The 144,179-nt window shown below is 35.2% G+C and overlaps 3 protein-coding genes across 6 annotated transcripts; all 3 read left to right on the forward strand.

Annotated features, from left to right (window-relative positions):
* Nucleotides 1–23,978: 23,978 nt before the first annotated feature.
* Nucleotides 23,979–58,073, forward strand: ZNF496 (zinc finger protein 496). 4 transcript variants are annotated; one of them, XM_074225244.1, is made up of 8 exons: nt 23,979–24,072; nt 36,206–37,143; nt 37,963–38,218; nt 42,104–42,142; nt 43,046–43,131; nt 44,871–45,003; nt 45,580–45,729; nt 54,555–58,073. In XM_074225244.1, the coding sequence occupies exons 2-8, from the start codon at nt 36,754–36,756 to the stop codon at nt 55,340–55,342; spliced, it is 1,842 nt and encodes a 613-aa protein (XP_074081345.1). In that variant the 5' UTR covers nt 23,979–24,072; nt 36,206–36,753; the 3' UTR covers nt 55,343–58,073. The 4 variants fall into 4 exon arrangements, with proteins under 4 accessions (XP_074081345.1, XP_074081348.1, XP_074081347.1 ...); XM_074225245.1 differs by lacking the exon at nt 23,979–24,072 and adding an exon at nt 33,253–33,506; XM_074225247.1 differs by lacking the exon at nt 45,580–45,729.
* Nucleotides 58,074–80,174: 22,101 nt separating this feature from the next.
* On the forward strand, nt 80,175–98,028 carry LOC141511511 (procathepsin L-like). Its single transcript, XM_074220667.1, has 6 exons — nt 80,175–80,291; nt 84,275–84,424; nt 91,097–91,321; nt 93,576–93,741; nt 96,917–97,031; nt 97,681–98,028. The coding sequence occupies exons 1-6, from the start codon at nt 80,208–80,210 to the stop codon at nt 97,778–97,780; spliced, it is 840 nt and encodes a 279-aa protein (XP_074076768.1). The 5' UTR covers nt 80,175–80,207; the 3' UTR covers nt 97,781–98,028.
* Nucleotides 98,029–112,796: 14,768 nt separating this feature from the next.
* OR13G1 (olfactory receptor family 13 subfamily G member 1) lies at nt 112,797–118,100 on the forward strand. The gene is made up of 2 exons (XM_074220668.1): nt 112,797–112,804; nt 117,173–118,100. Exons 1-2 carry the CDS (start codon nt 112,797–112,799, stop codon nt 118,098–118,100), a joined length of 936 nt encoding a protein of 311 aa, XP_074076769.1.
* Nucleotides 118,101–144,179: the final 26,079 nt, after the last annotated feature.

Below are 144,179 nucleotides of genomic sequence, written 5' to 3' on the forward strand. Positions count from 1 at the left end.
CCCCAAAGCTACCTGATTTGGTCTCTTTTGGCTGCCTGCAATATTAAAAATAACAATGGCCTGTCCTAGAACAACACCACACTGATTTTGGAACTTGCACCATCTTGATGTGCTAAGTCTTGTTCAGTCACAGTTTCTACAAATGATGACTAAAGTTTCTCTCTTTAAACTATCCTCCATACACCTTCCAAAATTAGCACAAAACTGCTAAAGCAGAGTTTAGTCTATCCATTTATGCCTTTTGGAAATAGTAAGTAAACTGTAACGACATTCTCTTGTTCCTTCAAGGAGGATTAGTCTCTCTGGGAGATTGGGACAGATTCCAGAAATCTTTATCTTTGTCACATTTATACATCTATATACACCCTTGTGGACATATGTTCACATATCTTACACAGAAATTTATATTTACATCCTAAAAATTTGTAATGGAGTTAAAGTTAATGGCATGTGGGAACAAAAAGATTTATTAATACTCATAGGTAAGCATAGTATCAGAGGATATGAACAGATATTGAGTCAGGGATAAATTCTCATTCAACTTCCATCATTATCAACATCATCCCACAGGTCAACAGTCAGGCTAATGATCCAAGAATGCATTGGGTCACTCTGGGAAAAGGTCCAGGACCACTAGGTGCTAATTTTACATAGGGTTTTCAAATGAAGGGTCTGCTATGAGTGCTGCCATATTCCTGATGGGAAGATGGGATCAAGGAATATGGATCAGTAACAAAGAGAGATTTATAAAAATTAACCAGGGAGGTATATTCTAACTTAGTACAGAAGTATTCATTGTGTTTTTTATGTATTCAAATGCACACTGTGTATTCTAATATGGAACTAAGAGGCTCTCTGGCTGAGGAAGTTGCCATATCAATGCATCATAAGCAAGCTTGCAGAAGAGTGTTGATAGCAATTCTAAAGAGAAGTGGCTAAGTTAAGCCTTAAGCTTAACTTACATAGTATAACATGAGTCAAGCCTGGGAAGATGGGACAATAGACAATAGACTATTCAATATCCTGTTCCTCTCTTCCCATAAAATGTAAGCTGGTTGAAAGGAACAACTGTTGTTTTTGGTTTTGTCTTTTTATCTGTAGCTCCTAGCTCAGGGCCTGTTACATAGTTGGTGCTTTATAAATACATGCTGACTGATTAGCTTATCCTCAGTAAATCAGGAAGCTTCCTGATTAAATAACTGGATAACTTTGGGTGCTCCATCCATATTACTACAAAATTACTTAGCTAATAGATGATTCTTTTCAATCAAAAGATCAAAGTAGAATCATCGTCATCTTAAAATTCTGAAAAATTCACCCTGATCCATATTTCAAAAAGACTGCTTTGCCTAGCAGTCATATCTACATCTCAGGGAATAGATGCCTTTAGGAATATTGTCATCTCATAAAAGAAAACTCACATATCCTAGAATATGAGGATTGCCTGGATGTACCCAAATGTAAATCAAATTTAAATGTAAATTATTATTTCCAACAATCTACACTAGGGGATTAGTGTGGTTGTGTCACAAACTCTTTGACTTACAATAGCTTCTGCTCTGTGGCATAGTAATAATAATTTTGCTGGAATAATGAGCCCCTGAGAGCTCCATGACTGTATAGGAGGAAAGGATGAAAGAATGAAAAGTTGAGGGCTCCACTATTGCTAACATTCTTTCTGGTAGGATGAAGAATTTATCTTAATCTGATTTTCAAGATTTTCCATAGTACTACCTTTCCAGATTTATCTCACACTGTTCTCTTCCCTGAATACTCTGTCCCAAACTTAATTTATTCACTCTCTTGGGGGACATGTTTTGCCCTTATCTATAAAGCCTTATCCCTTCTTTTTTTTTTATCTATCCACATCCTCTTCTTCCTTCTACATCCATCTTAAATTCTGCCTTCTCCATGAAATCTTCCCTGTCTGTTATTACTTAAGGAAATTTTCCTTTGAATTACTATAAAATAGTCTAAGTCATTCACTTAATATCTGTCATTTACTTAGTACCATATAGTTTACAAACAATTTCCACATCTATTTTTTCATCTGATATTAATCTTATGAAAATAAGTATACAGAGACTCAGAAAAATTTTGTGATTTAATTGAACTCTGGACATAATCTTTCTATTACCTTGCCCAAGTAGTGTCTTATTTTGTTATTAGTTACCTTTTCAAATATCTGGATCTTGTGTTTATCCTATTTAGCTCTCCCTTTAATATGTGTTTTAGATAGGAAACTCATTAAAGATATAGTGTTATCAATCTTGGATCTATTCAACATATTGTGAATAAAGGCATGGAAGGAACTATTATCAAGTTGACAGTATTAAGAAGGAAAGGATAATATGTTGAATAATAGAATCAAGAAGCAAAAAAATTTCAAGAGTCTAAGACAATAGGTATAAACAAAAAGTAATGAACTTTTATTTAATAGAGTGAATGCTCCTTAAGAGAAGGGAAAGTTTTAGATGATGAGAAACTTATTTGACTATTGTCAATCTACTTCAAGTTTCAAGAAACGAACATACACCATAACCATAACAATGTTAAAGCATAGAACAAGTACACATCAGAAAATCAAAAGTAAAATAACACAATTATAATTATCCAGCAGGATATGAATGAAGTGATGAGGGATTTTATCTTCAGTCCACTTCTTTATGGAGGTGGGAAATCTACAAACAGTAGACATTGCCCATGATTTCTGAGCAGTTGTGCTGATTTTTTTCCTCTCTAATTTTTTTTCTTTCTATTGTTGTAGGGGAAGGTTTTCTGGGATGAGAAGAGAGAAGGATATTTGCTTTAATTATAAATACTTAAGAAACAAGATAATAAAAACTTACCAAAAATACTTAAACTGATATTGTACTCTTCTAGAGGTTAAAAAGTAAGTACTTATATATAATGTGATTGGCAGAACTGTTGAATGGGCATTTTAAATTTCCTCTTGGAATAGATCTCTCATTTTACCAGAACAAAAATATTAAGGGAGAGTAAACACAGAGAAGGGGAAAAGTGAAAGGAGAAAGAAGAGAATTGAGAGGAAAATTAGGAAGGAGTGAAAAACACAGTTAGCAATCATAACTGTGAATGGGAATGGGAATAAATGGAATATGGATAACATTGATGAATGGAAGTGAATAACAGAATGGATCAAAACCCAGAAGCTACAATATGTTATTTACAAGAAACACACTTGAAGCAGAGACACATACAAAGTAAAGGTAAGGGGCTTGAGCAGAATCTATTATGCATTTAGCTTAAGTTAAAAAAAAAGCAGATCATGTTGGGAGCCAGGGTCTCTAAGCTGTTTGACACAGTCGTGGCAAGAAGACTCAGGGCAGTCACACTGCCTGATAGAACAACATTTCCTTCTTCAATATATATAGGGATTCCATGTAAACCCATATTTATAGGTCTATTATTGATTGCAAAACTTACTCATACTAATAGTGGAATGACTATAAAGGAAGGATTTCAGAGAAATTCTTTGAATAAAACAGATTGTGAACTCTGTCCAAATTTAACAGGACTGCCTCTCCCTGAGACATACAAAAGGCTTCAGCATTATGAAATCTTTGGAAGACACAGCACTGGGAGTTCCAGGGAGATGTCAGAATATATATAGGGAAACCAGATCCAAGATGGGTCAGATAGAATTCCAGGGAAATTGACAGTTTTGCCCCCCTTATCATACACAGGAATACATGATAAAGATGGTGAGAGAATAGTTAGTATAGTTAACCAATATGTGAACTCTAACAGCCTTAGTTAATTGGCAAAGAATAAAAAGTCATAGAAACCGTAGCGTCTACCAACAAGGGCTGAAAGGAAAATTAGTTATTGAAGGAGTCAACAGACAGGTGGACAAGCATAGCTACCCTCACTATAGGTTGTTAAGGGAGCATATCGAAAACATTACATATGCTGTACAAAAACATAGAAGCATTCCATTAAACAAATTATATCAAAGATTATTCTAAGGAAAGTTCTGTTTAATCAATAACTTTACTATGCAGCAACAAACTAGGCAACAGGCAGGTTGAGGTCATCACGGTCTGAGCAGGGACAAGAAAATTAATTACATGATTGATAATCACACTTGTAACCACTACATGATTAAACTTGTAACCATATGAACTATGTGATTAATGAAGAAAATTGTATACTTTTGTAACCAAGGAAATGATTTTAGTTTGCTTGTTTCATATGATTCTAAGACTATAAAAATAAATCTAAGCAGCTGACAGTCAGTCAACCTGCTCCTGCCTTTACCCACTTGTTGACTCAACTCATTTCACCTACTCTATCCCTCCTGTCAAGTTCCAAGGACCCCGCGGAGGCTGGACCCCCGCAAGGTCAGACAAAGCAAAAGCAAAATAAATCTAACTAAAAGATGTAAGGAAGGGAACTACATCATAGTAAAAAGGTACCATAAACATGACCAAACAAGGGCTAGAAAACATTACAAAACATAAAACAGATAATTTAATTATATTAAATTTTAAAAGTTTTTGCACAAAGAAAACCAATGCAACCAAGATTAGAAGAAAAGTGGAAAGCTGGAAAACAAGCTTTACAGCAAGTCTCTGATAAAAGTTTCATTTCTCAAATATATATAAAGAATTAAGTCAAATTTATAAGAATATAAGTCACCCCCCAACTGATAAATGATCAAAGGATAAAAATGGGCAGTCTTCAGAAGAAGAAATCAAAGCTTTTTATAGTCATAAGAAGTGTTTTAAGTCATTTTTGATTAGAGAAGTACAAAGTAAAAAAATTCTGAGGTAGCACTTCACATTGTCAGATTGACTAACATGATATAAAAGGAAAATGATAAATGTTGGAAAGGATGGAGGTAAATGAGGACACTAATGCAGACTGGGGAGTTGTGAACAGATCCAATCATTTTGGAGAGTAATTCAGAACTATGCCTAAAGGGCAATCAAACTGTGTATATATTCCCTTTGATCAAGCAATACCACTGGTAGGTCCTAATCCCAAAGAGATCATTAAACAAAAACACAGAAAAAGGACCTACACATACAAAAAGCAGTCCTTTTCTGTTTTGACTTGAATTTCTCTTATTAATAGTGATTTGGACATATATTGTGAATATAATCAACACTGAGTATTCCTCAATCTATTTAAGTTGTTCTTTTGTATTGTTTTACATTTAAATTTTATTTTATTTTACTCACTTGCATGTACATAAAATTTTTTAACATTCAGTTTTAAAATTTTGAATTTTAAATTCTTTCCTTCTCTCTACTCCCCCTCCTTGAGAAGCCAAATACTTGATATGGATTATACATACGCAATCATGCAAAACATTTCCTTATTATTTTGCAAAAGAAAACAAAAAAAACCCCAGAATAATGAAGAAAGTTTAAAAAGCATGTTTCAATCTACATTCTGATTCTATAGGTTCTTTCTTAGAATTTTATCATAAGTCCTTTGGAATTGTCTTGTATCATTGTATGACTCAAAATAACTAAGTCATTCATAGCTGATTATTGTACAATATTGCTGTTACTATGTACAATGTTCTTCTAGTTTAACTCATTTTACTTTGCAACAATTCATATAAGATAGTTCCAGATTTCTCTGAAATCTGTTTAGCCTGTTCAACATTTCTTATAGTGCAATAGTATTCCATCATAATTTTCCCAAATCCTCTTCAACATTTAACATCTTATTAGCCATTCTGACAGATGTGAAGTGATATCTCAAAATTGTTTAAATTTGCATTCTCTAATCAATAGTAATTTAGAGAAATTTTTCATATGACTTTGACTTTGTATAGCTTTAATTTCTTCTTCTGAAAATTTCCTGTCATATCCTTTGATCATTTGCCAGTTGGGAAATGACTTATTCTCATAAATTTGACACAGTTCCCTATATATTTGAGAAATGAGGCCTTTATTAGAGAAACTTGCTGTAAAATTTCCCCTCAATCACTTGATTCTCTTCTAATCATGGCTTTATAGGTTTTTTGTGCCAAAATTTTTGTAATTTCAGATAATCAAAATTATAGATTTTTCATCCTGAAATGCTCTCTTTTTCTTCTTTTGTCATGAATTTTCACTTATCCATAAATCTAATAGGTAAAATATTCCATCTTCTCCTAATGCGATTGTATTATCAATCTTTATATCTAAACCATGTACCCAGTATACAATGTAAGATGTTGTCTATACCCAGTTTCTACCAAACTATTTTCAAGTTTTCCCTGCAATTTATATTAAATAGTGATTACTTGTCCCAAATCTTGATTTTTTGGGTTTGTCAAACACTGGATTAGTATGGTCATTTACTACTGTCTCTTGTGTACCTAATCGTTTCCCTTTGCTTCCTCAAAGAATTCAATATTTGCCTCACATTTTTTCTCTCCTCCTCAACTCCTATCCTAATACTAGGGATTTGATGATGATGATGATGATGATGATGATGATGTTTTGTCCTTTGTTCTTGAAGAAGACAAAAACATCAAGGGAGGTGAGGTCATGAGAAGCATTAGATATGACTGAAGGTGTACTGTGCTAAGTCACCAGCCTTACTTTTTCCTCTAGAGTCATCTGACTCCAATGGTCAGATATGAATCAGGGCAACTGGAGATATTACTGGATGCAAGGCAATCAAGGTTAAGTGACTTGCCCAAGGTCACACAGTTAGTAAGAGTCAAATACTGAGGTTGAATTCAAACTCTTGTCCTCCTGCCTCCAAGGTCAGTACTAGATCCATTATGCCACCTAGCACACTCCATCAAGCATGCTAATTACTCAGTTCTTCAACCTACTCACTTTCCATGATCTACTCTTCCACTGCATCTCAGTCACACACAAAGATGGGTAAAATTCTTAGTCTTGCCATCACTTACAAATGTATCTCCTCTATGAAATTCCCTTATCAGATCACAATCTATTGACTTTCCACCTCTCCCTCTGCCTTTCCATATAAAATTTTACTCTTCCACCACACTATGATCTCCAATCCCCTGAAGCCTTAGTTCTTTTTAGGTTATCACCATTGCACTATCTACTCTTTTTTTTTGCCCAATTGATAACTTAGTAAGCCAGTTCAACTTTACACAATCTCATTCTCCTGAACCCCTGACCCCCTTATCATTAATGCCAATTGTGCTTTGTAAAGTCCAAGCCCTAGATCACATCTATCATCCACTGCTTTACTCCTTTACTCATGTTGGTTAATGAAGGTGGAACAAATATATTCTGATAGAGTTCATTTCAAAATGATGTTATATAACCTCAAGTGGGCTCTTACAGCTATTGGGCAAGCCTCTTACCAACTCACTATTTTATTCTCCACAGTAGCACTTTTAAATGCCCCCCCCCCACCAAACTTCCTATGGTTCCTCCTCCACCCATCATTTTAGCTAAAAACAATGCTTCATAATTTTTCTGAAAAAAACTGAAGTTATTCATTATGAATTCCCTCTTCCTCTTTTCTTCATATCATATTATTTCAATGCTCTCTGTCACTAGCTCCTTCACCCCTGTCTGAAAGAATTGGCCCTAAAACAAAGAATGCTTGAGTGATGCTTTTACAACCCATCACTTCCAACAGATTGTCCCCTCTAATATCCCCTCCTTCTTACTCATCTTCTATTTTTTTCCTGTCTACTAGCTCCTTCCCTACTACCCACAAAACATTTCCCCTGGGAAAAAACCCTCACTTGATCTTTCCATCACTGCTGATTATCATCCTATATGTCTTCTGCCCTCTGTGTCTAAACTTCTTGAAAAGGCCATCTATAATAGGGGCTTTTATTTCCTATCCTCTCATTCTCATCTTAATTTCCTATAATACCACTTCTGATCTCATTCAATCAAAATTTCTCTTTCCAAAATGATCCATGATTCTTAACTGTCAAATTCAAAGGTCTTTTCTTAATACTCATTTATTCTTGACTTTTCTGAATTTTTTAACATCATTGATCACCCTCTCCTTAATAGTCTCTTCTATCTACATTTGTTTTTGAGATAGTACTGTCTCCTGTTTCTTCTCTTACCTTTCTGATCACTCCTTAATCTCATTTACTAGATCCTCATTCTGGTCTGTCCACTAATTCTGTCCCATAGGGATCAGTCCTGGGTATTCCTTACTTATCCTTCTCTACTACTTCATTTAATGATTTTATCAGTTCCTATAGATTTAATTTATCCTTGTTGATGCTTCTTGAATATACTTTATGCAGTTCTAACCTTTCTGCTACTTTCAAGTTTTATGTCTACAACTAAAACCCTAATCTAATTTGATTTTCACTATAGCCCTGGGAAATCAAGGCTATTATAGCCTTATTTTACAATGAGGAAACCACACTTAACAGAAGTTAAGTGATTTGCTCAGGGGCATATAGGAAGTGTCTGAAATCAGATTTAAACTCAGGTCTTCTTCACTACAGGCCTTGCATTCTATCTATTTCTCACAACAATGGAAAAAAGGATGAATTGTTTTATTTTTATTATTTATTTAAGGCAGTGGGGTTAAGTGACTTGCCCAAGGTCACACAGCTAGGCAATTATTAAGTGTCTGAGGCCACATTTGAACTCAGGTCCTCCTTACTCCAGGGCCAGTGCTCTATCCACTGTACCACCTAGCGGCCCCTAAAGGATGAATTCTTAACAATCAGTGAAATAATTATAAGAAATAAAATAAATTGGTTTGATAATAAAAAATAAAACTTTTCATAGAAATAAAAATACTGAAGAAAAAAATTACAAAAAATCTATCAGTAATTGCTTCTGAGTAGAGTATGATGTCCAAATTTTATAAGGAATTGTTGAGCAGCGGTTATAGTTCTGAAAAGGCAAGCAGAATTAATTATACATGTGAAATAATGCAAAATATATTGGTTACATCACAAAAAAGTGAGAAAATTATACTCCAATTTGCACTCAAAGTTCATCAGTTGTCTCTCTGGGGATAGATTGAATTTTAAAATCATGAATCCTTTGGAACAGTCTTGAATCATTGTCTTGAGCAGAGAAGCAAAAATTTTCAGTTGATTATCATTGTACTTCTCACTTTCTATCAGTTCATATGTCTTACCATATGAAATTACCTGACTCATTTCTCAAAGTACAATCATTCTCCATTACAATAGATTCCACAACTTCAGCCATCCACAACTGCTAAGTATCTCTTTTCCTTTTTCTTTGTTCTCTTTGGGGTAATTCCTAGTAATGGTATTGCTGGATCAAAAGATATGCACAGTTTTCTAGCCATTTGAACATGTTTACAAATTGTTCTCCAGGATGATTGAATCATAATTCCAACAACAGTTCATTATTATACCTATTTTCCCTCATCCCTGGCCCCCTTCAACATTTGTCATTTCTGATAGGGGTGAGGTGGTATCTAAGAGATGTTTTAACTTGTATTTCTCTAATCAATAGTTATTTAGAGTAAATTTTTCCATATGACTATATATAGATTTCGTAACTTCTCATAACATTTGATAATTTATTAATTGGGAAATGGTTCTTAATAAAAATAAATTTAACTCAGTTTCCCATATATTTGAGAAATGAGACCTCTATCAGAGAAACTGGCTGTAAAATGTTTTATATTATTTCATTGCCTATGGTAGCTTTTAGCAAAATATAGTTTTCCTGATTATCTCTTTTAATTAGGTCTAATTTTTCTATTGTCTTGTCTGAGATCATGGTTATTACCCCTTTTTTTTTAAAAAAATGTAAGTTGAAACATAATAGATTTTGCCCCAACCGTAACATCATTATGTCTTTTTTTTTTAAGAATGTCTCTTATAGGGCAGCTAGGTGGCACAGTGGATAAAGCACCAGCCCTGGAGTCAGGAATACCTGGGTTCAAATCTGGTCTCAGACACTTAATAATTACCTAATTACCTAGCTGTGTGGCCTTGGGCAAGCCACTTAACCCTGGTTGCCTTGCAAAAAAAAAACTAAAATAAAGAAAAAGAAAAAAAAGAAAGATAGAAACCTCTTCTCACAAGTCCATTGAAGGAAATAATATGGAAATAGCTATGAAGAAAAAAAAGATCAAATAAGCAAAATTAGCTCAAAGTAAAATTATTAGCCAAGATGATCTAGTGTTTTTTTTTAAGTAGTTACTAGATATTCCCCTAATAAACTCCAGGTACATTTCACAGAATGCATGGGAAGAATGGGCACAGACTTTGAGAACAATGATTCTGAGGCACACATGACCCAGGCAATTCATACCTTTGGTACTACTAGGCTTCAATATCTTTTCTCTCCTCTTTGAATTCTCATGTCTGACTGAAAAGCATGTGTCTTTCTTTTCAGCCAAATGTATCTCAAATTTACCTAGAACTCTCTCAAACCAATTTCTGAGACTTATGGAAGATATGGGGCAAGTGGCCCTTTGGTAAGAAAACCTAGCCAGTGGGGCAAGGGGAAAGAAAGATTATAAAGAAAGACAAACAGTATTTTAATCATAGTCATAATTTGCTCATGAAGTTGGAGAAGAGGAAGGTCCACAAGAATCCCATATTTTAACCTATGGGTTAAAAGGTTAAAGACTGAAAATGAATCAGCTCACTCCTAGATCTCTATAAATGTGGACAATAAGGGCCCTCAGTTCATATGCAAAGCATCAGAGTTAAAAAATATTATTAAATACAATTTTATTTCAACTCACAAAAAAAATCCTCTATATTTGTCAGGTTCTTGTTGAATTTTTTATTTAGTTTAAATGACAGAGTTCAAACACTAACTTATAAATGAAGTTTTTTCCTGATTCCATCAACCATTAGCATCCTACTTGATATCATGTTTAATAAACCTAATGTTTGTCCATCATTTCAAAAAAGGTCATGATATCAGGAAAGTGATGTCATTACGTACTTGAATTGGATTTGAATGTCTGGTCCTGTGCTAAGTCACCAGTCTCACTTTGTCTTCCAGAATCATCTGGGTCCAGTGGCTAGATATGAATCAGGATGACTGGAGATGGCTATGGATGTGAGGTAATCAGAGTTAAGTAACTTGTCCAAGATCACACAGCTAGTAACTGTCAGAAGCTGGATTCAAAATCTTCTTGATTCCAAGACCAGTCTTCTATCCATTGTGCTATTTAATTTTCTGCCAGACTGCTTTACATCTTCCTCAGAAGTTTTTTTTTAGGTTTTTTTTTTGCAAGGCAAATGGGGTTAAGTGGCTTGCCCAAGGCCACACAGCTAGGTGATTATTAAGTGTCTGAGACAAGATTTTAACCCAGGTACTCCTGACTCCAAGGCCGGTGCTTTATCCACTATGCCACCTAGCTGCCCCTCCTCAGAAGTTTTTGTCAAATAGTATAAACTTACCCATAGTGTTAATAGTGTTAAGACATCTGCTTTTGAATCTTATGTAAATAATTTTTCCAAAGAGCATTGTTTCCTTGTGAAAAGGGAAGGTTAGCATTATTTTGATTTTTAGTTTGATTGCAGGTTAAAGCTCACTTTCTTAGGAAAACTAGCCCAAACTGCTAAATCAGATTAATATAGATATTATCTTAAGTCTAGATTACCTATAAATTTAGTGACTAGATTGATTGATGACTTTATCATTTAACAGCAGATAATTCAAAGTAAAATAAATCTTTGCAGGAATAAAATAATCATAGGATTATAAGACTATTTTTAAAGGCTAACTTTGCCTTTCTAGCTGCGGGAGAAAGGAAGGTTGACTAAAGGTTAAATTCTTAGTAGCTAAGTTTTTTTTCTTTAGCTACAGGGCTAAGTCTAAGATGAGCAATGGAATCTTCTAAGGTTGGCAGCTGAAAATCGGGACAGGGAGGTTGATTGCTAATTACAAACCACAAATTCCTCTTTTTCAGTAAGGCATCACCTGGAGGGTAAGGATTTTGAAAGTAATCTCACTTTGATAGCTAGATGTTGCCTGGGAGAAGTAAACTAGGCAGATGACTGTGTCTTGTCTAATTAAATTATGTTCACAAATTTTCCATTTTTTAAAAATTCCTTTTTTCTGTTATAGAAATAAGCTCAATAAATCACTCCTTTGTCATTAATTAGCGAGAAATTAGTTGATCTGATTAAATGGTAAGTTGCTAGCCTTATTATAATTATGCCTCAGATAATTTTAACACTTATGTTAAATGTTCAATGATGTAGTAGTGCCTGATTTTGTTCAAACATTGAACCTAAACTAAGAGTCTACCAGTGTTAGAAGTTTGCCTCTGACAGGAGACCAGCAAAAGTCTCTTTAAAAAGATGGGAATGGAGTTGATTCTTCAAGGAAGCTAGGGAAACCAGCGGTCAGAGGTGAGGAGAAATAGTATTCCAGGCATGTATCACTAGTTTAGTCTTGCGATCTTCAATTCCACACTCAAGTCTCACTATCTAAAGTATCTAAATCAAAGCACTGCTAGCGCCTAACCACCAGAGGGCTCCCTGAGAACTTCCACTAAATTTAGACTTTTCCCTCAGAAGGTCGAAAGCTTCAGATGCTCCTGAAGCATTTGTGATCAAAAGGATAGTCAACTTCCAGTCTTTTTATCTGAGCTGACATGGGATGACTCTCCCAGTGACCACAAGTTTGTTTGTTTTTTTTCTGCAATTTTGGTCTGGTTGAAGGTATTTACTAGTGCTTGTCTTAGAATTTTTTATTTCATTACTTCATCTTTGTCCCTTTTTAGATTTTTGCTAGAGTACATATATGAGGAATGTGGACTTTTTAAATGACTTTTCATGTCACTGTTCTAACTATAAATTTTTCCTGTAATTTTAAACTTGATAACTGTTTATTCCAGTTCTCTTAAGATTTATCATGGGGGGGGCAGCTAGGTGGTGCAGTGGATAAAGCACCAGCCCTGGAGTCAGGAGTACCTGGGTACAAATCTGGTCTCAGACACTTAAATAATTACCTAGCTGTGTGGCCTTAGGCAAGCCACTTAACCCTATTTGCCTTGCAAAAACCTAAAAAAAAAAAGACTTATCATTAGGGTTCTAGTTCTGCCTGTTCCACCAAATTGAAGAGACCTATTGTGATGAAAACCTGTAAATGGAAGATCAGTTGAGCTAAATTTACTAAGGGCCACTAGATTTGGGTTTCTGTTTGGATTGATGGTGAACTATAACTTCTCTCCCACAGAAAATCATTAAGTAAAGAAAAACACTATCTCTTTTATGATAGATAATAATTTTCAAAAATTATTTTCTTAAAGTGTTAATATAATGATTACTATTAGACTTAGTTTAAAAAAAGTATGATCTTATTTATTCATCAGCTCAAACCTTTCTGATACTAATAACTCTCAAGATAGAAATCAGCATTGAAATTGTCTACACATGGATATTCAAAAGTATCATTTAAGCTGTCATTACAGGAAAAAAATTCTTTTTTTGTTATCTTTTTTTATTTCTTTTATTTTTTTATTCTCATTTTGTACAAATGTTTTTTTTACATTAATAAAATATTCTTGTTCAAGAGTAAACGAAATATCTGCCCCATGAATATAGACTTGCTTGAATGATAAAGTAAAGGGGAGAGATAAAAAATTAAAATTAAAAAAATAGTAATAATTGTAGGTATGGCCAGGTGGTGCATGCAATGGACAAAGCACCAGCCCTGGAGCCATGAGCACCTGAGCCCACATCCAGCCCTGTAGACCCAACAATCACCCAGCCATGTGACATGCAAGCCACCCGATCCCCACTGCCCTGCAAAAACCAAAAAGAAGGAAAAAAAAAGACTCAAAATAAAATAAAATAGTAATAATAGTAGAGGTGGCTGGGTGGCAGACAAAGCATTGGCCCTTGAGCCAAGAGCGCCCGGGTCCAAATCCAGCCTCAGACACCCAAAGATCGCCCTGCTATGTGGCCCCAGGCAGGCCACCCAGCCCAATTTGCCCTGCACTCCCCCCAAATAATAATAATAAAAAATGTGCTTCAGTCTTTGTTCCAACACCAACAACTCTGTCATGGGTGGATCACATTCTTTATGGTAAGTCCATCGCAAAAGTTACTTCCATATTTTTCCAACATTGCCATTGCTGATCGCAACTCCCTCCTTTCTTATTTCTCCACTACCATGTACTATATTTTTTCTTTCCTTTCATTCTGACTCTGCTGTAGGGTAGCTGAGTGGCACAGCAGACAGATCCCTGGTCCTGGGTCCAAGAGGCCCCGAGCCCCCATACCACCTCTTAGGCCCAGAATCCACCTGGCCCTAGGGTCCTGGGCAGGCCTTCCAATCCCAGCCCCTTACAAGAAGTAAAAAAGAAAATGTGTTATATCTGACCACTCTACCACATGGTCCATCCTCTCCTCCTTTATTCACATCTCCACCCCTTCCCCCTGCTCCCCTCTCCTTCTTACTGAGATGTCTATACCCCATTGAGTATATATATGCTGTTTCCTCTCCTAGCCACCTCCGATGAGAGCAAAGCTTCCCTCATTCCCCCTTGCCTCTCCCCTTCCATATCATTGCAATAGCTCATTGTAATAAAGAAAAATCTTATTATATGAAACATCTTGGCCTATTCCCCCCTTTCCTTTTTCTTTCTCCCATTACGTTTCCCTTTTTTTCTATTGACTCCATTTTTACACCATATTTTATCTTCGGATTCAGCTTTCTCCTATGCTTCAACTATAAAAGCTCCCTCTACCTGCTCTATTAACTGAGAAGGTTCATATGAGTATTATCAGTGTCATTTTTCTATGCAGGAATACATGCAGTTCATCATCATTAAGTCCCTCATATTTTCCCCTTCTCCTCCAATCTCTATGCTTCACCTGAGTCCTGTATCTGAAGATCAAAACTTCTGTTCAGCTCTGGCCATTCCAAAAGGAACATTTGAAATTCCCCTGGTTCATTGAAAGTCCATCTTTTTCCCTGGAAGAGGACATTCAGCCTTGCTGGGTAGTTCATTCTTGGCTGCATTCTAAGTTCTTTTGCCTTCCGGTACATTATATTCCAAGCCCTACAAGCTTCCAATGTAGTTGCTGCTAAGTCCTGTGTTATACTGACTGCAGCTCCACAATATTTGAACTGTGTCCTTCTGGCTGCTTGTAATATTTTCTCTTTGACTTGGGAGTTCTGGAACTTGGCTATAATATTCCTAGGGGTTGGTTTTTTGGGATCTCTTTCTCGGAGGGATTGGTAGATTCTCTCCATTTCTATTTTGCCCTCTGCTTCTAGAATATCAGGGCAATTTTCCTGTAGTAATTCTTTGAAAATGATGTCAAGGCTCTTTTCCTGATCATGACTTTCAGGTATTCCAATAATTTTTAAATTATCTTTCCTAAGTCTGTTTTCCATTATCTGTTGTTTTTTCAATGAGATATTTAACATTTTCTTCTAATTTTTCACCTTTTTGGTTTTGAAGTATTGATTCCTGATTTCTGGCAAATTCATCAATCTCCCTGAATTCCATTCTTTGTCTGAAGGATTTGTTCTCCTCAGAGAGTTTTCTTTTCTCTTTTTCCATCTGGCCAATTTTACTTTTTAAAGCATTCTTCTCCTCCATAACTTTTTGAACTGTTTTATCCATTTGACCTAAGCTAGTTTTTAGCATGCTATTTTCTTCAGCATTTTTTTTGGATTTCCTTGACTAAGCTGCTGACTTCATTTTTATGCTTTTCCTGTATCTCTCTCCTTTCTTTTCCCAGTTTTTCTTCCAATTCCCTCATTTGATTTTCAAAGTCTTTTTTGAGCTCTGTCATAGCCTGTTTTTCTTGGAGTCTTTAGATGCAGGAGCTTGTGCTTCCTCATCTTCAGACTGAGTATTTTGATCCTTCTTGTGCTCATTTGCAAAATACTTCTCAATGGTGTTGCTCTTATTTCTCTGCTTGCTCATTTTCCCAGCCTGGGCCTGGTTTTCGGGTGCTTCCTGAGCTTTTGGGACATTCCCACAAGGGGCTCAGTGTGTGAGGTTCTGTCCTCCCTCCTGATCTGTGAATGACCATAAGCGCCCCCCTCTGCCACGGGGCTGAGGTGGGGGGACCCTGTTGTTCTATGGGGAGACCTAGACTGAGATGAGGATCTGATTGTGTTCAGAGCCCCAGAGTCCTGTTCCAGGGGCAGAGGACAGAGCTCTGCAGTCTCTCTTCACTCCCCTCCATCAGCTCAATGGGCTCATGCCCTGGGGGCTCCTGCTTACCAGTACCGCCTGCTTCTGTTTCAGGATCTGGGCTGCTGAAAGACCAGGCTGCTGGCTGTGTGCCCTGAGGGCTGGGCTCTACGTGTTTGCTCTGGCAGAGGTCCCCCACTGTTCCCCTATTTTGTGCCTGGTGCTCCCTGGGGTGTAACTCAGGAGACTCCCCACCGCTGCTGTGAGCTGGGGCTGCCTCCGGGAGACTGAAGTTCTTTCGCTTTGGAGGGCCACCCCTCTGGCAGGCCACCCCTCCAACCCCGGGGAGCAGAGCCTTTCTGCTCTTTTCCAGGTTACCTTGAGTAGAACTGCCTCTCTGGGTCCCTTTGTGGGTTCTGTCTCTCGAAAGTTTAGTTAGAGTCCTTAGTTTGGAAGTTTTATCAGAGAGCGCCTAAGACTTGATCCTTTCTTGTAGCCATCTTGGCTCCACCCCAGGAAAAAAAAATTCTTATTAGTAAGAATAAAAATTCAGCACATAGAGTTACAGTTGATATAAAGAGATCATTAGAAGTAAACCCAGAAAAACCAAAAGTGGAGACTATAGCTAAATATGAAATAATGGATGCAACAGTAGCCAAAGGTGAGTTGACTTTTTTCAGCAGCATAAAACCAACTTTAACAATGAAATGTGAATAAAAATGTCAAGTATTATACTTTTTGAACTTAGTCCTTATGAATGAAAAAGGCAGATGGTACTTCAAGCAGTAGAAGATCAATTTATAAAGAAAAGTTTCTGAGAAACTAAGGAAGAGAACAAATTTTGCCCAGCATTTTGAATCTCCAGAATCACACTGAGTGCTGAGAGCCTCAAATGTGAATTAAGAATGAAGGAAAGAGGGGTGGCTAGGTGGTCCAGTGGATAGAACACTGGCCCTGGAGTCAGTACCTGAGTTCAAATCCAGCCTCAGACACTTAATAATTACCTTAACCCCATTGCCTAGCAAAAACTTAAAAAAAAAAAGAATGAAGGAAAGGATCAGCTAGGTGATGCAGTGGATAGGGCACCTGCTCTGGAGTCAGGAGGACCTGAGTTCAGATTTAACTTCAGATACTCAGTTATTACCTAGCTGTGTAATCTTAGGCAAGTCACTTAACCTTAATCCCTTTTTAAAAAAAAGGAAGGAAAAGTGAAAGAGTTCAAAAGATTCAAGATGGTTTGTGGGGGAATATATAGGCCAAAATTCCATTTATAATCTTTATCTGATTTGATCATGCTATATCTATTTTGCTATAGTACTAAATATTCTTCGAAGTATTTTTGTCTGAAACACTGGAACTTTTTCAAGTTGCTAGGGTTTTTTTTTAACTTCATACTCTGATTTTATGATATACACTCAAATAAGCATAAGCTTAAATATTAGTTAAATATTTTCATGTGTGTGGTTTTATGCTCTGTAATTTCATTTTTCTCTCATAGAATATAGATTATAAAACTTCCTGTCCCCCACCCATTTCCAAGTCACTGAAATTTTCTCCAAAAGAAGACCTGTGTTTTTAGAAAATTCAAGTAGTCATCACTGTTATACAAACATTTAGAACTTGATATTCTCTGTGTACAATCTTTCATGGAATATTCTTTTAGAAGTCTTTATTGTAAGTCTTGAGAGGTTCATATATAAATTTTGGTTCTTTGTCTCCAATCTCATGTTTTAAGTTTTTGACTTCATTACAATTAAGGAAGTGTTTTAGTTCCATTATCTCTTTCTTTATAGGTTTTTGCAAGGCAAATGGGGTTAAGTGGCTTGCCCAGGGCCACACAGCTAGGTAATTACTAAGTGTCTGAAACAGGATTTGAACCCAGGTACTCCTGACTCCAGGGCTGGTGCTTTATCCACTACACCACCTAGCAGCCCCCTCATTATCTCTTTTTGTCATTCTTAGTCTACAGCACCTCTGTATATTTTAAGTATTGTTAATATTTTAAAATCTTGAGTTTTCACCTAAGATTTTTCTCCAGTATTTTAAAGAATTTTATTTTTTTAAATATTGGGGAAAATTTAGATGTGTATGCAGAAATGCTAATTATTAAATTCACAAACCTATTCATTAAGGGTAGATGAACTTTGTATCATCTCTGAATCATATTTAATTAAAGATACTTGTGTTAAGCTTTAGCTTTAAGCAGTCACAATTAAGTTTTATAAGCTAATCTTTAAAAAATACATACAATGTTTATCTTAATTTTAACATTGTATTTAAGTCCTCATTTGTTTGGATTCTAATGAGAGGGTTGCAGCTGTGAGCACATGTTCACAAGTGTGAGTTTAGTACTTAGATATGTACACAACTGTAACTTATCTGTGTGTATGTATATATATATATATATATATATATATATATATATACACACACATATAAAGATATAGATATCTCATCTGATACACAGAAGCCACTTACTCTTAAGGTTTATGGAACTACTATGATTTTTTCTTTTTTTTAAGATTATTATTAATTTTGAGTTTTACAATTTTCCGCTAATCTTACTTCCCTCCCCCCACCCCCCACAGAAGGCAATTTGTCAGTCTTTACATTGTTTCCATGGTATACATTGATTCAAATTTAATGTGATGAGAGAGAAATCATATCCTTAAGGAAGAAACATAAAGTATAAGAGATAGAAAGCTCAGATAATAAGATACAGTTTTTTTTCCTAAATTAAAGTTAAAAGTCCTTAGTCTTTGTTCAAACTCTCCAGCCAGGTGGTGCTGTGGATGGAGCACTGGCCCTGGAGCCAGGAGCACCCAAGAATCACCCAGCTGTGTGACCTTGGGCAAGCCACCAGAATGCCATTGCCCTGCAAAAACCAAAATAAAATAATAATAATAGTAGGGGCGGCTAGGTGGCACAGTGGACAGAGCACTGGCCCTGGAGACAGGAGCACCCGGGTCCAAATCTGGCCTCAGACACCCAACAATCACCCAGCTCTGTGGCCCCAGGCAAGCCACCCAACCCCATTCGCCTGCAACCCCCTCAAAATAACAACAACAACAATAATAATAATAATAATAAATGTGCTTCAGTTTGTTCCAACACCTCCAGCTCTGTCACGGATGCATCACATACTTTATGAAAAGTCCATCACAAAAGCTACTTCCATATTTTTCCACTGTTGCCATTGCTTGTTGGGAGCCAGGGTCTCTAAGCTGTTTGACATAGTCGCAGCAAGATGGAACAACATTTCCTTCTTCATTATATATATAGGGATTCCATGAATGCAAATATTTATAGGTCTATTATTGATTGCAATATTTACTTACCCTAATAGTGAAATGGCTATAAAGGAAGGATTCAGAAAAATTCCTTGAATAAAGCTCTGTAAAATCTGTCCAGATTTAACAGGACTATACAAAAGACTTCAACATTATGAAATCTCCCAACACTGGGAATTCCAAGGAGATGTCAGAATATATACAGGGAAAAAAGATACAAGATGGGTCCGATAGAATTCCAGGGATATTAATAGTTTTGCTCCCCTTACCATACACAGGAATATATGAAAAAGATGGTGAGAAAATAGTTAGTACAGGTGACCGATATGTGAACTCTAGAAGCCTTAGTTTCATGGGAAAGAATAAAAAAGTCACAGAAACCGTGGTTTCTACCAACAAGGCCTGAAAGAAAAATTGGTTATTGTAAGAGTTAACTGGATGGGTGGACAAGCATAAAGACCCTCACTATACATTGTTAAGGGAGTGTATCGAAAAATGTTACTTACATCGAAAATATAAAAAACTTTCCATTAAAAAGAATTGCTTAGGGGGCTGCTAGGTGGCCCAGTAGATAAAGCACTGGCCCTGGAGTCAGGAGTACCTGGGTCTCAAACACTTAATAATTACCTAGCTGTGTGGCCTTGGGCAAGCCACTTAACCCCATTTGCCTTGCAAACACCTTAAAAAAAAGAATTGCTTAATCAATCATTTTAAATGAATTAATTATACAATATAGTAATAAACAAGGTAACAAATAGGTGGAGGTCATCATAGTCTGAGTAGGGATAAAAAAATCAATTAACTATATGATTATTAAACTTGTAATCACATGATTAAAACTTGTAACCACATGAATTATATGATTGATGATGAAAATTGTACACTTTTGTAACAAAGGAAAGGATCTTAGCTTGCTTGATGCATACATGATTCTGAGACTATAAAAATAAATCCAAGCAACTGACAGTCAGTCAACCTGCTCCTGCCTTTACCACTTTGTTGACTCAACTCATTTTGCTGACTCTATCCCTCCTGTCAGGTTCCAAAGACCCTGAGGAGACTGGACCCCGGCAATTGCTGATCCCAACTCTCTCCATTCCTACTTCCCCACTACCATATACTATATTTTCTCTCTCCTTTCACTCTGTCCCTCTTCTTAAATGTGCTGTAGGGTAGCTGAGTAGTGCCGCAGACAGATGACTGGCCCTGGGGCCAAGAGACCCCAAGCCCAGATACCACCCCTTAGGCCCAGCAACCACCTGGCCCTGTGGTCTCAGACAGGCCACCCAATCCCAGCCCCTTGCAAGAAGTAAAAAAGAAAATGTATTATATCTGACCACTCTCCCCCATGGTCCATCCTCTCCTCCATCACTCACACCCCTCCCTTCCCCCGTCTTCCTTCTCTCCTTCTTACTCTAGATGTCTATACCCCATTGAGTATATATGCTGTTTCCTCTCCTAGCCACCTCTGATGAGAGTGAAGGTTCCCTCATTCCCTCTTGCCTTCCCCCCTTCCATATCATTGCAATAGCTCATCGTAATAAAAGAAAAATCTTATATGAAATATCTTAACCTATTCCACCTCTCCTTTCTCTTACTCCCATTACATTTCCCTCATATTTTACCCTTCTCCTCCACTCTCTATGCTTCACCTGAGTCCTGTATTTGAAGATTACAGTTTCTGTTCAGCTCTGGGCATTTCAACTGGAACATCTGAAATTTCCCTGGTTCATTGAAAGTCCATCTTTTTCCCTGGAAGAGGAAGTTCAGTTTTGCTGGGTAGTTGATTCTAGGTTGCATTCCAGGCTCTTTTTGTGCAAAAGCCTTTTAATTTAATGTAATCAAAATCATCTAGTTTGTTTTCAGTGATGTTCTCCATCTCTTCCTTAGGCATAAACTGCTTCCCTTTCCATAGATCTGACAGGAAAACTACTCCTTGATCTTCTAGTTTGCTTATAGTATTGTTTTTTATGTCTAAATTCTGTGTCCATTTGGATCTTATCTTGGTATGGGGTATGAGGTGTTGGTCTAATCTAGGTTTCTTCTATACTGACTTCCAATTTTCCCAGCAGTTTTTATCAAAGAGAGTTTTTATCCCAATAGCTGGACTCCTTGGGTTTATCAAACAGCAGATTAATATAATCATATCCTACTATTACACCTAGTCTATTCCATTGGTCCACTACTCTATTTGTTAGCCAGTACCAGATAGTTTTGATGACTGATGCCTTATAATTTTACATCACATAGGGCTAAGCCCCCTTCTTTTGTACTCTTTTTCATTAAATCCCTTGAAATTCTTGACTTTTTATGTCTCCATATGCATTTACTTACAAATTTTTCTAACTCATCCAAGTAATTTTTTTGGTATTTTGATTGGTAGGGCACTAAACAGGTAGTTTAGATTTGGTAGAATTGTCATTTTCATTATATTAGTTTGACCTGTCCATGATCAATTCATGTTTGCCCAGTTATTTAAATCTGATTTAATTTGTGTGAGAAGTGCTTTATAATTGTTTTCAAAAAGTTTCTGAGTCTGCCTTGGCAGGTAGACTTCCAGGTATTGTCTGAGGTTACTTTGAATGGGATTTCTCTTTTCTAGCTCTTCCTGCTGTATCTTGCTAGTCATATATCAAAAAGTTGAAGATTTATGAGGGCTTATTTTATATACTGCAATTTTGCTAAAATTGCTAATTGTTTCCAGTAGTTTTTGGATGATTTCTTGGGATTCCCTAGGTATACCATCATGTCATCTGCAAAGAGTGAGAGTTTTGTCTCTTCCTTCCCAATTCTAATTCCTTCAATTTCTTTTTCTTCTCCAATTGCTGAAGGTAACACTTCTAATATGATATTGAATAGTAGTGGTGATGATGGGCATCCTTGTTTCACCCAGATCTTATTGGGAATGCCTCTAGCCTCTCCCCATTGGATATAATGCTTATTATTCTAAGGAAATTACTAATATTTTTTAACAAACTTTATTGAAAGGCTTGTCTACTAACTTTATGAGTAAATTAAAATAATCTGAATTACATTTCTTTAAGAACTATTGTCCTAGGGCAGCTAGGTGGCACAGTGGATAAAGTACCGGCCCTGGAGTCAGGAGTACCTGGGTTCAAATCCAGTGTCAGACACTTAATAATTACCTAGCTGTGTAGCCTTGAGCAAGCCACTTAAGCCCATTGCCTAGCAAAAACCTAAAAAAAAAAAAGAACTATTGTCCTACTTTCATTTTGACAAAAAAGTATTTTAACTGGCAAAAGATTCTATGTACTATGTACAGGAATATCTATTAATATTAATATTATTAATATCTATTAATCTAGGAATGGAAACAATTTTTCCCCTCATGCAAGTGCCAGATGAGAATTTTTTTAAATGCCAAATGTTTTCATGGTAACTTGCATATAGTAATCTAAAAGCTGTTTTTAAAAAATTGTTTAAAACTATTTAACCAGGGGCAGCTAGGTGGCATTAGTGGATAGAGCACCAGCCCTGGAGTCAGGAGTACCTGAGTTCAAATCCAACCTCAGTCACTTAATAATTACCTAGCTGTGTGGGCAAGCCACTTAATCCCATTGCCTTGAAATCCCCCAAAAACCCTATTTAACTAGCTTCAAGTTGTGCAACTGAATATGATAACTTGAAACAGATTATTTAGCTATTTGAATGATTAAAAATAGCAGTATTCTCAAAAAAAGTTACTGTTTCATGGTCAAGGTGGCTGTAAAGTGATAAATTTTTCAAGTATTATAGCTCTATCATAATTGCCTAAATAAATTCTAGTAGGGACCTTGTGGGGAGTATACCCATTCTGTTAAACTCACAAATCTTTTGCAAATCTTAAAGAGCTACAGATTATCAATCCTTGAAGGATATAGCCCAATTTATTGTTTCCCTTACAGCCCCAAGCACAAGGCTCAAGAAATGTTTTTGAATAGTCCCAAGGATTTAACTCACAAGGACACAGTTAAGTAGATAGTGCCAAGTATTTTACCTACTTTACAAATGATAATCGAATAATTAAGAGACAGAAAAGACCTCAGGAGGCCAGCCTGGGGCACTCATTTTACAGTGAGGAAATTGGGATTCAAGAACATTATATGACCTTCAAGGTCACACATAGAAAACACCCAAAACTGGATTTGAACCCATTTGAACTGACTTCTGTCAGTCCCCTTTGCACATTTGCTCAAGCTAGTTGCTTCATCAGGGAAGAGAGATTAAACTGACCAGGATCAACAGATAGAGTTGGAGAGATTCCACCTGAGTAGCCTTCCTAGTGATCCAGCACCATCCAGCACGGGAAAATCCTTATCTGAACTCGAGGTCTAGAGGAATCCCTTCTGTGCCCCTCCCCTTTGCAGAATGCCCGGGGGCATCGTTAGCCCCCACAGCCCTCGCTTTCTCGTGGAAGTCCTTCTGGATGTCTGTGCTCCTCTTGTGGTCAAAGCGTCGGGCCGGGCCCTGAAAAGGGACTCAAGAAGAAAGATGAAGTCCGTTCCTGGGGGACCCCGGTGGCCCTCCAACAGACCCGGCCCAGGAGCCGCCCGCGGGCTGCGCCATCTGTCGGGCAGAGATTTCTTCCGACCCAACTTTTTCTGGTGTGACGTCACCCTCGGGAGCCAATCAGCAGTACCTCTCTGGGCTCTCCCCAAGTCCTCTGCAAACGAATGGAGAAGAAGTGAAGAAGCCCCGAGAGGGAGCCCAAAGATTCCGATCAGTCCTGAGGTGGAGGGTAAGAAAGATGGAGAGGCAAACCGGGCGTGGGCGCGGGGGGTGCAGTGAGGCCGGGGGCCTGAGGGAGGGGAGAGCGGGCAGCCCGCGGCCGCAGCCGCCGCCGCCGCCGCCAGGCTGAGCCCAACGGGCCGGGCGGCCGGGCAGGCCCCGCTGTTTGGGGGAGAGGCCGGAAGTCGCCGGGGCCCCGCCTCGCACGCTGTCCCCCCGGGACGGTTCGGCACATTTCCCGCCCCCGCCAGCGGCTGCCACTCCGGGGTCCTGGACAGGTCGGGTGGTCTGCAGCCCAGCCCCCTCCTCCCCGTGGCCGCGGGGCCTGGGCACCCGCGCTGGGTGGCTCCCGGGGATCGGCAGTGCCGGAGGCTTAGCCTCCCCGCCCCCCCAACTCCTGCCTCGCCTTTCCCCTGCCTCTTTGGACCCCCTTCCTTTCCTGTGGTTCAGGGGCAAGAGGGACAATCGGACGACTGGAAAAGCCTGATGTTCCCACCTAGTCCCGTGGCCTTAGACAGATCCCTTTTCGGTGGGCCTCTGTTTCGTCATGTATAAAATTGTGTGTGTGTGTGGGGGGGTGTATTTATAGAATGGTCCTTCTGGCTCGAAATTTTTATCCTGGTTCCTCTATCACTCGTAAGGTCTTAGGGAATTTACAGAAATTTAGCCTTCTCTTGTAAACATGCCTTTATATACTCAGCTAGGCTCACTCCTTCCTCACCTCCTAGGAGGAGGATGAGTTGGCATATCATTACTCTTCAAACACTGTACCACTACTACCTTGCAGTCCTCTTTAAAGATCTTGATGGATCAAATCATTCAACATTTATGAAGTGCCACTTTATGCCAGTCACTGTCTCTACAAAAGACCAAAAGAAAACAAAAACCCTGCCCTCAAGGAACTTACATTTCTTCAGGGGAAACAAAACATATACATATAAAATATGCAGAAAATAAACTTATCTTTGCTATCTATGGATCTATAGATCATGTAAATCCACTACTTGTCTCAAAAATTTCTTTGCATATTTTGTCTAATTTGCACACTCTGATCTGGCTCTGCAACTTACCCAATACTCATGAGACACCTTTCCCATTTTCCCTCAACCACATACAAAAGGGGGGTTATAACCAAGATTCTTCCCAATCTCAAGTTCATCAACTTCAAAGTATATAATCCAATATATGGATATATGTTGAATTGCTGAGGTCAGAAAGGAGACTTTTGGCCATGACTGATATTTTTCCTTTACTGAGAGAAGTGGGAAGAATTGACCTCTGCACCCCCTGAGACTTGCTGCACTTGCTGCAGATGGAGTGGATTATGAAACAAAACCTGAAATTAATAGAACTGAATCAGATTTACAATGGAAAAAGTGCTAATTTGAGAATTTTGTTCCTTAGTGAATTAGCTAGATTAAAAAAAATTAAAAAAAAGTTAGGACTTAATCCAAGTTTTTCCACCACTCAGACTGCTTTTCTAACACATTATAGTCCCTTCTAGAGCTAATATTAGATTAAATCTTCAATCTCTTCCATTAAGGAGCCAGTTAGTTGTTAATGGTCCTTTACATTTCAAACATTTGTACTTGTTTCTCTTTCTTATCTTTTCCCTTTCCTGCCTTTTCTTGACTATTTCCTACTCCTCACTTTTTTTCCTCTCATGGTTAACATGAGGGAAAAATATCTAAGAAGTCAAGTAATTATGCTTCTCATTTCCCTCAACTCACATGCAATCAGTTGCAAAAATCTTATTATTTCTCTTACCATCTTTCTTAAAGGCCCCTTTTCTTCACTAACAGATTCTACCTTAGTATAGACCCTTAATACCTATAGTATTGCAATAACCTCTTATTTGGTCTCCTTACATCAATTTTCTCCTCATTCCATTCCATCTTCCTGCCAAAGTGATTTTCCTCAAGTGAAGATTTAACCTTGTCACTCTTCTACTCAATAAACACTAGTGACTCTATGATTAAATATAAATTTTTATCTGACATATAAAGCTGTATTTAACCTGCACCTTCCCTACATTTCCAGTCTTAAGTTATTCTCTTTTGCCTCATGCATAGTCTAGCATTTCTAGAATGTTCTCCCTCCTTCTGCCTCTCAGAATCACTACTTTTCTTCAAAATCTAACTCAATCATCACTTTTAATCAGAATGTTTCAATATATTCTTTATATACATACATATATATATATATATATATATATATATATATATATATATATATTCTCTTCCCTCCCCTGCTCCCACCCCTCCCCACCATGGAACTCAACTCTTCAGAGCAGGGACTTTTGTCTTTGTATCTCCAGAGTTTAGAACTCTGCCTGGTACATAGCAGGATTACTAAATAATTTTGATTGAACAATTAATTGAATGTCATCAGAAAGTCAGGACCTGAGCTATTCAAGTACACTTTCAGAGGGACTGGTCCATAACACAAGATCAAGAATACTTGAGTTGGAAGGGACATTAGAGAACCATTTCTTACCTTCTTCCAATCTTCCTCTTATATCTTTCTAGTCATGGTTAAGCTTTAGGTGTGGCCTGTATATTTTACTAATCCCATACATTGCTCTCATGGAACCCCACAGATAGTCTTCATGGCCAGAACCATGGTATATATCTCCACTGCATGCAACTCTGGTTTAGAAAATGAAGGAGAAAAACTGTAGGTGAATAGTTAGCATGATTTTGGCAATTAAGAAGTGTATTTCCAGCTATTTGATATTCATATAAATAGAATTCTAACTTGCAAATCCAGCATACCTCTGCTTTTGTTAAGATAAAAAGTTTCTCAAGCAAAATTTATTTTTGAGACGTTGTAAAGGGGGTTCTTGTTCAGGTTATTGGTTATACCAATAGGCCTTTAAAACCCTCTACAACTTTAATTTCAGTGAAATTATTTCTACTACCCCCCCCTCATTATTATTATTTTGTCTAAGGAATCTAATTTTCAGCCCAGTCCTCTTACTTAAGAGCTGGCTCCATGGAAGATGGTCAGAGAGCCTACAACTTAAATGTTATGAACCTGTAAGATAGAGATACCAGAAATTAAAAAATAAGAATAGTAGAGATTGGGGTTTCATCAGTGGAAGTCTGCTAACCAATAAGTAGTTTGCTAGCCAATAAGTACTTACTGACTTTCTACTGTGGACTTTGATTTAGCTACTATGAGCAACTTTTTCAACCTTTGACAAATATTTATTAAAATTTTGCTATATTACCTAGCACTATACTAGGTGTTGTGGCTGTAAAAGTAAAAACTAAATAATCTCTGCCTTCTCAGAGCTTACTTCTCAGAATCATTGTGGAAAAAAGGTTAGATTTAGTTAGCAAGCCCTGGGTTCAAATCCTGACTCTGCTATGTGCTACTTAAATGAAGTTATTTAACCCTCTGAACTTCAGTTTACTCAACTGAAAAAATGAGGGGGGGATTAGATGACCTCTAAGGTGTTTTTCAGCTTTAAATGACTGCTTGTTAATTTCTTACAGATATCTTCATGTATTCCCTACCCCTAACTTCCTCATTACTGTTAGTGTCTTCCCAATTCACGCAGATTGAATTTATCCTTGACTCCTCATTCTCCTATATTGAATCTTTCCAAGGCCTTTGTAACATCCCTTGAATATGCATCCTCCTCTACTTTGACACAATCACCACACTGGAGAAAGCTTTCATTACCTCATATATGAATTATCGTAATAGCTAATTTGTCTCTCTGTCACAAGTCTCATCCTCTCCCACAAGTCAATCCCTCTTCCACTCAGATGTCAAATTGAACTTCCTAAAGTGTTGGTCTGACCAGGTCCACCCCCACATACACACATATACATTCAACAAACTCCTGTGACTCCCTATCACTTTCAGGATCAAACTTAAAATCTTACTTAGTATTTATCGACCTTTGAAACCTGCCCACTTTCAATTTTCTCAGTTTTCTTATACCTCAGATCCCCATGTTCCCAAATACTCTTCCCTCTAGAGATAGAGCTTCCTTGCTTTTCCTCAAATAAGACATTTCATTTCATTCCTCCCAGGTATTTTCTCTGGCTGTTGCCCATGCCCCAAATTCTTTCCCTTTTCATTTTTATCTCTTGGTTTACTCTGACTTCCTTCAAGTCCTAGATAAAAATCCCATCTTTAGGGGCAGCTAGGTGGTACAGTGGATAAAGCACTGGCCCTGGAGTCAGGATTACCTGGGTTCAGATCCAGTCTCAGACACTTAATAATTACCTAGCTGTGTGGCCTTGGGCAAGCCACTTAACCCCATTTGCCTTGAAAAAAAAAACTAAAAAAAATCCCATCTTTTACAGTATTCTTTCCTTAACTCTTAATTCTAACTTTCATTCTTTGTTGGTATCTCCAATTTATCAGGTGTTTGTACTAGTTTGTATGGTGGTTCTCCCCTAGATTGTGAGCTCCTTGAAAACTGAGACTTGACTCTCCAGGGTTAGCATAGTTCCTGGAACCTAGAAGGCACTTAAATATTTATTGACTGATTGTCTGATCCTATTGGGGAAAATAATGTGTACACATATAAGTAAATACAAAATATTTACAAGATATATGCAAAATACAATTGGGAAGGGGGCATGAGCAACTGAGGAAAGAGAATTGGGAAAATTCTCTTGAAGGACATGGCATGTGAACTCAACTGTAAAGAAAAGAGGCACCACTGAGGTTGAAGTACAGTGCCAAGAATTGTGGACAGCTTGTACAAAGACAGTGAGGCAAGAGAAAGAATGCTGATATCAGGAACAATGAGTAAAGAAATCTGTTTGGATGGAGGCCAGAGTGCATGAAGGGAAGTAATTTGTAATAAGTCTGGAAAGACATATTAAAGCTAGATTATGAAGAGATTTAAATGCCAAACAGAAGAGTTAATATTTTATCCTAGAGGGTAATAGGAAGTTACTGAAACTTCTTGAACTCAGAAATGATTTGATCACTATCAGTACTAGCTCTTAGGTAAGCCCTATGAGGCTTTTATTATGAGTTTTTATTTTCATATTAGACAACCTAGCTTGACATATAGTAGGTACTTAATAAATGCTTGTTGAATTTTGATTGAGTTGCCCACAGCTACTTGTACTAGCAGCTCTGTGGTGTATGATTCAAAGAGAGGAAAAATCTTGACAGAACTATAGGGCTAACTGGCCAGGCAAGAGAGGTGACAAGGATTTGAACTAGGGTGATATCTGTGAAAGTGAGAACAAGAGAACAAGTTCCAGAGATATTAGGGAGGCAGAATCAACAAAAATAGCTGGTTAGATATGGAATGAAGAAAAATTAAAAAGCAAGCGAAAAAAGAGGTATGGGTTTAGACAAGAGAAGAAAGGAGAAAAGATGAATTCTGTTTTAGATGTGTGAGATTGAGATACTTGTGGCATATCAATTTCAAAATTCAATGGGCAATTGTAGATGGGATACTAGAGTTCAGGAGAGAGACAAAGGTTGAATATATGGATCTTGGAGAAATAATGCATAGACATGATAATCGGTCTTGTGGGAACTTAGGACAGAAGATATAGGAATTTAAGAAGCACTTTTTTCACATCAATCCTGTGAAGTAGGTATAAAATACAAAAGTGTGTACAAAATAATAAAATATAATAATATTCTGTTTATATGTAATAAAAGTAATAAAATATACTCAGTGTTATATACAAAATAAATAAAATAAAAATATATAACACTGAGTATAATGCAAAGAGCACTAGACTTGGAACTTAGAGGTGTAGGATTCAAATCCTATTTACTATAGAGCTAAAGTAGTAATTCAAGGGGTGTGGGGTGAAAAGGACTGAGAACCAATTCATTTTTGCAGGATCTCAAAAACTTTCATATTCGTTTTGTTACCAGTCCAGATTGAATGCAGTCAGATTAGGGAGGACCTGGCCAAACCCTGAGTCTGTGCCTACTCAGTAACCCTGTTCACAAAGATACAGTTCTCTAGGAACTTGATGGAACTTGGAGAAGTCTTTGTAGACCTGAAGTCCTTAACATAGGATCCAAAGAATGAAAAAAAATTTTTTTGATACTTGTGTTTCAATAGAATTTCTTTCCTTTTTTATCCTATATATTTTACTTTATGCATTTAACATTATTTTGAGAAGTCATCCATAGACTTAATCAGCCTGCCAAAGGGGTCCAAGACAAAAAAGACTGAGAATCCCAGCCCTTGAATCTTGGAATATACAAAAAGTCCTAACTTTATGGGTGGGTAAGAAACCTGAGGTAGATTGAAGTATTATGAAGATGTAGGGATAATATTGTAGAACCAATTTGTAACCCAAGCCTTCAGCCCTTCATTCAGTTCAGTTTACATTAAATTTCTTTAGTATCTCTCTTCTCCTTTCTCCCATTTCTTTGGGGTTTTTTTTGCAAAGCAAATGGGGTTAAGTGGCTTGCCCAAGGCCACACAGCTAGATAATTATTAAGTGTCTGAGACCGGATTTGAACCCAGGTACTCCTGACTCCAGGGCCTGTGCTTTATCCACTGCGCCACCTAGCTGCCCCTCTCCCATTTCTTTAGAAGACTGCTGACACTGGAGTTTGTGAGATTATTTTATAATTCTTTCCTGTCTCTTGCATTAGATATTGGGGATTGAAAAGTATATTTTTGTTGTTGTTTTTCAAACCAATGTTTTACCTAGGGCTTTATTTTTTTAATTTTTAAAAATTTATTTAAGGCAATGGGGTTAAGTGACTTACCCAGATCACACAGCTAGGCCATTATTAAGTGTCTGAGGTCGTTTTTTTTTTAACTCAGGTTCTTCTGACTCCAGGGCTGGTTCTCTATCCACTGCTCCACCTAGCTGCCCCCAAATGCTTTATAATGATAATTATTTTTTTGTTCTTTCAATTGCTCCCATTCTGGACACACCTGAAAAGGTAAATTGGATCCTAATCTTTGGAAAATCTTTGGAGAATATACTTGCTATGTAGTTATTATTCCTGTTGATATTTAAATTTGCTGCCAAAAAGCTTTGTTGTGAAATTTATGTGCAAATAGATTTTTTTAAGCCTACAGTTACAACTGTGAAATAGAGAAAATTGACCAGAGTATTCAGGAAGTTTAGGGTCAGGAAAGAGAAGCCTTTTCCACATTAAATAAATGGTTTGGGAAATAGCAAAACTCTTGATATTCTGTACATATTGTACAGAAGCCCTTCATATTTTGTAGATATTATACAATATCTAATTGTACAAGAAACAAATTGTGACTTCACACTGGGGATGAAGCATTACCCCTCTAAATTTTTGTGTCTAGAACAAATCCCTACTTGCCCTACCATTGTCAATATGTCCTTCAGTAAGTTCCTTAGATTCTCTCTGCATCAGTTACTTTATCTGCAAAAGAAGGAAGTTCCTTCCAACTTTTAATAAATACCCTGTGTTGAGAAGTTGCCAAATATACCATAGTTGGATGAAATTAATTCATGGTAGGAATGCTCAATCTATATCTCTCCCTGTTGTAAATTCTAAGGCTTATTATCTCCTTTTCCCTGACCCCCCCCCACACCTAACAGTCCTCTTAAATAATATTAATAAGAATGAAATTTATGTTGGATTTCAAGGTTTACAGAACTTTACCTTCATTTACCTCATCGACTTCAGGGACTGTAAGAGTGAGACTGGAGACTGCACAGTTCCACCTCACTCATATCCATTTCACCAGCAAGTCAAGACATCATCCTTATGATAATCATTGGTCCTCTTTTAGATAGAAGGAACAACCACCACAGTGAACTTTACAACAATCCTATCTGCTACACTTAGGACATCTACTGTACTATATGTATGCACTTCTAACATTTATATTATAATATTAATCTCTCTGTTAGAGTCCTTGAGGATGGTTTTTACTTTGTAGCCATAATTTCTAACATAACATTGCACTTAGTATATATTTAATTGAATTGAGGAGGCTAGTATTGAGAATGGTTATTTTTCATAGAAGGCGGCCAAATAAATTAGAAAGTAAGGGGATTCCAGAGATTAACTTTGTCTAGAATGGTTTCAGGGAGTCAGCAATAACTACAATTCTTCATCTGCTAATTAGTAAGATAAATGTGGCTCCCTGATTCAGAAGGATTTATAATAGGACTTTTCCAATTCGGAGAATTTGATCCTCTATGAAAAAATAGCTGAAATTTCCATAGTCTGAAACCTGAGCTACAGAACTCCTAAAGTTGTTGTGCTGGAACCTTCCTATTTGCTTACACAAAGTTGCAAAAACAAACTCTCACCTCTCTGTATCAAAAGCCTTGGAGAAAACGGGCAGACACATTTGGTACTCATGAGCTTCCGGGTTTGGATCTGATCTAAAGGGACATTCATTCATACTTCGTAACAACTGGACCAGCCATTAACCTCTCTTTTTGGTGGGGTGATAGGGGGTGAAAGGAGGCAGTGGGTGAGATAAGAAAAGGATACCTAACTGACTGAGGGTTCTCCCCCCCCCCTTTTCCCTGGGAGCAATGGAACATTGCTAAAGTACTGCATCCTCTGTTGGCTCCTCTTGGGGAGCAGGATAGGGGTGGGGTGTAGGTACAATGATCTAGAGGTATCAAAAGAGCAATGAGCTAGAGAAATATATCTCATTCACTTATTTCACTTGGATTTTTGAAAAAGTGGCGATTCTCTTCTCTCCATTCTTTCTTTCCAGTTTTCCACCTCTCTCCCACCTCTGTAATCAGATCCTTTCCCTTTCAGGAACACCTACGCCCCTCCCCCACAACACGAAATTTGAAAAAGACTAAACTGATAGAGTGGGGGAGGGGAGAATCCTCTTCCTTGGATCCCATCCTCTCTTTTAGGCCTTTTCGATCCATTGATGCACACACCCTTTCTGGAAATATTCTTTGGTTTTTGCTTTATTGTGCAGATTATGCAAATTATTGATTAGTCGATTTTCTTTTAACTTTTTTTCTCCCCCAATCCATCCACCCAGAGAGTAAGGATTTTCTCTGAATCTGTTCCTTATCCTGGACTTCGGAAGTTTGGGAATGCATACTATAGACTGACTGTTTTGTCTGATAAAAAATAAAGCTCTTTAGCACTTCCCCTCACCCCTGCCTCCCAGGAGTGTCGAACTGGCTGAAGGGATTGATCTTGATCTCCCTAGGAATGCAGGGAGACAGAGATTGTAGTGTGATGGAACGGGAGAGGTACTAGGGTCTTTGTACGCCTTGGGCTGGGGGGTTTCAAATGTCATTCCCGCCCCCTTACCTCCACATACACCAAGAGTGAGGAATTGGGTGGCGTAGAGGAAAACCACTGAGATGCTGAAACCTCCAAGGTCCTAGAGAGGAGCAGGAAGTGTCCCTTGGGAGGGAACTGGAGGGCTCGCTCTGTCCTTTCCATCCACCGGGGCTCAGTGCACACGGTTCTGTTGACTCCGACTCTTAGATGGGGACCTCAGGCTAGGAGGTGAGTCTGGGCAATTGTGAAATCTCCCAAACCTGCAGAGGAACAAGAAGGAGGCCAAGGTCTGGGGAGGCTTCCTTGGGAAGCTGATATCTCATCTTTGCCTTTTCTTCTACCTCCCTCCCGCCCTTTCTCGCATTGACTCCCCGACTTACTTTTTCTTTCCTCATCTTCCTTTTCTCTTGCCTAAGTTTTCTTTCTCCCCTCCCTCTTTCCTCTGCATTCCTTTCCTCCCCCCTTCTTATATTTCCTCCTTACTTCTACTTATTCCTGTGTCCGCCCCCGTCTTATTTTTCCTTCCTCTTCACTTTTTTTCTGAATTTCTTCTATTTTTGTTTGCTTCTGCCTTTCTTTTTTCCTCCTTCCAACTAGCTTTTTATTTTCTCCCTCCAGAGCATCATCTACTGTTTCCCTTTTTTTTTCCCTTGTTCTTCCCCCCTTATCCATCTTCTTTCACTCTTCCCTCCTCCTCCCTTTTTCCTTCTCTCTTCTACCAATTATCTTCCTTTATTTTACTCTTCCCCCCCTTTCTTAAGTCAACAGTTGCTTTTCCTGAACCCCTTTTCTTGCCTCTTTCTGTGCTCCCACCCCCTTGCATTTTCCTTCTTTCCTTTCCCTCTGGTGGGGGATGTTGGATATTGGATGGAGAGGGGGACGGGGCAATTAAAAACCTATTTTGTTATTACTAGGAAGAGGTCCATCCACATTTTGAGTCTGGGTTCAAAATGTAACTTGCTCATTTAACAGGATCTTTGCAAAAATGAAATATAAGAAAGGATTATCTTTACATTGTGAGCAGCTGATTTTTGTTTCTACTGCACTAGGAGAATTCAAATTGGACTAATTCAGACCCTGTTCTATGTACTGGGGGAACAAAACAAAAAAAATTTATCTGCCTTCAGTGAGTTTACTTTCTACTGGGAGGTCAGGTGCACAATCTTGTTCATTTATGTTCTTCATGACCCATGGGGTTTTTCTTGGCAAAGATAACTGATTCATTTTATAGAGGAAGAAACTGAGACATGGGAATACATGAGTTGCCTGGGATAAGTGCCAGGATCTGAGGATGCATTTGAACTCCAGGCTTCCTAACTTCAGGCTCAGTGCTCTGTCCACTGCTCCACCTAGTGGTCCTTATGTATCCAAATAAAACAGATATAAAACAATTTGGGGATTGTAAGGGTAGTACCCCAAGAGGAGATCAGAAAAAGTGTTTTTCTGTAGGGTAGCAATTTGGCTGTAAAGTACACGAAGGAGTGTAATGAATTGAAAGATCATTTAGAATGGAAGGCCCCAGGGGCCGCTAGGTGGCGCAGTGGATAAAGCACCGACCCTGGAGTCAGGAGCACCTGAGTTCAATTCCGGCCTCAGACACTTAATAATTACCTAGTTGTGTGGCCTTGGGCAAGCCACTTCACCCCATTGCCTTGCAAAAAAAAAAAAATTAAAAAGGGAAAAGATGAATCCCTTAAAAAAAATAGAATGGAAGGGCCCTAGAGGGCATTAAATTAAACTCTCCCCCCCCCCCCTTACCCATTTAACCTTGAACACCCTGAGGACCAGAAAAGTTAAATGACTTGTCTAAGTGATCTGGATCATAAATGACATAGCCAGGATTTAAGGGTTCTTTGTGTCCAAATTCAATGTGGTTTCTACTCTATCCACTTAGCATTATACCAGGTTGTTATTGGAGGTTCAGAATGAATAACTTTGTTGATGGTATTGTTGGCCAGGGATCATTTGCTTGATAATTTCACCAAGGGCTGCCCTTATTTATCTTCAGCTTCTGGGTATAGATAAAAGATTAGGATTTTGCACAGAAAGTATATGGCTTTGGTGGGTAGCCAGAAATATTAAGAGTAGCAGTCTTTAACCTTGTTTGTGTCATTGGAAGTCTGATGAAGCCTATAGTTTCTTTCATTTATTTTGTAAATGCAAATTTTATGTATGATTACAGAGGAAAACAATTTTATTGAAATAATTATCAAAATATTTTTTAAAATCCATAGATTTCAGGTAAAGATCTTGAATAGATAAATTTAGTTCAAACAAATTTAGGGCAAAATGCTCTTTTATTTCTGTTAATACTTTGTTATCTGTGAAATACATTTTTAACTCGTCTTGATTAAAAACAGTTTTTTCATTTAACTTTTTGATATTTTTTGCTTCTTGACTCAATTTAATTATAATTTTCTTGAGGTTTAAAAACATTTTCTGTTACTTTGTATCCCCTATAGTTGCTATCAAAATATGCAATATCTTTAGATGTAACTTATAGCTTACAGAGAACATTCACATTATCTCTTTTGTGTCCTGGCAAAAAAAAAACACACAACACTGTGAGTTAGACAATATAAATATTATTACTTTCATTTTATAGATGAATGACAAAATATTGAGAGAGGTGGAAGTGATTTAGTTAATTAACTTTTCTAGACCTTGTTCTATAAAGCAGAGGATTTGGATTAGAATATTTCCTTTTTTCCCAGATGAATAATCTGTGAACTACAATTTTTGCTTTAGAACTCCCAAATCCATTCCTCTTTCTTTACATATAAACTCCTCAAGGTCAGGTACAGTCTTTGTATACTCAGATACTGACTCATAACAATCAAATGCTTATTGGTTTGTTGATATTTATTTAGTGATTGGTTATTATTTTGTGTTTTTGAGACTTTATATCTCTTTTTTTTCTCCTCTAGCTCTATTTCTATTTGTAAACTCTTCGAGGTCAGCATTCCAGTTTCCTAAGGCCTTGGGATAACACTACCTGATATAATACAGAACCAAGTATAATGGTAAATGCATTTTTAGACTCTTAAGAGGATTTATTATTGGAAGTACACAAAGGATATCATTACGACATTATTCCACCTGCAACATAGTTCTATGACATGGACTTCAGGGACAGTATTACATCAAGACTTGAATATATTTCTTCTGGACTCCTCTCTCACCTACTTCTGAGGGTGGTATTCAGTAAACAGAACAAGTTTCTTTTTAAATGTTGTTGACTGACAAATGCATTCAGAGGTAGGTGAAACTGCCATCCTCTGTCTCACATTTGAGCATCAGTTATTTGCATTCATCCTTCACATTGTATTACAGTTCCCGGCACTTCAGTGAACTAGTTTTACCACCATCCTATCCCTTTGAAATAAATACAAAGGACATAAACATTGAAGCCAGTGATTTTTGCCTGGAAGTAGGGTTACTGTCTGCCACTGCTCATCCATCTTCAAAGTCTATCATGCCTACAGCCCTTTGCCCCAGAGTCTTGGCTCCAAAGGAGCGAGAGGAACCCATTAAAATGAGGAACCCTCGAGGGCAGGACCCTACCCCACAGGCAGAACCCCCTGGCCCTGAATCCTTCCGAAGGCTCTTCCGACGTTTCCGCTATCAAGAAGCTGCTGGTCCCCGAGAGGCTCTAAGACGGCTTCGGGAACTCTGCTGGGGTTGGCTAAGGCCAGAGCAACATACCAAGGAGCAAATTTTAGAGCTCCTAGTGCTGGAGCAGTTCCTGACCATCCTGCCTGGAAAGATCCAGAATTGGGTGCGAGCCCAGGAGCCAGAAAGCAGTGAGCAGGCAGTGGTTGTGGTGGAGGATTTGGAGACAGAGCCTGGGAGACCATGGCAGTGGGTGAGGAGAGGTGCTTGGGGGAAAAGGACTCTGCAAGTAGTCTGTAATGTACTCAGGAGAAGGATGAGGGAGGGGTAGAAGGAAGGAAGATGGAGAAGAGAACAATAAAGAACTGAAAGAATATAAGACTTTTTTTTGAAAATGATGTAGGACATAGTCAACATAATACTGTTGGCTTTGTGGTAAATAGGACTAGAGATTGGAGATGGGAGGAGGACATTGGGATTCTTGAAAACTATCTTGCCATAGTCCCAAAAATATAGAACAGTAAGCATCTATGTGAAAAGGAAGTCATTAAAGAAAAATCATTGCTTTTACTTCTCTCCTCTTTGACTATTTTAAGTTGGATTGGCACTTAACTGTTCTGTGATCTTTAGGTGTATTGGATTTAATGAAGGGAGAAAGACAGAAGCAAAGGGAACAAGCAAATTTGGCTTAGTAATGAAGGGATCAGCAGTTTGATGATCAGTAGATTGTAGTGGTAGAGTAAGTAATCAAGTCCTTGAGCAATTCAGAAAGACTCCCTGGAACAAATGAGATAATGATTGTAAAGTCATGGCAATAGTCCTTGATGCATGTTAAGTGCCAAATAAATGTTCATTATTATTATTACCTAGAGGAGATAAAGTCCCATAAGTTGTTTGATCTTTGGGAAAGAAATGGGCCTTTGGATCAGTAGATACGTTGGCTGTCGAGTTGATGGGGAGAACATTTTGAGACAGGAATAGAGTGAAAAGGACTGGTGAATTTGTGTACCCCTTTTCAGAACTATACCTGTCCCCAGAAATTATTGCTGAGATTTCCTCTCTGGAATTTTAGCTCCAGCTCTCTGAGGATCCTGTGGTGATTGATGATGGTGATGGTTCCCCTGTCATAGTTTGGGGGCCAGAACAGGAAAGACTCTTGTCAGACACAGCATCGCCTGTAGCAGCATCAGAGCCCTCAAACAGCTTGGTCAAGAGACGGGTTTGCCATCATCCATCCCAAGAAGAAGGACTGGGGAACCCAAACCCAAGAACAGTAGAGCAACTGAACAGGGGCGCTGATGAAGGGCCTCCATTCACAAAAGAATCAGGTAAGGAGATGGTAGTGTGATGCACAGGACTGGAGGCAGCTCTCAGTTCAAATTTGTTTTACCTTTCTGGGTCCCAATTTCTTCCTCTTTATAGTGAGGAATTGAGGAAGATCATATGTGGAGATTTTTTCTATTCTATGATTCCCTGAATAGAGCCTGTTTGGGAATGATAGGGTTTCTGCTTATATAACTAGCCACCCTGCTTTCTATATTCTTCAAAATACTATGAATTAGATCTATTTTCTTATTCCTTTATTATAATTTTAGAATAGATTTAACTATATTTCCTTTATATATATAATTTCATTCCATTCTTTATAAGCATGGAATATTTAATGCCTAGGAATCATGCTTTGCTGTATATGGAAAGACCAGAGCAAAATACAAAGAAATTTAAAAGAATTTTTTTTTGAAAATAAAATCTTTTATAATTGAAATAGCATCATTTTAAGTTACCTGGCTGCTCTTTCTCCTTTCCCCCATCCCCCTTTGGTTTCAGAGGGCAACAAGATACAGCATTACAAACTCTGAATTAGGAGACCATCTCTCCCCCTTTGCTATGTGACCTTGAACAAGTTACTTTGACTCATTGAATCTCTTTCCTTAGCTGTAAAATAATGCCTGCTCAAACTTACCTTAACAGCATTATTCTCAGGGTCAAATTCAGTAATGAATATAAAAACACCAATTATGTGGTACTACATTAATATATACAATATAGCATACATGGATTCAATGCCTATGTATCAGGTAGAATTGATTGGGATACAAAAGAAATAGAAGACAAAAGAGATTTATATTGTTGACATTGCAGAGCTAGCCTTTTGATTGGAATTTTTTATGGAATATTAGCTCTAAGACATAATCTGGTAGCTTGGAAGTATCACAAGTGGTTTATATACTATGGACTCAACTGCTATGTGTTTTTATTGCTGAAAGTACTTCATCCATGATGATGCCTTACAGGCAACCTATCTTTGTTGTTTCCTCTTGTGCTACTGTACTTTGTTACTTTCCCATAAAATCTTCTAAAGGAGAGTCCTTGCTAGGAGTTTTCCTTAAGATATTTTGATGTTGCTTAGATACTAAAAGAGCACATTGGATCTGTTTGAATAGTCCTTTGCTCTTGCCACATGACTTGCCCACTTCTGATCAGACATTTTACTGTTGACATCCTTTATGCTACTTTTACATAATCCTCTTTTTAAATTTATTTATTTATTTATTTATTTTTGAATTTTGCAATTTCCCCCATCTTGCTTCCCTCCCCATCCCCCCACAGAAGGCAATCTGTTAGTCTTTACATTGTTTCCATTTTGCATAATCCTTAATTGACACTTTGTTATAGCCTTTTCATTCCTCACTCTGACGTTCTGTAGCTCTTTTGATGACCGTGACATTTTAATCATTTAAAGCCCATACACTATGATACTCCAGAAGAATACTATTAAATCGATGGGCCATTGTTTCTGGTAGAAGCTTGTAGTCTTTAAAAGCATTTCCTACAGGGCGGCTAGGTGATGTAGTGGATAAAGCACCCTGGAGTCAGGAGTACTTGGGTTCAAATCCGGGCTCAGACACTTAATAATTACCTAGCTGTGTGGCCTTGGGCCAGCCACTTAACCCCGTTTGCCTTGCAAAACCTAAAAAAAAATAAAATAAAATAAAAGCAGTTCTTAATTTCTGAAAGGCAGTCAAGTTCATTTTTCTGTTTGGTGTTGATTGTTTGGTTTCTATTAAAATATATGTATAGATAAATATTTTAAAAAATCATCCAACCGTTTCTCCCTTGGAGTTGTGCTACACTGATCATTTGTTGGTGCAAAACCCAAGAAGAGTCCTGTCTTTTCATAGATTAAAAATCTAAAAAGGTAACACCTCAATGAAGGGTTATAGAGAAATACAGTATTCCTTTCACATTTCAGGCTGTTACTTTGTTATTTATGAACTTAGAGAAGTTCCTTTTTATCTAGAATAAAATATAAACACCTCAACCTAGCATTTAATACATTCTGCAGTCTGATGGGAACTTACTTTTTCATGCATTTTTCACATTCCTCCTCTTCATGAATTCTTTCTTTAGGCAAATTAGCTTGCTAGTTGTTCCCCAAATTCAGCATTTCTTGCTTCTCTCCATTTGCATAAGCTTTTACTTATGTTTAGAATAATAATAATAACAATAATCATAATAGTAGCATATTTATATAGTAATTTAAATGTTATTCTCAAAAAATTCTGTGAAATGGATATGATTATTATATCATTTTACAGAAGAGAAAATGGGAGTCACAAAAAGACTTTAAGTGACTTGCACAAGATGACATAGCTAGGAAGTATCTGAAGAAAGATTTGAATCAGGTCTTCCTGACTCCAGACTCAGCAGTCTATCTACTGTATCACATCCTTTCTCCTGGGAATTCATTGCTCTCTTAGTGCCACCTCTCTGAATTATCTTCTCTAAAGATTCTGTTTTGGTGTCAATTCCTCCATGAAATTTTCTTGAATACACTATTATTTGCTAGTGCCCTTTTTATCCCCTTAAATTATTTTATTATGTATGTGATATACATACCACTGTTTCCCTCTCTCCCAACAATATAATATGGTAGCAACTAGTGTAAGATGTTAAAATAAATGTTGTTTTATTGATAGTACTGCAGTTAATGGCAGAGTTAGGAATAGATTTCCAGATATTCTAGTTTATTGTTCATTTTCTCATACATCAAACATTTTTATAGAATTTCCTTTTAAATTCACAAGTCCAGGTGGGCACAGGAGAACAGAAACAAGACTTTAAGTCAAATGTTAATTCCTTAATAATTATCAGATATTTTGGAGATAACCTCAGAGGCCATATAGTTCAGCCCTCCCATTTTAGAGATGAGAACATTGAGCCTCAGAGAGTTTAAGTGACTTACTCAAGGCCACAATATTGTTAAACATCAGAAGTGGGATTTGAACTCAAATCATTTGACTCCAGAGCTGAAGGGAGGTTAGTGCTTTTCTTTCTATACCAAATAGTACCTGTTTTAACAAAAATTAATTATGACTGAGAGAAGTATGAAAAAAAACACTTGAAACACAAGAACTCTTCCCTTTCTTTTGGCTCCCATATTCAGTCATTTGCCAAATTCCCTCAATTATATCTGTATCTGTCCCTCTTTGTACTGCCACTATCATTTTGGTTGGAGCCCTCATCATTTAGCAACTGTATATTATAATGACTTAACAGTTCTCATTGCCACCACTTTTTCCTTCTTACATTCTTTCCCACACCCTTCTTTTAAAATAAGCTTAATCATACCATTCCCCTGCCTAAAAGTATGATTTCCATTTTCCTACCAACCACAGTAGGAGCTACTTTATCAAGGCACAACACAATCTGGTTTCAATTTACTTCTCTAGCATTTTGTCACATTATTCCCTGAATAAAGTTTACAAATCAAACAGAAAGCATTGACCTTTCATTAAAAGATTGTTTGAATTCTTCCTTTACTTCTCACTTACGTGACTTGGGCAAATCAGTTTTTCACTATGGATGTTGTTTTGTTATTTGTAAAATGAATGATTTGAACCTTTAAGATCTATTCCAGTTTTGAAGTTCTCTGAGTCTATAACTACTTAAGTTTTGGTACTTCCCTCTCTTAATTTCATTAATTGGTGCAGATTTCCTTTATATTTCTGTTTCTTTTCAAAGTGAAAGACCACCTTTCCCCATGTGTGTGTGTGTGTGTGTGTGTGTGTGTGTGTTTGTGTTTGTGCTATGTGTGTAATGTGTGAGGTTGGGGTGGGGAGATACTGAATTTAGAACATTGCATGTATCAAGACATTCTGAATGTGTTGGTTAATTATCTGAACTTTTCTTTTTTTTCTTCTTTGTTTAAGGGATGGCTCTCTGGGAGGAGGAGGGATATATTGGGAAAAGTAAGTGAAGTAAACAAAGTCCTTTTCCTCCTCTGATGCCCAGCTCAAGTGCTACTTGTCCCATGAAGCCTTCCCCCAGCTCAAAATGATCATTCATTTCCTGAGTTTCTCATGATTATTTGACCTTTCCTATGTATTTTAATATATTCTTATTTATAGTTACTTTTGTTCACTGCTCGTGTCCCTTTTGACCTGTACACTTTTTGAGTGCTGGGACCACATCATTTTTCATCTTTGCAGTCCTCAATGTCAGATATAGAATTCTGCCTATAATAAATGCAGCATGATTATGTATTGACTTGAACTGGGGCAGAACAGTAGTACAGTGCATTTCTATAGCACTTTGGACTTTAAAATGAACTCTCTTACAGTCCTGTAAGGCAGGTTTTGAATATTTAACTCTGCTTTATAGGTAGGGAAAGCAAGGCTTTGAAAAAGTGAATTACCCAGAGATTATGAAGCTATGAAATATTTGAAGGGAATTTGAATGCTGGTCTCTTAGCTTCTATTCCAGCACTCATTTCCTTATGAGTAGCTCCTTCAGTGGTATGAGAACAAGAATAAATTCTATATACTTAATTATTTTGCTAGGGTAAACCCTGATTGTCTCATTTTAATCATATTGCACTTGTTAACTCCTAGTTTAGGTAATTACCTGAGTATTCTCTTCTGAGATCCCTTCCAACTCTAGAATTATGGGATTGGTCCCCTGAAATTGTTATTGTTAGACTGTCCTCTCTCAACTTATCTTCATTTTCTGACCTGTATCTACAAGTAAAATGAATAGTGAAAAAGAGGGAGAAAAAAGATAATTTCAGCAGGAAAAGCAAAGGCACTTACCTATCTGATGATAAGCAACATTTTGTAGTATGTCATTCTGATTTGTTCTTTCTCTGATTTTAGTACCTTCCATTTCCCAAATTTCTATATTTCCTGAGGAAGGGAGCTCTGAAGACCAGGAAAAAGTGACCTCACTCCATCTGTCTCAGGTGAGTTACTATTGCTCTCTTCCTTAGGGAAATGCATCAATTTGGGAAGCAGGTCTTTGGTTTTTGCTGCTATGTGACCTTGGTCAAGTAACTTTGTATCTTTGGACCTCATCTTTAACTATAAAAAATAATTAGTTGAACTTGGAAGGTCATTCTAGCTTGGTCACAAGTATTGGAAAAATGTCCAAAATTATCAAGTTTAACTTGTCATCAGGACAAAAATTCTCTGTAACATCGAATGAGTGATCATCAGTCTCCAGAGATGGAGTTGTCATTAGTTTCACTTTAGGGTATCTCTAATTGTTATTGATTTTTCCTTCTCACTAAACTGAACTTTTCCTCTTGGTAAGTTGTTCTCATTATTCCTCATGTTTTTCTTTTAGGTAAAGCAGAACAAAATATAATTTTATCCATAATAAACCTTACAAATCTTTCAGGTCCCACCTTGGCAAATCTCCTTTGGATGTGCACCTGTTTGTATGTGATCTTCTTAAAGTATTGTACTTTGAATTGAACATACTATACCAAATGTAATGTGAAAAGAAGAGTCCAGTAAGATTGTAGCTTATTTATTCTGGACATTTTGCATTTATTAATATAACTTAGTCCTACATTGCTTTGCACTTAAAATTCCATTCTTCGCCTTATACTAAATTTGTGATATGGTAATGCCTTACTAATGCCTCTCTGCTCTAAGTGAAAGACCCTGGCCTTTTATCCCTTGCCTTCTGCTGCCCCTTCCTTACCCTCCATTCCAGACAAATAAGAAAATCACAATACCAAAATCCAGACACTTCCAATTATTTATTCTCAGCTTTTAGGAGACACCTATGGTCCTGGGGAAAGAACTAAGAGTTAATCTGTACTACTTAATAGCCAAGAGTTGTCTAGACTAAGTAACCAGCTTCCCCTAGTCTCCATTTACTATTAAAATGAATCTACTTCATAGGAATATTTTGATATCAATTATGGTAGAATAAAGATCATATATATCAAGGCTTATAGGTGGCATAGTGGATACGAGTGCTGGGTGTGGAGTCAGGAAAACTTGAATTAAAATCTCACCTCAGATCAATACTTAGTTTAATAGTATGATCTTGGGCAAGTCATTTATTCTCAGTTTGCCTCAGTTTCTTCATCTTTAAAATGGGGATGATAATAATAGCACCTACCTCATAGAATTGTAAGAATCAAATGAGATGATATTTATAAAATGCTTAGAGTTTTATCTAGCTCCTTGCATGCAATTGGCTCAAAGGTATATTACCATATATGTAAATGTTTATTCCCCTCCCCCCACTTCATGTGCAAAAAGTATGATAAGAAATAATTTTGACTGTATATTCTATAGATGCTTGTACTAAATAAATTATCTTGACTGGATTTTAGGCCACCTTTGCTTTAGTTTCTGACTCCACTGGGATTCCTAGACAGTTCATCATGTATAGCTATCAATTGAGAGGGTACCAGGAAGGGTAAGACTACAGACAGTGGATAGCATCCTTCATTCTGTTTTCTCTCAGGTTTCTTCTGTTAAACATTCATGAAGAATAAAGTTAGGATTTTAGAATCTTGTTGCTTAAAGATTGATCCAGTGTCAGAGATAAAAGTATCTTCTTCACCTAGTACATGTATGATATTTGGGCACCTTTGCTTTTAGCACTAATTCTCCTTGGGTCTGACATCTGTCAACATCTTTGGACTTATGGGTCCTGAGTAGTTGTTTCATCTTGTTTCAGAACCATGTGACTCAGCTCAAGGATGTGATCCTGTGTTTCTCTGAGGAAGAGTGGTCTCTTCTGGACCCTGCTCAGACTGGCTTCTATGGAGAATTCATCATAGAGGAGGACTATGGAGTCTCTCTCCCCATGAGTAAGGGTTCCACACCCTCCTGGCCTGGGATGAATAATCTAAGGAGCTTTGGGAGTAAATGGCTACTCCTCTCTAGCTTCCCTTTTCCTCCCCATGATGCCTAAGTCATTTGTTCATGGTTGACTCTACAAATAGTTGCTAACTACCTCAATATCTTCCCAAACTGCAGTCAAGTTTAGGATCATAGACATAACTACCTGTTTTTGCTGTTATGGTGAAAAAGAATATACTTGGTTTCTTTTGTGACTAGTAGTTTTATCTAGTCCATTTCTTTACAGTCATAGTCTTATTCCTTTTTTTTTGATAGATACAAGTACTGGGATTAAGAGGGAAATATCCTAAGCTCTTCTCTCTTTTCAGCTCCAAATTGGTACCCATCTCTACTTCCCTACTCCCCAGGAATGGGTATCTGCTAGTGCCCCATTATGTTTTTCCTTCTACCTTTCCTCTTGTCCTCACTGGGGAATTAGGTAAACTATCCCACTGACTTTAAACTGGGTATAACATTGTTTAGGCTGCTGCCTCTAAGTAGGTTGCTGGACAAATAGATATCCCCTCCCTTCTTCTCCTTAATAGACTATCCAGGTCCCCAGCCAGTCCCAGAGAGAATAAATGAATTACCCAAGGTCATGCAACTACCAGATTCCCGGGTAGAAGAGGATGAGCCATGTGTCCCGGAATTCCAGGGCCCCCAGGATAAGGAGATCCCCAAAACTACTTGTACAGGTGAGGAATGAGGTAGTAACTAGAGTGTAGTGCTTTCTAATGAAGAGTGAGTACAACTCAGGAGCACTTTGTTTAGGATATTCCTTCTCATCTCTACCCCATCCTTGCTCCAAAGGTTTTCTAATTTGGGACTACTAATTACTTTATTTGATGTTGCTGGACTTGATGCTTCAGGTTCCTTCCTTATCATCCTTGTTTTGTCAAGGATTTATAATAGGAAGAATATGGGGTTTTAGATATGCTGAGTAGAGTGCACACATTTTCAGTATTGGAAAATTGGGGGCTTTCTAGAAAAATTCCTTATTCTGTTTCCCCATTATTTTTGATCTACCCCAAATCTGAGATGCTTGTCCCACACCTACTAGTAAAGATGGATGTGTCATTTTCCATCCACATTCCTTCACCTGGATAGCCTTATGAATTTATGAGATAATTGGCTGGATCACATCTGCAGTCTCTGGCCATTGAATGGAACACAAAGCATATTCCCCTTTTTGAGGAGTTCTGTCCAATTAGTTCCATGTTGCTCTGACTACTACAACACATATCCACCTTTTTTAATCTTTGACTACTGTATCTTATATTGTTTGAGATATGATGGACTTGCAGATACTCCTTTTTTCCTTTCTCTTAGCTTACTAATCAGGTTTCATTCAAGCAAAAAAACATTTATTAAATGTTCCAGGAATTTTACTTGGAAATACAAGTATAAAAGTGAAAATGTACTTGTCCTGAAGTATCTTACTTTTGATTAGAGGATTACAACATATATTGGAAAATAATAGCAAGGGAAAGTCCAGTCAGCCATAGGGCAATATTTTGCTTTGTACTTTCCTATCATAATGGTTCATATTGATTTGATTATTTTTCCCTCAGCAATAGGTAAAAATCAGAAAGGGTCGGCGGGGGGGGGAAATCTATAAATGGATAGACCAGATTCAGCATGATCCTATGGGTCAGTTAAATTTAGAGGACTTAAGTAGGGATTCACCCAGCTATCTTCCAATACCAGTTGCTTGATCTGCTGAGTAGCCATTTTGATATAAAAGAAAAATTTAGATGTATATCAAAAAAATTCAATGACTTCTTAGAGGAGGTCTCCCAAAATGCCTATGTAGTTGAAGAATGAGGTGAAGGCAGATTGGAAAATAGAATTCAAGGCCTTTTTGAACTTCTCTAGGTTGGAACTCTGAGCTGTTATGATCCTGTCCTGTGAAGAAATGTCTCTTCTAGTTTCCTTTTACCTTTTCTGAATCATATTCAGTTAAATTCAGGTCAACAAACTTAAATTGTTGATTGGGACTCTCGGATCTTGGGCTTACAACATAGAAGTTTATGCCATTTACAAAGTAATTGACATTTTAATTACATTTTAGGGTTTGCACTTAGATGTACATTTATTAGCTCATTCAAACCACATTAAAAATCCTGTGGATTTTATATTTTATATTTGAAGAATGGAAATTTGAGGATGTTAAACATGGTTAAGCAACTTTATATATTAAAGGTGGAATTTGAACCAGATCTTCCTGTTTCCAATTTCACATACTACATTATCCCTCACTATACATAATTATAACATAAAATGAAATATTCTTATGTCATTCTGGCTGTTACTGTTACATTTAAGTTCTCATTACCTTTGGCAATTCTCTTAAGATCAAGTGTTAGAGAATAATTGACGAATTGCATAAACATAGGAATTTTCCTCTCCAGGAAATCACCTAAGAAATCATAGATTCAGATTAAATATATGAAAGAAGTACCCTTAAAGTTCTATATGAAGACCAGGAAAAAGAAAGACATTTCTTACTGTGGAATCAAGGAAGGTTTCATGAAAAGATGATAATTAAATTGACTTCTTACAGAAACACTAGGGATTCATCAAGCAGAGAGAGGACTAAATATAATGAAGTAAGATGATTAGAAGAATACTTGATGAATGGGGGATAGTAGATAGTTTCACTTTTTTGTTTTGTTTGTTTTCTTTCTAATATTTTATGTATTTGTTTTTCTAACTACATACAATGGTATTTTTTTACCAATCTTTTTTTTTTGCAAGGCAATGGGGTTAAGTGGCTTGCCCAAGGCCCCACAGTTAGGTAATTATTTAAGTGTCCAAGGCCAGATTTTACTATTGACTCCAGGGCTGGTGCTTTATCCACTGCGCCACCTAGCTGTCCCACCAATCATTTTTTTGCAAGGTTTTGAGTTTTACATTTTTCTTTCTCCCTTTCCTTCCCCCCCGCCCCCCACAAAGCAATCTGAAATAGGCTCTACATTTATAACTAGATGGTTTCATTTTATTAGAACACAAGAGTATTTAGGTATTTGATAGGGAACATTGTTGAAGAAGGCTTAATAGTTAGAATGGTACCAGGTTTTTTGAATGCCAGTCTATAGCGTTAAACAATCTTCAGTAAGCAATATGAAACTAATGAGAAAGGTATTTCAGTTCTTATGTAAAGGTCCATGATAAAAGGTTAAATTGAATAGTGAGAAAAGGGTACTTGGATGCTTTTTGTCTTTACATCACAATTATTTCACACACATACAAATACAATTTTTCAAGAATTTTTGATCATGAAATGAAATTGAAAGGAGGATATTGTAGCCCAAATGGAAGAAGAAGCAAAAATGTTTTCAAAATGAGAGTGGTTAGGAGGAAAATGAGTAGACTTTTTGGGAAAAATCCTATGAAGACAGAGATTAAAAAGTATGTGAGACAAGGGAGGATAAGAGAAGGTTGGGTAAGGGAACAAGTGGATGTGCTGAGAAGTTCTGGAATATGAACAAGACAATATGGAACACTAGGGTTTTCACACTGAAGTAGGAGAGAGGCTAAAAAGTGGTGGTCTTGAGGACAAAGGAAAAATAGACATTGTATAAAGTAAAATAGGATATTAATAAGGGTTGAACAAAGAGATTCCAGAGTTGCATGTCAACAAAGTTTACATGACTTTTCCCAAGGTGTTTACTAAAGCAATATGGCAATAAAAAGTAAGAGTGAAGAAAATGAATGTTAGGGATTACCAAGAGCTGAGGAGAGAAAAGAGGCAATGGGGAAAAGTATAAGTATAAGACATCCTGGAGAGGGAGTTCATGTATCATTGAATTTGTTGATTGTAGCACAGCGCAATGCTTGGCATATTGCAAGTGCTTAATAAAAATTTGTTAATGTGTGTTAGACAGGGATGGACAGGTAGTTGTGGCAGAATTTCAAAGTTCAGTGTCTTACAGTTGTGGTAAAATTTAAGGTGTACACTTATACAAGTTTAGTAGGTACAAAATATCCATGACTCTCCTTAGTATTATAAGTGCTTATTTATTGAATTTTTAAATATTAAAACACATAATGTAAAGTGGGTATGGGTGTGAGTGTGAGAGAGAGTTGATGTTCAATTTTCTATAGGTAGTTATTCAGACATAGATTTACAATCCCTTTCTGGGCTTTTCCCTCCCCCCTCCCCCCAGTCACCTCCCCAGCTAGATGACCTAATAACTTCATCTTTAATTCTTAAAAATTCTTCTAGATCTGAAATTCTATGATATAAATGGATAATGTAATGCTCAGTCAATAGAATTCATGTTTATTCTTATTTTCCATTTAAAAATAACACATTAGGGAGCAGCTAGGTGGCACAGTGGATAGAATACCGGCCCTAGAGTCAGGAGTGCTTGAGTTCAAATCCGGCCTCAAACACTTAATAATTACCTGGCTGTGTGGCCTTGGGCAAGCCACTTAAGCTCATTTGCCTTGCAAATACCTAAAAAAAAACCCAACCCCCCCCAAAATAACACATTAGCCCAACTCATGAAGATAGTAAGAGGCAGTGAATGAGAATGCAATGATTTGTTTGAAATCCCCTTTGGAGAGTCTCTTACAAAGTCAAGATCACCTACCCTGTGAAATATGAGAGAATCTTATTGAAGGTTTTTTTAAATTGATTTCAAATTCTATAACACTCCTACCCCAGAGAGCTAGTGTGTGTATATACAAAGAGACTTTCAAATATCTTAATAAAAGCACTATAACACTTTCATTTTAAAAATAAATTTTGTGTCAGTCTTTTGATTGTTGTCAGTATAGGGAATTCCCAACACTAAAGCAGTTATTCTGCATCTCATAAGCCTGGAAATGCCTGGAGCACTGAGAACTTGTCATTTGCCAAGGTTCACATGACCAGCATGTGTCAGAAGTATAATTTAAACTTGGGTTCTTTTAACTCCTACTATACCAAGCTCCCTCTGTATTGAAAAAACAAAATATCCTTATGTCATACACTCAAATATTGGAAGAAGCAAAAATCTAACCTATTAATCACTTTCATAGACACTGAATGTAACTGTTTATTTCTGGTTCTCTAAATATTTGTTTATATATTTTTTTATCCCAGTTATCTGCTGTTACAGGTCCTTTTCATTACTTCTAGGTTATAATTATACAAACTCAGAGCATTAAGCTGATTATTTCTCCTGCAATCCAGAACTCTTAGGCTTTAGTTTATTCTTTTGACTTTGTGATTCTGAAATAATATTTAAAGGGAAAGCACATGTTATTTTCAGAGCTAGAATGGCCTCTAGAAGTCATCTAGGTTAATCTTAGCATTTTTCTGGGAAGTCATCCAGAGCAATATAGCTATCTATTGATTTACCCTTTCTGGAGTCAATGATAGTGGTTTTGAATTACAGATAAAGTAGTTTAATATGGCTATGTGAAGGGTTTGGGAAGGGTAACATGGTATCCAGGTAGAAAATGACTAAGGTGATGATGAGGACATGTGGCTCCTTGGTCAGTTCTCTAGAATTCTACTCAGTAAGGACAGGGACATAGTCATATCTATAATTTGAGAAAGATATCTTTGGCAACTGTTTAAAGGATGTAGTGGTGGGAGATAGTCAAGAAAACAGGAAGACCAAATAGGAGTCTGATGTAGTGATCTAGTTAAGAGGCAATCAAGGTCTGTACTAGAATGGTAGCTAAGTGATAGAAAGAATACGACAGATACTATATATTTGGATATGTAAGATAAGACAGAATGAAGAGTCAAATCTGATGGTGAGTTTATGAATTTTGAAAACTGAAAGTATGATGATATTCTCAGTGGGATAGGAGTAGGAGGGAGAAGGAAGAAGGGAGTTTTGTGAGAAAGATAAGCTGTTTTGGGAAGGTTAAATTGGAGATATCTATGGTATATAGTAGAAGATATCCAACAGACAATTGATGATGTAAGAATGATGCTCAAGTGAAGGACAAAGGCTGAATATTTAGACAAAGAAGTCATCTATTTACAGAAGGTTATTAAACCCATGGGAGCTGATGAGATCAGTAAGTGAGAAAGTGTGAAGAGAGGACAGCCAAGGACCAGCAAAGGAGGATATGAAGCAGTAAGAGAGGTAGGATGAGAAATAAGTGATAGCCAAATGATGACAAAACTCTTAGAGACAAAAGAATATCCAAGAAAAGTGGATGGTCAGCAGTGTCAGATCCTACAGAGAAGACGAAGGATAAGCTTTGAGAAAGCATCATTACAACTACTCTGGGTAACTATGTCCCCAAAGTTGCTAACTTGTATTACAAAATTGTAACACTCTGACTCAGGTATATCACTAATTGATATCAAATACAGAGGAAAGATAGATATCAAAATGTAGAGGGTCTATTAAAAACATTTATAGCAGTTCTTCATGATGTCAAATAAAAACTGGAAACTAAGGGAATAGTTTTTGGAGATAGTTGAACAAATTATGGGATATGAATGTAATGAAACTGTACTCTTAAGAAATGATGAAAGAACCAGTTTCAGAAAACTTAAGATTTGTATGAGCTGATACAGAATGAAGTGAGCAGATCCAGAAAATTAATAAAATAATAATACTGTAAAAATTAACTATTTTGAAAACTTAAATTCAGCTATCAACTGTGATTCCAGAAGATTAATGTTGAAGTGATAGGAGTGATGGACTAATATTTAGAATGAAACATGATTTGGCATATGACAAATATGGAAATTTGTTTTCTTCCTCCCCTTCCATCCCTCCTTCTCTTTCACCCACATCCCCCAATGAGGGGCAGGGTGTGTGAGAGAGAAAAAAATAAATGCTTTCTAGTTTAAAAATAAATTATTGATTGACTATTTGGATCAAAAGACAGATTACAAAAGGGTGAGTAGAGATGAAGATAAGGCCAGTGAATATAGATACAACCTTTCCTAAGTTTAAATTCTTTTTCATTGGATTTTTTCAAATGTCAGACAAATACATTTTCATTTGCCATTGCTAGGAGATTGCTACTTGATAAGTACTCCATCTCCAATCTAGAGTCCATCATTCCTATATTTTAATTCTTGGTGTAGACTTTAAAATTCCATTTCCTGTTATCTTTTTAAATTGTTTACTGGCCAAATCTTTATTTCTTCTGAGGTTCTTGCCTTTAATCAACAGCAATGATGAAAATGCTACCTGTTGCTCTAAATCTTCAGTTTCTATTCCAAGTCTTCATAATCTTTAGCAATACTATTTAGATTACTTGTGACTGTATTATTTCTTTCTATATGGAATCAGCTGAAGCAGGTAGTCCTTGTGGAAAATATTTGCAGTCAGCTTGACAGTTATTAAAGCACTTTTATGTCAGGAATCCTTAGGTTGGATTTTGGAGCATCTCTAAAATTGCAATAATTTTTTATAATGGTCAGTGTTTTCTCTGATTTCTTATCTCTACATCTCCTGACTGGAGGCTTTGTGTTAGCACTTGGATCTGCCCCTTGCTGTGTTTTTGAATGAAATTATAGGCTCTTCTCATTCTTTACTAATTTCAATTAGGTTTCTGTACTTTTACCTCCTGGAGTTAAGTCAGATGAATGAATCTTTGAGATTCAGAGCATGCATCTTCATAACCCTCTTTGCCATCTTACATCAGAGTATTAGAGATTTTGGAACTTTGGATTATTCTTTTCTGAGCATCACTATGTCTTTTGTATTTGGCTTAGTGGAAACTCTGGGTTTCTGATCACCCTGAGGCTTTCCCATGGGATCTCTCTACCCTTGCTGCTCCTGAACACTGAACTTTTCTGGCTCTATTACATCTTTGGTGACCATGAATGCTGCCAGCTTTTACCTGAACTTGGACACTGACTCTGTTGGTGGTGGAATTCTAGCTGACTTTTATGCTGATCTGGGATGCAAATCCAATAGAGTATCTTGATCATTATTTGACCTGGTACTATTTTTGGATTTTTGCTAGTTAGTTGTTGGGGAACTGATTTGGCTTTCTCTATTCAGGCAGCCATCTTGCCTAGAAGTATACTTATTTATGTTAATAATTGATTCTTAAGATTGACTAAGGGGGGCGGCTAGGTGGCGCAGTGGATAGAGTACCGGCCCTGGAGTCAGGAGTACCTGAGTTCAAATCCAGCCTCAGACACTTAATAATTACCTAGCTGTGTGGCCTTGGGCAAGCCACTTAACCCCATTGCTTTGCAAAAAAAGAAAAAAAAAGATTGACTAAGGGACTTTATTTCAAGGAATCAAATTTTAAAGGTGGCTTTATTACAGAATGTTTTACAGATATAATGTAATACACAATGTATTGTAGAAATTATTGACTCAACTTTATCTGCCTCTAGATATTCTTACTATATATGTCATTAACAAAATTTAGAAATAATAGAAAGGGAAGAGGTCTCATTCAAAATTACTACAAAATGCATAAACTTTCAAAAAAAATTAAAAACCCCCAAATAGGAAAAGGATATAGATTCTTACTCTTTGCATCATTTCCATAGCATTGTAGAGTTGAGGGAAAGAATGTCTTAGAAACTGTCTAGTTTAACCTCTTCATTTTTTTTTAGATTTTTGCAAGGCAAACAGGGTTAAGTGGCTTGCCCAAGGCCACACAGCTAGGTAATTATTAAGTTTCTGAGACTGGATTTGAACCCAGGTACTCCTGACTCCAAGGCCGGTGCTTCATCCACTACGCCACCTAGCCACCCCTAACCTCTTCATTTTACAGATGATAAAATTGAGTACCAAGATTTATGTAACTAATAAGTACCAAATAATTTAGCTAGTTAAAACTCAGACTATATTGGGGCGGCTAGGTGGCACAGTGGATAGAGCACTGGCCCTGGAGTCAGGAGTACCTGAGTTCAATTACGGCCTCAGACATTTAATAATTACCTAGCTGTGTGGCCTTGGGCAAGCTACTTAACCCCACTGCCTTGCAAAAACCTAAAAAAAGAAAAAAAGGAAAAAACTCAGACTATTCTATAGGTTTTCTAATCTCTATTTTTTTTCACTATACCATTTTAAAGTTATCAAAATAAAACATGAATAAAAAATCATAAACTTAATCATGATAAACATAACTGACATTTACATAGCACAACACATTCATATACATCATTTCAGTGGACCTCCATGACAATCTTGTGAATATTATAATAGCATAAGTATTATTACTATCTCCATTTTACAAATGAGAAAATAGATCCAGAGTGGATAAATGATTAGTTTAGTGGTTACATAGCCAGTGGGTGTAAGAGATAGATAGGCTACTATCACATATAGCATATTTTTTTCCCCTGGTACTATAAGTGGACCATTTTTAGGTCCTGATTACTATAAGAATCAACTATTACGCATAAAGCATAGACACAGAGATATAGAAATGGAGTTAGGGATCTGTTGAGAGCAGAAGAGAGGAGAATCAAGTTAAAAAGTTACTCCTGTGCTGGGGAATCGCCAAGTGCCAAGACAATTGTGTCAATTAATATACTATTATGGTTTGTTTCATCATGGTCTGGATTCTTATTTTCCTTTTTCAGGAGATAGCAACATGAACAAGAAGGAGATGCCGCAGCACAAAAGTCTAGGAGAGGAAGTTTCCATTGAAATTGTATTATCCAGTTCTGGAGATGAGGATCCCAAACAGAGTCAGTCCTGCAGAGAAGATCTTCCAGCCTCCAAGCGGAGAAGACGCAACCCTTCCCTACTGCACAAAAATAACATGAGTGACTTCAGAGATGCTGTCCACACTCAGGTTGAGACAGCATCAAGGAAACCTTACACATGCCCTGAGTGTGGGAAGAACTTCCGCTGGAGGGCAAACTTCATCAGGCATCTCAAGAGTCGCAAGGAAGAGAAGAAAGTTCATGAGTGTCCTATCTGCCGGGAAACATTCACTGAGAGTGAGGATCTCAAAGAACACCGGGAGACTCATGAATCTAAGAAGCCCTATATATGTGGTGAGTGTGGGAAAAGTTTCCGCCTCAGTTCCCATCTTGTCTCCCACAGCAGAATGCATAGCCAGGAAAAAGGGGCTGAACTAAGCAAGAAGGAACAGCAACAGTCATCATCTTCATCTAGTCCCTCAGAAGAAATTACAAATCCTAGCACCTTATTTGGAGAGAAGAATGAACAAACACATAAGTGTTTTTGTGGAAAAGCCTTTGAGCAACATGACCTCCTGATTCAACACAGCAGCATTCACACAAAAGATAAGTCCCTTAAATGTCGGTACTGTGTCAAAAGTTTCTTTCATAAGCATGATCTCATTCGACATCAACGAGTACATATGAAGAGACGCTCTAAGCAAGCTCTGAACTCATACTAAATTCCTTTTTACCTTAATATGCTGGGAACTTTAGAAAAAAGCCTTATGTCACTAAGTCACTGTGATCTCACCATTGTGACTTTGTTAACAACTGTTACTGAATTGTGCCACTTTGTATGCTGAGTCTCACATCAACACTGACTTATTTCATTTCTGTTCATTCATACACACATACACACACAGAGACCATATAATTATTATTCCTTTACTCTGCAACATTGTCCATAAAGCAATACAGTATAAAATAGACATACAAAAATGAGTAATGCAGTCAATTAGCTTCTCTCCTTGCTCCCTTCCACCCACTGACAACTTGTTCATTCCTCCCCTACATCTCTTGCATTTTCATTTGGAAATATCCTACAGGTAAATTCAGATAACCTGGAGTAACATTTCTTTACTTCCCTTATGAGCTCTGTTCTGGCCTCTTAATCTCTTTAAATTTAAATCTTCCTTACTATACTTCTTTTTTGTCAGAAGGCTCCAGAACATGAGGTAATACCCATACCTGAATTTTCTCTAGTAGTCATAGCTAGAGGCTTTCCTGACAGAATCAACATAAAGCTCAAGTCTCCTAATCAAAGTGGAATAATTTTCACTAGACCCTCTTAGTATCCCTTGAAGCTCCCTTCCTCTCCAAAGCATGTCAAATAAGTCCCCATGCTAAACCACTAGACCCTATCAGGTCCTTGCTACTCTCTTCGCCTTTATTCCTCAGTGTCATCAGTACAAATGGTAGCCTCTCCTCCACAGACCCCAGTACTTACATGCATAAATTCAACCTGGCCCTACAACCTCTAAGCCCATTGTAGATTAGGAAAACATTTCATGTGTTTTGTTTTGTCTTCTCACTAGATGTATGCATTCTAAATTTCATGTGGCCAAGCTATTTTTAACTACTATTTCCATCCTGAATACATCTTTTCTACTGCTTTGCACATAAAAAGCATTCCTTGCTTGTTGATATTTTGCTTTAAAAAGCCAAATTTTAATATGGATAGGTTAACTTTTATCTCTCAAGAAAAAAGTAGTATTGAGGGGACATAGACAAGGTGCTCACCTTTAATGCAGAACCTTCTGGGTAAACTCATGGATTTGAACTAATGATCCAATTATAAAGCTAGGAAGCTGAGCACATAACTACCAATTCTGTAGTATTTGATGACCTTGGCAAGCCCAGGAACATTCAACTACATATATAAAAGTAATCAAGATTGGAAACTAGGACTCCAGATACTTTGGAACCCTAAGCCAAGAAATTCTTCCTCTTATAAATCTACATTTCTTTGTAGAGAAAAGTTCCATCCTTACTTGAGTGGCCAATGAAAGTAGTAGATAGTGCTCTTCTGAGGCGTGATGATGGGAGTAAGCACAAAGGAGGGTGAGTATGTGGGTATAAATTGATGTGTATAGCTTATTAAGCCACACCTAAAATAGTTTTCATGCTTTAGGAATGTTGGATAGACATGTTATTCTCAAGGGTACTATAAGGTTCAGAAGGTAGGAACCTGTTCTTGCCCCATATAATTTTCATAAACTAGGGGAAAAAATATACCTTTAGTGCAGGAGAAATCTAAGTATTTTTAAATGAATATAAGTTTGATTTTTTTAATCCAAAGAGAAAGATTTCTTTTTTTGGCAATTTTTATTAAGCTAAAGAAAGAAATTTAAAATTCATACTAGTAATTAAATGAATGAAATCAAACAGCATTGCCCTCACCTCAAATACAGTCCCTGATTTTTAAAAAAAAATAAGACCTTATGTAGACAATTGGAAAAGTAAAAGTAGCATGCCTTGGTTGTTGAAAGGATACACACACACTATTACCCAAATACCTGAATGCTCTCCCAAGGTACCATCATAAGGATACAGGGATTGAAATTCATGTTATCTCAGTCTGATTTTTTTAGAGTGTTCTTGAATACTATTTTCTGGTATTCCCAACCATTCCCCCTGCTCTGCAAGGAATTTCTTTTTCCATCAAGGAATATCTTCTCTGGGATAGGTCAAAGGTAAACAAGGTAAGACTGGGTACAGTATTTCCCCCTACTTAGAAAAGCAAAATGAGGATCAGGGAGCAACTTTACATATAATATTTCAACATTTATTGAAAGTTAAAATTTACTTACCTCCAAACTCCCATTTCCTTCCAGACTTTTATTGTTCTTGGAATTCTAAGCTCCATACAATGAGCTTCATACCTTCCAAGAACCTCTAAGTAATATAGGCTTTATTCCACTTCCAGGAATTAGTCTCCTTAACCCTTCCCAACTAGGAAGGAAAAAAATTGTCCCAAGGGACAGTTAAGAGTGACTTTGTCAGCAGTGGCTTTGATTTATGCAGTGGGCATAAGTGAAAACTGACTCTAATGGTGAAAACATTGTGATTTGTACTACACTTATTAAGAATTTCCTGAATTGCTTTATTTATAAAAGTACAGGGAAAAGTTTACTCCAGTCTAGTGAGAAATGCACAGGGTCTGGAATATTGGTTTCTGTTGGAAGTTCTGATATTGACTAGCTATGTGAACTTGGCTAAGTCACTTGCCTGTTTCATTTTCTGTGTATGTAGGCATTCTTGCTTTTATCAACTGGGACAAAATGAAGATACAAATGAAATTATAGATATTAAAGTATTTCAATAAATTAAACATGATTATGCAGTTTTTAGTATTTTAACTGAAATCTAGAATTAACTCCCCAATAAAGTTACATATCTTTTTTTCCCTTCTTCCCAGAGTGGACCGTTCAATTGAGTTAATATTCTGAAGTTGAGGGAGAAGGGTTGGGAGATCCATTTACCTCAAAAATATTAAGGATTGCAGATTTGTCCCTAGCTTTTTCAATGGACAGATGGTGGCATTTCAAAGCATTTAGAATTACTGTCTCAAAATTAAGCAGGTTATATGGATTATATTCAAAGAAGTAACCCTTCAACACAAATGAGTGACTGACTGCCTGGAGCCTATGAGGATCTGACCTTCATCATCCAGTGAATGGTTGGAAATTTCATTTTCAGGTAGGGGGAAGGGAGAGAACAGCACAACAGTGATATGCTCTGACTTCTACTTGTATCATATTTCATCTATCCTTATTTTAGTGCAAAGGACTACTTTTTCCCCTACTCTCAAGATTCCAAATAAACCAATTTTATTTTTTAGAAGGTTAACATAAACTATTTATAGTTGAATTTTGAGGGACAGGAAGGCACTAACAAGACCACCTAGAATTAGCATTGAAAATGATTCCCCTCAGGTCCAGCAAGCACACAGCACACAGATCAGACTCGAAAAGTTTATCCCAGGAGCTTTTCAGGGACTTGTTTGGAACCAGTTCTAGAAATATTTCTCTGTCTCCTATTCTGCCTGATCTTTTCTAGAAGCAAATTCTCTAATCATTCCCAGGAGAAGATAGTTGACATCAGTGGCATTATAGCACTTGTTAAGGTCTCTGACAATGTAGATGTATCCTCTCTTCTTCCAGCTAGAACAAAACAGGATGGAATAGTATGAGGACAATGAAGAATGTAGGGCATCCACTCTTCAACACAATGGACTTATCTTTCTTTATAAAATGAGGGTACTGGATGAAATAGATAAAGACATTGATCTAGTAAGTACTTCATAAGGACCAGAGTCCACTCCCATCCCCAAGAAACATGTATGCCAATAAGGGACAACAAATCTTTAAGGTTCCTTCTGGTGCAAACACTCTATTTTACAAGTGGTTTTTATTGATTATCATGTATCTTGTACATATACCAAAAAAAAAGGAATTGCTTTTGACTAGCTTTCAGAACTTAATTGCCATCTAAAAGAAAATAAATGAAGGATTTCATTGAGAAAGCTGCCTGACAGTTTTCCACATCTGCAAAGTCTGAAAGGGGTAAAAAAAGTTCATGACTTGTCAGAGTAATAGAACAGTGGGAAATTGTGGAATCTCCTTGAGCTTGTCAGTGAGAAGTGACATTTACTTGTCCTGAGTAGTTTTGATAAATCCTACTTGGATTTAAGGGGAAATAACTTTTCAGTTATTTCCATTTCTAAGATTCTGCACCTTTGCATGCCACCCAAAAAAGTCTACTACAGTGAATGGATCACTAAGACTTGATTAGCTTTAGGTGGAACAGGGGAGAAATAAGAGTGTAACCTACATCACTGCCACACTACGATAAAAATACTTGCCTACTCCCAATCTGATGTAGTTCAGCATGTGGAAGCAGAGTGGCTAGAGAGGGTCATTTATGCAATATTATTGACAATCCATAATCCTTTATTTTCACCTTGAACGCCATGCCCTACCTTCAAGACTTCATGGTTAAAATTTCTGCAGCAAACTTTAAATACCTGAAAGATTTAAGTCCATGAATTGTGACAGATTGAGAAGGAAGTGGAAGGACCCTCACCAAAGTAAAATAAAGCTAGTTGCAAGATCCCAGGATTTGCTCAAAACCTTGGGGTACCCCTAAGTGTCAGAATCAAGAAGGGGGTATACTCAGAGCAAAAAAAAAATTGAAAGCCATCTCAGAAGCACAGAAAAACTCCATGCAAAATACATGGTATCACATAAAACCTAACTGTGACTTCAGGCAAGTCACAACCCCATTGCCTTGCAAAAGACAAAGATCAAAAAAAAATCTAAGATAGAATCTAAGGATAATAGAGATCCCAGTCCAAGCAAATTATAACCAGACAACTATACTTGGTGAGGTCACTGGGATTGAATTTTGGGAAGTCTAAAGTTGGCTATATTCTTTTTGTTTTTAATTTTAAAGATTTTATTTATTTTGAGTTTTATAATTTTCCCCCTAATCTTAGTTCCCTCCCCCGACTCCCCACAGAAGGCAATTTGCCAATCTTTACATTGTTTCCATGGTATATATTGATCTAAATTGAATTTGATGAGAGAGAAATAATATCCTTAAGGAAGAAACATAAAGCATAAGAGATAGCAAGTTCAGACAATAAGATATCAGGGTTTTTTTCCCTAAATTAAAGTTAATAGTTCTTGGTCTTTGTTCAAACTCCATAGTTCTTTCTCTGGATGCAGATGGTATTCTCCATTGCAGACAGCCCCAAATTGTCCCTGATTTTTGCACTGATGGAATGAGCAAGTTCATCAAGGTTGATCATCATCCCCATGTTGCTGTTAGGATTTTTCTGTGTTCTGTGTTTTTCTGGTTCTGCTCTTCTCACTCAGCATCAATTCATGCAAATCCCTCCAGGCTTCCCTGAAACCTTCTGGTTTCAATAGAACAATAGTGTTCCATGATATACATATGCCACAATTTGCTAAGCCATTCCCCAATTGAAGGACATTTACTTGTTTTTAAAGTTGTCTATATTCTTAATAACATCAAAGGTATTTGTAAGGTAGACAAGCTGAGTAAAGAGCTCAACTAGTAGAAAATAAAGGCAGAATTCAAAGGGTGGTTCCCACTTTGATCAGGTTGAATAATAGAAGGACATATAACATCCTTTTACTAGAATAAATTGAGCATAATGTATAGATTATGCTATTAGCATAACTCAAAGGTTCTGAGCATTTTATATAGAAAAATAACATGCAATAATGAATCAAATATAAAATAAATATCAAATATAAATAAATATAAAAGATAAATGTTCAACTCCACCTCACACAATCACTGGTTGTGTGACTGGATAAATCACTTTTACTGCCCTTAGTTCTTTATCTGTATAATGATAGGTTTGGACCTGAAGCTCTCTAAAGAATCTTCCAGCTCTAGGGGCAGCTAGGTGGTGCAGTGGATAAAGCACTGGCCCTGGAGTCAGGAGTACCTGGGTTCAAATCTGGTCTCAGACACTTAATAATTAACCTAGCCATGTGGCCTTAGGCAAGCCACTCAACCTCATTTGCCTTGCAAAAAAAACCTAAAAAAAAAAAAGAATCTTCCAGCTCTAAGTGTATAATCCTATGACTATGCGGAAAAACATTGACCTTGGGAATCATTGAAAACCTGTCTTGATTCAGTCACTAGTAATATGACCTTGCATGGGTCACTATATATCTGTGTCTCATCTGTTACTTAACCCTATTGTCTTTCAGAGAGCTAGAGAAGGGGGGAAAAGAGGGAAAGAACTAAATTAGATAAAAGGAACTAATAAAACAACAAAGACAAGAGAAGTATTGAATTAGAAGGTGGCCTGTAGGGCACAAGAGTGAGGGGAAGATAGCTAAGGTGGAAATAGAGCCACTATAAATTAGATGGAGCTAATATAACTAAAGAGATATTGTGTTTATATCAGAAGATAGAAAAATTCTAAAATGGGGGAGAAGATTAGAGACAAATGGAGTGAAATATGAACCAAATTCCTAACTTTAAATATGAATGGATTAATTAATGTATATGGGGAATGTGAGGGAGGGGAAAAATCAACACAATTAGTTGATGCACTTGGAAAATGTGTGCAATGTGTAATACCTCTCACCTCCAGAAAGGGGGAGAAGCAAAAAAGTTAGCACAGCTATATAACACTCAAAGGACAGGATACTTGTGCCTAGAGACAGTCTCTCTCAGAACATTTCCATTACTAAAGCCTTGCTCTCTGTGAAAACAGATATAATCTCAAAACACTGAGAAGAAAAGATAATTTTATACATGCATAGTCTACAGTATTTGATAACAATTCAGTTTCCTCAAGCTTTGTAAAGCTGGTAATCATGTTTAAGAAAACTCAGATTTTCCATATTGGTCATGTTTAATCAAAAAGAAAGGTAAACAGGCACAAAAAAGGAATAGTAAATTGGAGCCTTTAAAAACCATAATGCCATAAAAGATAGTAATCTGTTCAAACACTACAGAAAAAGTAAGTGGAGACTTAACAAAATCTTACACAAATGAACAAGACAAAAAATTGTAGAAAAATAATTATATCAATGAAAATGATAAGGATGAAACAAAAAAAAAAACAATTTCTGGAATATCATTAAAGCAATTCTCAGAAAAATCATATCCCTACAAACATGTTGACAAAATAGAAAATTAGAAAATAAAAAACTAAAAAAGCACAAAAAATAGATTAAAAATCAGAGGACAAATAATCTGGAAATTAAAAATATAACTAGGAAAGTTAAAACTGAAAGCTGATTCTTTGAAATGATTCTTTGGAATGTTTGATAAAGCAGAAAGTAAAAATTTCTTAGGAAACAAATTCCTATTTCATAAAAACATTTTTTGAAAACTAGAAAGCAATATGGTAGAAATTAGGTTTAGACAACACCTTATATCTCAGTTCCATAATAAATTCTAACTGGTCACTTGGTCTTAAAAGAAAATCAAAGTATATAAAAAGAAAAAACAAATGAGAAGACATGATATAAATCTCAGAGCTATAAAGTCAGATATATTTATAATCACGCAATATAAAATGGATAATTTTGACTATCTTAAACCTAAAAGCTATTATACAGACAAATTAAGTTACTTAGGATGAAGGAGGAAAGAGAATAAAAATTTACATAGAGCATTCTATGTTCTAGGCACTATGCTAAATACTTTTATAAGTATTATCATAACACTAACACTTGCTGTTATCCCCATTTAGCAATTAAGAAACAGGCAAAAAGAGATTGAATGATTTGCCCAGGGACATATGCATAAGCATCTGAGGTCAAATTTAAATTCAAGTCTTCCTGGACCCATGACTTCCTTAATCTAGGACCAGAGCTCTGTTCATTGTGTCACCAGTATAATGTTAAGCAAAAATCAATCTCTGATAGGCAAACAACTATGTACACACAAGATATATACAGAATAAACTGGAGATGCTCAACAGAGGGAAGTCATTCATATGTGGAAAATGGGATATTAGTTGGGAGTTGTAGGAAGCCAAGAAAACTATAGAGATAGAGAGGGAGAATGTTCTGGTTGTAGGGGATAGTCAGTGAAAACAAACCAAATTAGGAGATGGTTTCTCCTGTTCAAAGAACAGCTAGGATTTTGGGGTTGTTACTAGATTTCTTGTAAGGAACTAAAGTACAAGAAGATGAAGCAGCATGGTGGTTCAGTGGGCAGGGCACTGGGCCTGGAATCAGTAAGACCCAAGTTCAAATTCAGTTTCAGATATGTACTAGCTGTTTAACCCCAGGCAAGTCACTGGAAATAGTAAGTTATTCCAGTATCTTTGCCAAGAAAATCCCATAGACAGTACTGGTGTGCTGCCTTGGGTCACAAAAAAATTTGACATGACTGAAAAACAAAAATAAAACAAAAGACTTGAAAGGTAGGAAGGTATGAGGTTTTATAAAGGGTTTTAAAAGTCAAACAGGATTTTATATTTGGTCCTGAAAAGTGCCAGTTGATTAGAAAGGGTGGAGAGGGGGTTACATCAGATCAATTTGACACTAGTAGAAAATGGACTGGAAAATGAAGAGACATTTGTAGGATACAAAAATAAGTCAGGGGGGCAGCTAGGTGGTACGGTAGATAGAGCACAGGCCCTGGAGTCAGGAGTACTTGAGTTCAAATCTGACCTCAGACACTGAATAATTACCTAGCTGTGTGGCCTTGGACAAGTCACTTAACCCCATTGCCTTGCAAAAAAGTAAAAAAATAAGTCAGAGGAGTGACTTTTGAATTGCAAAGTATAGAATCCAAGGGTCCCTTAGGCAGTAGGTGTTCAACATAAATAAGGAGATAGCACCCAGATGCCTTGGAAGAATTTGGGCATTTGTGGAGAATGAAATACATACTGAAATACTGAAAGGGCTGGTAGACTTTGTAAGAAACTTCTTTTCAGTGAATTTTTATATATTTTTTATTTGACTTTATTCTGTTTTCAAATGGGTTTTTTTTTCATTATTTTTAATGACTCCTTTACCAAGTGTTGACCTTTTTTTTCATGGATTTCTTGCTTTATTTTAATGTCTTTTTCCATTTTTTATCTCTAGTTCTCTTATTTCATTTTTAAAATTCTTTTTGAACTTTTATAGGAATTATTTATTAGGGCCTGGGACCAATTTTGATTTTCCTTTGAGGTTTGGATGTAGCAATTTTGATCTTTTTTGGAGTTTGTGTTTTGAACTTGTCACTGTAATGTCATTCTAAAATTATTTTACTAGTCTCTTTCTTGACTTTTAACTTTATATTAAAGTTGGACTTTGCCCCTGGAGTAGGGGCCATTTCCAGGCTGTATGTTGGTTTGTTTTTTTTGTGTGTGTGTGTATGTAGCTGTTTTCAGAGCTAATTTGGGGAGTCTTAAGTTTTCAGTTCTTCCAAGGTTATATGAGCTAAGGAGAGGTGTGTTTACTACTCTCTTAGCCTGGAGAATAGTAGTCCTCTGGTCTGTGAATGATCACATACACTCTTTTCTATCCTGGAACTATTACCAGGGTTCTTCTCCTCTGTAGTCTCAAGTTCTTGGGTCCTCTTCCCCCTGGGACTATGGTCTAGGACTGCAACCCTGATATGTGTTTGGGCAATGAGACAGAGTCCTGCGTTCAGTCTTACCCTTTACTGTTTGTGGGCTGACAGCTTATAATACTGCCAATACAGTTGCTTCCAACATCTGTTGTTACTAGCTAAGGAAGTTGCCTATGCTGGACTGCACTCCACTCTAACCCTGGTGGGACAGACCTTTCCCATGAACCTTCTAATTTGTCTTGAGCTTGCTGGTTCTACTGCTCCAGAATTCCAAAATTCATAGTTGTTGGAGGGAAATTTGGGAAATTTTAAGCAAGTTCTGCTTTTTCTCCACCATCTTGGCCATTGACATTGGGAATTTTCTTTTTTAAAAATATTTTTCTTTTGTAAGACAATCAGGGTATCAAGTGTCTAAGGTGTGATTGGAATTCAGATTCTCCTTGACTTCAAGGTGAGTATTTTATCCTCTGTACCACCTTAATCTCTATTTGAAAGGAGGTTACATTGTAATAGGGGAGACACAAAATAAAAATAAAATTTACACACACATAAACATAATTCTACCTTTTCTTCTCCAATCTCTCTGCTGATCTCTAATCTCACATCTCCAACTGCCTTTCAGCCATATCAAGCTGGAGGTCCAGGAGACATCTCAAACTCAATATATTCAAAATAGAACTCATTGCCTTTTTCTTTAAACACTATTCCCACCTTCCTTTTTCAGTTTTGAGGGCAACATCATCCTCCTAGTTATCAGGCTTACAACCTAACAGTCATCTTAGATTTTTCACTCTCTCTCTCTCACCATTTCTAAACTATTGTCAAGGTCAGCTGATTTCAACTTTGTAACATCTCTCAAATATTCCACACATGACCATCAGGCTTAGAAGGAATAGCAAAATGCCATCATAGACACATCGAATGATTCTGCAGCATTACAGGCTTGAGTTATCCTTCCACAGCTGGATCTTGGACATGTGTATATATCCTTCTGTCCATATTCCTAAGAGTTATCCTTTCTTTCCTTTGGTGACTTATCTACTTATTGGAGAGTGTATACACATTAATGGGGAATGTTCTATTACTATTTACTTACCATAGTATGCCATTAAATGCCTTTGTTTCAAGCTGTCAGCCCAAGTACTTACTATGTGCCAGGTTCTATACTAGATGCTATAGATAAGAACACAAAGAATGAAATAATCTCTATTTGAAAAGAGGTTTCATTGTAATAGGGAAAACATTAAAACATATGAAATATATTCACACATATACATATATAATGTTAATAAATACATATATTTTTCATGCATACATGTTAAAACAAAATAGTCTGGAAGGAAGGGAATTAGCAGTGAAGGCAATAAAGAATGACCATGAAGATAATGCTAGAACTGCACTTTCAAGGAAGACAGGAACTCTATGAAACAGAAGAAAGGGAAAAGTACATTTCAGATATGGGGAACAACCAATGGAAATGCATGGATGTGGGAATAATATCCAGTGAGGCTGAAAAATTGCTTAAGTCAGATAATCTGGAACTTTAAAAACTAAACATGGGACTTTATATTTTATCCTAATGTATTAAGTATGCTCTAGTTCACTGTTCAGAACCAGACTGACCTCATTTCTCCCTCTAGGGTACTAACAGATTGAAGCTGTCTCTAATTGCTATTTCCATTGATTAAAACTCTCTGTTACATTACCTTCATTGCCTAGTATTATAGTTCCATTTAACCACTTAGCATCAAATAACCTTTAAAAGAGATTATTTAATCCAAAGATATAGTAAGAATAAATTTATAAACATTTCTCACAAACACCTCAGGGGACTCAGAGGGCAATCGTATCAAAACTTAGTCAGTTCCTCCATACCATTAGTCCCTCCAAGTTCATGTATGGCTGTTGCATGACTACTAGTTTACTACTCAGTCCAAATGGTTACTCCTTGCTCCTTGAGACAATGATGCCACAGTGACTGATTCCAAGATTATATATTATAGACTGTTCTTCTCAACTTTTGGAATTCACAAGGTTAAATGCGTTATTCCCTTCACTTAGAATCGAAAAGAACATATGCAGAGGTCAAGATGGACAGAGATCAGTTTCTTAGAGTCATAGGCCCCCAAAGCCTTGCCCCTCATAGCATAGTATCTTAGACACCAACACAAAACTTCAAACAAAGTAGTCAGAAAGACTGAAGTGTGAGAAACCTGAGGGAAACCCATTAAGGCCTTTTAAATCTTTTTATACTCAAAGAACTTATTCAGCATAAATTTCCTAGACTTTTACCTTTTAACAGAATGTCTAGACGTGATCCAGTATCTCTTTAAGATATTTCTTGTCCTGATTCTCATGAAAACAAACTTTCTAGCTTCTTCCATGTAGTTATAGATGTCATTGGAGGCACTTTAAGCATGTGTCAGACACATTACATTCAAGGTAATAGGAAGTTACTGGAGGGGATTGGGAAGAGTAGCGGAGGAATTAAACAGTTAGATCTGTGGGAAGTCATGAGGATCAGAGATTTATAATCTTCCTGACATCAATCATATGATCTAGATTCAGATTAATTTCCAAAAGAAGCACAGATATTGGTTGATTTGGGGGTCTTAAGTATGGTCTTAAGTACGATGGAACTGGATCTTACTGGTCATTCCTCAGGGCCTCCTTGTTGGACTGGGCCCTAGGCTTTCCTGTTCACAAGTTCCAGTGTGGACTCTAGCTCTTGCATCATGAGTGACTCATTATTCTGACTTTCCAAAACTCCTCTGGTATTTCACCTAAAGGTAGGAAAAATAAATACCACAGAAACAGAAGAGTTGTGCATTCATGGGCTATGTGGTCAGAGATCTTATGGAAAGAGATGAAAACCTGGAGCCTGTCTTATAGGGTTTATAGCATTGCTTCAACCACAGTCAGTCAGGAAAAAGCCAGAGAAAGAGACTTGCTTTGACTGATTTGTTCCCTTTGAATGAAACCCAGGTCCAAGTCTCTATCCAAATAAAAAAACTCACCTTCATCATATTTTGTGAACTGGAACCACTTACAAAGTCTAAGTGAGGATTGTTTTTGCTGAGCATACTCTGTACATTTCTAGGAATTAGGCTCATTATCCAGTCCCCTGTAAGAAAGAGCAATAGAAAAATTCTCCCCCATAACCCTAGAACCTGCTCTGTAACAAATAATACAAATGTTCCCAAAAAGCAAATGCTTCTCAACAATGCAATAAGAGAAAACATGCCAGTAACACAGATTGTAAGGGTACTTGAATGGAGGGGCACCCATGTAGATCATGAAGAGGCTACTCAAGCTTCCAATGCCATAGACTCACTGATAATGATTATATCACTTCTAGTGATTTTATCATTCTGCTCCCCTGGGTCTGATCCCAGATAGTATCAAGTGAAATGTTATCTTTGCTAGGCAATTCTCTGCTGTCTCAGGGTCAGTTCTGGACACAGTCCTATGAGACCTGGCAGGATGAACTTACTACTCTTTCTAGATTCTGCCTTTACTTAGAATCCTAGGTTCTAACTCTTCCCAAGTTTGTTTAATAAGGGAGATAGGTATCAAACCTAATCAAACCTTTCTGTCATATAGCAGAGTTTCAGCTGTATTTATAGTTTCTAGAATAGTCAACAGTTTCAGTTAAGCTGACTGATCTTTCTTATAAATTACCTATTTTAAATAATTACTTATGTATTTGAATTATTGTTGGTTATACAATTAGCATACTCAGTACATAGTATAATAGTATAGTCAGTAAATAGTATAATTAAATTTATAAAATTTATAATTAAAACCCTTAATATTTATTTCAACCTAGAAATTTAGGACATTTCATATACAGGGAAAGATAAGCAGATTCTTATGTGAACAAAGGTTTCTCCAGCATCTTAAATAAACAATATTTAAGAAACTGGAGTGGAGAGTTATTATAGAGCTTACAATTTAATGATTAATGTGGAAAATCATTCTATCTCTCCTTTCCAAATCCTTACGCAATCTGTATTTGCATTTTTACCCTCCTAAGTATCTCATTAGAACCCTCAGCACTTTTCAGGGCTCAATTTAGGTTTTCCCCTTCTACAAGAGACCCTTTCTGATGGCTCAATTATTATTGTCATCTACAGCACACTGATTACTTTGAATTTGCTTATATTACTATAATGTGAGCACCTTTAAAACAAAATTGATTTAGAGGTTGTTTTTTTTAATCTCCAGTAGTGTGTCTAATGTATGATATGACATGACATGACATGATATAAGAATGATAACCTTAAGGTAACAATATTGTATAATTATTATATTTGTTATACAAGATTTGTATATCAAATAATATTCATTCTTCTATTATTAATAATATATTTTCATAATACAACACATAACAATGTCACATATGATAGCATTAGGAAGGTGACTGCTGCGCATACTACATGTTCATAGAATTTAAATGCTAGAATTTATCTTAGAGATAATCCAAGAGTATGCCCCTCATTTTATAGAAATTAAAGTCCAGAAGACTTCTGATCCCAAATCCAGGACTTTATCATTATCTCACATCCAGTCTACTCCTCTCATTTTACAGATAAAGAACTAAAGCCTAGACCACAGCTCTCCTTAAAAACTTTTAAAAGTTATCCATTGCCTATAGAATATTAAACTTCTTCCTTTTATTCGTGGAAGAAAATGCTTTATACATTATGCCATTTGACAAAGGGCAAGAATAGGATGAAAACTGACAAAGTGGAGAAACAGATCTTGGAATCATTTAATTTTTGTTTTGAAGTTGAAAGTCAAAAGTACCCAGTGCCAAAAAAAATTTGAAGCAAGTCCAAAAAACTTGAAGAGACTAGCTCTTCTCTTCTACTCACATCAATTTTGCCTTGCCCTTCATGGAGATGTGGGGCATTGATCTTCATCAGTAAGTAGATAGTCCCATACCAATGGACTTTGGGTCTTGGGTTTTACACATTCATACCCACACATGCTTATGTGTACACAAACACATACAATTTATATATATATGTGTGTATCTTTGTCTCTAGAACCCAAGTTATATGTGTATAATATACACACACTATTTTTTAATCATTTGCCCTGGGTTGCTGTTCTCATTGGAGTATCCTGAGACTCTGTTTCAAGTTCATTTATCATTGGAGGTACTGTAAGCATGTGTCAGACACATTACATTCAAGGTAATAGGAAGACATTAACAAGTCTACTAGAAAGGAAGTCTAACTGCTCTTTCTATCCTTATATTGATTATAAATACAAAAAATGCTTAACTCTTTTAAAACTCTTTTGTCTTCTTTTCTAGGAATTCCAGTTGAATCTATGCCTAAAGCTGTTTTTCTTTTAGAGGCTTGGAGATGTTTTTGAGATTTTTTCTTTTTGGTTTTGTGTCTTGGGTATCCCTTTCAGAACTAATAGCTTTTGATGGGGGGGTTCTATTGTTTCTAGGCTCATTCTTCTAATCTACTTCTTGACTTCAGACTTGATGTTAGGGCAGGACTCTTTACTTCTGGGGGAAAATTATGAAATGGTTCTATTACTGATTTCCCTGGGGTATTGAATTTTGTGTTGTTACTGATTTCAAGGACACCTAGAAACCTGATCTATTTCAGGGCAATGTCTAATTACTGTTTTCTTGGTCTGAGTTCTACAAAAGTTTGATTCTATTGCTGACTGTAAGCAAGTGGGAAGATCTGTTGTTCAGAATGATAGAACTACAGCCTTCCATTTGATCTGGCATTCCTACACTAGTTATTCTTTTGTAGACTTCAGCCTGGGATAGAAGCTTAGACTGAATTCTCATTCTGCTACTGGGATCTAAGGCATACTGCTTTTGGTATTAGTTTCTGGAAGTATTCCTTTTTTGGTTTCACTAAGAGCCTGAGAGTATTCTTTTCTCTGGAGCATACAAACCTTTCTTAATGTCCCCTAGAGCTATAGTCTAGGAGAGGGTTGTGCTTAATAGAGCTGCTAGTTGGTCCATGTTTCTATCGAGATGCCCTGGTATGGGGTCTGAGACTTCCTCTTGCTTTAATGACCAGCTTCTATATGTGCTGGAGAGCATGGTGAGCTAATAGACCAGATCTCCAGTGTCTACATATCCTTCTTCTCTGTACATCTTCTATGGCAATGTAGGGTTAGAAAAGTAACTTGTTGTGACTTAAAAAAATTTTTTTTTAGTTTACTCATAAAGATTTAGTGTGATGAATGTGCAATTTGTTAAGAGTTTTTTTTGAGGGGGAAGTTTCTTCAAGTTTTTTTTCTGCTGCTCTCCAACCTACATTCTGCCTCCTCAACCCACATTCCGAGGCAAATAGGGTTATGTGACTTGCCCTGGATCATACAGCTAGTAAGTGTCTGAGGCCTGATTTGAACTCAGGAAAATGAGTTTCTTATCTTCAGCCCCATCACTCTATTCTCACTATGAATAGTTTCAAAATTGTCACGAATAGTAGATCTCGAATAATAATCAAATTGAATGGGAATAAAAAAGAATATATCCTTTTCTCAGTGATACATGGTATTTTTATAAAAATTGACCATATATTAGACCATAAAAACTTTGTAAGCACAGAAAAGCATAAATATTAAATATAACCTTTTCAGATCATAATGCAATAAAAATTAAATTTAACAAATTTAACATGAAAATACATTAAAATTAATTTGAGACCAAATAATCTAATTTTAAAAAAATGAGTAAATTAAAAAACAAGTCATGGAGACAATAATTTTGTTGAAGTGAATGATAATGATGAGACAATATGTCAGGACTTATGGGATGCAGCAAAGCAGTAATGAGAAGAAAATGTACATCTCTAAATGGATCAACAAAATAGAGAAAAAGCAGATCAATGAATTGAGTTTGCAATTTAAAAAATTTTTTAAAAAGAACTAATTAAAATGCTCAATTAAAAACCAAAGTCCTGAAAATTAAAGGTGAAATTAATAAAATCGACTTAATAAATAAAATGAGTTAATTTCATGAAAATATTAATAAATTAAATGAAACATTTATTAATATGATTTTAAAAAGAGAGAAGAAAATTGAATTACTAGCTTTAAAAATGAAAAGAGTGAATATACTACTGAGTACAACTGCTGTTTCTACCAACTGACCTTTTATAAAATCCAAATTCTTAGAGGAGAAACTGAATGAATTACAAGGAGACATAGACAACATAACTATAATAGTAGGATTTTAACCTCCCTCTCTTAGAATTAGAACAAGTTAACCACAAAATAAATAAGAAGGAAGCTAAGAGGATTAATAAAATCTTAGAAAATTTATATATGACAGACCTCTGGAGAAAACTGAATGGGGATAGAAAACAATGTAACTTTTTCTCTGAAGTGCAGGATACCTATACCAAAACTGACCATGTATTGGGACATAAAAACCTTGTAATCAAATGCAGAAAAGCAAAAGTAATAAATACATGCATTTCACATGGTGATACAAAAAAATTCATGTAATAAGCCAAAAATTAATTGAAAACTAAATAACCTAAATTTAAAGAATGAGTGGATCAAATCATAAAAATAATCAGTCTCATCCAAGAAAATACCAACTGTGAGATGTCATACCAAATTTTTTGGGATGCTGTCAAAGCAGTTTTTATGCTTATGGGAATAAAATAGAGAAAAAGGAGATCAATGAATTGGGCATGCAATTAAAAAAGCAAGAAAAAGAACAAATTAAAGATCCCCAATTAAATATGAAATTAGAAATTCTGAAAATCAAAGGAGAGGTTAATAAAACTGAAAACAAACTATTTCTTAATAAATGAAACTAAGAATTGTTTTATAAAAAAGTTTAATTTTGGTTAATATGATTAAAAAAAGGAATGAGGAATACTACAATATCAGTATCAAAAATGAAAAGAGTGAATTCACCACCAATGAGGAGGAAATTAAAGAGATATTTCAGAGCTATTTTGTCCAACTTTATGCCAACAAATGTGACAACCTGAGGAAAATGGATGAATATTTACAAAAATATAAACTACCCAGATTAACAAGAGGAAATAAAAACTTAAATAACCCCATTTCAGAAAAAGAAATTCAAGAAACTATCAATGAACTCCCTAAGAAAAAAATCTCCAGGTCCAGATAATTCAAAAGTGAATTCTACCAAGCATCCAAGGAACAATTATGATGAACAACCTTGATGGAAGCAACCCCTCTCAACAGTCCAGAGAGCTAAGACAACTGTATAGAATGGTTATGGACTATATTATCCCTAACTAGAGGAAGAAAAACAAAACAAAATAAAACATACAGAAAAAAACCCACCCCTACTGAATCTGATGAACACCTTATAAAAATTATCTCTTATGTATCTCTTTCCCTTAATCCTGATAACTCATGCCAAAAATTACTAATTTGTAAATATGTTTAACAAAATATGTATGTAAAATGCTAACCTAACTGTTCCTTACTGAGGGTAGGGGAGTGGGAAGGAAGGGTGGAGGGAAATTTTGGAACTTCGAACTTGGGAATATGCATGTACAAATGTACAAATGGATGAAAATTAAAAAAGAAAAGAAAAAAGAAAAAGTTAGAATTCTGATCAGCTTGATAAAGAAATATACTTCATGACCACTATTTCTGGAAGAAGATACTACCTCCTGATAAAGAGGTAAAAGATTCAAAATGTAAAATAATACAGTGTGTATGCTTTTAATAATATATGCATGTATTCATACATTATTTTCAGATTTGGACATTGAGTACATTAATTTTGCTTTGTAATGAGAGTTAATCTTTTTTTTATTTAGGTGGGAAGAAGAAATAGCAAAAGGGAAGGGTTTTTAATATTATTGAAAAAATAAAATTTAATGGAAAATCTAAAAAAGAAGTACCTCTACTGTTTTGGGTGATGAGTACATGACTAAACCCAGTGTGGGTGGGATGCCTTGACATGATATGAAAAATCCTCCAACTTATTTTTATACTTCCAGACTATCCTATCTTATCCAACACAAGGAAGACAAGACATTTTATGACTACTTAGTCAGAGGAGATGACCTTTGTTCATCCTGATGCATGATTTCTGGTCCCCTTAGGTCAAAATTAAGGTCTATCATTTAATGAAACTCCATTATTTTACTTTGCTCTTTCTGTGTCTCTGTGAATCAAGGTTTATTAAACTAAGTTCCTGAAATAAGGGAATATTTCAGATCATGAGGTGGCTCTGAACTCCACTTCATTGGAGGTGACCATGGAGTGCTATTGTAGAGTTCTGTCTCAGTGGTTTTTCTTGCAGATTGGACAGTTTTGGACCCTACAATTTAGTGTCATTGCCTTGCTGAAGGGAAAAGTGAAGTGTGAAGTTGGGAAGAACTGAATTCAGATACAATTTTGAATACTTGTCAACTATGTGATACTGAGTAAATCACTTAATTTTTCTCAGTCTTAGTTTCCTCATTTTGAAAATGGGGATAATTATTAGTACCTACACAGATGTAAAGTTCTTTGAATTCTTTAGAGGCACTGAAGAAGGTACCTCCTTTTGAGAGGAGATCAATGAGGAAATTCCAGGGAAACAATTAAGAAGCTTAGAGGTTTTCTATCTTACTTGCATAAGATTATACAGCTAATATATGGCAGAGCCAGTAGTTTGATTCGGTGAAAATTATTTTTTTTTAGGTTTTTTTTTCAAGGCAAATGGGGTTAAGTGGCTTGCCCAAGGCCATACAGCTAAGTAATTATTAAGTGTCTGAGGCCAGATTTGAACTCAGGTACTCCTGACTCCAGGGTCAGTGCTCTATCCATTGTGCTACCACCCCTTGTGAAAATGATTTTGCAAATTTTGAAGGAACAATTAAAGGTAACTCCCCTTAACCAGAGTTATCCAGGTAAAGAGAAAGAGCTCAATGAGGAAGGTCTGAGGATAGTTCAGTGGGGAACCTTCTAACTCCTCTGGCTAAAATAAGCTCTACCTCTCCTTCTACCTAAATGACTCTTAACCCAATTCAAAGCAAACAGAATTATGGACCAGAAGCTTGGAAAATTCTAATCTCTAGAAATCATTCTCAAATTCCTCTGATCAGCAGATGACTGATAACACAATGTCAACTAAAAGCTATTATTAGCAAATAAAGGTGAATGATGTGAATGATACCTTGTGTCTCTAAAGATTTTTGTTAAATAATAGGGGCCAGACTGTCCACTTGATAGCTTCATTCCCTTTGAATCTAAACTTTAAATCTAGATTTTAGAAGAAGATAGAATCTTAGGGTGTATAAACTGAAAGGGAGCTTAGAAGTTTTCCAACCTCTGGCACTTGGCAAGCAGCTGACAGGAGTAGGAGACAGGAGTAGGATTTAGATCTTTGGATTCCTATCCTTTCTACCCTATTCCTGCCTCACATAGGGCTCAGTGTGTAATGAAGTAGAAGGGTGGCCCTTTGAAATCAATATTTGACTTCTTACTATAACACAAACTACCCATGCAGAACTTGAGAAAACCATGAACCCTTTCTGGATCTCATTTGCATCTACAAAATTAAGGGGTTGGTCAAGATGATTCTAACTTTAAAAAAACACAATCTGTCATCTTTGATTTTCCTCAATGGTAGAATGGTAAAATCTTCTAAGCACATAACTTCTCCAGACTTTCTCAACTAAGATTGGTTTTCTCCAACGATTACAGCATAATCTATGTATAATAAAATAGCTAACATAACACTTACATAATACTGTAAGATTTACAAAGCACTTTACATACATGATTTCATTTGATCTTTTATTACAGTACTATGAATTAGGTACTATTTTATTCCATTTTAAGAGGAAGTTTAGGCTGAAAGGAGGTCAAAGTGACTTGTATATACAATTAATGAAGGTCTAGGGTCACACAATTGTGTGAAGCAGGGATTCAAATTCCTATCTTCTTAATTTCAAATCAATAACTCTACCCACTATGCATATTTTATACTTTTTTCCAAGGTTAGGAATATGGAAGAAATGACAAGACTTGGCAAACTGATTTCATATGGGAGGTGAGAGTGAGAAATTGAGGATGACACCTAGGTAGTGAGTTAGCATGATGGGAGGAAATTAGGAAGTGGGGATGGTTTAGGAAGAAAGATAACTTTTTTTGTTTTGAACACATTGAGTTTAAGATGTCTATGAGACATCCAGTTTAATATATCTAATAGATAGTGATGGGAGGGTTGAGAAGGGCTAGAGAATTGTCTGTATAGAAATATTAGTTGAATCCATGGAAACTGATGTGATACCAAGTGAAGTAGTTTAGAGGGAGAAGAAGGCATGGGCAAAGCTTTTGGGGGACAGTCATACTTAGTGATCATGAAGATTCAGCAAAAAAGACAGAGAAGGATCAATCAAATGGTAGAAAGAGAACTTGAGAGGAGGTACTTCTTCAGTGCCTCTAAAGAATTCAAAGAATTAGGGGTGGCTAGGTGGCAAAGTGGATAAAGTACTGGCCCTGGAGTCAGGAGTACCTGGGTTCAAATCCGGCCTCAGACATTTAATAATTACCTAGCTGTGTGGCCTTGGGTAAGCCACTTAACCCCGTTTGCTTTGCAAAAACCTAAAAAAAAAGAATTCAAAGAATTAGATGGAGTATCAAAGAGAAGAGACCAATAATATCAGTGACACTGAAAAGTAGTCAAGGAAGAGAAATGAGCAAAGGTCCTTTGTTTCAACTCTTAAGAGATGAGAAAGAACTTTAAAGTGAACAGTTTTAGTTGAATGTTGAATTCAGAAGCTAGACTTCAGAAAGTTAAAAAGAGAAGAAAACATTGAAAGTACTGATTATATAAAGTCTTCTAAAGAAGAAGAAATATAGTAAGATAGCTAGTGAAGTTGGCTAAATTTAGTGATAGATTTTGGAGATTAAAAGGAAGCACAGGCATGCTTTTAGGTTGTAGAGAAGCAGCCAGTAGATAAAGAAAGAATGAAGATTAGCAAATGATTGGGGATGCCAGAGGGGGCATTTGGCAAGGAGAAGGAGCATGTCTTTGATGGCAAAGAATTGGAAACAGAGGGGATGCCCATTAATTGAGGAATGATTGAACAAATTGTGATATGTGATTGTGATAGAGTACAGTTGTATTGTAAGAAATGATAATGGGGAGCAGCTAAATGGTGCAGGGGATAAAGCACCAGTCCTGGATTCAGGAGAACCTGAGTTCAAATTTGGCCTCAGACACTTAATAATTACCTAGCTATATGACCTTGGGCAAGTCACTTTATCCCATTGACTTGCAAAAAAGCCAAAAAAAAAAAAAAAAGATGAGCAGGATGCTCTCAGAAAAACCTGGAAAAAACTTACATTAGCTGATGCAAAGTGAAGCATACTGTGTACAAAGTAATAGCAATATTGCAAGATGATCAGATATGAATAACTTAGCTATTATCAGCAATACAATGGGACAATTCTGAAGGATTTATGATGAAAAATACTATTAATCCACAAAGAAAGAACTGTTGGTATCTAAATACAAATTGAGGCATACATTTTTTCACTTTATTTTTCTTGTGTAGTTTTCTTTGGTCTATGTTTTCTTTCACAAAATGACAAATATGAAAATATTTTGTATAACTCATGTGGAATTGTTCGCTTTCTCAGTCGGAGTTGGAGTAGGGCAAATTCTCTCCTCAAAGTTTTAAAAGTGAATGTTAAAAATTGTTTTACCTGCAAATGGGGAAAAGTAAAATAATTAAAAGAAAAAAGAAAAGAAAAAAACCCAAATGGAATCATGAAGAACTGGACAAAACTGAAAGAACTAAACAACAATATGTTCTAATGCTTGTGGGGAAGGGACTTGATTAGGGAAAGCCTAATGCAAGAGATAGCAATTGATTTAAGCTTCAAAGAAAACTAGAGATTATTGAAGATTAATTAAAAAGAAAATTCATTATTGATAGTCTTTTCCAAGGCATAGACCCAGAAGATATGGTTAGACCTCTAGCCTATGAAATTGGGGTTTTAGACTTCCATTATCATGTGGATTAATAAGTATGTTTTTTTATATTCCTGCTCTGGTCAACCAGCTTCTGAATGTCATCCACCTAAAAGTGGAATATACTTTCTTATGGCAATGAAGTAGGATGAAAGAGTACTGGGATTAAAACCAGGCAACCTACTTTCTTGTCCTTCCTCATTCCTCTGCCATCAACAACTATGTGACCTTAACTAAATCTCTTCCTCTTCCTGTTTCTCAATTTTGATGAGGGAGTGGAACCCAAGGATTTTAGACCCCTTCAAGCAATTCATAATTTGATGATCTGGACTAAAGAGTTGCTTAAGGGAGAAAGTACAGCATTGTCCCTATCTCTCTTCTTTTATCCAGTAACTGATGTTTCCACAGATCCCAAAGATATGTTGCAGGCAATCCAATTATTGAAGAATTTGGGGCTATAATGGAAGAGTACTTCCAGGCTTGAGAAAGCTTCCACTCACCCTTAAAATAATGAAACCAATAGTAACAAGACCTTTTGGGGGGGGGTATGAAAAGGGACATAGAAGCAGAATCTCAGTATTCTTCTCTTCCAGCATTCTCTCTTTTTGTTAATGGTAAGTCTATGTGGGTACACCAGAATAGTACAGAGAGGTTGATGTCCTGGTCCATAGAGGATTTTAGGGAAATTAAATGCTCTAGAATAATGAGGATAGATTCATTAACAACTTAGAGATGAGGTTTGCTGGAAAATAGACAATGGGGAATGAGAAATACATGATATGTATTCTAAAGATGAGACAAGGAATGTGCCAGAAATTTATTGATGGTTGCGGGAATAAATTTGAAGGATACACTGATTTTTCTTGAAAATGGTGGAGGAGCATAGATAATGGAACTGTCTTTGGATAGCAGCAGTAGAAATAGGACAAGAACGGTTTAATTTTCATTTTTGTAACCCTAGTACTTCCAAGAATAATAAATGCTTATTGAGTTGAATTGCATTGAATAAAACTAGAATTTCTTCATCTTTATCAACATTTGGAGGGTGTTGATTTGTTTATCTTCAGTCAGTTTCTCTCTCATAGGATTATAGAAGTAAACCAATGAGACTGAAATATAGTTAAAAACTCCTGCTCTGCTTTTAGAGAAGTGAGGTCAGAAGAAGAATTAGTATCATTGGGGTGGGGGGAATTTTGCTAAATATCTTTTTTCTGCTATTTTTCCTCTAGCATTCACATTTAGTATCCCCAATAATTAGCACAGTACCTGATCATCTTTATTATGACTGTAATTCATGCAAAAACCTGTATAAATGTGAGATGCAAAAAAGGAGCCTCACCAGACAAAGGAGTTGGGAGCTTTACCACTCAGTACTAAAAGAATATCCACAGTGGTAATGACAAAAGAATTGGGAAGCTCTTTTCCCTTTCCCCACATCAGGTTTTCAGTCACCCAGTTTAACCTGAATATACCTAAAAACAAGTCTAAGGAGTTAATCATTAGTTACAATTTGGGAGGGGGAGAAAATGTTATTCTATTACCAGGAAACAATTATACTCCTTTTGGATTATGGGGATACTAAAAAAAAAAGTTTTAGCACTGATTCTGACCCTATGAGGTAGCAAACCCAAGAACATTTTTGCTCCTACTTTATTCAGATTCATTAAAACAATTTAAATTATATATAAATTAGTTTATAGCATACTGACCTTGGAGTTAGGAGGATGGGAGTTTGAATCCTGCCTCAGACACTTGTTACTAGCTATGTGACCTTGGGTTTACCTAACCCTGATTGCCTCACATCCAGAGCCAGATCCAGATGTACTGATTCATTTCTGGCCACTGGACCCAGATGGCTCTGAAGGAGAAAGTGAGGCTGGTGACGTAGCCTAGCACCTCCTCACTCACATCCAGTTCAAGAGCTTGTCATGGCATCACCTCCCTGATGTCATGATCTTCTTTGAGATTGAAGAACAAACATTATTATTATTATTATTATTATTGTTGTGCTGACCAAAATAAATGTTTTTGAGAAATAACAGCTATAAACCTACTCTTAACTTCCACAGAAAGATTAATTGCATAAATGGTAGGTTGATAAAATTCATCAATGTCCACTATTGAGAGATAGATCTCATATGCATTTGCTTAATTTGACCTGATTTTTACATATTTCAACAATCACTGTTCAGATTTATTATTAATTAAAACAAATATGCATTAAGTTGGAAAAGAATATTTCAAGTTCTTTTGAAAATTTTGGCAATTGCATAGTGCTCTACCTTGAGAAGATTCTATTTTATGTTTTTTAAAACCTTTTTTACTTTTTTTTACTTTATCTTGTACAATTGCTTAAAATCTCTTAATATTAACCGAATTATCAGTTGAAAATTCTGAGGCTTTGGTGGAAATAATTCCTATATCTGTGTCTAGGCCAAAGATTTACTTTGAAGTAGTTACTTTTTCCTGGTTCTGCTTTTATTCTGAAGCATGAAGAGAGTTGGAGAAAATCTATATGGGAAGAAAACATGAAGAAGATTGAGTTGCATAATTTAGAATACAGCATGGGCATGCATACTTACATGATGGACATGAACCAATTTGGTGACATGGTAAGTTAATTGTATGGAATTGCTGTTAACTTCCAATAAAGAACCCCCATTGTCTCCATTACACTTGAGATATGTATAGATCAAACATAGTAATTCATGAGTCTCTCTAATTTATTAGTTTTCTTCTAGCAATAAAGAAGAGCTGATTGAGAATTATATTTTGCAGTACAGGTTTTCCTTTCAAAATAAAAGACTTAACTGAAGTCTAAGATGTAAGAAAGAGGATTTTAGAGCAATGCTATTGCTTTGCATTTTTTGTTCATATTCTCCCGAGTTATGAATTACTATTGCATACTGTCATCACACAGACCTTTAGCCACTCTAAGATACCTGCTCTAATAACAGAAAAACAAAACAATACATCAACCTTGACTGATACAAAATATATCACATTCTGCATCTCTCTTTCTACTGAGAGCAGTATATTTTAATATCAGTCATCTATTGATTATTGCCATACACTTGATCTGCATTCTTTTGTCAGTGTCAATTAATATTATTAATATTAATACATTAATATTATTGAAAACTTTCTTTATACCATTTTCCTAGTTCTCTCTGAATCTGTTCACATATACTGTCCAATATCCTTCTGAATCTTCATGTCCATAATTCTAAACTAAGCAAAAAATTCTACTATATAATATATATAGCTATGCTCCAAATGATTAAATGTAATGTCATAAACTTTTATTTAGCCTTTACTATTTGCAGAGGCACTTACTTTGCTGGTTTTTTCCCCCAGTAAAAATAGATGTGAGTATTTTGGTCAATGTTTTTCTTTCAAAGATATTTATTAATAAAAACTATAACAATGCTTGGATTGTTTTGAGGATGTTGCGGTTGTGAAGATTTGAGCAAAATGAGATTATTACTTCTTGATATCAATCAATTGAAGAAGCATTTTTCTGTGTTGCACTATAAGCGCTGTGATAAATAGCATCCCTCAAGGAACTGTTAAGTACAATATAGTCAGATACAAAATAGTTGTTAATGACAGAAGTAGAAGATTGATATAAGTGAATGATTTATATTTCATTAAACATTTATTAAGAATCTACTTTGAGAAGAAGCTACTGGCCCTGGAGTCAGAAGGACCTGAGTTCAAATCCAACCTCAGACATTTAATAATTATCTAGCTGTGTGACCTTGGGCAAGTCACTTAACCTCATCACCTTGCAAAAAAACAAAACCAAAAAAACCAAAAAAAGATTCTTTTTAAGTTTTAGTATGAGGGATTTTGGAAATATTTGACGATGAATTTTTGAACCCCTGTAACTTTTGATTTCATATCAATTTGGAAAGAAAGTCTCAGAAATCAGAACTTGTACAAAGTGTTTTAAATTACAACATCAAGGAGAATTCTTCTTCACTAATTGAATAATTTTTTTTTGTATTTATTTAAGGCAATGGGGTTAAGTGTCTTGCCCAGGATCACACAGCTAGACAATTAAGTGTCTGAGGTCACATTTGAACTCTGGTCCTCCTGACTGGCACCAGTGTGCTCTATTCATTGCACCAACTAGCTGTCCCTTGAATAGATTTTAATAACAAAACTTCTGGTATTGGTTGAAGTTTCTTCCATCTTTCTCCCACCTATTATCATCTAATTAAATTTGACCTCTCCAAGATCATCCTTCTTTAACCAGGCACATAAATACTTCCACTTTGTATGTATGGAAAGTTTCTTTACTTAAAGTCTCTTTAACATTTACTGAATCATCAGTAAAGCAGTGAAAAACTTAATTAGCTTTATACTCATTGAATTTACACCATATTAGTTCCTATTTAAATATTAGACCTTAAATATTGAATATGACTCCCACATGTTTTATTGATGTTATTTATTTGAAGACTAGTCATTTCTTAGTTTCTTTCCCAAACAGTTCATTGAATCTAATCCTCCCTTATAAAAGAAAAAGTCAGTTTAGCAATACTACCTGAAGAGTAACACTCTATATCTCATGATCTACCACTTGTATCGATCAAATAAAATGTTTCATTATCTATTCTCCAAAGTCAAGATTATAATAATTATGAATGAAGTTGTCTTTTCATGTATTTATTTATGATACATTGCATATGGTTTTCCTTATTATATTTATGTAATTTGTGAATTAGTTCACACAATTTCCCATTATCAATTTATAGAAGTATCAATTCAGACAACTTTTTGCATATTTCTTTGAATTTCTCAGATTTGTTTTTTCTTGTGGCGCAGCACTTTATTCCATTACATTCCTATACCACAATATTTTCAAATATTCCCCTTGTGGAGCAGCTAGTAGATGGAGTGGATAGGCTCTGGAGTCAGAAGAACCCAAGTTCAAATTGTACCTCAGACACTTGACAATTATTAGCTATCTGATGATCTTGGGCAAGTCACGCAACCCTTATAGCCTTACAAAAATAAAAAATAAAATTTTACAACTTAAATGAAAAAAAAATTTCCCTTGTTTTCCAAATTTTATCACCACAGACGTTGTTTTGAATATTTTGGTATCTATGGAACTTTTTGGCTTTTTTCCTCTGGAATGTATGTTCTGTAGTGGGAGCTCCATGATTTAGTGATTTTCTAAATAGTTTTTACTAACAGTATTTTCATGTGTCTGTCTTCCCATAGAGCCTGAAATGTTGTCTATTTTCATTTTTATTTTATTTGCCAATTTGATGGGTTTTATTTGAAACCTGAGACTTATTTTGATTTGACTTCCTCATGGAGATTTGGAGTACTTTTTATATGCTTATTGATAGTTTTCATTTTTCCCTCTCTCTCTTCCTTCCTTCCTTCCTTCCTTCCTTCCTTCCTTCCTTCATTGTTCTTAGCTTTTGACCTTCTATTTTCCTTAACTGTGCTAGTTCTGTATACTTTTTTTTTAGGTTTTTTTTCAAGGCAAATGGGGTTAAGCGGCTTGCCCAAGGCCACACAGCTAGGTAATTATTAAGTCTGAGACCGGATTTGAACCCAGGTACTCCTGACTCCAGGGCTGGTGCTTTATCCACTGTACCACCTAGCTGCCCCTTCCCTATACTTTCAATATTAATCTTTCTATTTGCAAAGATTCCTTCTCTCCAGCAGATCTTTTTATTTTAGTTGGATCAATTTTTATTACTGCAAAAGCTTTAAAATTGTATTTAACTAAGATGATCTAATTGATGAAATCAGAGAAAATTTAAAATTGAGAGAATCATTAGAGAGTAACTAGGCCAGTTCCCTCATTTTACAAATGAGGAATCTAAGACTCAGAGATGAGAGATGATTTGTCCAAGGTAGAAGGAGAAAATAACAATTTCCACTTAAAGTATCTGACACCAAATTCAATATTTTTTTTTTTAGGTTTTTGCAAGGCAAATGGAGTTAAGTGGCTTGCCCAAGGCCACACAACTAGGTAATTATTAAGTGCCTGAGATCGGATTTGAACCCAGGTACTCCTGACTCCAAGGTTGGTGCTTTATCCACTGCGCCACCTAGCTGCCCCCAAATTCAATATTCTTTTCACTATTAATACTATCTTCTTTTTTGACCAGCTCTGTCCCCATATTAGAGTAAAAAGTCTTCCCCCAACCATATTTTTGAAAGGCTCTTTTTATGCCACCTATCCATTTTGACACAATATATTGGCTAAAATATATTTTCAGTTTTCTTGGCTCCCTTTCCACAATAATAAGAGATTATTGTTTTAGATTTAGTAAATATTAGCTACTCCTGCAACTCCCTCGGTTTAGGAAACTGAAGTGCAAAGAGAGATAAAACAATGAAGCCATAAGCCTCTTGCTAGTTAGGTATAGAACTGGAATTCAGATCCAAATCTATTCCATTTACTCCATTCTATTGAATTCTAATTCACTATTCCATCCTGCTTTTTCATGCATATCCTTACCTACAAATTGACTATGTAAGTATAGAATTTAGTAGGTATCAGTGGTCACTGGGGCACATTTATTGGATGCAATTTCAATTAAATATTTTTCCTTCTTTTCAGACAAATGATGAATTCAGTGAGAAGATTCTTGGCTACAAATCACCTGAAAAAAGTTCTGGAACTGTAACATGCATGAACCCCAATTTGGGGAATGTTCCTAAAGCAGTAGACTGGAGAGAACATGGCTATGTCACCCCTGTTAAAGATCAGGTATACTCCAGTAACCTTCAATCTTACTTCCTAGTGGCTGAGAATATCAGAAATATATTATAAAATGTGCATTCTATTCTGAACAAATCCTCCCTAACTTTCCTTAACAAATTTTCTTAATCCAAAGGATTACCAGATTAAGGTCATCATAGTCATTTAAAGACCTAACAATTGTTCTAAGTCTTAAAAGAATAAATGTAGGGGTGGCTAGGTGGCGCAGTGGATAAAGCACCAACCTTGGAGTCAGGAGTACCTGGGTTCAAATCCGATCTCAGGCACTTAATAATTACCTAGCTGTGTGGCCTTGGCCAAGCCACTTAACCCCAGTTGCCTTGCAGAAACCTAAAAAAAAATGAATGTAGTTATTTTTATTTGTATTATCTAAAGATAATAGTTTCACCTGCTTGTTGCCAGATATAGTAATTATGCCTTGTCTTGAAGTTGTCTTGAAGTTCTTTAAGGACTTTGATGATTTTTTCTTTTTACATTTAACATATTTATACCTCCATGATTTTATAGGCTTTAATTGTATCTCCTTTTACATTTGTTCTGTTGAATTTAGAGTTTTTCCTCCCATGGCATTACTCTTATCTCCCACTCATCATGATAAAAATGAAGGCACAGGGGGCAGCGAATCATATCTGACCCTTGGCAAATCTAACCTTGAGGTTTTTTTTTTATAAAATTAAGGTGTCATAATGGAGTGTGGTAGATTTATAGATGGATTACACATAAATTTTATCTATTGCTAGGTTTCAATTGACACAAACAATGAATTCCATCAAATGGAAATATTACTTGCACTATTCAAGAGTGATAATTATATATAAAATGTGGTCACTGATTTCATCCCAATGGAAATATGCAATGAAAAATTTTAAAATAAATTTCTTTTAGCTATTTACTAATGTATATGATAGCAAAGAATAAGAACAATATATTTTTGATTCAAGTTTAATATAAATATTTGAAATACAGGAAGGAAAAAGTTAAAAATTACTCAATATTATAATTGAAAGATAAGCTTTCCTTGTTGATATAATGAAAATATTGTTACTTAAATGTTTTAACAGCATCGACTGAACTATCTTCTCTTACTCTTCATAATCTGAAATCAGTAAAGTTTTAAGACAATATTTTCCTTAAAATATTTTTTTAATAGACAGGCTATATGAAAATCAGTTCATTCTTATTTGATCACCAAAGAATTGGAAGTGATCAATAGTGGAGCTTCTCAAAAGCTGAGGATTTTGATATCAATAATCATTCCATTCTATACTATATCTTAATATGTGCAAGATACTTAGATACTTTAAATTCAGATTGAATCTTCTTTTCTTAGAAATATAAGTACTGTAAGGTATCTTTTGTGTAGAATAAGACTTTTCTAGCCACATTAAAAATTTGTTGATTTAATTTCTTTGAGTATTTTCTTAAAAACAGGATATTCAGTTGCCACATTCTCTTCTGAACTGGTCTCCTTTCTAATAATTTTAACAGTGATCAAACTAACAAGTGCTTACAGAAAAAGCTTCTTCATTAACTACTTCCTCTCCAATTTCTCTCATTGCCTTAAATAAACTAAAAATTATTTCTCTGAATGACTCCTTTTCAATTCAAATCTTTAATGTATTCACACAGCTAAAAATGAGGCATTTCTCTCAGCATATCACAAAAGTTGATTCAACTGTCTTTTATTTTATTTTGATTGCATATTTTATATTATTTCAAATCATATTTTTTTTTACAAGGCAATGGGGTTAAGTGGCTTTCCCAAGGTCACACAGCTAGGTAATTATTAAATGTCTGAAGCCAGATTTGAACTCAGGTACTCCTGAATCCAGGGCACTAGGGTGCCACCTAGCCACCCCCCCAAATCATAAATTAAGGCATTTTCTTCCACTGAAAATGTCTGCTTTTTCTTTGATTTTTTCAATTAGGGGAATAAATCAGTCTCCCATCTATCTTAGAATTGCAACCTTTATAAGAGAAACTTTCTGCAAAGATTTTTTTCCCCTCCATTTGCCCATTTCTTTTCTAATTTTATTTGTTCAAAGTGTTTTGTTTTATATAATCAACACTGTTCATTTTACCTTCTGTAACCCTGGTTTGGAGGAAAGAAAGACTTGCTATGCTAATATTTTACTTGAAACTCAGGACAACTCTATGAGGTAGGTGCTGTTAATATTGTCATTTTATGATTGAGGGAACTTAGGCAGATAATATTTAAGTGACTTTCTTGTGAATTCTTTCCCTATTCATAGTTCTGACAGGTAATTTCTTCTTGCTTTTCTAATTTATTTGTAATATCTCCTTTAGTGTCTAAGTCATGTACTCATATGGTGCTTATCTTGGCCTATAGTGTGAGGTACTGTTTTTAACCTTTTTCCTTCCAGAATGCTTTCGAGTTTTTCCAGTCAAAAATTCCGCCCTCACCATGTAAAATAGTATGTTTTATTGCTATGGTTCTGGATAAGCAAACTAATTTAGGTAGTGCTGTCATTTTTATTATAATGATTCAGTCTTCCTAGAAGCAATTAACATCTCATTATTTTTAAGTGTCTTTTTATAGTATTTTTCAATTGCATTCATCTAATTCCTGAGTGTCTTGTCAAGTAGATTCCTAAATATTTTCTTTGTAGTACTTTAAATGAAATTTCCTTTTATTTTTGTATCTCTTCCTGCTGGATTTTGTTGGGTGTGTGTGTGTGTGTGTGTGTGTGTGTGTGTATAAAAATTCTGGTGATTTATATGTGCATATTTTATATCCTATAACTTTGTTGAAGTTGTTAAATAATTGTTTTGTTTAGTTTTTTTGGTTAGACTCTAGTCTTCTATAAGTATCATTTGTATAAGTCTTTGTTTAGTTTTTTTGTTAGACTCTAGTCTTCTATAAGTATCATTTCACTTCTTCAATGCCTCTCTTTAGTCCCTTCTGGTCTTATTGCTATAGCTAAGTTTTCTAGTATTGTATTGAATAGTAATGTTGATAATACAAGCTGGCTTTACATCTTATCTTTTCGAAAAGTCTTTAGTCTATCCCCATTACAAATACTGCTGGCTCTTTGTTTTTTAGCTAGATACTATTTTTATTAAGAAAAGGTCCATTTTATTCTTATGCATTGCAATGTTTATTTTTTAAATAGAAACGAGTGGTGTAGCTTGTAAAACTTTTATTGCATCTATTGATATAATTATATGATTTTTGTTACTCTTCTTACTAATGTGGTTGATTATGTTTATAGCTTTTCTATTATTGAAACTAGTCCTGTTTTCCTGGTATAAATCCAATCTGGTCATAGTATATAATTTTTTTTGTGGCATGTTGCTATGGTCTTTTTTACTGCTACATTAAGATTTTTACCTTAACATAAACTCAGGATACTAGTCTATAATTTCTCTTTTTGTTGGCTTTGATTCTTCCTGATTTAGGTATCAAATTCATATTTGAAAGATTTTAGTAAGAGCCTTTTTTTTTCAATTTTCCCAAATAGATGATATCATAATTATTTTTTCCTTAAATTTTGGAAATTCATTTATGGTTTATTCAATTTTGTTGGATAATTTCTTTTCCCTTTCTCCCCTATCCCAGTGTAGTATTTCTCTCCCTCTCCATTTCCATTCTCTTTTTATTAGTCATTAATATATAACAGAACCAATCTCGGAACCAATTAGACTCTTTAATCTACAATGATGAAAGAGTTTTAAGTAAATACATGTATCACCTCCCCATATTAGAATGAAAATAATTAGCCCTGAGCCAGTGTTCTAGGTTTGTGCAATCTTTTTCTTTTCTTTCTTCTCTTTCTCAGACCTAGATCCAATACTAATCTTATCCTTGATTTTCTTTTGAGTTCCTTTTTCAAAATCTGCCTTCCATAATTGAAATTTGTACCCACCATTCCCCCTTAACCTACCCTGCTTTAAGGCCATCAATCTTTTTCATTCTTCCCTTTTACTCATGCTTCCTTGTTGAGTGACATGTATTTCTATACTCAATTTGTTTGTGTGTGTGTGTCTGTGTGTCTGTGTGTGTGTGTGTGTGCGTGTGCGTGTGTGTGTGTGTTCTTCCTTCTTTTGACTAATTCAGGTGAGAGTGAGGTTCAAGTGTCATATGCTCTCCCACTGGCCCTTCTTATTCATATAGACTTCTCTACCTAGATAACTGTGTAAGATGATTTTCCTCATCCTTCTCTCACCCTTTCTCCTCACCTAGATTTATATATCACATCCCTCTGCATTCTTTTTCAGACCATCAAGACATAGGAAAACCTTTGTCTTAGTAGACTCCTTTTCTGATCCATAATAATGATGGTATTTAAAGATGCTACATGTATCTTTTTTCCACATTAGGATGTAAATAATTTATCCTTTTTTAATTCTTTATGATTGCTCACTAACATTTTCTTTTTTAATATTGCTTTTGATTTCTGTATTTATATATTTCAGTTTCTATGAAGCTGTTACCTAAGTCCTCTATGTCATTAAAGATCCACTCTCCCCTTGCAAGATTAGCCAGTCAGTAAATAATCATTTAGCACCTACTATGTGTCAAATATCATGCTAAGTAGTGGGTTACACTCAAGTTTTTATTTTTTAAGGTAATTGGAGTTAAGTGATTTGTCCAGGGTCACACAGTCAATAAGTGTCTTGAGGTCAAAATTGAACTCAGTTCCTTTAGACTCCAGGGTAGCCTAGCTTCCCAATTTGCTACCTAACTGCTTCCTATATCTAGTTTTGTTGAACAAGTTATTTTCAGTTGGAAGCCTTATGAAATTTCATATTTCAGTTTCTCTTTTTCTTATATCAATGGGTGCTAAATTTTGTGATTCTGGTTGTTTTTAGTATTTTTTTTTCTTTGTCCTGGAAGCTCTGCATTTTGCCTGAGAATTTTCATTTTGGGTTATCTTTCAGGAGGTAACCAGTGAATCTGGCCCTTTGGTTATAAGTAATCCAGGAGGTTTTCTTTTATAAATTTTTGAAATATATAATGTTGTCTCTTTTTTGATCATAGTTTTCAAATACCCCAGAGATTCTTAAATTATTTCTTCTCTGATCTATTTTTCTAGTGAGTTAATTTTACTTTGAGATACTTCATATTTTCTTCTATTTTTAAACCATTTGCCTTTTTTTATTAGACTTTTTTTTACAAGGCAATGGGGTTAAGTGGCTTGCCCAAGGCCACACAGCTACATAATTACTAAGTGCCTGAGTCCAAATTTGAACTCAGGTTCTCCTGACTCCAGGGCTGGTGCTCTATCCACTGCGCCACCTAGCTGCCCCTTGCCTTTGTTTTAATATAGCTTCTTGTTTCATGGAATGTTTAGCTTCTATTAGGTTAATTCCAATTTTAAGGGAATTGATGTTTTTCTTCCCTTGGTTAAGATTTTATGTACCTTCTTCCAAGTTATTAATTCTCATTCTAAATCTTTCTTTCATGGCTCCTATTTCTATTTTTTCCCTCTGTCATTCTCATTTAATTGCCCCCCTCTTTTTTTTTTGCAAGGCAATGGGGTTAAGTGACTTGCCCAAGGTAATTATTAAGTGTCTAAGGCTGGATCTGAACTCAGGTCCTCCTGACTCCCCAGTTGGTGCTCTATCCACTAACCACTGAGCCACCTAGCTGTCCCATCCCCTCTCTTTTAAATTCTTGCTTCTTTTCTTCTGAGAAATCTGGCTAGACTTTTGCCCAAACTGTATTTTTTCTTTAAGATTTTCCTTGGAGATATTTTGGAGTTATTCCTATCTTCTGGGTTTATGAATTAAATGTCACCAGAATAATTTTTATAGTTGGGATATTCATATTTTGTTAACTATTCATCATGCCTATGTTCTGATTTTGTTTTATAGTCAGTTGTTATGTACTTGTGTGGAGAATGTATTATCTGAGTTTTTTTAATCCTCTTGGATCCTTCATGGATTTTCTTTGAATATTAAATATTGTGTTATTCCAGAATCTCAGGATCACATCAGACTGGAGACCTATAATCTTGGGCTCCCAATGTGATGTTATCCAGGACAAAGAAATTCTGATCATTACCTTCCTCGTCTAAGTTCCTATCCTAGGAATTTGGGTTTGGAATGACAGAGCACTCCTATTGGCTTGCCCTGGTTCCCCATAGACTGCTATTGAACTCAGCTACTATCAATGAACTGAAAAGGTTCTGAATGATTGAACTATAAAGCTCCTCTGGTTTATAGACTTTAGATAGCACGGAGGATGGAATTATGATCTTGTTTACCTGGGATTAGCATCACACAACTACTATTTGAAGGGTTCAGTACACAATTTAGGACCTTTGACTTCTCATTATCTCTGGGTGCAAGTCCCCATCCTCAGTCCTCCCAAGCTCCATTTGTAATCTCAAACTATATATTGATTTATAGAGCTGCCAATTGGCACTTGATACTATACATTTATAAGAAAGTGGAGAAGTCTCCATGTACATGTTTAAAACCTCTTTTCCTCCTGTTCCTCCCTAAGCAGATCTAGGCTGGAAATATGATTCATCCATGTTTTCTAGATCTATGCTGAGGAATTTTGTCAGAGAAGTTGAGTTGTACATCTTCCTGCTAGATTTCCTCAAAAAAAGTGTCTGGTGGTATTTTAGAGGTAATAACTCTCTACCTTAGAGAAATTGATCCCCCCCCCTTTTATAATTTCTCTTTCAGGGACCTCGTGGCTCATGCTGGGCTTTTAGTGCCACTGGTGCCTTGGAAGGACAATATTTCCGCAAGACAGGCAAGTTGATATCCATGAGTGAGCAGAATCTGATGGATTGCTCTTGGACTTATGACAACTTCGGTTGCTTTGGGGGTTGGCCTTCAAATGCCTTCCAGTATGTCAAGGATAATAAGGGCATTGATTCTGAGGACTTCTACCCCTATACTGCTGAGGTATGGTTCCTTCTCTTGTGCCAAGAACAGCTAGGTAACCTTTAGCAAGAGTTACTGGTCTGTTTTTTATGAGTTTTTTAATAGCTACTAACCCAAAAGTGACTTTGAACAGAATCCTGTGCCAGATGTGTTTGGGGTATACAGGGATACAGGTTAAGGATGCTAAAGAGACTTCTAGTTTCTAAGTTCTTCAAATAAAGAAGGGGTGAGAAGGAAGGATGCATTCAGAGAAAAGGAAAGGGAAAAGTAGTAATAGGGGAAATTATCTCATATAAAAGAAGAACAGAAGGAAGAGCTTTTATAATGAAGAGGAAAATGGGGAGGCAATACTTGAACCTCAGTCTTCTCAGACTTGATTCAAACAAGGAAGTGGAGGCAAAGAACTGGAATTTTAAGGGATATCCATAATTTGGGGAATAACTGAACAAGTTGTGCTATATGATTGTGATGAATAAGAAAGATGAGGATGGTTTCAGTAAAACCCATAGAACTGAACAAAACTAGAAGATCACTTGCATAAAACCAGCAATATTTTAATCATGATTAACTGTGGAGGACTTAGTTACTCTGATCAATACAAGTCTGAAGGATTCATGATGAAAAATGTAACCATCTCCAGAGAGAGAGAATTGTTGAACTCTGAAAGCAAATTGATGTGTAATTTTCTCATTTTCTTTAAATTATTTAAATTATTTAGCCCTTGAGGATTTGCACATAGTATATATATATATTTTTTCATTTGCTACTCACCATCATATGAGATAGGTGGAATTATTACCCCCATTTTCAGATGGGGAAACTGAGACTGTCAAAAGGTAATGAATTTGTCCTGAGTCACATCTCTATTAAGGACTTGAGACAAAATTTCAAATGAGGTCTTCCTGATTCATTTTACTATACCTCCTAGCTATAACACATAACAAAATATAATGTGATTTTCAAAGGTCTGGGGTTAGTGAGGTAAAGAGGATGTTAAGCTGACTGGGGATAATAGGAAAGAACACATTTAGATTTGGCAACTATAGGAAGGCTGGGTCATGCATATTCATACTAGGAAGCATTGTCCTTAGTTCTGAAATAGATGCCTTGATTTTAGATTTTTTTTCCTTCTTGTACCCTGAAAATTTAATTTTTACTTAAATCTGGGGTTAATTTTGGCATATAATGAAGTTGTTATGTTTGTTTTTGCTAAACTATTTTTTTCCTGTTTGTTATAAAAGATGATTTAATAAGAAAAATAGAGATAAAAATATATTTAGAAAGGATTTTGATAAAAAAAGCAGAACAATGAAATGTATAAAATGTTTATGGGAATGAATGCATATTTAGGACATTCTTGTTTTGTTTTGTTTTTTTAGTTTTTTTTGGCAATGGGTTAAGTGGCTTGCTCAAGGCCACACAGCTAAGTGTCTGAGTCCGGATTTGAACTCCACTGTGCCACCTAGCCACCCCAAGAACATTCTTTTTTTTATTAGTCACCTGTTTAATTGCACTGAGGTATATTCCAAACAATATAGATAAGGCACAGTCCCTGCCTCAAAGAGCTTACAGTCTAGGAATGGGTTGAGATACAAAACAATAAACAAGTGAAAAGGTAGCATGAAGTATGGATTTCAATGGGGAGAAAGTCATTGCTGAAGGCAGAGGGCATGAGTGGAATATTATTTGAGACATTCCAGGCAGAAATTGAACGTTAGAATTAACAATAATATGGGTTCCACCCTAAGGACATTCTTAATGAGGAAATAATTTGAGTAGAGAAAGAATTTCCAAAACAATATTCCTCCATAAAACACATCTTTATCAAGTCTTTTAATCTAGTTATAATTTTATCCAGAATCATGACATGGGATTCTATAATTGTAACTCACTGTATAAATATTTCCTTTAATTCCTCCTCCCTCCTCCCCAATTAGCATTTATTTCCATACTGTAAGATATTTGTGATTTCATTAGTGTGAGTACTCCCCTGTTGTTGATGCAAACCTTCTACATTTTAGGAGAAACTTTTGTGAGTTTCTGTGGCTAATACTAATGTTACCTTTTTCAAATATCTAGGGATTCCCCTTGTACTTTTTTAAAAAATTTATTTATTTAAGGCAATGGGGTTAAGTGACTTGCTCAAGGTCACACAGCTAGGAAATTATTAAGTGTCTGAGGCCAGATTTGAACTCTTTGGAGAAGATAATGTTTTCCATATCTATAGTATTTAAAGGGACAACAATGTAAACATCCTAGTAATATTTTCTCATAGAATGATGAATGTCAATATGAGAAAGAAATAACTGATCTCAGTGTCACCGGTATTGTTACCATTCCTGCACGGAATGAGAAAGCCCTCCAGAAGGCTGTGGCCTCTGTGGGACCTATCTCTGTAGCCATCAGAGCAGACCTCTATAGCTTCTGCTTTTACAGCTCAGGTAAGTGTAGCTTTTACTTTGGATTTCTGACCTTTTTGGATAGTTGATTAAAGGAAGGAACTAGTGAAGTTTTAAGGTATATTTCCTGATTGTTATTTTAAATCTATCCTCACCATCAACTAATTATACCACTCAATCAATTAATCAACAAGTATCTTTTAAGATATGTGCTGGGCATTAGGAATACAAATATAATGAATGAAATAATCCCTTTTCTCAAGGAGATTAGATTCTATTAAGGACCTAATAAGACAGACAGAAAGACAGACAGACAGACACACACACACACACACACACACACACCAAGGAGAAGTTTTGGAAGTTTTTTTTAACAGGTTTGAAAATGAGAACTGGGAAAAATAAAAAGATTGTCTTGTTACTGAGAGAGTTGGATGATATGAATTTATTATATAGTCACTCAGTATAGTTTTGTGAATTCCTCCAGCTCAGTTCACTAGTACATGGCTAAGAGTAGACCTCTACTGCCACCTGGCAGATGATAGGAGTAATCCAGATGTGAATAAGAGTGAATAATAATGGTAACTTTTTGAATAGGCTAACTATGGGATTGAAACTGAGCAGAAGTTAGTTGAGCTGTCTGAGAAAGTGTGGCTCATCCTTTGTTCTTAAAATAAACCTTGGCCTTTTTAAGTTAAAGTCTTTCTTAATTTTCAATTTGTCTGAGGCAATACCCATTCAGTAATTAAAGGCTAAATATGAATTGAGGTAAAAGATGGCCTAGTTTGCCTTCAAAAAAGACTCAATCTGGGAGGGGAACAACTTCAGAGATTCTGGTTCAAACAGAAGCAGTTGTTATATTTACCTTGAGCATCAACAAAACCCAAACAATAAGCAAATGAGCCTTGGGCTGAGATCTATTAGTGACCAACCAGTAAGAGCCCAAATGATTTGGGCTCAGTCATGTAGCTTCATTTGAATTCTAATGGGCTTTATCAAAGTCTGTTTTGTCAGAGCTATATTTCAAGAAATCATAAATGAAAACTACATGAGACAAGAGAGTTAATTGTCCCAGCCTAAAACAAAAGAAGAAATAGAGAAGAAAAAATAGCCCCCATACACCAAGATACCTTATGAAATATAAGCAATTAAAATTTATATTCTTTTGGATAGAATACCCACATGAAAGGATATGACTTCCCTTGTGGACAGAGGGAGAGGAGGAGGAAAAGAAGAAGAAGAGGAAGAGGAGGAGGAGCAGCATTGCCTAACTGGAATTGGTCCCATATTATTAATTTGTCCTTCATTCTCAAAGATGACCAATGACAGCAGGAGGGTGATGTCTTGACTTGCATATAAATTCAGTTTAATTGAGGAAGAGCTGTGCAAGTCATCAGTCTCACTCTCTCCTCCAGAGTCCTTGGAGTCCGGTGGCATGAATTAGGTCAGGATGACTGGCAATGGCTCCCTCTGAGAAAATATTGGAAGGGTGCTGGGTTCAAAAGTCTCCATTATAGTAAAGAATGGATTTAGGAGGGGTGAAAAATGAAGAGATGTAATGATAGGAGGGTTTGGTTTACTAGAGAAAAGTCATTTTAAATTGGGATTGTTGCAGTTAACAGATTCATGTTCTCACCAGTCACATGTGATTAAGGTTGAATGAAGGGACTGGCCACAAGATTTAAGGAAAATGAGTAACTGAGAGGTGAAGGAGTTTGAAAAAGCATCTATATACATATCAATCTCATAATGTAAGGGTAGGACTTGGTTGTAGAAATCTGAACCAGGTTGCAAACTCAATGAGGAAAGAGGACCAATAACTTGGGACTGTGAACTGGTATATCTTAACCATCATAATTTAGACAGTATGAAAAATTTTACTTTTGTGAACTTAAAAAGAGAAGAGGTTGTGGTGTGATAGTGGTAAAGGGATAATATTGAAGTGGTAGTAGGGAACAAAAAATATTTTTTTTTTCCACTGCCCCTAGGAATAGAAATGAGTCTGTAGACAAGTGATGGAAAATACATTCAAGAATACAGTGTGTCAGGAGTGAGGGGAGATACTCAATAAGTGCAGTAGATAAGAAGAATTTGAAATATGAATGATGAAGGGATGAAGGGAAATTTGCTCACTTGATCAAGAAGGCAAAGGAAGTGAAAACAGAGGAAAGGATTGAAATGGGACACGAGATAAGATTGAGGAGTATGGAAGCAAGAAGAGTTGAGGATTAGGGATATTTTTCTCCTACATGGTCAATGATTGGAAGCTGTAAGCAATACACAGATGAAAAATCAAGCCAAAAGAATCCAAGACTTGTATCTAGACTAGGGTCTGGGGTATATGCTTTTAGTCACTATGGCCTGCTTTTCATGTGAGTTGATGGTGGAAGGGGAAAGAGGCTGGTGGTCTATTCTCATCAACCGACAGAAAACATTGAGAGAATAGGTAAGAGTGTGAATTTACTAACTTCGATTAATATAGCATTTTTATCTGTGATTTCCCATTAGATTCTCATAACAATTCTGTGAAGTAGGTAGGAAAATATTATTCTTATTTTACCAAGGAAAAATAAAACTCAGAAGAGGTTCAAAGTAGACAGAATCATTTTTTTTCTATTATATAGTTGATAGTTTCAACTATATAGACAATTCATGAATAGCACTGTTTCTCAAACACTTTTCACCATCATTGCATATGAAGGATACTTTACAAAAAGCATGTTTATTATCTGTCTTTCCATCATTTAGTGTGGAAATAACCACTGGTCTCTATTTTTTCTTCTATTAATGAACTTTGTCCCTCTAATGATTCCAAAAGAGTTATAACCATTTCCACCCCTTGGCAGTGCTCCCCACCAGTTGAAATTTACATTATAATTTACATTATAAATGGTTCAAAGATTATGGCAGATATCCAGAAACTAAGCCTCAAATTTCCAACCTAATATCCTCTTTGCCTACCTTATTATCTAGTTGATACCTGTAGTCCTCAAACTTTTTAATATGTTGATGTCATTCTGTGCCTTAGAATTCTTTCTGTGGTTTTGTTGAGGCATTCTCTTCCCACTCCACCTCACCCTATCCCAGTTTTTCTTTGCCACATAGGCAACCCACATTTGTGAGTGGGTAGATTTTGAGATTATGCATTCTTAATACACTTTTGGTTAAAGTCATTTTCATATCATTCTTTCATAATGAATGCATATGAATCTTCCAGGGATTTATTACGATGAACTCTGCTCTGAATCCCTGAACCATGCAGTCCTGGCAGTAGGATATGGCTTTGATGAAGCACTTGAAGAGAATAACAAATACTGGATTGTCAAGAACAGGTATACCTTCTCTAAGACAGCTTCCCTCATTCTGGATCAGAATCAGAGGGAGGTGGGCTATATAATTTGTTAACTTGGTTCAGGCAGTGGGTTTAATCTCAGCCTCTTCTGTTTCTTAGATATCATTGATCCACACACAGCCTTAGGAGCAAAAGGCATTCTTCAGCTGGCGTTGAATTCTACAACTGATTTCAACTCCGTGACTCTAGATAAGAGAATATCATAACTGTGTAGTACAGGCAGGTGACAATTCTACCCACAAATACCCCAATTTGTAGCTTTATCCATTTTTTTAATCACGCTGATTGTCATGGAATTAATTTTCTGCTTTATTTTTAAGTCTTTCTTCCATATGGAGAACTTCTTTATCTAGTACCTAGTTGAAATGTTTCATTATTTTAAAAGTTGAAGTGTTTTAAAAGCTAAACATTTATAATTGTTTTCCTTATCCCTGGTTTATGTGCTGATTGATATATTTCAATAATTAATAAAATAGCTTTGCCTAAAAATATAGAATTTCAAAACCAGAAAGTACCTTAAGGTAGTTCAGTTCCTTCATTCTATATATGAGGATACTGAAATCCCTCAGTGAGGGTCAGAATCTTCCTTTTTAATTGACCTTATTCTATTCCTTCTTTTCTGTTTACAGCTGGGGTGAGAGCTGGGGAAACAAAGGTTACATCTACATGGCCAAAGATTGCAACAACCACTGTGGTATTGCCAGTGAGGCTGCCTACCCTCAGATGTGAGATGGACAGTGAACCTCTGGAGAGGGATCCAAGAATACAGTTTTAGAACATGCTCCAACAAAATTCTAAAAAACACACCCATGGGGCCAGATTGTTTGAATATCATTTCTGTATACTGTGGTCTTATCAAAACTGATGGGAACTGTCTTCAGTACTACTAAGGATAGACTCAAGAAACTTAAATACATATTAAAATGTCTCTACATAGGACCATTAAAAGAAGAAATGAAATGAGGTTGGAAAGCAGATGATCTCAAGATAATAACAAAAAAATCCATAAGAAAAAATCCAAAGATAAAAAATTGGGGGGTACATGATAACATCTCAGTGTACTTTTTTGAAAGACTATATATTTGAAACTCAAAAATATACCACTGGAAAACAGAACAAAATCAAAACACTATGACTGGAAAAACATATGGGATCTCTATAATAAGCAGTCTGAACTTGAGAATGAGACATAAAGTGATTATATAAAAATTGTAATACTTTTAAAAAATGATGAAATAAAAAGTCTTATTTTTAAAGTCTTTATGTAAGTATGCCTTCCTTAAAGAAAATATACCAAAAATGTGCAAAAGTATTTTGAAAATGGAGAAAAAGTACAGATGGTTTAACAATTAGGGGAAATTCCTATGTCACCTAATCAAACTAATGGTATCTATAGACAAGGAAACATTTGTTCAAATTGTTTTATGCTCTTTACCTTAAAATGTGAAATGAAATAAGGTATTTTGAAAAGTAAATGAAAGGTTTATTTACTTCAGAATTACCTTTTATCATTTTGAGCTTCATTAACAATGAAAAATATATAATGGAGATCTTATATCTTCTTACAAAAGTCTAGATATATGGCACATAAACTCATCGATCAAAAAAAGGAAACCAAAAATACGTTTATAAAGAAATGAATAACAATGAAACGCTGTCAAAATTTGGGGACTCTTAGAACCTTCTTATACACTGAGGAAGAGAACAGAATAAACATTTTTGCAGTGCCTATTATGTGCCAGGCAGTTTGCTAACATGACCTGTGAGGTAGCTACTATCATACTCACTTTAATTTTAATAGAGGAACTTAAATAACTTGAAAATACATTCCTAGGGGCAGCTAGGTGATGCAGTAGATAAAGCAACGGCCCTGGAGTCAAGAATACCTGAGTTCAAATCCAGCCTCAGAATTAATAATTACCTAGCTGTGTGACCTTTGGCAAGCCATTTAACCCCATTGCATTGCAAAAAAAAAAAATTAAAAAAAATATATTCCTCCATCCTCCCCCATGAGAAATAAAAGTGAATTAAAAGCAAAATAATTTGGACTGGAAAAGAATATATAAAAAAATTTTTCAAAAGGATGGAATCAAATTTATACAAGCAAAGAAAATGGCAGTGATTACTGTTTAAAAAGATGGGGGAAAGATCAGTGATTTAATGGAGAAAAAAATGAAAACTAATAGGTAATTATAACCTTAAGTGTAAATGAATTTAACACTTCAATTAAGTAAAAAATAATATGAGAAATTATCCTTTAACTTAATTGAAGATTTGATATATTAAAGAGCAATATATTGTAGTGACATATGTGTGTGTTTAAAATCAAAAAGATAAATGGAATGAAAAGTGCTTTACAATGATTATCTCATTTGATCCTCAAAACAACACTGAGAGATATAGATAAGTCACTGAACAGTAGGAAGCTTTGGTATGAAGTACAGTTGGAAAGAAGCTAATTGTGAAGAAATCAGCAAAGATTTTTTTTTTAATAGGATAGTTTTGGCTGCTATGAACTTGTCTATTTGCTGATTGGCTAGAGATAGGCTGGAAGTTGATTAAAGGAGTTAAGGTTACTGATGTTTCATTTATTGTCCTCCATTGCCACCTACAGTTTGCGACTAGGAAAGTCTTTCCGTAGTTCTTGACCAACCTCCACTGCTCTTGTCTGAGTAACAAAAACAGAAGGGAAAAGAAATTTTACGAGGAATACAGAGGCTTTGCTGTGACAAAAGAACAGTTTGAGAGTTGATTTGGCAAAGAGATCTTGTTGGGTGATCAGTAGGCTGGGCTTTTCTGCACTGATCACAGACAGTCCTCAGGAGTTTTTCTATGGACACTGCTGTGCTGTGGGAGAAAGAATCTTGGAGTATGATAAAGCAGATCCCCTGATACTTTCAGATTTTAGGAATTTGGCAGCTCTCCATCTTAAGAGAACTACTTGGGGCGGCTAGGTGGCGTAGTGGATAAAGTACCGGCCTTGGAGTCAGGAGTACCTGGGTTCAAATCCGATCTCAGATACTTAATAATTACCTAGCTGTGTAAGTGGCAAACCACTTAACCCCATTTGCCTTGCAAAAACCTAAAAAAAGAGAGAGAACTACTTGTCACTATAAAGATCTAGATCTTATTTCAGTGCCCTGTAAGGCAAAAAAAGAGCTAGTCACTGAATCATTAGCTTAAGGTAGAAGAGGAAGGCATTTTCCTAGTAGAAATCTCAAAACCTTTAGTCCAGAGCTGAACCTCAGACCTCCCTATTAGTTTGCTTTAAGTAGGTGCCCACCTTCTCTGTAGACATTGTGTTCAGATTGAGGAAAGTGTAATTTAGGTTTCTGTATGGATTGTGATGTTTTTTATTATTCTGCCATTTGATTTATATATAATAGCTGTCATAATTATTCTTGCTTTTGCCTCATCATTAAGTATATATTTTGTATTTAAGAATAAATGCAGTTCTATGCCAATATAAGTACCAAATAGATACATACAATTGATAAATGGTCAAAGGATATAAATATGGAGTTGTCAGAATAAGAAATGAAAGCTACCTAAAACCATATAGAAATCACTATTGATTAGATAAATACAAATCAAAGCAACTATGAGGTACCATCTCATACTTATTAATTTGGTTAATATGACAAAATGAAAATGATAAATGTTAGAGGGAATCTGGAAAAATTGGGACACTAATGCACTTATAACTAGGGTAGTTGTGAACTGATCCAACAATTCTGAAGATCAGCTTGCATCTGTGACTACATGGCTATAAAACTAGCAATAGCACTATTTTGTTTATATCCCAAAGAGATATTTTAAAGATGTACAAAAATATTTATAGCAGGTCTTTTTAAAGTGGCAAAGAATTGGAAATTGAGGGAATGCTCATTAGCTGGAGAATAGCTGAACAAGTTGTGGTATATGGTTGCAATGGAATACTATTGTGCTATAAGAAATGATGAGCAGTATGTTTTACCAAAAAAATCTTGCAAGACTTACATGAACTGATGCAAAGTAAATTGAGCAGAAATAGTTCTGTTAAGCAATCTGTTCTTATATTATTTATTCTTGGATATTATTTTGGCTCTTAATTGCTTTTTTTCTATGATGAGATTACGTAAGTATTCTATTTCTCATTCTATTAGTCTGAGATATTTATATTTTTGTAAAAATTCATCCAATCAATTTAAATTGTCATTTTATTGGCACATAGTTGAATTAAAAGCTACTGATAATTACTTTTATTTCATCTTTGTTGGTTTTGACTGTACATTCATTCTTTTCATTTTTTATACTGATAATTTGGTTTTCTTCTTTTTTAAAAATCAAATTTGCCAATAGATTATCAATTTTGATGCTTTTTCATGAAAGTAACTTCTAGTTTTTTATTAGTTTAATTTTTCCATTAATTTTATTAATCTCTTTTGATTTTCAAGATTTCTATTTTGACATTTTATTGGAGGCTTTTAACTTTTTGAGGTTTTTTAAAAAAGTAACCTGGGTAATTCATTGATTTGTTCTTTATTTAATTGATGCAAACATTTAGAAATGTAAATTTTCCCCAAGTATTACTTTGGTGGCATGCCACAAATTTTGGTATATTGCCTCATTGTTGTCATTTTCTTTAATGAAATTATTATTTTCTATGATTACTCTTTGACCCACTCATTCCTTAGAATAAGATTATTTAGTTCACAATTTTCATTCTGTGTTTCAAGATCTTTTATTGAAAGCAATTTTTGTTGCATTATAAGTCAGAAAAAGCTGTGTGAGGTAAATTATTATTTTATATTTTATTAATAACCAATTATTTGGACTTCTGATGCCAAGATGATTGAATGAGGAAGGCGCTCTCTAAAGCTATCAGTGATGCCTTGCCCAGTACTAAAGCTAGTGGTTTGTGCTAGAGTGGGGTCACTGAGATGTGATCTTGCTGGCTGCACAGATAGCTCACTTGCCTAGAGGGTTACTAACTTGCTAGAGGGTTAAGTAGATTGCCCCAGACTTGAAACCTAGCTGTAGGTCCTCTGCTGTGAGGCTGTTGACTACTGCTGGGGCTGCTACTCTTGGATCCCATCCCCCTTCCACCCCAGAGAGATAGATCTCTGTTATGCCAGTAAACTGCTTCTCTGCTCCTCCATCAACTCTGAGGGTGTTTTTGTAGTTGTTTGGAAGAGAATTTGGGACCACTTCAGAGGGTTCCTTCCTCAATCTATCATCTTGGCACCAGCAGGTATTGTCTAGCATATTGTTTATCTCTTTCAATTAACTCTATTTTTTGTTATTGCTTAATCTATCAAAACTGCAATTCCTACTTCTTTTTATAACTTCCATTGAAGCATAAGAGATTCTTCTTCAGTCTCCCTTTAAAATTTTTGTATTTCTTTCTGTTTCAAATGTATTTCTTATATAGAACAAATTGTTGTGTTCTGGTTTCTAACCCATTCTGCTATGCTCTTCCATTGAATGGAAGTCCATCCATTCATCCCATTCATATTCAATTATGATTGCTAAAATATTTATTTCCCTACATCTTATTCTCTTATACTTTCTCCTTATCTTTTCCCTTAACTCCCTTTTAAGTCTGTTTATCTTAATCCCTTTATATTTTTGAACTTTTGTTCCTCTATATGAATTTAGTATTTTTTTTTAACTCACTAAAGTAAATTTTTTGAAAGTTTGATTGAAATTGCACTAAATATGTAATTCAACTCAGGTAGAATGGTCATTTTTATTATATTAGCTCAGCCTACCCATGAACAATTGACATTTCCCCAATTATTTCAATCTGATTTTATTTGTGTAAAAAGTATTTTCTAGTTTTTTTCATAAAGTTTCTGAGTCTGTCCTGGCAGGTAAAATCCCAAGTATTTTATGTTGTCTGAAGTTATTTTAAATGGGATTTCTCTATCTCTTGCTGCTATGCTTTGTTGGTAATATATACAAATGTTGAGGATTTTATGTGAGTTTATTTTATATTCTGTGACTTTGCTAAATTTGCTAATTGCTTCCAGTATTTTTTTAGATGATTTTCAAGTGTTCTCTAGGTATATCATCATATCATCTGCAAAGAGTGAGTTTTGTTTCTTCATTACAATACCAATTCCTTCAATTTCTTTTTCTTCTCTTATTGCTAAAGCTAATATTTCTAATACAATATTGAATAATAGTGATGTTAACGGACACCCTTGTTTCACCTGTGATCTTAGGGAATGCTTCTAGCTTATCCCCATTACATATGATGTTGGTTGATGGTTTTAGATAGATACTACTTATCATTTTAAGGAAGATTCCATTTATTACTATGCTCTCTAGGAAGATTCTGTATTTTGTCAAAAGTTTTTTCATCATCTATTGAGATAATACTATGATTTCTGTTAGGTTTGTTAGTGATATGGTCAATTATGCTGATAGTTTTCCTAATTGAACCAACCCTGTTTTTCTGGTATAAATTCTACTTGATCATAGTCTATTGTTCTAGTGATAACTTGGTGTAATTGCTTTGCTACTATTTTATTAAATATTTTAGCAACCATATTTGTTAGGGAAATTGGTCTATAATTTTCTTTCTCTGTTTTGACTCTGTTTTAGGATCAGCCCCATAGTGGTGTTGCAGAAGAAATTTGGCAGACTTCCTTCTTCACCTATTTTTTTCAAATAGTTTATATATAACTGGAACTAATTGTTTCTTGAATGTTTGATAGAATTCACTGTGAATTCATTTGGCCCTGGAGACTTTTTCTTAGGGAGTTCATTGATAGCTTGCTCATTTTTTTTTTAAGATAGGGTGATTTTAAAGCATTTCATTTCTGATTCTTTTAACCTGGGAAATTTATATTTTTGTAAATATTCATCCATTTCACTTAGATTTTCAAATTTATTGGCATACAGTTGGGAAAAATAGTAACAAATTATTACTTTATTTTCCTCCTCATTGGTGGTGAATTCATTTTCTAAATTAAAAAAAAATTGTTTTTAGATTTCTGCAAGGCAAATGGGATTAAATGGCTTGCCCAAGGCCACACAGCTAGGTAATTATTAAGTAAGGCTAGATTTGAACTCAGGTACTCCTGACTCCACTGCTCCACCTAGCCACCTGGCGCCACCTAGCCGCCCCTCATTTTTGATATTAGTAATTTGGTTTTCTTCCTTTTCTAAAATCAAATTAACCAAAGGTTTAGCCATTTTATAGGGTTTTTTTTGCATAAAACCAACTCTTAATTTTAGTTTTCTTACTTTTCATCTTTAATTTTCAGAATTTCCAATTTGGTATGTAATTGGGAATTTTTAATATGTTCTTTCTCTAACCCTTTGAGTTGTATGCTCAGTTCATTGATCACCTCTTTCTCTTTTTTTGATTCAGGCAAGCATTTAGAGATATAATATTTACCCTAATAACTGCTTTGAGTGTATTCCTTAAGTTTGGGTATATTGTCTCATTATTGTCATTGTTTTGAATGAAATCATTAATTCTTTCTATGATTTTTGAGTGATCCCTTCATTCTTTAAAATTAGATTGTATAGTTTCCAATGAGTTTTAGGTCTCTCTCTCTCCATGGCCCTTTATTTGTATATGATTTTAACTGTATCACAATCTGAAAAGGATGCATTCAATATTTCTGCCTTTCAGCATTTGATTTTCAGGTTTTTATGCTCTAACACATGATCAGTTTTTGTGAAGGTACCATATACCACAGAAAAAGATATATTTCTTTCTATTCCTTTTCAGTTTTTTTCATAGGTCTATCATATCTAAATTTTCTAATATTCTATTCATTTCCTTAACTTCTTTGTTATTTATTTTATGGTTAGGTTTATCTAATGCTGAGAGAGAAAAAGGTTGAAGCTTCCCACCAGCAGAATTTTCCTGTTTATGTCTTCCTGTAACTCATTTAACTTTTTCTCTAATTGCTATATCACTTACATACACGTATAGTACTGAAATTACTTCATTGTCTATGGTACCTTTTAGGAGGATGATAAGGATTGCTACTCTTGCTTTTTTCATTTCAACTGAAGCATAATGTATTATACTCCAACCTTTTATCTTTACTCTTTGTATATCTCTCTGTTTTGAATGTGTTTCTTGTAAGCAGCATATTGTAGAATTCTGGTTTTTAATCCATTCTGCCATCCACTTCCATTTTATGGGAGAGTTCATCTCTTTATATTCAGATTTATAATTACTAACTCTTTATTACTCTCCTTACTCTCTCCCCTCATTTTGTATTTTTCCCCTTCTTTCACCTTGTCCCTACTCCCTAGTGTTTTGCTCTTGGATAACCATCTCCTTCAATGTGTTTTCCCCTTATATACACAACTTTTCCTTTTCTTTCCCCTTTCCCTTTTCCCCTTCTTCCTTTCCTCCCTTCTAATAATCCTTCCTTCCCTCTCCACCCTTTTCCCTCCTAATACTTAAAAGATAAGATAAATTTCTTTTTTCTTTTTTTTTGATAAGATAAATTTCTAAACTCAACAACTTGTGTGTGCTAATCCCTCTTTGAACCAAATCCAATGAAAGCAAGATTTAGGTGGTTCTTATCTCCTCCCTTCTTTCTCTCTATTCCAATAGGTCCTTTGTACCTGTTCATGTAATGTAATTTACCCATTCAAACTCCCCCTTTCCCCTGCCTCTTTAAAATCCTCTCTTTTTGAATTTTATATACATATATAATTATATATATATAATTACATACATATATATTATATATAAATATATAATATATAAATCATTCCATCAAAAGTCATGAATGGACCATGAATGTCCATACTTCAGCCAAGTATATTCCCTCTAATAGAGTTACAATTCTCAAGAATTATGAGAATCTTTCTCTCAGGTATAGATGTAGCAAGTTTAATATTATTAGATAACAGCCTTTTTCTTTTCCCCTATTTAACCTTTTCAGTATGTCTTGAGTCTCCTACTTGAAAATCGAATTTTCTTTTCAGCTCTGGTCTTTTCATCAGGAAAGATTATTTCATTAAATGTTTATCTTTTCCCCTGAAAGACAAGGGTCAATTTCACTGGATAGTTGATTCTTGCTTGTAATCCAAGCTTCCTTGCTCTCTGGAACACCATATTCTAGGTCCTTTGATCCTTTAATGTTGATGTAGTCAGGTCCTGTGTAATCCTGAATGTGGTTCCTAGGTATCTGAATTGTTTCTTTATGGCTGCTTGCAGGATTTTCTCCTTGATCTGATAATTCTAGAGTTTGACCACAATATTCCTTGGGGTTTTCGTTTTTGGGATCCCTTTTAGGAGGGGAATCACTGGATTCTTTCTATGATCATTTTGCTTCTGGTTCCAGTGCAGTTCTCCAGAACTATATCCTGAAGAATGGAGTTCAGGCTCTTTTTTTTGAAACAGGTTCTCAAGTAGTCCTATGATTTTTAAATTATCTTTCCTGGATCTATTATCCAGGTCAGTTGTTTTAACAATAAAGTATTTTACATTTTCTTCTATTTCTTCACTTTTTAAATTTTGGTTAATAGATTCTTGTTTTCTTTTGCAGTCATTAGCTTCCACTAAACCCAATCTATTTTCCAGAGAGATATTTTCTCCATTTATCTTTTTTCATCTCCTTTTCCATTTGGTTAAGTCTATTTGTAAAGGAGTTATCTTTTTCCATTTGCCCAATTGTGCTTTTTTTAGGGAATTATTTTCTTTTTGTGTTTGTCCAATTGTATATTTTTTAGGTCTTTTGCAAGGCAATGGGGTTAAGTGACTTGCCCAAGATCACACAGCTTGGTAATTATTAAGAGTCTGAGGCTGGATTTGAACTCAGGTCCTCCTGACTCCAGGTTCAGTGCTCTATCCACTATGCAATCTAGCTGCCCCCGTAATTGTCAATAGACCTTGCTTTGAGTTGGCCTTTTTTCATTTTGGGATGTTGGCTTTCCCCTAGAGTCTTGTGTGGGAAGAGGGTCTGATTTGAAGACCTTTAGTATTAAGAACCCTAGAGTTCTTGCTTCCTAGAGTTATGAACTCCAGGGAGTTAGGCAGTGAATCAACCAGTAAGGGATACCAGAAGCTTTCTTTGGATTGCCTATATTGGGGGCATTAGCAACCCACTCCCTAGGTCTGGGGATGGATCTGGGCTGTCCTTATGCAAGGGGTCACTGAGCTAGGCCCTTAGGGCTAGAAATGCCAGAGGGTCTCTCTGGATAGTCAGCACTGGAGAAGTGCTACTGCCCACAAAAAGGTAAGAATGCCTAGGGCTATTTCTGTGTTTGTACTGGAAAACACCAGTTTACCCGGCAACCCCCCCCCCCCCACACACACCCCAGAGATGCTGGGGACTCCTCTGAGAACACTGGGGGACTTGAGGTTCGGGTTCTCCATATGAGCCTTGCTGACCAAATGTGTGTCCTGTGCAGCAGCCCAAATCACCCTCAAAGCACACTACAAAGGTTCCCCCTGCAGTGGTTCTTAGGTTGGTCCCCTGCCTCATCCTGCCACCTGTGCACTGGGTCTCTGCTCTTTGCCATGGGCATGGCCACACTCCCCCCCACCCCCAGACCTACTGGAAAATGTTCCCTTCTATTATTTTGTGGGTTCTGTTTATCCAAAATCTGTTCAAAGACTTGATTTTTGTTTGTTCTGAAGGAAAGCAAGAGAGCTTAAAACAGTGCCTGACTTCTCTCCACTATCTTGGCCAGAAGTCTCAAAATAAATTCTTAATAGCAAGTAAGGGATGTTAGACATTAAGGTGGGTGATCTTGAGAATTTATAGTATGGGAATACTAATAAAATAATCAGTGTTAATTTTATCTACAAAACGAGTATAGCAATTTTACCTCAGGCTGAAAAGCAAATGATATAAAGCCTGATTACTCATCTGTCCATTCATTTTTTTTAACATCTCCTTTCATTATTCCCACTCTCCCTGACTTCATCCTAATGTACATAGACCATTAAAGATTACCATTGAAAGGTCTCTTATTCCTCAGAGAGAGAACTGTGCATATTGAAACCCAAAGGCAAAACCATCGTATCATTATCTTAGTTATCCAAACAGCATGCTATTAACTACTCCTTTGAGGTCCATTTTAAGGTCAGGAGATCCTTTTGGGATGCTATCCCTTTGGGGCTCTTTCATTTTTCAGGAAATATGTGTTAGATAAATCATAGCTATCAATCAGCCTGTATTTACCATGACTATACTTTGTCATTCAACTAGTAAAGAAATCTGGGGTCAAATGAATTCAAAAGAAAAAATGTCTTTGTTTTTATATTTTTCTATTTTGCTTCAAAGTAGATCATCTAAACAAAATGATGAACAGAGTAAGTATTTCTTGACTATTTGTTTTATTTACATGTTTTTATAAGGTTTATTCTTAGTCAAGAAGATGGATCTGCTAAATTCTAAATGTCTTCTTCAACCCATACCACAAAAGTAATTTGCAAGAAATTTGTCAGGAGGTCATTCAGCTTTGATCTGAAGTCCTTCAATTTGGAAAAACCCTTGGCTTAGGTAGGTAGATAGCACAATGCATAAATGGTACATAGGCAGTACATAGATTTTAGCAAAGCATTTGATAAAACATCTCTTGTTATTCTTCTGAAAAAAATTTTGTTTTCCTTAGAAAGGGAGTAATGACACCTACCACATGAGATTATTGTGAGAATCAAAAGAGATAGCATATTTAAAGTATTTTATAAATTATAGTGTTACATAAATGTTAGTTATTATCATTATCATTATTGCCTCCTGAAGTAGCTAATTACATAATTGTATGGTTCTAATACTGGAGAGCTTCTATTGAATAGAGTCTACTGAAACTTTTACCCATAGCTTCTTTTTCTGCCTTCCAAGATCAAACAAAGCAAATTCTATTGTTTGAAGACTGCTATGGGTTTCCACCTGAGGTTTCTCTCCAAACTAAAAATACTAAATTCTTTCAACTTTTCTTCTTATGATATGGACTCAAGGTCCTTCCTCAGCTTGGTTTTTCTGCTCTAGGTACTATTTGTTTTACCTACCTAAAAAAGCAGGTACTTTTGTGATCTCCAGAAATTTACACAGAACTCTAGATGCTATATGACCAGGTTAGAGTACAAAGGGATTATTATCACTTCTTTATTCCTGGAAGTTATGCCTGTCCTACTGCAGTCAAATTTGTATTCTTTTTCATGACTATTAAATCAAATTTTCTGTTTCCTGAAGTTCTCAGATTTTTTTCAAACTACTATGTTACTATCCTTCCTCCATCTTTTTCTTATGAAGTTAATTTTTAACCCATAAGCAAAAAAGCAACCTATTTTACTTTAAAATTTATGTCCTACCTCCAAATTTATGTCACCTCTAAATATGATAAGTATACCCCTGATCCCTTTATCCAAATTATTGATAAGTTAAAAGCACAGGGCCAAGTACAAACTCTCCATTGTATATCTCTTACCAAACCTACATCTAACCATTAACAACTACTTTTTAAGTCTAACCATTCAGATGGTTTTAAAATTTTTTTCAGTTGTACTATCTAGCCTTCATTTCTCTTTTTTTCATAGAAATAACAAACATTTTGCCAAATGCTTTGCTAAAACTATGTAAACTACCTATAGCATTCCTCTGATTTACTAATTTAGTATAATACTATTGCAAATGGAAATTAATTTAGTTTGGCATGACCTATTCTTGATCAAACTCTCTTGTCTTTCTTTGCCACCACATTTCCTTTTCTACATGTTCATTTACCATCTCTTTAATAATGCATTTTAGAATTTTCATAGAAATAAAATAATTTATATATTATAGAGATAGATATAGAAGATAACACACACCTATATGCATTTACAAATATATATGTGAATATATACCCACATGTGGATTGACAAATAAATATATACACATGGGTCAAAATAACCATATATACAGGAGATACCAAAAGAACCGGTGGATATGAATGCTGAACCATTCTTTATAATATCTGATTGATTATGGAGCACAGGAGAGTATTTGAGGAATAAAAATACATGGGTTATTTATAATGTTGAAAAATGGGAAGAGAATGGAGATGACTATGAATTATAGGCTTCATTATAGAGTTTGACTCTTTAAATATTTATGTACACATGTGCCTATCTATATATTTTTACATATATACATATACATATATATACATATATATACATATATATACATATATATATACATATATATATATATCTTCTTCATCTGGGAGAGAAGAGACCGAATTACATTCAACTACAGGTTCTCTTACCATCTTTATCCTAGGATAATAACCAGAAATACATCAGATAGGGTCAATACCAGTTCTGGAAAATTCTTGCCCCTATTAATTCTTTTTCCCTTTTATTCTATTTAAGTTAATTTGTCAACTATAGGATGCTACAACAATCAATTGAAATCTTTAAAAATTAGACAAACTTGTCACTTTGGCTACACTATCAGTTTGCCTGATTTTTCATTTAGTTGTTTGGAGAATTTTGATAACTCTTAAGTAATTATTTATTCTTGCTATAAATACTGCAGTCCTCCAACTTTAGACTATCTTCCTGCTCAACCCATATCGATCCTCAAACAAAAAAATGAACATTTAACTAGAGTTTTCAGGTTACAAGTCAAAATCTTTTTATTTTTCCCAAAGCTCTTGATTGCTATAATTTTGATTAAATTCATTTATCACTAACTGATTACCATAGAATTTTTTGACATATTATCAAATGACTTTTTTATGAGAAGCTAATATATTTTAATGCCCTTCAGAGAGATTTAAAATCTTTTAATCAAATATTCCCCATGTCCAGAAAGTTTTTCCTTCTACCTTATCATAATCCCTTGTGTTGTATCCCACATTTGTTTCCTTTTTAGTGGCTTAAGAACTAATATGCACTATTCTCCATGTTAACCTTTAATAAATTTACAGATTCAGTTAAAGGCTAAGAAAGACAACATAAGTTTGTTCCTTGTTAATATGTCCCACTTTTATTTCACTAACAAAGTTCAGGCTTATAATTTTATAAGCTTTTACAATGTTGGAAATTTGAGCAAAAGAGAGATTGAGATAAAATGTAGATGATTAAGAGTAATTCATTTCCATTCCTAAAGTTACAAATCACATATCCTACTGATTAAAGACACAGGTTCATAGATTTAGAGATATAAAAGATTTTAAATATACAGGAGTATAGTCCTTATTTTACAAACAAGGAAACAGAGGACCTGTTAAGTAACTTTTTCAAGATCATATAGAAGAGATAGAATCTGAATTCTGGTACTTTGATTCAGCATCTTCTCTACTATAATAACCTCCTCAGTCATAATACTATTTCAGTATTTTTAATTAGATTTCTTTCCTCTCCAATCACCAGTTAATCTTTCCAAAAATTTACTTTTTCCATAACCAAATAGACAAACTTAAGAATTTGAATCTTTGGTAATGGATCTTAGATTTGCTAATATTTGAAGTTCAGTTTAGAAAATATATCTAGGGTAATTACTACACTATAAAATGGTAAGTGCCCTTTCATTAGCTAACCTGAATTGTGAATTGCTCATTATCTTTCTACATTGTTTTTGGTTTAGGTCTTATCCAGAAAGAAAAATGAAATAGAACAACATTTCCCAACTATTATGTCATAATGAATTGGCCCTTACTGACTTTATATAAAGGACCACCTCCAGTCATCCTGATCCATATCTGGGCACTGGCGCCAGCTGGCTCCACAGGAGAAAGTGAGTGACTTAGCACAGCATCCCCCTCATTCAAATGCAATTCATATGATTGTCATGGCATCACTTCCCTGATGTCATGGTCTTCTTTGAGAATGAAGGACAAACATCAATCAATCAACTCATTAATGGTTCAGATATCAGGTTCCTCACCACTCTGGCCCCTAGATTGAGTCCAGGATCATTATGCCACTCAGAGCCTCAGTTCTCTTCAGGACCTGCTGTCCTGGACTATAAAAGTACCTGATGTGGGAATGGAGTAAGAATTGATATAGCATCCATTATGTGCTGGGCATTGTGCTAAGAGCTTTACAGATATTGTCTCACTTAATCCTCTCAAAAAACATTGGGAGGTAAATGATTTATTAATTCTTGGATTATTAATTATTATCGATTTTTTAAGATTTATTTTTTAATCTGTGACTTTGTTGCGGTTATTCATTGTCTCAATTAGCATCATTGCTGATTCCTTATAAATTTCCAATATCATTTTTATTTTCTCTTCACCTATTTTTATAATTTTAATATCTTTCTTTTGAATTATTGCCATATTTTCAAAACTGTACCAAATAATAGTAGGGAGAAAAGGAATTCTTGCTTTATTTTTGTATTTACTAGAAAAAAGTTTCTAATGTGTCTCTATTGAATATAATTCTTGTTTTTGGTTTTAGATGCATGATTTTATGTGATATTAAGAAAAGTATCCCATGTATCTCTACTTTACAGAGATTGTTGCATCAATTAGGGTTATTCTTTTTCCTACATATGTTGAGATAAGGGGTAACTAGATAGCACAGTGAATAGAGCACTGGCTTTGGAGTCAGAAGGATGGGAGATCGAATCCAGTCTCAGACATTATACATTTACTATCTGTGTGACCTTGAACAAGTCATTTAACCCTGACTGCCTCACATCCAGGGCCATCTCTAGTCGTTCTGATTCATATCTGGCCACTGGATCCAGAGGACTCTGGAGGAGAAAGTGACGCTTAGCACAGCAACCTCTCATTCAAATCCAATTCATGTGCTTGTCATGGCATCACTTCCCTGATGTCATGGTCTTCTTTGGGAATGAAGGACAAATATTATTGTTATTATTATTTATTATTAATGTTGAGATAATAATTAAATTTTAGATGCTTTTTGTTATTACTATGTTCATTGTTTTACTAATGTAGCATTTAGTCATGATGTCTTAAATGAATCACTATATTTTGTTTAATAATATTTTATTTTTCTAATTTGAATCAGTATTCATTAATATTATTGGTTCTTCCTGTCTTTGTTCTTCCCTAGTTTAGGTATTGCCTTATCTTTCTTTTTCGTTTTAAATATAACTTGTGTAGAATAAGAAGTAATTTCTCTTTAGAAGTTTGATAAAAATTATTCCCTAAATCTATCTGTAATAAGAGGTTCCCTATATGCTTGCTATTTACTTTCCACCTATTTTTTTTCAGCCACTGGAGTATTTAAGATTTCTACTTGACTTTCTGTTAATATTTTTATGCTTACATTTTTAAAGGTATTCCTTTGTCTCTTTCTGCTTCTCAGATTTATTATAATGTAATTATAAATATAAGTTCTGATAATTATTTTTCCTTTTTTCATGTGATTTCACATGCTTCATTTACTATTTTGTTGATCAATTTTCTACTCTGCTCAGTCAGATTAGCTAAGTATTTATCAATTTTGCTAGTCTTTTTAAATTTATCATTTCTATAATTTTATCTTCTATTTCCATCTTATTTTCATCCAAATTATTCAAATTCAATATTAAATTCAAATTCAAACATTTTTTCTAATGTCTTCATTTTGTTTATTTGCTTATAATTTTCTGTTCTAGAATGTCTATATAATACATTATTCTTCTTTTCCTTTTTGTTAATATATATGTAGGAATATGATTTTTCATGTGAGGACTACTTTTACTATATTCCAGAAATTTTGGCATGTTGTTTCATCATTAGCATTTTCTTTCACATAATTATTCAGTGTTTATATTGCTTATTCTTTCACTCATTGCTTAGGATTTCATTGTTAGCGCTCTCCCTTTGGAACTGTGTTAATCACTTGTGAATCTTAAAATTCTCTATAACTTGTGTTCTGTAAAAGCTATGTTTAGTCTTTTTGTCTCTTTACATTTGTATGCAATTTCTCTGCACCCTAATACATGGTCATTTTTTGTGAAAGTTTAATGTGGTGCTGAGAAATGTGTATTTTTTAGCAGTTCCAATTAGAAGACATCATGAATCTTTTAGCTCTAATTTCTTTAATTTTTTTAATTTAATATTTTTCTTTTTATTTATTTTTCTTTTCGTCTTCTATTATCCAAGTGGAGACTTCCTAATTCCTTCAACAATACATTCTTTTTTTTATAATTTTTTTTTATTTTTTTATTAGGTTTTTTTTTTTATTTTTTGCAAGGCAAATGGGGTTAAGTGGCTTGCTTAAGGCCACACACCTAGGTGATTATTAAGTGTCTAAGACCAGATTTGAACCCAGGTACTCCTGACTCCAGGGCTGGTGCTTTATCCACTACGCCACCTAGCTGCCCCAACAATACATTCTTGAATTTGTTCCAGTTCATAATTTGCATTCATTCTACTATCTTGGCCAGTTTCCTTTGAATATGCTCCATTTTCTCTAATAAATTCATATGATGGTGGCAGGTAGTCATTACATTTGTGTTTGTTTGGCTTAATTTCTCCATAATTTAATTATAAAATGAAGTGTGCTCTTTTACTGGGGGGTGGGGGGGAGGAGGTTTGTGTATTGATCATTCCAAGATAACAGAAATGATTCTGTAAAAACTTTATGACTGGGGCGGCTAGATGGTGCAGTGAATAGAGCACCAGCCCACCAGTCCTGGAGTCAGGAGTACCTGAGTTCAAATCTGACCTTAAACACTTAATAATCACCTAGCTATGTGGCCTTGGGCAAGTCACTTAACCTCATTTGCCTTGCAAAACCCTAAAAAGAAAAAAAACTTTATGACTGACACTTTCTCTATTCACAGTCACCACACTAATTCAAGTCTTCATAAACTCTAGTGTGGATCTATTGCAATAACCTTTTTTTTTAGTGTTTTTTTTTTTTGCAAGGCAATGGGGTTAAGTGGCTTGCCCAAGGCCATATAGCTAGGTAATTATTATTAAGTGTCTGAAGCCAAATTTGAACTCAGGTACTCCTGACTCCAGGGCTGGTACTCTATCCACTATACCACCTAGTTGCCCCATGCAATAACCTTCTAATTAGTCTTGCGTCAACTCTTACCCCTCTCCAAACCAACTTCCACTTAGTTGCCAAAGTGATTTTTCTAAAGGTTAAACATTGCTCCTATATTCAATAAATTCCTGGGGTTCCCTATTACTACAAGAATCAAATATAAGTCCATTGTTTGCGACTTAAAATCACAATTTGACCTTTTCCTATTTTTCAAGTATTATTTCATGTATTTCTGATCCATTCACACTGGACTTTTCACTCTTCCTCACACATGATGCTCTAGCTCCTATTCTTCATATCTCTGTCTCTTAAAATCCCTGACTTCCTTTAAGTTAGCTCAAATACTACCTTTCTAAGTCCCCCATACTGTTAATATTTTCCCCCTTCTGTGGGGAAAATTTCAATTTCAATATAGAAATATAGAACACTACACATTGTAAACTCTTTGAGGAATAGAATTATATATCTCTCTTTTTTAGATCTTCAACATAGCACAATGCCTGGAATATAATAAATGCTTGCTGACTAAATGATTTACCTCTTCCTTTTTCCTAAAATTCAGAATACCTCTAAATAATAGAATTGATCTCCCTTAGTTGTGCCTCACATGTGTCTACAATATCTTTACTACATACAATGAAGGCTTTGACACAGACTATCATCTAAATATTTCCTCAATGTTTTAATCTATAGATATTCTTAGTGAAAACCAGCAATGAAGACAGAAAAAATTATTAATTCTAGCAACAATTATCAGAAACAGATATGACATAAGGTAAGATGACATTTGACTTAGTAATATCTTTATGATACATGAGCTCCTTTTAAAAATAATGCAAAAATTTAACTTATTTTATATACATCACTTTTTAAAGTTCTCAATACAGCCCTGTGTTGTAGGTAAAGCAAGATTTCTCCCATTTTATATATGAGAAAACTTTAGTGTGATACTAGATAAATCACTTGACCTAAGTTTTCTCATTAATTCTATACAATATTAACAAATTGTAATTTCACTTACTTCAACCAAGCAACAAGGGAAAAATCAATTAAAATTATATGGCATTATACCAACAAGATAATTGTTTTATTTACTTATTTTTATCTTTACATTTCAACTTTTTGTTTTTGAGTCACATATTATATGTCTGGAAAATAAATTAGCATCCATACAGCTTTGTGCCCAGTAATTTTGATTATTTTCTCTCAATTGAGTAATTATATAGGTAACTATAAAATTCAGTTGACTATTAATTATTTGAGGTTAAAAATAACCGTATTAATTATTTGAAGTGAATAAAATTCATAAAATCTGAAGAACTTTACTACTTTAGACAAGGCAGACAAAATCATAGGGAATTATAAAGAGTTTTGATAAGGGTGGTGAATTATCTTAATAATCATATCTTTTTAATTCCCAAATATAAATTTTCCACTTCATTGAAGAAAATATTTTTATAATATCTGTGATAATAAAATAGTCAATTGATTAAACCAATTCAATCAAAGAGCTTTTCCCATTCAAAAAAAGAGAGAAAAAATCAAGTTCTATACAGAATCACTGAAGAAAGTGATCATTTCCAGTAAAAGACTTTAACAGTTTAGTCAAATAACCAACTTTGTCTCTATTTAAGATCATTCTGATTTTGATTGTAAAGATCAGTTAATTCAATGGACATAAAAGTAATATTCTTGTTCCATTTATCACTTCCTATGACCACTAGCAACCTTATTAATATCTATGGTTACATGGGTCTCTTAACATTTTCCATATCCTGCTCTTGGTTAGAACCAAGAGAGACACAGATAAAAAGTATACCTGATGCACAATGTTTATGCATCCCTTTATAAACTAATATCATACCCTCATTCATATAACTTTCATGCCAAAATGGTATCATTATAGCCACTGGTGAGGTAATTCAATATTCTTTTGTTTAACTTCGTTGCTCCTCTGTGCACTGACAGTATTGAACTACCAGAATGTGAAGCTTAGTGAGAGACACCTAGGGAATGATGGAGAAAGAAAGGAAGAGATCATATCATGACAAGAATACTTCTAATGCAGTATCTAGAAACCAAATCTTCCCTTGACTTTATAAAATTCACATCTCTAGCTCTGCTTTTTAATGAATACTTTTTCAACTAATTATTCCAAAACTGATTATTGTGTTGTATGTCCCACAGTGCTGACAAGGCAGGATGAATCATAGCACTGTTACTGAGTTTGTGGTGGTGGGGCTTTCTGGGCAGCCTGAACTCCAAGGAATCTTCTTCATCATCTTCCTTTTCATCTACCTAGTGGCACTACTTGGCAATGTGATTATTGTAATTGCCATCATTTATAACACCACCCTTCATTCTCCTATGTATCTTTTCCTATTGGTACTGGGTATGGTGGACATTGTCTGTACCTCCACTATCATCCCAAAGATGCTAGAAAACATGCTATTAATGGATAAGACCATTTCTTATGAGGGATGTATGTCCCAACTCTTCTTTTTCACTTGGTCCCTGGGAGCTGAGATGGTTCTTTTTACCGCAATGGCCTATGACCGCTATGTGGCTATCTGTTTCCCCTTGCATTATAGCACCATTATGAACCGCAATATGTGCATGCTAATTCTCTGCATTGTCATGGTCATAGCTATTGCCAACTCTTGGGTACATACAGGCCTCATCCTCAGGCTGACTTTCTGTGGACCCAACACAATTAACCATTTCTTCTGTGAGATCCCCCCATTGCTTGCACTGTCCTGTAGCCCTGTAAGGACAAATGAAGTGATGGTATTTGTGGCTGACATTGCTCTGGCTATGGGGGACTTCATCCTCACTTGCATCTCCTATGGCTTCATCATTGCTGCCATCCTTCGCATTCGTACCACAGAAGGCAAGAGGAAGGCCTTCTCTACATGCTCCTCCCATCTCTTGGTGGTATCCCTCTACTACTCCCCAGTAATCTATACTTATATCCGTCCAGCTTCTACTTATAACTTTGAAAGGGATAAGGTGGTAGCTGCATTATATACTCTGGTGACTCCTACCCTGAACCCACTTGTCTACAGTTTTCGGAACAAGGAGATACAAGGAGGAATCAAGAGGGTGTTTTCATTTCTGAAATGTCATTGATGCATGATGCTGTTCTCTATTCCAGAACCTTTTTGCACTATTCTGCAGACTATAGCTATTCTTATATCTCTCTTTCTCTTCTTAAATCAAGCCTACTCAACACCTATTTCTTTTTATTATTCTATTATCTTGACATCCAAAAGATAATCAAGAACCCTCTCTAGGGAAGGAAAAACACTTCCAGGTTTTTTCCTTGATTAGAATAACATTCTCTCCCTCAGCAGGTGATATTTTACTCTAGACACTGTTAATAAGGACATAGAACAGAGTTCAGTAAACTCTACTATCAGGCTTAATCTTTTCTTCAGACTGACTTAACATGAGTTGAACTCTGAGTCTTTGTTGATTTTGATCTCTATAAGCAAAACTATACCTATTCATTTTCCATGTAAGGAATAGTTAGTTATTGCTAAGAGTAACTTTGGGTTTATAGGCTCCTCATTTTTTTCAAATGCACACACACCTTCTACTATTCTTATTTACAGTAGAGAAATGGAAATAGTTATAGAAAAAAAATACAAAGCCTAAAGGGAAGACCATTACTTCTTCTACCTATCTATATTCCTTACTTTTTATATATATAGACATAAGAAGGAAAATATGAATAAATGCAAGGATCACAAATCTATGTCATAAATTCTATACTTCTCTTCTAAAACAAACATTATGATATTAAAATCCATCTTTTCAAAAAATGCAGTAAAGTGGAAAAAGTATGAGAGATGATATCATAGGACATGGATTTGAGACCCAGATCCTCTATTTGCTGGTTTCATGAGAAGTCACTTCCACTCTTTGGAACATGAATTCCTATATGAAAATAAAGTATTCAACTTAAAGATTTCTAAGTTTCCTTTCCATTTTGACACTTTATTCATGTTATTTATACATTTACTTATTGATCTCAAGGTTTTTCCACTTTAATATCATTCTTTAGTCAGAACATTTTATTTCATTTTATCACTTGTACAACATTTTTAATAGTAATATGCCCAAATAAACATAAAAAATAGTTTCATCATATAATATTGTGCTGACTAAAGCTTAGAGCTGGAAGAGCTCTAGTTCAATCCAATAATTTTACAATTGAGAAAATAAACTCCCAAATAGTTGAATCACACAGGAAGCAAGAAGAGCCAGGATTTACAATTACGGTTCAGATTTATTATGCATTTTAAGGTTTACAAAGTAGATTTGTCATAAGAATCCTGTAAAGAAGTACAAATGCAACTAGCCTAATTGAAGAAACTGAGGGAACAGAAAAAGAAGAGTAGCGTGAGGGAGGGGGAGCAAGTCTTATAGTAAGGAAGACTTGGATTTGAGTTCTCCATTTGACCCATACTGGCTATGTGATCCTGGGCATCCTAAGACTTAATATCTTAGTTTCTCAAAGAACTTTCCTTGTTTCTAACTTGGAGAAAACATGCCTAATTTTATTGATAGAAGAACTTCTGCGCTAGGAGTTCCTTACCTACTTTAAATTAGATCCACTCTCAGGATTATTTCATTCTATTGCCATTGTACCACATTGTTTAGGGTCATTTTGAACTAAAGCTTCTATTCAAAATAAATAAAAAAGAATCACCTACTATATGCAGAACATTATGTTAGTTGCTGGGGATGATTAAAAAAACAACTGAAATAATACTAAATACTCAAAACCCATTTTTGTATTGCCCTTTCAGTTTTACAAAAGAATTTCCTTCCAACATGGATTAGAGAAAAGAGTATTGAATCTGAATTCAGACAACATGGGCTCAAAACCCAATTTAACTTTATTTTGGATAAATCTATCTTCTTAATCTTGGATAAATCATTTTACTTTTCTCTGCCTTGGTTTCTTAATCTATAATGCAAGAGTTGGACTAAATTATCTTTCCAGCCCTTTTAGCACTTATAGTTGATTATCTTCTTTTCTCTCTTGACATGAAGAAATTGAGGTTCATGGCACAATATTAACCCAAATTCCTTCTGATAACTTGAGCAGCAAAAATTCCATGGCTACATATAATAATAAATATACATATATACATAAAGGACCCTTACCTTTGCCAAAGATGTGGAAATGGGGAGAAAAGGGGATAGTCGCATGTAAGTTTTTTTTCAATGGCTGTTAGGTATTCTGAATATTCACTTCTACTCTGCTCAGAACTCAACAAAATAAATAAGCATCCTCCACATTCTAGCTAAGCAAAATGTCATTTCCAAGTGAAATTTTGGAGCAAGAGGCTGAGGTGGAGATACAAATGGGGGATCCACATCTACTGGACCAGGGTAGTCATATCTAGCCATAGTTCCATGCAGAGATGAACTGAATGAACAACAGTCCCTAAATTCAATCCCATGCCAACTCACTCATTCTTTCCTAGGTTCTTTCCAAAGTTTCCTGGATTAGGTTTGCATTTGGACAAGCTCAGCATAAGATGAGACACATTTAAAGATAGAGAGATCTTAAAGGTCATCTAGTCAATTTTATATATTTATGGTCATATTGTGTCCCCTATGGCTAGGCACCTGCCAACTCCCTCCCAGACCTCAGTCTGACCCTTAAGAGTTCACTAGAATCAGTGATGCTGGATATTAGATGCCTCAGAAAAAGTGGAGGCCAGATACCTCATGTTTTGTCCTCTTTGTTATTAATTGTGGACAGGATTTGGTAACTAATAGCCCAAAATTTTGATACCCAAAGAGTTTTCAAACAATATCTTATATTCTAGCTGAATCTTAGACCAGGATAGAAGTGAGTAGATTTTACCATGAATCACTCTGGTAGCACTGAAAATGTTTAAGTTTCCAAATCTCAAGTTTCTGAGATCCTGAAATGACAGAACTCATTATCCACAAAAAGAAGTTCATCTCAGATATACTTTCTCCCCCAAAGTATTCAGTTCACCTTTTACATAAAGTCCAAAGTAAGGAAGTAGGTTGCAAGTAGGTTGATTATTATCAAGCAAGAAAAATGAATTCAATATATATATATATGTATATGATGTATATAAACATATTTATGCTGACAGAGAAGTTCCAAACGCAAATCCAGAAAAAGACAATGATTCCAAAATAACTACAAGCAAAAATGTTAAAGATAAATGTAATTTGTACAAAAGTATTCATAACAATTCTTTTTGTGGTATCAAAGAAATGGAAATTGAGGGGATTTCCATTGATTGAGGAATGGCTGGACAAATTGTGGTATGTGAATGTGATGGAACACTATTGTTCTATTAAAAAACATGAGAAATGAGACTTCAGAAAAGCCTGGAAGGACTTATATGAACTGATGCTGAGTGAAATGAGCAGGACCAGGAGAACATTAAACACACTAACAATATTGGGATGGACGTGCTCATTTCAGAAGTACAATAATCAAAGACAGTTTTAAAAGACTTGTGATGGAGAATACCATTCAGAAAGAAGGAACTATGGAGGTTAATTGCAAACCAAAACATACTATCTTCAATTTTTAAAAGTTGGTCTTTTATCAGGATTTTTTCTCTTTAATTTTTTCCTTCTGTTTAGATTTTATTTTTCTTTCACATCATGATTATTATGGATCTATGTTTAGCATAGTTGCACATGTAGAGTCTATATTATATTTCTTTCAGGGAAGGGGGAGGCTGGAAAGGAGTGAGAAAAATGTAAAACTCAAAACCTTATAAAAATGAAATGATTGGTGAAAACTATCATTGCATGTAGTTGGAATAACAAATAAATAAATATTTAAATTGAAAAAAGATAAATGCAACTTGGGCACAAATTCAAAGAGAATTCTTAGAAGAGATGAAACAAGATTTTCTTAAGAAAAGAGCTAAAAATAATTGAAAAAATTAATGAGAGCAGTAGAAAAGGGAAATGGAAAAAATGAGAGCTTTGAAAGAAAGATATGTAAAGGAAATTAACAGCTTAAGTATGATTCAATATGATGACTGAAAAATTCCTGGAAATTATAATTTATTAAATATTAAATAATATTAAATAAGATATTAAATAAAAATGAACTTTGAGATATTAAGAAATATTAAAACAAAGTTTCATAAATGAAAAAATGAAAGAAAATATAATAACAAAGAATTCACCTGGAAAACAAATCAAAGAGAGGTAAGTCAAGAATCATTAGACTCCCTGAAAACCATGATCTAGACAAAGTACATAAAGAGTTCCCAGGACTCTTAGAACCAGAGAGAAAAGTAGAAACTCACCTCCTGAAGGTAATCCCAAAGGGAAAACTTCTAGGAATATTATAGCCCAAATGCAGATCTCCCTGGTCAAATTAAAAACAATACTGCAGGCAATCAGAAAGAAATAATTCAAGTACCATGAAACCAGTTAGGGTCACACAAGATTTAGTAGTCACTACTTTAAAGGAGCAAAGATCTTGAAATATGATATTCCTGAGGGCAAAATATATATGTTCACGGTCAGCAATTATTTACACAATTTTTAGGAAAAATTAGACCTTTTTATCAAAAAGAGAACTTTCAAGCAATGCTGATAAAAAAGACCAGAATTATGTGGAAACTTTAAAATATAAGTACAAGAGTTAACAAAAAATTATAAGCGAAAATAAAGTTAAAGGGTTCACATTTTGATACGGGGAAATGTACACCTGAAGAATTATATCATTATCAGGGAATATAGAATGAGTTTAATTAGAAAGAGTGTTTGGAAATTATTCTGTTATGTTTTGATGATTTCAAAAAGAGATGGAAAGAGAGAGAAGGAGTAAGATACTGGGGAGAGGGAAAAGAAAGGAGATGAATGAGAAAAATAATCTCACAATATGATGTGAAATGTCATATATATGTCTGCAATATATCTATATATTTCTATACATATAGATATATATACATACATACACATGTGCATACAAATACATATATAGAGGTCTATACAACAACGAAGAACTAGTAGGAGTGAAGAGTAGGTGATACTTGAACTTCAATCATCTAAAGTGACCAAAGAAATTCCCTTTTATGTATTATCCTTCCTCATTAGGAAAAACTATGAAGTCTGAATGCAAATCACAGTATACTATTTTACATTTAATTTTTTTGTTTTTTCTTAATTGTACATGCACAATCTATATATTTCTTGCTGTCTTGAGAAGATGGGGAAGAAAGGTTAGAGATAAAGTTGAAACTTATAATCTTACAAAAATGAATATTGAAAACTATTTTTAGACAAAAATAAAATATTATTAAGAAACACATTTTTAAATGGTTGCATTTGTATCACATTAGCTATAGTTTTGCAATTCAAGAGATTTTACAATTTAAAGAGATTTTACAGACCTTACACATTATCTGATCTAATGCTCTCATTTTGCAGTTAAAGTAATTGAGGAAAAGAAGGTTTAAGTGATTTGTCTAAGGTCAGACAACTGAGTAATCATGATAAAGCTGATCCTAGAACCCAGATGTTCTTACTCTCATACAATTCTCTCTATATAATACCACACTTCAATGACCTAACCTTCATATCATTTGGGGGATTTTGAATCCAACCCATGCAAACTCCAAGGATACTCATTCCAATATGAACTTTACTGATAAATCAATTCTCTAGAATTTAGCTAAGTTAGCTCCCTAGAGATAAAGAGGTAACACTGAAGGGTCAGGAAAAATTATAATGCCATTGCTTCAAGTCATGTCTAGGAAGCATTCCACAAGACTATCAGTTGAGAATCATTTAGTCAGTCATTCTTGAGTAGATTTTAGGAAGGAGAATTTACTCAGATGATACAAAAAGAACAACTGGATTAAACATCTCCCCCAAATGGCAAATTCTCTCAAAAGTACAGAGTCCAGGAGAAATGTACTTCAAGCACAAAGAACATATGTGGAAAAAAGAGTAAATCAGTTACTGAATTCTTGGGGGGGGGTCCTCTTCCCATTTATAGCATGCTCAAGAAGTTTCTCTATCATTCAATCCTTAGCTCTTGACAAAGTCCCTGCTTCCACCTGATCCAGATATGATGATTTGAAAATCAGTGAGTCCAATGGTTTCTGGAACTTTCAAAGCTCAGAGATCTTCTGATAAAAAAGGACTGAGGGAAGTAGTCCTGATGATGTAAATTGAGGACTCTCCTCTTTCCTCCTCATGCTTACTCTTTTTAGCAGTGTACTAAAAATCTACATGCTACAATTTCTGGAAAAGTTCGCAATTCTAGCTATTATAGAAGACTCGGGATTTTTACAAAAATCTGAAATTATTGCAATAAATCTTTTAGCATAATTTACTTAGTCCATTGAATTTCAAATGTTATTTTTGCATTATCTAACATCTTCTGATTGATTGAATATGTTCAAAGAGCTGGAACACACATATTTTCCTTTCTTCTAGAACATGATGCATTTGATTCTTAAACCTTCAAAGAATTGATCTCAGATACTTTCAGAATAATTAACTTTAACATTTGACAATCCCATAATACTTTTGGACATGGAGAATAAATAAAGATAATTTAAAAGGATAAAAATACACTTAATGAGGGAGTAAGGCAGCTTAATGGATTGAATACAGGAAAACCTGAGTTCAGATTCTAGACTTTAACTTATCCTATACAAGTCAAAGAATCACAGAATTTGAGAGATGGAGAGAACATCAATAGCTATCTATTACAACTAACACATAAAAGGAACTACCACCATAACATATCCAACAAATGGTTGTTTAGCCTCTTATTCTTTTTTTAAAACAATTTATTTATTTAAGGCAATGGGGTTAAGAGTGACTTGCCCAAGGCCACACAGATAGGCAAGTATTAAGTGTCTGAGGTCACATTTGAACACAGGTCCTCCTAACTCCAGGGCTGGTATTCTATCCACTGTGCCACCTAGCTGCCCCTGTTCAGCCTCTTCTTGAAGACCATAATAGATGGGAAACTCTAATCAGTCTATTTTTCTTTTTGGACAGCTCTAATTCTTAGAGAATTTGTCTCTTTTTCACTATTTATTTAATGTGTTCATTTCCCCACAATTATATGTAAAATGATTTTTAGTTTTCATTCTTTAAAATTTTGAATTTCAAATTCTCTCCTTCCTCTCCCCATTCATTGAGAAGGCAAGCAATTTAATATAGGTTATACATGTGTAGTCATGAAAAATATATTTCCATATTAGTCATGCTGTGAAAGAAAACACAGACAAAAAAAACACCCCCAGAAAAATAAAGTAATTCAAGGCTCCATCATTTCTTTCTTTAGAGATGGAGATCATTTTCCATCAAAAGTTTAAGGAATTTTTCCTTGACATTGTGCTTGGATTGACTTCTTTATGATTTCTATCCATTACTCTGTTTCTGTGCTCTGAGTCCAAAAAGAGCAAATCTAATCTAACAAATCAAATATATTTACTTGATAACATTTCACATATTTAAAGACAGCCATCATATCATTTAGCCTCTCTAATGATTTTTTGTCATCTGGTAAATCAGAAAAATGCTACCTATTTCATAGTGTTGTTAAATAAATTATATGTAAAGCACTTTGAAAAACTTAAACACTGTATAAATAGTAGCTCTCTCACAAAGATGAAAGCTAGATAAGGCAAAAAAAAAATCTCATTAAAAGGAATAAAGAAGGAATGTACATCTTCCTAAAAGATACTAAAGACAATGAAGTAATTTCAATACTAAACATATATGTGCCAAGTGGTATAGCATTCAAATTCTTTTTTTTTTTTTTGCAAGGCAAATGGGGTTAAGTGGCTTGCCCAAGGCCACACAGCTAGGTAATTATTAAGTGTCTGAGACTCGATTTGAACCCAGGTACTCCTGACTCCAAGGCCGGTGCTTTATCCACTATGCCACCTAGCCACCCCAGCATTCAAATTCTTAGAGAAGAAGCTAAATGAATTACAAGAAGACAGAAAGACTACACTGGTGGGGGACCTCAACCTCCCTCTCTCAAAATCAAATAACAAGCAAGAAGAAAGTTAAGAAAGTGAATAGAAATTTAGAAAAGTTAGATGTGGTAGACCTCTGGAAAAAAGTTAATGGGGATGAAAAGGAATATACATTTTTTTTCTCAGTGGTACATAGCACCTACACAAAAACTGATCATAGATTAAGGCATTAAAAACCTCACAATCAAATGCAAAAATGGCAGAAATATTAAAAGCATCATTTACATATTAGGATGCAATAAAAATCACAAATCATAAAAATAATTAATAATGTCATCCAAGACGATGACAATAATAAGACAACATACCAAAATATATGGGATACAGCCAAAGCAGTCATTAGGGAAATTTTATACTTCCAAATGTTTATTTGAATAAAATAGAGAGACAATCAATGAATTGGGCACGTAAACTGGAAAAGAACAAATTAAAAATCCCTATTAAATAATCAAATTAAAAATTCTGAAAATCATAGCAGTGATTAATAAAAATTGAAAGTAAGAAAAAAAGAAAGTAAGACTATTGAACTAATAAATAAAACTAAGACTGTTTTATAAAAAAAACAATAAAATAGATAAACCTTTGGTTAATTTGATTAAAAAAAGAAGAAAACCAAAGTACCAGTATCAAAGATGAAAAGGGTAAATATACCACCCATGTGAAAGAAATTAGAGTGATAATTTGAAGTTATTTTGCCCCACTGTATGACAATAAATTTAACAACCTAAGGGAAATCAATGAATATTTATAAAAATATAAACTTCTCAGGTTAAAAGAAGGGGAAATTAAATACTTAACCCAACTTCAGAAAAAAGAAATTGAACAAGCCATCAATGGACTCCCTAAGAAAAAAAAAATCTTCAGGACCAGATGGATTCATGAGTGAATTCTATCAAACATTTAAGGAACAATTGATTCCAATCCTATGTAAAGTATTTGAAAAAATAGGTGAAGAGGGAATTCTATCAAATTCCTTCTATGATACAATTATGGTGCTGATACCTAAATGAAGAAGAGTCAAATAGAAAAAGAAAATTATAAATCAACTTCCCTAATGAATATGAATGCAAAAATTTTAAATAAAATATTAGCAAAGTAATTACAGCAAATTATCACTAGTATACACTATGATCAGGTAGAATTTATACCAGGAATGCAGGGTTGGTTCAGTATTAGGAAAATCATCAGCAAAATTGACCTTATCAATAACAAAACTGACAGAAATCATGAGTATTTCAATAGATGCTGAAAAAAACTTTTGACAAAATAAAGTACCCCATTTCTATTAAAACCATTAGAAAGCATAGGAATAAATGGAGGTTTTCTTAAAATAAGCAATATCTACTTAAAACCATGAGCAAGCATTTTATGTAATAGGGATAAGCTAGAAGCATTTGCATTAAAGTCAAGGATGTAACAAGGATTCCTTTTATCTCCTCTATTATTCAATATTGTATTAGAGGTATGACTCTAGCAATAAGAGAAGAAAAAGAAACTGAAGGAATTAGAATAGGTAACAGATGATATGATGATATACTTAGAGAATGAGATCTTTTTTGGGATACAGACCTAATAGTGGAATTATTGGATTACAGGGCATGCACAGTTTCATTACCTTTTGGATATAGTTTAAAAGTTTTCTTCAGAAAGTTTTGATCAGTTCAAAACAGATGATATTATGATATACTTAGGGAATCCTAAAAAATCAACTGAAAAATTACTTGAAACAGTTAACAACTTTAGCAAAGTTTCAGGATACAAAATAAACTCACATAAATTATAAGTATTTCTATAAATTAACAACAAAGTGCACCAGAAAGAGATAGAAAGAGAAATTCCATTTAAAGTAACTGTAGAGGGGTGGCTAGGTGGTGCAGTGGATAAAGCACTGGCCCTGGAGTCAGGAGTACCTGGGTTCAAATTCGGTCTCAGATACTTAATAATTATCTAGCTGTGTGGCCTTGGGTAAGCCACATAACCCCATTTGCCTTGCAAAAACCTAAAAAATAAAAAATAAAAAATAAAGTAACTGTAGAGCAGAGCCAAGATTGTAGGACTTCCCAGAAACTCCTTCCCCCAAAACTCCAAAAACCATCAAATGATGACTCTAGCCAAAATTTAGAGGGGCAGAACCCACAGAAAGACTGAGTGATACAACTTCCCAATCCAAGACAACTTAGAAGTTCCATGGGAAAGGTGTGTTTCACCAGGACCAGGGGTTGGGAAAAAAGCTGGGGCCACAGTACAGCGCTGCCAGGGATCACTGAGAACAGCTTGGAGGGGGCAGTGAGAGAACTCTGCTGCACCAGGCTGAGTGCTGGAGCACTGGTCTTAGAACATCCCTGCAGTGAGAACCTACCTGCAGATGTAATCATGGAAGCCAGTCTGCACCTCCAGAATGCAGTCCACAAACTTTAAGGGGGTAGGGGGAGATTGCAGAAATCTCTCTGCTCTCATTGGGGCAGGACTCTGTTGTTCACCCACATTCAGATCCAGGTTGCAGTTTGGGCTTCCATACTAAGATAGCTGAGTAGGGAACTTCCTCACAGCTCCAGGGCATAGGGGGATGCCTGTGGTCATCGACATATCAAAGCACAAGTAAGAAAGCATAAGACCTTGGAAGAATAAAGGTCCCAGTGGGGTGTCCCAAACCCCCCCCCCCCAAAGCCTTGGAAGTGCAGTAAATTAGTCTTAGACTGAGGAAATGATCAAACAAAAGAAAAAAGAAGAATCTGGCCATAGAAAATTACTTTGGTCCCATCAAAGACTCAGAAGATGACAAACTTGAAGCTTCTGTATCCAAAGCCTCTAAGAGAAATAGAAAATGGGCTTAGGCTATAGATGAGTTCAAAAAAGACTTAGAAGCAATTAAGGGAGGTGGAGGAAAAATTGGGAGGAGAAATGAGAGTGATGCAGATAAATCATGAAAACCAAATGAGCAGCTTAGTGAAAGAAATACAAAAAACTACTGAAGAAAATAATATGTCAAAAAACAGTTTAGGCCAAATGGAAAAAAGGAAAACAAAAGGCAAATAAGGAGAAGAATTCCTTAAAAATAGAATTGGCCAGCTGGAAAAGGAGATAAAAAAAGCTCTCTGAAGAAAATAACACTTTCAAATGCAGAATGGAACTAAAGGAAGCTGATGACTTTGTGACAAATCAGGAAGAAATAAAACTCTTCTCAAAAAAGCCAAAAATTAGAAGAAAATGTGAAATACCTCATTGGAAAAACAAATGACCTTGAAAACAGACCCAGAAGAGATAATTTCAAAATTACTGGGTTACCTGAAAGTCACAATCAGGAAAAGAGTCATGACTTCCTTTTTCAAGAAACTGTACAACAAAATTGCCTTGAGATCCTAGAAGCAGAAGGTAAAATAGAAATTGAGGGAATTCACTGGTCACCTCCTGAAAGAGATCCCAAAAGAAAAACTTCCAGGAATATTATAGCCAAATTCTAAAACTCCCAAGTCAAAGAGAAAATACTAAAAGTTGCCAGAAACAAACAATTCAAATAATGTGGCTCTATAGTCAGGATTAGAGAGGTTCTGGCAGCATCTACATTAAAGGCTCATAGGGATTGGAATATGATATTCTGGAAGGCAAAAGATCTTGGTTTACACTTGAGAATCAACTGTTCAGCAAAACTAAACATCCCCTTTTGGGGAAAAGATGAAATTTCAATGAAACAGGGAACTTTCAAACTTTCCTATTGAAATAACCAGAGCTGAACAGAAAGTTTGATCTTTAGGTACAGGACTCAGGTGAATCACAGAGGGGGTGAATGAGATGGACTAACTATGAGGAACTTAATGATGTTCAACTGTTTGTATTCCTGCATGGGAAGAAGAGATTGATAACTCATATGAACTTTCTCATTTATAAGGGCAATTAGAAGGATCATATATAGATAAGGCACAGGAAGGAGCAGAATATAATGGTATAATATAGTAAAACGATGGAGTCATGGGTGATAAAGGAAAGTCCTGGGGGGAAGAGAAAGGAGAAGAAGAAGGGGCTAAGATATTTCACATAAGAAACAAGGAAAGGCTTTTTCAGTGGAGTGGAACAGGGGAAGGTGAGGGGGAATGAGTGAGCCTTCATTCTTATCAGAAATGGCTCAGAGAGGAAATAACCACACTTAATAGGGTGAGGAAATCTATCTTACCCTAGAGAAAAATGAGAAGAAAGGGATGGGATAAGGGGGAAATGGGGGGAAGGAAGGGGGAATAGGTGATAGAAGAGAGGGAAGATTGTGAGAGAGGGTACTCAGATGCAACACACTTTTGGACAGGGCCAGGATGAAAGGAGAGAGAGAATAGAATAAATGAGAGTGGGGAGGAGTGGAGGGAAATACAGCTAGCAATAGCAACTGCACAAAAATTATTGAGGCAACTTTTCTTGTGGACTTATGATAAAGAAGGCAACTCAACCCAAAGACAAAGCCATTTGAATCTGAACATAGACTGAAGTACATTTGTTTTTCCTCTCACTATTCTTGAGGTTTCTCATCTTCTTGGGGGTGAGGGTTAATGTTTACTCTCATAACAAGATTATTGTAATAATATAAAATAAATAAACCAAAAAATTGTGAACTAAAAAAATAAGCTAACTGTAGACAATATAAAATACTTGATAGTCTACCTTGCCAAGACAAACTCAGAAACTATATGAAAGTAATTATAAAACATTTTTCAACAATAAAATCAAATCTAAATAATTTTGATCATAACCAAGCTATATAATAAAAATGACAATCCTACCTAAATTTAATTACTTATTCAGTGCTATACCAATTAAGCTATCAAAAACCTATTAAACGGGGCGGCTAGGTGGCATAGTGGATAAAGCACCGGCCCTGGAGTCAGGAGTACCTGGGTTCAAATCCGGTCTCAGACACTTAATAATTACCTAGCTGTGGGCAAGCCACTTAACTCCATTTGCCTTGCAAAAAAACCCCCTAAAAAAACCTTATTAAACTAGAAACAACAAAAATCATAAGAATGAAGAAAAGATCAAGAATATCAAGGGAGTTAAGGGAAAAACATGCAAAGGATGATGGTCTGTCCAAACCATCTAAAGTTATGCCATAAAACAGCAGTCATCAAAGCTTTTTGGTACGTAGCTAAGAAATATAGTGGTAGATCAGAGGAATATTAAGTACAAAAGAAACAGAACTGGCTATAGTAATCTACTTTTTGATTAACACAAAGTCTCTCGCTTCTAGGATAAGAACTCAGTCTTTAACAAAAAACTGCTAGGAAAACTAGAAAACAGCGCAGCAGAAACTAGGCATAAACCAATATTTTACATCCTATACCAAGATAAGTTCAAAATGGATACAGGGCATAGTGACTAGACCACCAGCCTTGGAGTCAGGAGGACCTGAGTTCAAATCAGACCTCAGATACTTAATAATTACCTTGCTGTGTGACCTTGGGAAAGTCACTTAACTCTACTCCCTTCCAAAAATAAAAAAAATGGATACAGAATTTAGACATAAAAGGTGATACCTTGAGGTAATTAGGAGAATAAGGAATAGATTACCTGTCAGATTCATGGAAGGAAAAACAGCTTATGACCAAAGAAGAGTTAGAGAAAATTATAAAATGCAAAATAGATAATTTTGATTACATTAAATTAAAAAGCATTTTTGCATGAATAAAACCAATTCAAGCAAGATTAAAAAGAATGCAATAAATTGGAGAACAACTAGTACTTCTGATAAAGTACTGCTTTCTAAAATATATATACAGAACTGAGTCAAATTTATAGATGTACAAGTCCTTCCCTAATCCATAAATGGTCGAAGGATATGAACAGATATTTCTCACAAAAAGATATTAAAGATATATATATATATATATATATATATATATATCTATATATATATATACATACATATGAAAAAATGCTCTAAATCATTATTGACTAAAGAAATTCAGATCAAAACTATTCTGAGGTAATACCTCACATATATCAGATTAACCAATATAACAAAAAAGGAAAATGATCAATGTTGGGATGGATGTTAGGAAAACTAGGACCCTAATGCATTGTTGGAGCTTTGAACTGATCCAAACTTCCTGGATGACAATTTGAAATTACACCCAAAGGATAATAAAACTGCATAACTTTTGATCTAACAATCCCACCCCTATGTCTGTGTCCCAAAGAGATCTCAAGAGGGTGTAAAAAACTTACATGTATAAAAATATTTATAGTGGCCCTCTTCACAGTGGCAAAGAATTGGAAATTGAGGGGATGCATATCAACTGAGGAGAGAATGAACAAATTGTAGTATATGAATGTGTTGTAGTACTATTGTTCTGTATGAAATCATGAGGTTCAGAACTTCAGAAAAGCCTGAAAAGAATTATATGAACTGATATGAGTGAAGTGAGCAGAACCAGTAGAACATTGCACACATTAACAGCAACACTGTGGGCTGATCAACTTTGATGGACTTCTTCATCTCAGCATTATAATAATCAAAGACAATTAATTCTAAAGGACTTGTGATGGAAATAATCATTCACATCCAGAGAAGGAACTATGAAGTCTGAATGCAGACCAAGGCTTACTATTTTCAATTTTTAAATTTGTTCTATATTTTGTGGGTTTTTTTCTCTCATGGTTTTTTTTTTGTTCTGATTTTTCTTTCAGAAAATAATTAATATGGAAATATATTTAACACAGTTACACATGTGTAACTGTTCTCTCTCTCTTTTTTTTTTGGTTTTTGTAAGGCAGTGAGGTTAAGTGATTTGCCCAAGGTCACACAGCTAGATAATTATTAAGTGTTTGAGGCCATATTTGAATTCAGGTACTTCTGATTATAGGGCTTGTGCTCTATCCACTGCTCCACTTGGCTGTCCCATGTATAACTGTTCTCTCTCAGGGAGAGGGAGGAGGGAAGAGAGGGAAGGAGAAAAATGTGAAACTCAAAACCTTTCAAAAATATAATTGCTGAAAACCAGTTTGAAAATAAAATTTCATTAAAGAAAACAATTTCTTAAAAAATAGAATTGAGCAAGTAAAATCTGATTCCATTTCTCACTGGAAAAACATCTGATTTAAAAAATAGACCCAGTTGAGATAATTTAAAAAATTATTGTATTACCTGAAAGCCATGATTAAAAGAAAAAGCTGGACTTCTTTCAAAAAAATTATCAAGGAAAAGTTCCCTGATATATAAGAACTAGAGAATAACACAGAAATCGAAAAAATCACTATCTAAAAGAACACAACATGAAAACTTTTAGTAGCATCATAACCAAATTCTAGAGCTCACAGATCAAGGAAAAAGTACTATAACCAGTCAAAAAAGAAACAATTCAAATATTCTGGAGCTACAGAAAGGATTACACAGGATTTGTCATCCTCTATATTTAAGAGCCAGAGGTTTGGAATGTGATTTGCTAGAAGGCAAAAGGGGATTACTATCAGGAATCACCTACACTTCAAAATTGAATACAATATTTCAGGGGGAAAATAAAATTCATCATAGTACAAGACTTTTAAGCATTCCAAATTAAAAACCAGTGCTGAATAAAAAATTTGACCTACAAATACAAGATTCAAGGGAAATATAAAAAGGTATAAAAGAAACAAGAAAGAAAAAAATAGGAGATTCAATAAGATTAAACTCTTCATTTTTCTACATGGCAAAATAATATTTGTAACACTTAAGAACTTTATTATTATTAGGGCAATTAGATGGAATACACGTAGACAGAGAGTATGGACAACAAGTAACCTTGATGAGATAATACCCCCAAAAATAAAATAAAAAGGTGAGAAAAAAGATTGCTTTGAAAGAAGAAAGACTGGGAAGATAAAAAGGGATTGAATTATTCCACATGAAAGAGTTATTATAATGGAGGGGAAGATGGCAGGTGGTGGAGAGGTTATATGCAAAGCTCCAACTTTATTCCAATCAAAACTGGCTCAAGGGGCAGCTAGGTGGTACAGTAGACAGAGCACCGGCCCTGGGGACAAGAGTACCTGAGTTCAAACCTGGTCTCAGGCACTTAATAATTACCTATGTGGCCTTGGGCAAGCCATTTGCCTTGCAAAAACTAAAAAAAAATGGCTCAATAATACACTCAGTTGTATACAGAAATCTATCTTACCCTATAAGGAAGTAAAAAGAAATGGGAATAATAGACTGGGAAAATTTGAGAAAGCTGTGATCACAAGTAAAAACTTGTGAGGAGGGATAGGGTGAGAATAAGAGAGAAACAAGCAAAGGGAAAATAGTATGGAGAGAAACACACAGTTAGTTATTATAACCATAAATATTAATGGGAAGAATTCACTCATAAAATGAAAGCAGATAGCAGAATAAAAATCACAATTCTAGAATACATTGTTTACAAGGAATACATTTGATGCTGAGACACACGCACACAAAGTAAAGGTAAAAAACTGGAGCAGAATCCATTAAGCTTCAGCTGAATCAAAGAAAGCAGGAGTAAAAATCATGATCTTAGACAAAGAAAAAGCAAAAATAATCTAATTAAAAGTTATAGGGAAGGAAACTATACCTTGCTGAAAGGAACCAAAGACAATGAAGTCATATCAGTACCAAACATATATGTGCAAGATAGAATAACATTTAAATTCTTGAAGAAGTTGAATGAATTACTAGAGGAAATAGACAATAAAAGTATACTAGTGAAAGACTTCCCCTTCCACTTCTCAGAACTGGATAAAAACAAGCACAAAATAAATAAGAAAGAAGTTAAGAAAGTAGATAAATCTGGAAAAGCTAGATATGATGGATCTCTGGAGAAAATTGAATGGGAATCAGAAGAAATATGCCTTTTGGAATATATGGAACCTACATGAACCTTTTCAGATATGTAATAACAATTACATTCAATAATTAGCATTGAAAAAATGATATTGGAAATTAATTGGAAACTAATCTGCTCTAAAAATGAGTGCATCAAAGAGCAAAACCATAAAAATAATTGATTTCATTAAAGAAAAAGACAACAATGAGGCATAATACCAGAATTTATGGGATGCAATCAAAGCAGTTCTTAAGGAAAATTTTATAGTTCTAATTGCATACAGCAAAAAAATAGAGAAAGAACAGATTGTTGGATTGATTATGCAACTAAAAAAAATTAGAAAAAGAACAAATTAAAAATCCAAAATCAAAGGAGAGAGAAGTATAATTGAAAGTAAAGCTTGATCCCTTTCCAGTAAATCTTGGATACCATTTTCAGATTTATTGACCCATACTCAACTGTCTGAGTTTGGATTTGAACTCAGGTCCTCCTGACTCCAGGACCAGTACTCTATCCACTGTACCACCTAGCCACCCCCCTCATTTAATCTTAAAGTGTTCATGGTATGTTCTTTAGTTTTTGCTCCTCACAAGAGAGAAAGGTACATGGTTCTGTCACTGTTCACATCAGATCTAATTGATATTTTCTTTATATTGTCACTGTATTCCCAGTGTGGTCTTGGTTCTTTTATGTCCTAGTTCTAATTCCTATTTATCCATTCTACCATAACTATTTTAATAAGTTATCTTGCTTCAGGCATAGTTTTCCTAAGTTTAATTTTGTTTTCATTTGTATAGGTGGTGGTCTATAGGTTCCTCTAAGCATGAAAATCTGAATACAAGAGAAGATCTTCTAATATTCCTCTACTTTTTGCTGCCACCCTTTCAATTGTTTGGGTCAGCATTTCATCCTTTATAATCAGCATTAAACTTTTAATTGCAGTAATATAATCTGATGGACTTACTATTTGGTTGATACTCAATAACCAGGAAACACCAATTTCTTCCGTTTTTTTAAATAAAATCTTTATATATTTGGTTTAGTTTGATTCTATTACAGACTCTAATTTCTGAACTAGAGATGATTTCCTTTCTGTTCTTAAAAATCTTGTATATTGACAAAGGCTATCAGACCCACCAGGGGACACCAATGTCCTGGCAGTGAATTGTACTATCAAATTGATTACCTGTCCTTCTTTGTCTACTACTTGTTATTCTGGCCTCCCTAGGTCTAAGGGGTTACTTGGTTTAATGCCTCTGATAATACTTAAATTATTTGTTCATTGTTTCTTACAATTTCCTATTTTATTTTTTATTTCCATGAGGAGCTATATAGTTTTGATTGAATGATATAATTTTCCCTAATAAAATCAGCTCTATTATTTTCTCCTGATTTTGTTGAGTTGTTTGTTAAGTTGAATGTCCTCAACATACTGTGAAGAGGTATTTAAAATTTTTTATTCCAGTAATTTTGACTTTATTAAATCATGAGTCCTCTAACTGTCAGACTAGCATCATTATCTTTATCATTCATGTTTCTTGGAGCACTTCCCAGGTCTGTTTTCTATCTCTGCAATTGCTTGCAAGATCCCACATTATCTCTGTTTCACCCAGGGATATGGTTTATTAGGACATTTCCTCTTTAAATACTTCCTCTTCAGCCTAGACAATTATGTTCTTAGCACTATAAATGGATTTGTTTCCCCTATATCTCTCTGATCCAGGGAGATAGAGTTCTGTCTTTAGAGATTTTTTTTAGAGATTTTTTAAGACAAAATGGATTCTGTAAGACCCTTGATAAATTCAAATGTCCTTGAAAATAATTGGATGCATTTTGCAAAGGAATGGTATTTACATTTCTTTTTTTTAGGTTTTTGCAAGGCAAATAGGGTTAAGTGGCTTGCCCAAGGCCACACGGCTAGGTAATTATTAAATGTCTGAGGCCGGATTTGGACCCAGGTACTCCTGACTCCAGGGCTGGTGCTTTATCCACTGTACCACCTAGCTGCCCCGGGAATGGTGTTAATATATATTGAAGAAACTTAACTATGCCATGTAAGTCATTCATTAAGAGCAGTATAAGAACATTCTGGAATATTCTAATAAGACCACAACAAGAAGGTTTTATTAAACTTGAACTTCAGAGGATCATACTTTTTTAGTGAATATGCTACAAAGCCAAAGAAGGGACTTCTAGAAACAAAAAATTATTACTCCATTTCTTACACATTTTAAAGTTAAGCAACCATTTTCTTGATTCTATGTACTCATGTGTGAACGTATTACAGATTTTCAGGGATGGAAGATATTTTGTACCATCTATACAACTATAGTGGTACCTCAGTACGCATCATTAATTTGTTCCAGAACTCATACAAGTGCTGAAACCAATGAGTATCAAATGAATTTTTCCCATAAGAAATAATACAATTAAAAATACCTTGTGAAAGTTCCCCTGGGGCAGCTAGGTGACACAGTAGATAGAGCACTGGCGCTGGAGTCAGGAGGACCTGATTTGAAATCTGGCCTCAGATACTTACTCAGACGGACCTTGGTCAAGTCACTTAACCCCATTGCTTTGCAAAAAGCAAATGATAATAATAATAATAATAATAATAATAACAACAACAATAAATAATGAGGAAAAGTTCCCCAGAATATTCGCATTTTACTGTGCTAATATTAACTAATGAGGTTGTTTTGTAATATAAAAGCTTAAAACTAAATAGATGGATAAAAAAGCAGTTAATTACATAAAAATTAAATAAAATTTTATCTCACTTTACCTGTATTGAAAGGAGTTCCTGGCATATGGGATGGTGGCAAGGTAGAGATAATTTTTGGAAGAGGAGCCCTCTTCCAACACAATTTCAAGAAATTTCTCAGGGGTTTTCTGTCTCTTGGCCTCACTGAACACTGTTGGAGACTCAGATTTAGGGAGTTTTCATTGTAGTACACTAGAAGAAGCTTAAGTTTTAAATCCCCAATAGCATTCTCACACACAACAGCAAAGTTAGCCTGTCCTGCATCTGCTTTCCCTTTTAATGCCTTCTCCTCTTGAATGATGTAGGTTGTTAGGCATTTTCTTCCAGCACAAACTATTCTCATCAGAGTTAAACACTTGTTGGGGTAAAAGATCTGTTTCTACATGCTCCTTAATCTTGGTGACATAGTTTTTGGCAGCTTCTTTGTTGGTATTGGCTGACTCTTCATACTTCCCCACACTGAAATAAATTAAATTTATTAAATCATCCACAACTATATTTAAACACTTTAGTGCTCTCACCACATGTTCCATGCTTGACTTTTAACAAATTAGTATGCAATTGTATAACTTTCTTTTTTTTTTCAATTATTTTATTTATTTAAGGCAATGGGGTTAAATGACTTGCCCAGGTTACACAGGTAGGCAATTATTAAGTGACAAAGGCTGAATTTGAACTCAGGTCCTCCTGACTTCAGGACCAGTACTCTATCCACTGTGCCACCTAGCTGCCCCAGTTTTCTTGAAAACTGTTGCCACCAGCTTAATGTTTCTCATTAATCCAGATGTAAAGCAATTTTTCAGTTTTTTCCAGTGTTTATGAATGTTGCTTGCTAACAAACTTTAACAACACTTGCTGCATTAATCACTTTCTTATTTCTCACTCTCATCAATATATCATTCTCGGCATCTTGAACATAAGAGCAATATCAGACACACCTACATCACTCTGATATTTACAATGATTTCCTTTTTTTTTTTCTTTTAAGCCCTGGTTGTTATTAACTGCCTCTTAGGTTAGTGACATCACTCAACCTTTTTTGCTACTCAGTAGCACTTAAAATGCACAAAAGTACAAGACAATAATGATGAATATGAGAGGGTTCTACACTGTTCTGCCAGCTTCAACCTCTGTTTTATCATGAGAGAGAGGTACTGAATAGCCAGCAAGCAATGAGTGATGAAGCATTTTCTGTTGGGGGATGATGGTGTTGTCACTTTTACGTATTGTTATGAGTAAGCACTGAGTGCCACAACATATTTTTCTTCTCAAAGTGTAACAAGTACTGGGTTTGATGAGTTCTGAAACCAAAGAGTATTGAGTTATTACTGTAAGATATAAAAGGTAAGTAAGTTTGGCTGACTAATAGAAATCAACTCTCAATCAGTAATTCATAGGAGGTAGACACACTGGTGAGGATTTATGAGTTGTTGCATTAAGAAAATCAACACCTAAAATACTCAGGGATACCTTCAGAGCTCTAAGGAAAAATGTTGCAGCTGAGGGGAACCTCACTGCTAGTGCCACAGGAGATTAGAAGAAGAGCCGCAAGATATGTGCTATATATGACCATAATGGGATATTACTTCACTATAAGAAATAATGAACACAAAATGTTCAGAGAAACATGAGATTTATCTATATAGATAGAAAGCTAAGTAAACAGGACCAGAAATACCACATATATATGATAGCAAAAATGCAAATAAAGGAGAAATGACAGCAAATGATGGACAGTATATATATATATATATATATCTGTATATACACACACACACACACACACACATATATATATATATATATATATATATATATATATATATCAAACTCATTTGACATTTGGTTAGTCTGTTAGAACACATCTGTTATCTTTTAAAAGAAAACCAAATTAAGTGACTCTCTGGGGAAGTGAGAGTGACATTTATGAGTAAAAGAATATAAAAACAAAATTTCTGGAAAAATGATAAAAAGAAAAATGATTAATATTGACAGATCATTAACCAGGCTGATTAAAAAGAAAGGAGAAGGCTTTGAAAATGATGGAGTACAACCAAGATGGTAGATTAGAGGCATCTGCTTAACTGAAGTCTCCCAACATTCACCTCCAAACAATTCTTAGATCATGCATCCAATTGATTTCTGGAGTTCCTTAGCAAACTAAAATTCGAGGTGTGACATCTCTCCAACTCAGAGACACATAGGAGGCTAGCAGGAGAGGTCTGTGACACCCAAATGAGGGCTAGATGAAATGGCATGCAACAGCAAAACCTTTGGTATTTGGAAGTAGCTGGAAAAGCAGCCAGGGCCTCTCATCCCAGAGACAGTAAAGAGATTGGACAACTGGTCAGATTTCTGGAGATCTCTGTGCTAGTATTGGGCGCCCAACTGGGAGATACTTGGCAACTCTGTTCCTCATACATAGTTCCAGGGCAGAGAGGAGTAGCTGCAATTTCAGGTAAATAAGGAGTCTAGTTGTAGTTCCAGAGCAAAAAGGAGTGCTAGTCCTTGCAATTGTGGAGGTGGGGGGGGGGAAGCAAGGGCCCTTTCTGAGTAATGACCAGAGCACACATCAAGAGAATAGTAGCCACACATCTCCCCAGAACATACTATTTTGAAAGTCCCTAAAACTTACAGACCCCCCCCCCCCAATGAACTCTGAAAATAGTAGAATGAAAAATCCTAAGCTTGGAATTGTGACGGCCTATTTCAATAGAAGTAGTGTTCAAATCATATATAAAGTTTAAAGAAAAGAAATAGTCTGGAAAAAAAATGACAAAACAAAACAAAAAATTTTCCCTTTACAAACTATTATGGCGATGGGAAAGATCAAGACATAAACTCAGAAAAAGACAACAATGTGAAAGTATCTACAAATAAAGACTCAAAGAAAATAGCAAATTGGACATAGGCTAAACAAAAATTCCTGGAAGATCTAAAGAAAGAGATAAGAGTGGAAGCAAAAAACTGGAAAAAGAAATGAGTAATGAAAAAACTAAAAAAAGAGAGAATGAACAATTTAACTTTTTGAGGTACAAAAATCATGCTGAAGAATATAATACCTTAAAAATTGTTCAAATGGCAAAACAAGTACATTTACTGGGAAAAAAGAACTCCTTCAAAAAGGTGAATAGCTGAAGTGGGTAAAAAGATACAAAAGCTCACTGAAGAAAATAAATTTTTAAAAATTAGAATTGTATGGGGTGGCTAGGTGGCACAGTGGATAAAGCACTATCCATTATCCTGAGGCAGCCCATCCTCCTAAAAGAAAGCAATAATATTTTAGTGGTTTTTTTTTTATTTTATAACCCTTCACTCATTGCAGGTTGCCTATTTTTATTGTTCCTCTTTTGTCTTTTAGGTTCAAACTCTGCCAAACTCTGGCCCTGGAGTCAGGAGTACCTGAGTTCAAATCTGGCCTCAGACATTTAATAATTACCTAGCTGTGTGGCCTTGGGCAAGCCACTTAACCCCTTTTGCCTTGCAAAAAAAATAATAAAAATTACAAAACAATTAGAATTGTACAAAAGGAAGGTACTGACTCCAAGAAGCATCTAGAAAAAATAAAACAAAGTCAGAAGAATACAAAATAAAAGAAAATCTGAAATATTTCATTGGGACACCAATTGACCTGGAAAATAGATTGGGAAGAGATAATTTAAGAATTATTGGAGTACCTCAAATTTATGGTAAAAGAAAGAGCCTAGACATCATATTTCAAGAAATTATCAAGGAAAACTATCTCAATATCTTAGAAGAAGAGGATAAAAAAGAAATGGAAAGAATCCACCCCTCATATCCTGGAAAAGATTCCCAAAGGAAAACTACCAGAAATATTCTAGCCAAATTTCAGAGTTCCCAAGTCTAGGGGAAAATATTGCAAGCAGCTATAATGTAAAACCACAGTTTAGAATAATACAGGATTTAGCAAAAGGGCTAGGATTACAACAAGGAATAATCTACCCAGAAATGGACATTTAATGAAACAAAGGACTTCCAAGCATTCTTAATGAAAAGTCCAGAGTTGAAGAGAAAATTTGACATTCTAACATAAGATACCAAAAATATAAAAAATGAAAACATGAAAGAAATATCATAAGACACTCAATAAAATTAAACTTGAAAGATGATACATGTTACTCCTAAGGTCCTTATAATTATTAGGGTAGCTAGAAGGCTACATAGATGGAGGTTATGAATATGAGTTGATTATCTTGGGGATAATATAAAAAAAAGGGTTGAGAAAGAGTTATGTACAGAATGGGGAAGATGTTCTCACATATGCACATTAAGGAAGAACTTTTATAGTGGAAGAGAAAATTGGGAGGATAGCAGGCAATGTTTAAATATTACTTTCATCTGAACTGGTTCAAAAATAGAAGAATACACACACATATACAAACACACATACACACATGAACATATACTTACATGAATGTGTGTACATATTCATATATATACACCCACACAACAGATTAAGTTTTTAATAGAAATTTAAGGGAAATGGGAAAGTAAAGGAATAAGGGAAAGAGGGAGGCATGATAAAAAAGGGCAAAGTAAGGGAGGGAGTGCTTAAAAATAAAACAGACTTCTGAGGAGGGACAGGGTAAAAAGGGAGAGAGAGGAAGCTAAATAGAAGAAAATAGAATGGAAGAAAGTATACAAATAGTAAAAATAACTGTAAGGGCAATAGAAAAAGTTAATGAACCACAAAATGTAGATGGAATTAAATCAAGTATTAGAAGAATTTTACTAATTATATTTTAGTATAATTGATAATTCAAGTTTAAAATGGATGAATATTTATAAAGAGACAAATTGTGTTTTTGTATACAAACATTCATATATGTGTAGGTATATTCAGACATATTTATACACACACACACATATATATATACTTCCATCTTTGAACCAGTTTTGATGAGAGTAAGCTATAGACTCTCTCTCTATATATATATTTATATTAATATGTAAAATATATAAGAAAGAAATTAATAAGATCAATAGAATCAATAGCAGGAAGACCTGAGTTCAAATATAGCCTCAAACATTTACTAGTTGTGTGACTCTTAGCAAATCCTGGAGAAGGAAATGGGAAACCATTCCAATATCTTTGCCAAGAAACCCCATATGGGATTAATGAAGGATCAAGCATGACTGAAAAGACTGAACAACAACAACAACAACAACAACAACAAATCATAATAAATGGAAACAAATAGCAGAATGTTTTAGAAACCAGAATTCAACATTATGGTGTTTACAAGAAACACACTTGAAATAGAAAGATACACAAAGAATTAGAATAGGGGGTTAGGATAGAATCTATTATGCTTTAGTTGAGAATAAATAAAAAGGTAGGGTAGCAACCATGGTCTCAGAAAAAGCAACAGCAAACACAGACCTAAAATAGATAATCAGGGAAACTACAATTTATAGGTACCACTGAGAAGGAAATAGTATCAATATTAAATATATAGGCACCAAAAGACAGAACATCCAAATTCTTAAAGGAAGATTTAAATGAGTTATAGTAAAATTATACCAATGGGTGACCTCAAATTTACTCCTGCAGAACTAGATAAATCTAAACATCAAATAAATAAGAAAAAAGTTAATGAGATCAATAGAATTTTTAAAAATAAGTATGATACTTTTCTGGAAAAAATTGAATGGAAATATAAAGGAGTATAACTTTTCTCAGCTGTACATGACACCTTCAAAAACCATGTTTTAGGCACAAAAACTTCACAATGAAATGCAGAAAAATTAAATGCATATTTTCCAGATCATAATGCAATAAAAATTAATTCAATAAAGATATTGAAAGCACAGATTAACTAGTTTAATTCTAAGGAATGCGTAAGTAAAAGAAGGGACAAAGAAACAATCAATAATTTTATTAAATCAATCAATAATTTTATTAAATATAATAACAAGAATTTGTGTAATGTAGCCAGTAACTTAGAGGAAAATTTATGTCTTTAAATACTTTCATCAATAAAAAAGAAAGAGAAAGAAAAGATCAATAAGTTGTATATGCAATTAAAGAAAAAGTACAAATTAAAATTCCCAATTAAAACCAATATATAATCCTAAAAAAATTTAATCAATGGAATTTTAAAAATTGAACTAATAAATAAAATCAGGAGTTGGTTTTATGAAAAAAAAAACAATAAAATGAATAAACCATCACTTAATTTGCTTTCTAAAAAGAAAGAAGAAAACAAAGTTATCATTATAAAAAATGGAAAGGTTAATATACCACAAATGAAGATGGAATTAAAGCAATTATTAGGAACTTTTTCCAATTACATTTCAGCAAAGCTGATTACCTAAGTAAAAATGGATGAATATTTATTAATATATTTATAAAATTATAAATTATCCAGGTTATCATAAGAGGCAATCAAATATTAAAATTATTTTGGAAAAAGAAATTGAACATAAATGAGATCGCTAAGGAAAAAAATCTCCAGAATGAGATGGACTTATAAGTAAATTTTTTGAAACATTGAAAGAAAATTAATTCCAACATGATGTAAACTATTTTTATTAAAAAAAAAGGTAAAGAAGTAGTCCAAGCAGGACTTCTGAACAAGATGGTGAA

This window comes from Macrotis lagotis, chromosome 2, assembly GCF_037893015.1.
Source record: "Macrotis lagotis isolate mMagLag1 chromosome 2, bilby.v1.9.chrom.fasta, whole genome shotgun sequence".
Taxonomy (NCBI): Eukaryota; Metazoa; Chordata; class Mammalia; order Peramelemorphia; family Peramelidae; genus Macrotis; species Macrotis lagotis.

Bases quoted from the DNA above. Each gene is read 5' to 3' on its own strand.
- LOC141511511 (XM_074220667.1), top strand. From the start codon at position 80,208: ATGAAGAAGATTGAGTTGCATAATTTAGAATACAGCATGGGCATGCAT. The intron at 93,742-96,916 runs GTAAGTGTAGCT...TGAATCTTCCAG, and splicing joins CTTCTGCTTTTACAGCTCAG to GGATTTATTACGATGAACTC. The intron at 97,032-97,680 runs GTATACCTTCTC...TTCTGTTTACAG, and splicing joins TACTGGATTGTCAAGAACAG to CTGGGGTGAGAGCTGGGGAA.
- ZNF496 (XM_074225244.1), top strand. From the start codon at position 36,754: ATGCCTACAGCCCTTTGCCCCAGAGTCTTGGCTCCAAAGGAGCGAGAG. The intron at 42,143-43,045 runs GTAAGTGAAGTA...CTCTGATTTTAG, and splicing joins GGAGGGATATATTGGGAAAA to TACCTTCCATTTCCCAAATT. The intron at 43,132-44,870 runs GTGAGTTACTAT...ATCTTGTTTCAG, and splicing joins CCTCACTCCATCTGTCTCAG to AACCATGTGACTCAGCTCAA.